The sequence below is a fragment of the Aptenodytes patagonicus genome, chromosome 17 (genome assembly GCF_965638725.1).
Source record: "Aptenodytes patagonicus chromosome 17, bAptPat1.pri.cur, whole genome shotgun sequence".
In the NCBI taxonomy this organism is placed as follows: Eukaryota; Metazoa; Chordata; class Aves; order Sphenisciformes; family Spheniscidae; genus Aptenodytes; species Aptenodytes patagonicus.
This window is the reverse complement of record NC_134965.1, coordinates 5,647,415-5,784,395: the sequence shown is the minus strand read 5'-3', so window position 1 is coordinate 5,784,395 and position 136,981 is coordinate 5,647,415. Positions and strand designations below refer to the sequence as shown.

Below are 136,981 nucleotides of genomic sequence, written 5' to 3'. Positions count from 1 at the left end.
GGACGCGGGCAGCACCGAGCCGGCCGCGCTTTGCCCGTCGCCTGGTGGGGAGCAGGAACGGTTTCTGGATATGGCAGCCCCAGGTTGCGCCAGGGCCTCTCCCTCTCCTCCTCCTGCCCAAACCCTCCGCTTGCCACTAACAGTCATCTTCACGTCATCCCCAAACACGTCGCCCTCTGCGCCTGCCACCTCCCCGCGGGCAGGGCAGGCACCTTCCGCGTGCTCTCTGCCTGCTGCTCGCCCCTTTGGAAGCCCTCCCTATCTCCTTCCCCGACCTCATCTCCTCCAGCCACCGAATTGATCTCCTCCTTTACACCTCTTCTACATGGAGGATCCCCCTCCGGCTGCAGCATAGCAAGGACCGGCATGGCTTCCTGCCGGGACATGCTCTTCATCCAGCCCCAGCCAAAAAATTTGGCCCCGTTTCCCACCGAACATATTTACCGGCTGCCTACCTCAGCTGGAGGTAGCAGCATCTTGCAGCAGCATCATGCTGCAGCAGTAAAAGCCCGAGCATGGCCGGAATCACCCAGACATGGGACACCCGGTGCCGGTGAGTCAGAATAAATCAGGTGTGAGTAAGAGCCACGCCGGCAGGAGAGAGGATCGGTTTGTCCGCTGGACGAAGCCACAACATCTCTGCCTGGGGACGGACCGTATGGCCTGGACGTGCCACCTCCTCAGCCACAGGGGGATAACTTCCCCCTTTACGTGGGTACCAGGAGGCAAAATACAGCAGCGACTCGGGATGCTCACGCAGGGGAGGAGGATACGGGGACGGAGTAGCCTCGTGAGGACGGGGCGGCAGGGAGGTTTGGTAGCCCTGAGAGAGTAGTCTGGAGAGGAGAAGGTATCTGGCCATCTTCATCAGTTGTTGTGTTTTTATAATGTTCTCCTCCAGAATTAGAAAATCGCCAGCTACATATATGGACGCGGGGTGATAATCCCCAGCGCTGATATCGCTGCAGATAAATGTGAGCTACAAAGCACCCAGACAGAGAGTCCTGGGTCTCAAAAGCATGGCACAGTCTGAACCTTTTCTACCGCAATTTTGCTTTCACTTCGCATCTAAAACATAACAACTGTAAGCTGTTTCCTCTCCTGTAATCTAACGCAATCCCATTCTTACAGCATGAAAATGTTTTTTCCCTACCATGACCTCACGAATGCTTGAAACCCCATCTGGACAAGTCAGGGTGCGTGGCAAAAAAGCAACGGCTATCACAGCAGCTGCTCCTGAACGGCACCAAAATGTACACAGGCCGCTGGCTTTATTATTCCTGCCCAGATCTCCTTGAGCTTTGAAAGTCCAAGCAAAGCGGCACTTTCCCTGCAGTTTCTGACCTGTGTCATGTTGAGGTTCTCGCACACAGGCACCAGCTCTCGGGCTGCAAAACCACCGGGAGAAATTTTATGACATTTTCTAGACGCGGTTATGGTGAGCTCTGAGCGATGTTAGTCCTGGAAACACAGAGCTACAGGAGAGGGATGTGCTGATCCTCCGCTGTGCAAGGTACTTATTAGACAGCAGAGCATATCAAGTCCCCTAGACCAGGGACTTTTCAGGGTGACAGGGGAACCCAAGAGCCTCGTGCCACAGCATCCTGTGCCCAAACCCACGCTCAAGACCCCCTCCAGCACTGCCCGTGCCCTGCACACCCCCAGAGACCACCCAGGCTCTGGAAGAGCTGGGTGGAAGCTGGCACCAGCCTGTTAAACCTCTCCAGAGGCTGCAATGCAAAGCCTGGCCGTGCTGGGAAAACCCCCTCTCTCCTGCCCCAGATGGGGAAATGCTTTTTCAATACAATGGGAAAAGAAAAACAGCAGGAAACCAAGAGCTGAGCATTAATACGAAATATGCCCGGCTCCCACTCCACACGAGGGAAGGAGAAGAGGAAAGGTCCGGCTGCCTGGGAGCCAGCGCCGGGGCAGAAAAGCTTTCGGGGCTGCAACAGGGACAGTGGGAGGACGGTTTGGGGGAGAGGGAGGGGCCCTTCCCATCTTAGGGCTCTGACGGGGAGCTGGTTACAACCCTGGAAATCATCTCTGTTGAGACCTAGAGTCAAGGAAACACCTTGCCCTCGACCGCAGGCATCCCAGATGGAAGACGGCCAACAGCAAATACAATTAGACCTCCCTCCCTGGAAACTGGGATAACAAGAGTGCAGAGACAGCAGGCTCCGGTCCCGCCTGCCCTCCCCTCCAGACACCCAGCTTCTGGCACCTTTCCACCAGTTAAATATCAGAGAAGCCTCACGTTGGGCTCCCGTTGACCGTGGTCCCTTCTGCTCTGCCTGGACACAAACCCCATCTCTCCCCTCCATCCCCCGGCAGCGGAGGGAAGCAATCCCATCCTGCCGAAGGGCGGGCAGGCGTTTCGTGCCACGGTTACAGAGGATGCCGGCCGCAAGCTGCACCTCCGAGGTCTTTTTGTTTTTAAGCAGGAGACAACAGCAACCTGGCGAGCCAGCCCAGGCGGGTCCTCAGCCCCGGCGGGTCCTCAGCCGCGGCGTACAGCAGCCCCGGGCTCCGTCCCGCATCATTTCACCACCGAGACGGACACAGGGGAAGCCACAGCTCCCACTTTTCAGCCTCAGATTCCCCCCACAGCACAGACACAAGGAGAGCTGACCCCCGAGACAAGGACGTTTTGGCACAGCCGCAGAAGGAGCGGCGGCTCCTCCTGCCCATCAGGTCACTGCCTGCCGGAGCGCTGCCTTCGGAAGATATCAAGGCATTTAAAAACATTCATTTCTTTCCGCTCTCCCAAGCCGCATTCCTGCCTGCAGTCGCAAACCCTTAGGCAGAGTCCTTGTGTCTCTTTTGTTTAAGTGTGTGTATAAGTACCTGTATAAATATTATATATATAGACACACAGAGACACACAAGAAGGGAGATTAGCAAGTACAGAGCTTCGTTGTCCGCCCGCTGAAAAGACAGCAAAACATCAGCTGTCTTTTGTCCGTATGTCAATGACAGAGGCTGATTAAAACCCCAAGCCCCATCTCGTTGCTGTGATGCTCCCCCACTGTGCCTAATCCGGTCCTGAAGGAATCTCCTCTCCCACCTACCCCTCCTGAAAATCTACTTTAGCTGGAAATTATCTACTTGCCACTGAAGATGTGGAGCTGGGGAAATACTGTGCCCAGCGTCTTTTAAGCACCTTTAGTTTTCACACTTGATCTTCTGGAGCTGAGAAGCAGGGGCAGCAGGCCAGGACTGCAGCAGTTTTAACTAAAACCCCTCCTGGTTTCAGTAACCCAAATCTTCAGGGTGCTGAATGGGCGCTAACTCCCTGCCTCCCTGTCTGCCTGGACGGGAGGGATGCTATGGGACAGGAACAATAAATATCGCATCACTTGAAAGGAAACAAATGCCATGAAATGCATTAGGCTTGGTATTACCTACCTGCGGGGCTGGCAGATTGCTCTGCTTCCTTGGGTGTTAAATACAGGAATATCTCATCAGCAATTAGTACAATTCACTCCTGCATTTGAAACCAGCTCGCAGCTTTGCCCCGGCACCCCAGGCACCCCATGCCCTGGGCAGCGCCGGGCTGCACCACCCAGCCGCAGCTCCGGCAGCACCGAAGCTATCCGAATGCGACCCAAAGCACTTGGGGAAAACAGGGGAAAACACTGGGCTTGGCCAAACCTTCCCCAGCGAATACCAGAGCAGCTGACAAACCAGTTTGGTCATGCAGACTGGTTGTGCTTTCATGTCTAAGGAGAGAAAGAAAACAAGACGCTTGGTCTTCGCCCTCCATCGGGATGGGAACCGGGGGGAAGGCGAGATGCCCGCTCCCAGCAGCCGCCGGCCCCTTGCCTGGCGGGCGTTATTCACCACAACAAGTGGGGATCGTTCAGGGGGAGAGCCAGGAAGAAAGCGGAGCTGTTCACGCTGCGGTGACTCACGGGGCCGTTAATCACACCGGGGGACCACCGGGTGCCTCGGAACCGCTTGCCACATCCCCGCTATCGGCAGCGACTTAGAGCCAAGATCTGATGGGCTTTACACGCTCTCCCTGGCCACGTAGAGCCCAGCAGTGCCTCGCAGGGGTCACGGCACCTGAGTAATTCCTCCTCCTCTCCGCCTCTCCTTGCATTGCCCTGCTGAGGCTGAACAGCAGGAATTTTTCCCAGGAAGAAGGTTTTCTTCCTCTTATTTCGATCAGATGGAAAATGTGGGGATGCCCCTTTCAGCGGGAGCACCCGGGGGTCCCAGCCAAATGCCGAGCCTCACCACGTGCTGGGTGGTACCCAGAGACCCTCGCTCCGGCCAGGCTGCGCTCAGCATCCAGCATCCCAACTGGCTGCCCGCTCTGTAAAGGAGCTCATCCGGACACTGGAGCGTTTCTCAGCACAAATACAGCTCAGAGCCTGCGCTAAATGCGAGCCCTTGGGTTGCCAAGGGAGAAAAGTCAGAGGCCAAATGTCACTGCAAGAGAAGGAGAGGAAGGGCAGGATGGAAAAAAAGTTTTTAAAAAAATCCAAAATGAGAATGTCTCGGTCCCTTAGTCTCGCTCTCCATTTCCATTCCCTGCTTTTCTCAAATTTCTAACCAATTTTTTCTTCCCATCGCAACAGACCTGTAGCTTCTCACGCAGATCACTACAGGGACTTTATTGTCCTTTGTCCCTGGCACCAACAGCACTCGGCCACACTCTTCGCTCCCAACACGGGGCAAGGTCTCACGTGCCATGTATTTTACACAATTCCCCCAGGATCAGGGAGATTCGGGCATTACCACACACCCAGCTGCTGTCCTGAGCACAACCCAGCCAGAAACCAGGTCTGCCAAACTACGTGCTATCTAGCATCGGACCTTCTCCTATCTGGAGCCTGCAGATAAGAAGATGATTTAACATACAAATGTTTCAAATTAAATTTCCAAACTTTCCTTCTTTCTTTTTTTGGAGCTGTAATTGATACAAATGCAGTGAAAACAAGGGCACAAGCCAGGAAAATAACACTACTGGACATTTTCTCAGACTTTTGCATCTAAGTTTACACAACCCATCGTTGCTAACTGTGGCTATTTTGAAAGCAATAAAAAAAGCTTTAGAAGCAAAGCCTGGCAGTGGTCTGAAAGCCACAAGTAACTAGAACTATTTGATGTTACGCGAGAATTTCAGCCTCCTCTTAAAAGCAAAATTAACTGCTCAGTGTATTTAGACAAGCTTTCTTACCCCAGTCTCTATACATTTCCATTGTGTATATTGTCCCAAAGTCCCTGCCCAGTGCAGCACATCGCACTGGGGAAACTGAGGCAGGGAGACGGGAAAGTCACTTGCCCAGCACCCCTCGCCTGGGATCTACCACAATCCTGGGGCCTGCTCTGAGGCTTCAAGGGAAAAGTTCTCAGAAGTCACCAGTGAGGAATCAAAAGGCAGACTGGACCTTTTAAAGCTCTTGCCCCCAGTGAGCTGGTTTTCTTTTTAAAGTGAATTTTAGGTTCTTGATTTTCTGAGCATTAAGAACTTTGCAGATTTATTTTTCTCCAGGTGGCATGAGGGGCCGGGCTGAGGGTTGTGCACACTGGGAGAAGCATGCATACAAATCACCTCTTCAAAACAGCATCTCCCAGCATAAGAAGCCTGCACATCATTAAAAGAAGCCTCTGAGCATTTATGTGCACTTTTCATCTTAGAGCATGCGAAAAATCCAAATTAATCCACCAGGACTTGCTGGGGTTTTAAAATCAAGAATCTGTGCAAACAAACACTGGATCGATGCCTAAACAAGAAAAAAATCCCCAACGTTAACCTTTGTTCACCAGCCAAATCTCGTACCTCGTCCTCCCAAAACAAACAGGAACGGATGGTGGCATGGCGCGACAATGACACGGCGACAAACAGAAGAAATCCAAACAGAGGTGTTGGGGACAGCCCTGGTGAGAGGCAGGGCAGGGGAAAGAATGGCTTTTGTCCCATCCTGATTTGCGGGAGATGGGAAGGTTTCCTAGTGCAAGACTTCTATTGTTATCAGAGCTATATGGGGGGGGGGAGGTGCAGATGTACATCACCTGTGGGGACGTACCTCCACATACAGCATGCATGGGCGCACACAGCTCCGGCATGTGTGGGCACGCACCTCTGGCACCCCAAGCACAAACCTATAGCACAAGCACGTGCCCAGCAGGCACGGCCGTACGCCTGCGCCATGCACGCACGCACCTCCGGCAGGGATGCACCACCAGCGCACACGGGCACAAAGCTGCGGCTGGCACGCACACGCCTGCGGCACGCAGGGCTGACCCTCACCATCCACGGGTGCACGCCTGTGCCACGCACACGCGTCGGGCATCCACGGCACACAGCTATAGCGTGGATGCACACGTGTCAGGCACTCACGGGCATGCACCTATGGTGCAAACGCACTTCGGGCGCGCGGGCACACCTATGGCACAGGCACACCTATGGCATGGGCACACCCGGGGCACGGGCACACCCGGGGCACAGGCACACCTATGGCACGGGCACACCTATGGCATGGGCACACCCACGGCATGGGCACACCCACGGCATGGGCACACCCCGGGCACGGGCACATCTATGGCACGGGCACACCTATGGCATGGGCAGACCCGGGGCACGGGCACACCTATGGCACGGGCACACCCGGGGCATGGGCACACCCGGGGCACGGGCACATCTATAGCACAGGCACACCCATGGCATGGGCACATCTATAGCACAGGCACACCCATGGCATGGGCACACCCGGGCCACGGGCACACCCAGGGCACAGGCACACCTATGGCATAGGCACATCTATGGCATGGGCACACCATCTATAGCATGGGCACACCCGGGGCACGGGCACACCCATGGCATGGGCACACCCGGGGCACTCACACCCCTCGACGGCCAGTGGCAGCTCCCGGCCCCCCCCAGCCCCCGCCCGGCCCGGCCCCCCCGCGCCCCGGTGCCGGTGCCGGTCCTACCTCCGCCTCCCGCCGCTGGCGAGCGGCCGGTCCGGGCTGCGCCGCCGCCAGCAGCCCCAGCGCCAGGGCGGCCCGCAGCGCCCCGCCCGCCCGCGCTCCCATCCCGGCTCCGCTCCGCACCGCTCCCCTCCGCACGGATCGGCACCGGGCGCCGCGGCCCCGGCTCGCCTCTCCCCGCCCCGGCCCCGGGGGCGGCCCCGGCCCGCCCCAGCCCCGGCCGAGGGCTGGGCTCCGCCGGCGGCACCCGAGCGGCGGGTGCTCCCCCTGCACGGAGCGCTCCCGGCGCCTGCACGCTGCTCGCAGCGCACCCGCCCCGCGCTCGCACGGCCCCGGTGCCTCCCTCCCTCTCCCGTACGGGAGAAATCATCCCGTGTGCATTCTCCATCGCCCCTTCCCAGCAGGGCGATGCCCCCTCCCGCCACGGCCCTCTCTTGCACGCACACGTACAGTTTGCGAATGAGGGGAAAGAGCGCCGAGCTCAGGGCAAGGGGGCAGTTGTGCCATCGGGACAAATTCCCCTTGGGATCTTCCGTCCACCGCAGCCCCATCTCCAGCCCTGGGGAAAGGCTGGGAGAGCTGCCCCACGGACTCACCCTGCACCCGGCTCGCTCCAGCGCAGCACCGAAGCTGGATCCTTCTTGGTCTCTCCCGTGCAGCATCTCCGCTCCACTTCCCCGGCCTGCTGGGTATCGCTAAGTCACCCCATCTATCGCAGAGCAGGACACGCACGGTGGCCGTGTCAGGATGGGCCCTGCTGCGGGTGCCATCTCTCCGGGCTGGATGGGGAACAGAGCACGGGCGGGTTAGGGTGCTGGGACAAACCTCCCGCTAGCTGGGGCAGCTAGGCTTGGGTTCCACCCAATTTGAGGCTGGGGGAAGAGAAGGAGAAAGCAAGTCCAGCTTTTCATAAACCTGCGTTCACCGTTGGTCCAGACCACGCGGATGCAGAGCAGATGGGGGCTTGGACACAGGGGGTCCCTCTATGACAGCGGCCAGCGCTAGCCACGAGCACAGCAGTGCAGGAGGCTGGACAAGCAATGCTACCCCTCTTCGGGGGTCTGGTAAAAACAACCCCACGTGTAAGAACAGCACACTCTCAAGCTTTACAAAATAACCTCCCACTCAGGGTTGTTGGTTTGCACTGTTTATGCTTGAATTTCCTTCCTAGGCATGGGACTTGGTCACCCATGGACAACGAGGGGCTGTTTACTGCCCAAAGCAACACGACGGAGGCATGTCAGCATTGCAGCTCTCCTGCAACTCGTACACAGCTGATGATCTTGCAGTTACCAGTGACAAGTTAACAGCTCTGTTTACTCCCCGCAGTATTTTGTTTGACTGTTTTGTTTTAATTTGACTAAAGCAAAAGGATGTTTTGATTCTGTTTTAGTTGGGGGGGAAAAAAAAATAGGATGTGACTTATATCTGCTTTTGTTTTCATGCCAGCTTCAACCACACACCTATTTTAAAGCTCACAGGCCTCTTCCTCTTCTTTTTAATCATGCCAAAATCTGAAGTTACAGGAGCATCTGTTGAGTGCAGCTTGAAGAGATCCGCAGGGATCCTGTAACACATTGCTTAGGGATTAGCATTCAGGGAAGGCAAGTGGAATTCAAAGGAGAAAGGGATCCACATAACATGGCAACATAAGGAAGTCGCTGAGCCGTAGGGAGAAAAATACAGATGGGAGTAATGAAGGTCACGGCTGGGCCAGTAAGTGCCGACCGACGGGCTGCCGGGAGGGCATGGCGGGCGGCTGGCACGCCGTAAGGGCCTGGTGCAAGGGGAATACTTGGCCCTGCTACAGAGATCCAAGGGCCGGCTGCTCCTCGCGCAGGTCAGCGCAACGCTTCCTTTCAAAACAAGAGCAGCTCTGTCTGCAAACGCATCCATGTTTGGTTCGTATCTAGGAAGCAACTGATCCATCTGCTCTTCCACTTAAGAATATGGATGACGAGAAAGTGACTGGCGCGGCTCCAGCAGGAGCAGGAAGCTCCCTCCTCTGCTCATTGTAATGCGGGGAAGCGTCTGGGAGGGCACCTGCAGCCCCCGGAGCAGCCAGCTTTCCGACCTGGCATTTCCCGGGGTTGCTGCATTAGTCCTTAGGGTTTTTGGCGTTCAGACGGAGAAGAATTCAGTCCAGCCTTGGAGATGCCAAATCATAGTTCTCTGCAGACTTTTGGCTCGGAGTATAAAGATGTTTATCCAGCTGCTGTAATCAGAATGGTATCAGGAACAGAAAAGTGATCTTGTGGAAAGGTGAACAGATTTCCAACTCTTTCAGCATTAGGTAAAAGCTCAGAAGTGGGGCAGAAGAGTTTGAATCCTTGCAACTTCTACCTCAAAACTGAAACCTGAGAAGTTAAGCCTGTGGCAAATAGCTGACAAAGTTTTACTAAAAAACATTCTCGGAAGAGCATGATAAATAGGTCCATACAAGCTCTGGTTGCCTAAACATTCCCGATTTCTTGGGTTTCTAGAAAAAAATCCCATCTCCCTCGAATTTAACGCAAGAGTCAGTTAATGCAGTCAGCTACCTTGATTTCAAAACCCTTTCCTAAGATGCCTCCACAGCTTGAACCTGGAGACCCAGAGGGTTCCTAATTTAATAACATTAGCATATTAAGCTGAAAACATCAATGTTATCACAGACACGGAGTCTGGCATCACAGAGACTTGTTTGTCGATACGGGTGCAGTGCAGAGCAGTTGAGCATTGCAAAGCGAACAGCTGAACCGCCAGTGAATCACCGCCGGCTTCCGGCAGAGGTGAGCTCCAAGAGCCGCTTATAAACCATTATGAAATAGCACTTTAGCGACGTGAAATTTCTCAGAGCAGCTTTTAATGTTTACCACAACTGATAAGCAAATAGCAACACCATTACTCCTCCGTGGCAGTTTCTACCCAGGATGGATGTGATGCCCAAGAAGTGCCGGTTAAAAATCTTTACTGCTTTGCACTGAGAACACGTTCAAGTTGTTCCATTTCATCCACTCGAGACACCGCCTCTGAAGAACAGTCATTCTTCAAATGTTTGCTGCTCAACAACAGTTGCAGCAGCTGGGGAGCAGTAGGATGGCTTGCTGGGCGCCATATCGGGCAATGTCGAAAATACTAATCCTGCTGCTGAAAGGTGGCCAGATCTGGGACCGCTTCAGTCTACATCAGACGGGCACAGTCACAGAGCCAGCTGTCCCTCCTGCCCTCCGGTACGGGCAGCAACCTTAGCCTGCAAGAGTCAAATTCTTTAAAAAGGCACAAGCAGCTTACGTTCCCCTGGCTCTAGCTATCACAAGGGTAAAGCTTTCCGGCTTAGACACTGTTTTCTTGGGAACTTCATCTGTGCACAGTTAAGTTCTGACGGACTTCCCCGTGTCCTTAATGCGTCAGGCAAGCCTGTCTAGTCCAGTATCCTGCCTTCAACAGAGCCAGGAACAGATACTTATCACAAGGGTGTTTGGGGAAAAAAAAGAAAATGCGAAATCCGTACATACTTTCCTTGGGTTTACCTTTAGTGTGCAGAGTTCCTGGGAAGTCGGCGGGGTCAAGAGAGGCTGCATCCAGCTCATGAGCCCTCCCACAAATACATCAGCACAAGTTGTGCTGCATTTGCTGGAGCAGTTTGACTGAATCTCACCAGTTATTTGCTCAGAGGACAGCCAAAACCATGCATCTCTCTCTCTAGGATCAGGGTGACACCCGAGTTCCAGTAGACGTCATCATATTAGTATGAAAAATGGACTTTTAAGCCCTTCTGCAACTTCGGGTGCGTTCTGACAGCTGTGTTTTATTACCACAGCTTTGCAAGCAATTTCTACAGCAGCATTAGCATCACCATCTACCGGGGACGTCACACGAGCTTTTTGTTACCCTGGAAATGGGAACTGTCACTTCTAGATTAGGCAAAGCAGCACTGGCTGAACCCTGGCCCCAAAACCCCCCCGACTCGAGCTATGGGCTTCAGTCACAGCCTCCATCTCTCTCTCTAGGACTATGGTTATTTGAGCAACTTATTAAGTTGCATTACTTCTTAGGGTGAGGTGGGTTTGGCTGTACAGAGCCAGCACAGAAATTATTTGGCTGTCTCTTAAATTGTTTAGCTATTTTTGTTGCATTTCAGCTCGGTAATGATCATATGCCTCTCCTACATTGGCCCCCCTCTGTTACGCTTTTCTCCATAGTCGTTGTTGAGCTTGGCAAGTGCTAGATGTGTTTTTATAAATAAACCACCAGCATTCCATACAGGACTGATTTCCAAAACTAAAACCTTGCCGCTTAGAAAATGTATTGGAGGATAGATCAGAAAAAGAAATGAAAGAAGCAGAGCATAGCCGTTCCCAGCTCAGACAACCTGAACCCTGAGACAGCCTCTCTTGGTTTTCTACCTCCCGACAGATCTGCAGTCCCGTCCCTCCTTAGTTTGCAATTTTATTATACGAAGTTCTACCAAATTCTCACAGAGCACCTACTGAAGGTAAATTCAAAGCAGGATTCATGAGATGCGCCTTTTATTTTTGATTCAGCTGTTGGTCAGTTAAAAGTAAAAGATTACTTGTCGACGGACACTTTCCTCACCTGTTAAAAAAAAAGCCGCAATTCTAGTATCTGTAAAACCCTGAGTCTTCTTACGAACAGCGCTGACCATTAGTAAAGCATTTTATTTGCACAGTATTACAAATAAATCCCTAGAAACAGGAGCAGCTAGTCACAGTGCCAGCAGCGCCGACTTAAATATGCAACCTGCTCCGTTCATCTAACTAAATGCAGCAATATTCCTAGCATGACTGTAAGGCCCTGTATTTCAAAGAGCAGTCTGCTTAACCAGAGTGCAAGAAGTTAACAGCAAATGTTACCATGTCAGGAAGAGCTAAAAATCATTCAATCCTTAATATACTAGTTACTGATTTTTTTCTTTTAAGCTTTTTACTTTTCTTTTAACCTCATTAAAGCTTATTACCCTTCCGAACTTTAGGCAGTTGCGGAGAAAAAACTGCAGTGCTAAAGGACTTACCAGAAACAGTTGGAGGGCAATGACATAGTTAAACCGTCATCTGCGTTTACATCTTTTACAAAACATCACTTCCCAGGCCTCCCTAAACTAATTTAGCGCTCTCTACACCAAAAGCAACTAAAAACCATACATGCCATCGAACTAGCACTACCCTTTCTCTGCCTGACCTGCTAGTTTTCTGTAAGACGAAACCGCTGGTGAAGAGGATGTCTTCACTGTCTTAAAAAACGTGTATAGAACACAGGTTGTGTTTTGCCCCGATGCAACAGAACATAAACAAAACAAACGTTCAGCATCGTTGCCAGGCTGGAAGAGCTGTGAAGGTGGTGACAGCTCCAGCAGTTTTGTGGCTTACTTGAATACTGGTCTACTTACTAATCCAGCTGGGTAGTGACTATTTAAAGACGTAAGTGCTCTTAGCCTGGGGGAGAAAGCGGGGTTGGAAGTTGAGTCAGCATTAAAGGAAGCTAGAACTGTTGCTCCCAATACTGAGAGTACCAGCTTTTTCAACCACCATTCCTTTCCCAGGGGAGGGGAAAAGGTGAGATCCCCACCGGGGAACTCGTGGGACCAGACAGGCAACACCGCGCCTGCCTCGGTGCTGCTGGGTTTTGCTGAGCTCAGCCATTCCTCCCTCTCCCGGAACAGCTTTGAGGGCTCAAGGTGCGGCCCCAAGGAGGTGTTTGCGCAGTGCAACGCACCGGCGCAGCTATGTTGGGGAAGAAACCTTAGGCAGCGACACATCCCGTTCTGTTCTCAGCTGCTTATCGCTGCTTTCCTCTTTCACTCCATCCAGCAGCCACCACTCCCTCAGATCTGCCAACGCAGCTACGTGGAAGAGCACCCTCTAGCCTGCTTCACTCAAAATCACCACGCTAGCTTAAAAACGATAAACACTCCAACTTTCCTAGCCCGGCTCATTTTTGACAGAACCAAGTTAGGAGTATCAGGCCTCAGATCTTAAATCTTAAGCAAAACAACAGATACTGAATTTATTTGTCTACAATTTGCCTTTCTAAAGCCTCACCCACACATTAAATTTTATAATGTCACTAATACACATACCTCAAATTCCACTGTTTTAAGAGGAACAAGCCGTCCAGAATTCGTGACAAATGCCTTTTCTGACAGAGCAGTGACAGTACCTGTGCTTTCCAGGAGAAACCTTAAAAAGGCACAGCATAGTTATTGCATTTCCAGCCACAGGTAATGGCCAATTTGAACTTACCATTACCATGACCATGAATGTAGACCAAGCTAGGGAGTTGGCTTACAAACATTAACAAAAGCTATTTTTGTTCATTTCTTTGCGAGAGGCCATGGATATTGTGCAGCTGTGTGCCCAATTATCAAGACTGTAACTACAGACCCTGGGAACTTGGATTTGGGCAAAATACTATTTTGCCCAATGGAATATTGGGCAACCAGACATTCCCTCTTAAAAGACTCCTGATGAAAAGGTAGCACTGGACACAAGCTGACTGCGGCAGTGCTAGCTTTTCACAGATTCCCACCAACCCGCTTCTGCAGCGTGCAGAGTGACCTAGTCTGAGGAGAAGCGATAATTAACCTCGTTTCTTCAAACCCCGGCTTCAGTGCTGAATCCCACATGCTTACAATGTGTCTACTGAACCTCGCCTGCATCTTTCGAAGATGAAACGGCTGCACACAAGGCTTGCTTGCTATCACCCACACTTCAAAAGCAGCAATTAAAAGGTACAGAAATACATAGCAAATTACTTTTTTTTTTTTTTTGAAGCCGTCCCACCTTGTTTTTGGAGCTGTCCTGGCCTGGACACAATATGCTCCTTGGCAGCACGAGAACACACTGCCATCTGCCTGCTCCTCATGAAGGCTGCAGGGCACACCAAAGCATGCCAGCAGGAAACGCCGGCAACACAGGACTTCAGTCTGAGAGGGAAATAAGAAAGGAGCAAGGGACAAGTCTGCAAGCCTGGGGTAGAGGGCATGGATAGCAAGTAGGCTCGCCGCCGACTTAACTGCAGATCTTTGCAAACAGCACAGAGCTAGGGTCAAAGCAGCAGTGCCATTTCAAACAAGACCCTATTTACTACTTAGGTCAGACCACAGGAAGACAGGGAATATGTAAGGAAACGCATGCAACTGAAGTAATTGTGAAACAGTACGATTTCACAAATAAAACAATCAGCATTTATTGTTGTATTACAAAACACTTCTCATATTTTGGCAATATTTTACAGTTTATCCTTTTCCTTCTTAGGGCCTGTTGAAAAGGTACGGGGGGAAGAAAAGAGGAGAATGTTGAAATCAAGATTAAATTTCAATGTCTTGCTTAAAAAAAATCCTCCCAAACCACCCCAGTCCCTCCCACCAAAATAAAAATCTAGTTTCACTCAATTCCACTATCCAAAGAGGCCATGGGTGAAGCAGCAGGCAAAACTCTGGCAATTTCACTATCAAACGCATCAAGAAGACAAACAAAACATTCACAGTGGTCTTCAGTATGGTCTGTTGCGTTGATCATTTCTGAAATCATTTCTGAAAGGGAAATAAGAAGTCATAAGGAATCCCTTAAGCAAGTAACAAATAGTCCCTTCAGTCAAACATCTCTACGCCAACTTCTGTGTATTCTTCTATGTTTAGATAGCCTTATCCAAAAACGCTCACAAAACACACTCAACAGGCAAACTGACTTACTTTCTCTGGAAGCTCCTATCTGTAGTTCATGTTTTCATAGCACAGTTGTGCATGCACACACAAACACCACTCTTTTCCCACAGTCCCTATCAATTCCACAGTCTGTATGCTACACAACCAAGCAAGGGCAAAGAAACTGCTTACCTTCCTCCCATTTTACCACCATAGCCACCTCCCCGATCACCGCCTCTGCCACCACGCCCTCGATATCCTCTTTCTCCTCCATAGCCACCTCTCCCACGAAAATCTGGAGGAAAATGCAAACCGACACATCAGCCAGGTTTTTCAAAAAGCTGCAGATGCCGTGAACAGTTCTAACACTTCGGGAGAGACGCCGCTGTTTTTACACACCTCCTGATGGACGTGAATCTTCTGGTCTGGGCTCACCACACTGGTTGCAGGAATTCCTGCGAGCGAAGTTCATATTACCACAGGCCCTAGAAAAGACAAGGATTCCCCAGACTTAGCTGCTAAGAAACTCAGAGAGCATATGTGAAACACCACCGCCCAATTAAAATGACACTTACGGGTTAGGACAAACCCAATCACCATTTTTGGGTTCCCCACTTCTACCCTGGTAGCCCCCACCTCTTCCATATCCACCTCGTGAACCTGTAGACAAAATTATAGTCAGAATAAAGGAGGGGAAGTGTCTATGACCTGTACATGAGAAACATTTATTAAGGACTGTCACTGGCTTCAGAACCCAAGTGACAGACGGACTTTTCAGGTGGAAGAAAGAGTGTTTATGTAAATATATCCCTACTAGGCAAGCCTCTGAAACCATATTAGGAACTCTGAAAGAAGCAGGTAGTGCCAATGATAAAAAATTGTACCACTGTAGAATTCAGCATCTATTAGCTGATTTACTACTAGCTACAAGATAGCTAGAAGACTTGGGCAAATGACAATGGAAGTTTCAGCCACCGCCAAATCTCAACAGCATTTGATGTCCTGAAGTTAATGTTATCTGCATAGCTGAAACACACATTCATATGGACAGATTTGTAACTTAGGCAGATGGGGAAAAATAAGAAGCAAGGATAGCCCATGGTGGCCAGAAAAATTTGCTCCACCACATATTTTTTATAAATTCTTTTTCAGGAGTAAAAGGAAACTTGATCCCCTTGAATTGCCAATGGGTAAATATAAACCCACTATGTGCATTAACAAAATTTCATAAAGATTTAACAATGTATAGTATCAATCACATAAGGCCAGACTTAGTCACGGAATGAAAATTTAACAAAAAAAAAAATCTGTCTGGATTAATGCCAGGATGCATCTGACACAAGCACAGGGACAACACAGTTCTTGCTTTCTGCATCAAAAAGATTAAGAACTTTTATACCAATTGAAGTTCTTGAAGTACCATTTTTTAATCAGCCTACAAAACTGCCTGATTTAAGAACTAAAATTTGTTGACAGCCACCGCACAAAGCATGCTTCCTGTAAAATGGTAATTAATATCCAGTGGACTCCTGACAAAACTGTATTATGCAGAGAATCAGGGAGATTAACATCTATTTAATTAAAGGAGTCAGACATCCAACTGCTGCTCTAAGTCAGTACCAGCTGAATAATTTACCCTGCTTAATACCATCTGGAAACATCAGAGTATCTCAAGGCTTTGCTGTAATAAGCAAATACGCACCGGGAATTCACACCTATATACGTGGAACCTGTACAGCCTCAACATCATTGTTAGACTATCTCTTTAAAAGCAATGCTGAGACATGATCTGGAGACTTTCCAGTTCAAAAGGAAAGCATAAATTCTATGCTGTGCAAAAGAGATTACAGATTTCAGTTTACTTAACTTGGTTCAATCCTTATTACTCCCTTTCATGGCAGAATCCCAAAGGCCCATATATTTCGATGAATCACTGCTTCAAAGTCAACTTCTCTTTTATAAACCGATAATAGCTAAAAAGCATTTAACTGTGCAAAAACAAGGCTTCTACAGATTTTAGTCCCACCTCGACGTCCGCCACCTCCACCTCCTCTCATGAACTCAGGCCTTCTAGTTGCAAAAGAAACTTTGATAACATTGCCATTGAATTCTTTTCCTGTGGAAAGGCAGAAAGCGAGAGAAAGATCAATACAGCTCCCAACAACACAGCAGCAAGTTCAAAAGAACAGAGGTGATTTGCACATACAGATTGAATGCAAAGCTCTTAAGACACAGGGAGTCTGGAGTAAATCTCTTTATTTTTGAAAACACTGGTCCAAATGTGAGATGGCAAACACTGAGGTACTCGCTAGGTTCTCCATAAACCCACAGATATTTCTCTTACTTTAAATGCAATCTAAGTTGCAATTTAACTAGACACATAAGAACATTTAAAAGATTTTTGGCCGTGTTCATGGCTAAGCAGTTCGGATGTTACAACTCTGTTCTTCCCCCAAGTCAGGCAACACCGCTTTTGTACAATTCAACAGCCAGCACAAAAATTAAACACCCCCAAGTAAGTGAAAAACATGAACTTTTTAAATACAAAGTCTCAGTTTTTCACAGATACAAGGTTTATCACAGAACAAACAGGACTGCACGTGTGCCTAATATAGTCATATTTGCTTTACCCTCCTAAACAAAAGTCAATTTGCATTTTATTAGCAAAATATAAACCATCAAGTAGCCTGCCATGCCAGATTTTTTTACGCACTATCATTTCACACCAGATGCAAAGTATGTCCTTTTGTTTCTGCCCAATATTATTAAAATTCTGAGAACACACAAGGTCACAGAAGCAGGCACTCCCCGCCCCGCCAAGTTTACTATTACAAAAGAGTATCACTATTTCCTGCATCAAGTCCAAAGAGCTTTATATCAATGTATTTCTGGGATCTGCTCTTTTCCCCCACTGAACCCGTAATTTAAAAAACCCTTGTTCTTCACTGCGTATATACAAAGCACTTGGCACAAGACTGCCATAACCACTGCCAAACTCTAAAAATGCTACCACAGCACTAATAATACCAATACTAACACTGTAGGAAATCCCTCCCGCTGCTAACACAGGTTACAGCTCTATTGGTCTGAACACGAAGTTACGCTCTCCCGAGTGACATGAACACCATCTCTCATACTTCGTGCAGGGATGACTGACGTACAGCAGCAAACCCTAACAGTTTCATTACACCTTTTTGGTCTTAATCACTAGCTGCTGTTCCACCGAATGAGAGAGGAAGCCAGCACACACAAAATACCATGAAATAGAGGTCTTTGTTAAAGGAAAAAAAAAAAAAAGAGACAAACCAGAAAACAAAAGCCAAACAAAAAGTAGCATGGGGTCCCCAATGAGGTTATTGATTTGCTTCTTCCACTGCTTGTTAGATTCATAAATAACAAAAAGAACAAGTACTCTCACCCACCATCAAACCAGTCAATTGCTGCTTTAGCAGAAGGAGGGTCATCAAAAGATACCGTTGCTTCTCCCTTTGGTTTGCCAGTATCCTTATCTGTATAAAGATTTATCATAGGTTTGCCAGTCTTTTTGTTCGTCTGAAAAGAAAGGTTGTACACTTGGCATAGGAGAAATACTGGTAAAGCCAGTTCACAGCATAAACTGTAACAGCTAAGTATCATTAGAAAGAAGATTCTCTTGCAGCTAGCCTGCAGAAACAGATGCTTTTGACTGAAGGGTACTGACTAGCTGTTCTCCATGCAGTAACGACGGGCCCAGTTTTTACAAAAATTGAGGTCAAGTGCAGGAAACCCTAATTTAGAATTGCAGAAACAGAAGAAACAGCCGTAGAACACAGAAGCATACTTGCTGAAGTGTGAGGGTGGTACAATGGACAGAGTGTCAGTGTTATGGGTTATAAAGACTAAAGAAGAGATACGAAGCAATCTAAATGTCACTAGAAAAAAGCTGCTAATGCTGCCAGCTTACAAATGAGCTGTCATCTGGGAACCCAGATAAAAATATTGTCTACAACTACTAAGGAGTCAGAGTGAGCATCTGCTTTGAATGATACCAGTACATTTCCAATACAGCAGCTCTGCAAGTTCTCTTCCTTCTTACCAATGATTTCTCAGTTCACATACCTTTATAATACCAATTTGTTTGAAATAGTCTGCCACTTGATCTGTTGAAACATCCTCTCCAAGTCCTTGCACGAAGATAGTGTTGTTATCAGAGTTGTCAGACTCTGTATCTATCAAAAAATAAGCTACATTTACCATGCATCTTTGTGGTAGCAACAGAAGCAACATTTTAAGCTCAGGTCTATACTGCCCAGTAGCAGACCCTTAAATCCCAAAGAATCTTGTGTGAAATAAAAGGTGAGCAGAGAGCATAATTCTGAAGTTAACATCATCAATTTCAAAAAATGCATGCACAGCACCTTCAGATGCTGCAGTACATCAGAGACCGAATACATTCAACAGCTGACCGGCTGTCTGCCACACACTCAGCTTGTCCATGCAGCTAGGACATCCAAACCATCATAGTAGTATATGTTTTAAATAACACAAGTTTAGCAGAAGTGTTATGGCAGTGAAAGCAGCTGCTTGGCTCAAGCAGATTCAAAGTTCATCAGCAAATTCTTACTTGCTGCATGAAAAGACATCCAAAAATTCACAAGCGCTTTAATAAAATAAGTTTCTTTCAAGGAAGACAAGCTTTAGCTGAATTTCTTTTGAGCCATGGGAACTGCAGCCACATCCATCTTTCTAGACATACATTTTAAAAGCAATGACCTAAGAGCTACAATCCACTCCCACCCACTGCTTGTTTTCTTACCAGCATCTGATCTTGGTCCATAATCCCTCTGACCTATGAAACGGGTTTTAAAAAAAAAAAAAAAAAAAAAAAAGAAAAAGACTATTTTTAGCAAAACATTTTCAAGCGACTTTTTTTAGAGACAAGAAAATATTTAAGGTATGTATGTAATGCATCTAAGATCTAAAACATTAACCAGAGATTTAGAGAATATTTAGACTAAAACGTTCAACAGAAGGTGTCTGTAGGACGTTAACGTGTTCTTTAACTTGCAGCATGTGGCAGTTGCCACACTGATGCTATGCTGGTGTTATCTTGCAAATGCTGGTTGTCAGATCACCAAGCAGTTTACCGCTTTTTTTTTTTTTTTTTTTCCCCTCTAGTACCTTTCTAAGAAGCATTTGTAATAAAAATTAAAAAAAGAAAAGAAAAAAAATATCCGGTGAACGTCACTGTCTCCACAAATTCTTTCATGCAATTTGACAAAGTAGAAATCCAGTTTATTGCTAAAAGTTTGGCTATTAAAACTCATGAACACACCAGCCTCACCAAAACGCTATAATGCTTCTACTAGATAGTAACAAGATATTGGTGGCTTTTAGATTTATAAAGAATTTCCACTGAAACATTTTTGGATACTCGGCACTTACCACCATAATTTTTGAAGCCACCACGGTCACCACCACTGCAGAGGAAAAATTGAAGAAATGATTTCTTCCTTAAGTCTCTATGTGCTGAGCCCAAGGCTCAATCTACAGTTAACTGATCACAAGTCGAGAGTTACTGTCTAGCAGCTAAAGCACCATCTCTATGTTCTCCTCACTACTCATTCACGTTCAAAGATTAAATTACATGAAAGTGAATAATCGCACAGGGTGCTGCACTGGAGAAGAGAAGCCCTAAAGAGTATTTTAAACTAACCCATACACGTGTCGTTGTTTCAATACCTTCTCCCATCCCATAAGCCAAAATGACTGCTATCAAAAACTGAGTTTTAAAACAGAAACATTTTTTTCATGAAGGTTAATGGGCTTTAATTGTAGATATAATTGCTACTTTGGAATAATTAGTACTTTAGTACTTTCCTAGAAGTAAGAAGAGCTAAAGTTAATTAACCTCTATTGTCGTGCACTTATATATGGGGGACAAATTGGCAGTATCAGCCATTCTCTGAGAAAGGGTCTGTGGGGACCTGCTGCACTATTAGCACTTGACATTACAGAGAAGGTGTGTGTATGTGAGCTTCAAAAGCAGAGGCCGTGAAGTTTTATTTCATTCATTCTGAAACCTGTGGCACAAAATGTAGACCAAGTTAAGAGATTACACACATCAATTTTCAAAGGTTAGAAGGGGATTTTAAACAGGACGTTATGCCTCCAATTATGTGCATGAAAATAAACCCTCACTCTTTTCAATGTACATGTTCGTACTAGTAGGATTTTTCAGAACAGCATTTTTAATTGCATCCATGTTATGAACACAATATAATCAATATTCAAAGCCCTCAGGAAAAATACAACCACTGGATTTTTTAAAAAGTCAATAACCAAGCGTCAGAAAGACTGTCTCATACTGCCATGTGTAACTGCTTGCTTGCCCTCCTTCGTATGGGGGACACAGCTGCCCCCTGAAAATTAGGCAGGTTCGCCTAATTCTGATAGCTTTCACACTCAGCAGCTAAGATAAAGCCAGTGTAAGTTCAAACCCTGATGCAGAGGGCTAGCTCCAGACTCTGGAACTACTGTGCCAGTACGAGTAGCCTCTTCACCAACGCGCTTTACAACTGGAAGTCAGTCCAGGTTTTAATTCAATACGTCTGCCAACACATCAGAGTCCAAACATGGGACACAAGCACCCCAGCAAAAGGCAATGAAATAAAATTAGGGATTAACTTCTTTGGCACTCCGTATATCTGTTTTCTGTTACAGCAAATGCAAAGTCATGAATGGGAGGTACTGCTTACTTAACGTTTATGAGAGAAAATCTGCCCAAAGCGAGGGACAAAAAAGAAGTAAGGTTTCAACAGATATTATCAAAACTGGATTAAGAGAGACATTCTTTGAAGGGTGACTGACATTCTATGACAGTACATGTAAGAAGTACTAGATGTTTGTCACGACAGACTATCACTTTCACTGGGACTTTTCCTAAAATAAATTTTTGCTGCAGATTTTAAATTGCTTCTCCACAGAAAAAATCTGAATGCTAAACTGCAGTGTCATTTGCTCCTAAGTAATTGATTCTGCTCATTAAAGAGGCAAAACGAATGAATTTTATATGCAACATCAGAGCTGGTCTTTATTGAAGGCTGGCTATTTTCAACGACTGATGATAAAAACACAATGGTAATAATAAAATTTACTGTAAATGTCTTTCTGCCACCTCCAATTCACTTTAGCTAAAAAAAAAAAAAAAAAAAACAAAACGAAAAAACAACTTCATTATGACACAACAATTTTCAGTAGGATGCCTGCCCTTCTAGGATTTTAACTCAGAAATAACAAGACCGAATACATCAACCATGGAAATGTTACCAAAGTTTTCCAACCCTAGATTACGGTCCCAATTCATCGGGACAGCATTATCCAGCACATGTATGTTTTCTGATTTGAAAGCATACAGCAACAGAGACATAAATTAGAAAAACCCAACAATCTAAAAACATACAGAAAATAAGTTTGTGATCAATGCAGCCAGGATTTTACAGGAAGTGAGGATTTTGCGAAGATGCTGGGGTAAAATGTGTGCCCCATGATTCTGAGAAGTGATAGAGTTGGATATATAAAACGTAAAGGAAGTCATAGTTAAATGCCTAATTTCTAACTTTGTGATACAGTAATTCTGCACCCCACACTAACAAGTGCAAGCCGCAATTTTTAATTAATTTTAATTAATGTCTGTAGAAATATGTTTTTGCCCAAGTATGCTTCAGCATTGTTATCTTCTGCTTAGTCTCACATGACCAGCCCAACCAAAACCTGCATCAATTTAGTGACAGATACCTTTGATGATAGATTAATGCTTTCCTCCATTTTTAAGTCCCATTTCAGACGTGATTTATAAAGCTGCAGCGTGTTACCTTCCTGAGATTGCTGGGCAAAGCTGCCTAAGATCCCCAGGAGGCACGCGGATATGCTGCAGCAAGTGAAGTCAAACACAGAAACTGGTTGCAAGCAGCTGATGCCACAGTCTCAGATGTACCCCTTGCTCAGACACAAAATGTAAGTCTCAGTCTCAGCAACTGAATCAGTTCCCACACAACTGTCATAAAACACGTGGGAAATATAATTGCAGTGTTTCACAGTCTATTGCTTTACCAGTCTTGCACACAGACCGAATAGATGGGTGACCTGGTGGAGTTTGGAGTTTTAACATCCTGTGTTAGACTCATGAACAGGTAGCTAAAATTCAACAATGCCACCAAAGGTAATAAAATAAAAGAGACTGAGCTGCAAGCAGCCAGATTGTGTACGTGGCACCATTCATAGTGACAAAAACTTACTGCTATGAAAGAAACATCTTCAGATGTTCTTTTCTCCCTATACTCAGTCATATATTTAAACATCACCTACTTGAGTGTAAATGGAGTTCATCTGAACATTGCTTACTTCAGCCGGGAATAACTCTTTAAATGAAAGGCACAGTTACATGGAGAGCTGAACATTACAGATACAAGAAATATACTTTAAAAAAGTGATCAGATATTGGCAGAGGTAGCACTAAGAATTCAGGAACCAAATTTCAGCCTCCAACATGCATCTATGTCTCGCCAAGCATGTGGGAGTTACACGTAAGAATGTATTTTTAAAAACAAGGAATGCTTAGTGCACCAATAAAGTCACTGACAGATAGCTTTTTTTTTTCCTGCCTATATTTATTGCCTCTGTTCATGTTTCTCCAAAGTCTATATAAGGCTAAGCTCAAGCATACACATTACAAGTCAAAATATTAACTCTGAACACAAACCGCACTGTTGTAAAAAACATTTGCACTAAGTTATAGTTTCTTTATATCACAATAAGCTAATTCCCACCCATAATAGCTAATATAGCAATTAAGCTGCATAAGTAACTTTTGTTTATAGTACATCAACTCTGTGCAAGGCGGGGGGGGACCTATGCTGAGCAAAGTTAGGATTTCTATGGCAAATCCGAACCCAATGGTAAATCCTTTTCTAAACTGCACCTACGTAGTTCCACCAACACAGACTGCATGAGCAGACTCAAAGGCAAAGCTTCTCCCGTTTAATCCCCAGACTCTGAAAGAAGGGCAGTGTCACAGGAATGGCCACCCGACTGCCTGAATGGCTTTTCCAAGATGAAAGAAAACAAACCTGCTTTGTATTGCTACTGTATTTCCCACGCGTGTGCTTAACCAAAACAATTTGGTCCCACAACCACTATAAGCAATTAATTCCTTATTTTTCAGATGAGGACTCTAACAAAAAGGCGACCAATTCTACAAGGAAACTTGGAAGACTAACTTGGAGTAAAACTCTGCATTCTCAAGACCTGGTGTACCTGCTTTCTAACCAAAAGAGCTCAAAGATGAGACTCTTCCACTATGGGTTTTAAAAAAAGAAAAGGTTTTGCTTCTTAGCCAGAATACAAATTAGCGAGATCATCAATTTTTCAAGCTTCAAAATGAAAGGTGGAAAAATTCTACTAAAATCCTAAAGATGTAATTCAAGACCATTAAAAAATAATCTGAAGAATAATTCTGAAACCCTGAGTTACTAAGATTAAAAAGTGAACATCTGACGCATAAGAAAATGATTGTTCTCTATCATAATATCATCAGCTAGGGAATCTGAACGGTAATTTCTCAAAAGATGTTTTCTTCTCAGTGCTGCATGACTTTGCACAGGCACAAAAGAAAAATGAGTGCTGAAAGCATTCATTACAGTACGTATTCAAGTCATTCTAGTTTTCAGAATAACAACTCATACCTTAATATTACCAACTATGTTTTGAAGTACTTTTATAAAGGTTATTCAAAGAAATGAAAGCTCTCAAAATTTAAAAATGCTAATTGGATTTTGCCCCAAGTATTCCTGAATAATTTTCTGCACTTGCAGACTGCTCCGAGAGGTCTTACATGCAGGGTAAATTTATACAGGCCAACACAACTCGCAAGAATCTTGCGGGAGAGCTGATGTTGCAGCCAAAGTCACTGTATCACCAGCACAGGACAGCAGCAAGTCAGCGATGACGCTTGTCAACAGGATGCATTGATGGCCCAGCACTATAGAGTAGATGAGGCAATAGAGCTGTAAGAACGCCAGTGACTGGGTAAAGCTCTCACCGATGAACAACAAGCTGCAACAAGTTCTCCCTGCATTTAAATGCCAGTCATGACAAAATTTTTATTACTAGCTGACACAGAAGAGATTCATTCACTATGGTCCCAAGTTCGCTATTAATTTTTTTTGTAACGTCAAGGAACAATTTCTTTTGTGTCAAAAGAACTCATTTACACATTCTTTTCTAACCACTATAAAAATCAAAGCCTACGTTATTACTGCAGTACAAATACCTGTATAGACAAGATTTTTAAATAGATTATTTCCTGATGGCTATGGAGTTTCCACAATTTAATGTTAAGCATTAAAATGTGATTGAAGTAAAAAACTGAAAATGATAACTAGTTACTGGAGATAGACTTGACATTTCTACACAAGCTGCTGGGGGGGGGGGGGGGGGGGAGGGGGGCCAAGGAAACAAAACTAAAAAACTACCCTGAAACCCCCCATTTTCACAGGGCTAAACATGATTTCTTACCTTATTAGAAGTTACTTTCCCCTTGATTATACAGTTTGTTATTTAATTTAACCTTTTACACTTTTCTAGCAAGCATGACTTTGGTAAAATACCTATGTCAGGAGCAGAATCCTCCATCGTAATTATGCAGAAAGACTGAACAAACAAGTATGACACTGTAGTTTCAGAAAAATTTCACTGCAAACAGCATTAAAGACTGCATCACTTAACAGAAGCGGACAGACTTCCTACTAAATGCCTTCCCGCTTTGCTGTATTTTCCCTCACTTCTCCATTCAAGCACTGGAACAGGCTGCCCGGGGAAATGGTTGAGTCACCATCCCTGGAGGTATTTAAAAGACGCGTAGACGTGGCGCTTAGGGACATGGTTCAGCGGTGGGCTGGGTAGTGTTTGGTTAACGGTTGGACTCGATGATGTTAAGGGTCTTTTCCAACCGAAACGATTCTACGATTCTATGATTCACTGCCACTCTTTTCCTTCTTTTGGCTTGCAAGTCCACTGACGCACTATTATCTACATGGATGTGTGAACAAAATTTTTCTTACATTTTGGAAAAATATGGGAAGAGGCTTTATTTTCACAGACATTAATTTATCTTACTTTATCTTGCAAAGACAGAAGTTTGTTTCAAAGTGATAAAATCTACCAAAAGTATGTTTTTTGAAGCTCACATTCATTCCTCTTACTGGAAAGGGCTCAGCTATAAACAATTTTTTAAAAACCCAGATTTTATCATAGGAATATGGAAAACCCTCATTCACACAGAAAAGCTCATTTTAAAAAATTGTTCGGTTTTAACTGAAAATGAACTTAGAAATTACTTTGCTATTTAAGTTTATATTATATAAAACCTCAGCAAACTGTAACATAAAATAACTATTCATATGCTTTTGTAACTGTGCTACCACACCTAATTAGAAGAGATAGGTCCACCTACGTCATCAAAACAGCAAGCCATGAAGTACAATTCGGGACCACCTTAGGAGCAGGCAAATTTTAAATATGGTTTAAAAATAAATACTTTAAAAAGTAACCAAGTCTTAACACACTGTTGGATTATTTTATTTAAATTAGATCAGTTCAAACGAAGAGCATTGTATAATTAGAGTTCTTCATCTGGAGCTCTAGCAATAACCCAGAACTGCGCAGCCTATTAAAGGATGAGTGGTGCTGACAAGCAACACTTCAAAGCTCACTGGAAGCTTCAACGTTCCTACTTTGCATCCGTGAGCACTCTACACCCCCAGCCATTTCAGAGAGGTACATAAAGGGTAGCCAATTGCGATCGTTTATTAAGAAATAATAATGTCATCTGGCCTAATTCAATAGGATTTAAAGCAAAGGTCCCAATCTCTCAGATCTATGCATGAAATCATCCGCAAGCACAAAATTAAATATGTGCATAAATTTTCTTGACAGGAACAGAGCCTAAGGCGATGACAGAAGGGTAACAGTATTGTTAGTATTTAAAAATCTACCTAAAATAAATGTGTTTGGACTGACAGCTAAACCAATAATAAAAACTGTATTTTAATAAAAGTTTAAAACTGCAAAAACCAGTGAAGAGCAAGTAATGTTATTACTAAATTATTCCTAAATTATTTAGGAAGCAGAAAGGTAATTAGCCAGGCTTAGTGTAATGATTTCTCATTGTAAAGTCAAAATACTTCCCTGCTAAAATGTTAGCTACTTTAGCTAATTTTATAAAACTTTCTCAATCCCTGGCTGCTGGTTTTCTTGTCATTGAAAACAAATTTTTACAGGTTTTAAAATATCTTATTTCAAGGGATGGGCTCAGGAAGTTTTTGTATTGCAACTCATGTAAATAAAATGCAGCTATGTGTCATAACAATCAAATGCTTGGTCTCAATCTATCTGAACCTAAAAGCTTTTCCTAGGCAAAATGCACTTCTGTGCAGTGCAGAAAGGTTTAATTTTAGAAACCTTCCATTTTTGGAAATCTAAATCTGAACCACATTAGGAATAGACATATAGTAAACAAAAATTTAAAACAGCTAAATAATAAGAAACAAGGGTAAGGAACTGCAGGCACTGGAATGAGATCACTTACCTATATCCAGACATATGACCTCTTCCATCCATGTCATATCCCCCTCTACCTCCTCCCTGTGACCCGCCATATCCTCTATTATCTTCTCCATACCTACTCTTTTCACGACGATCATCTGGAGGAATGAGTAAAACAAAACATGAGTAAATTGTAGTGCAAACTGCAGTGCAGTGAAAATTCCCAACCTACATTCCCCCCCCCTCCGTCAAGTCTGCCATTTAAATCTGGAAAGCATCAACTCATAAATCTCTCTTACATTATCTATGCCACAAAGTAATGGAGCAAAGTTTGATTTTGTTCCAGTTACCTCCCTTGGCTTCCAGGGCCACAAGGTATCTCAGAATGTAAACACTCTGTACCTTAATTACACTCCATTTTCCAAACATTAAACACATATTGTCTAAAATACACTTTTCATTCTACTTCCATATAGCCTTCCCAGTTTGCAAAAGACATCACTGAAGACAGAACAAGGATAAAGAGCGTGGGTTATGCCGCTTGTGTGAAGTTACTACAAAAAAAAAGGGTTGATCTTAAACTTCTCATTTCCTTCTATCTCAGAATTCACCTACACAGCGTAAAGCTGGAATGTGAAGTGCAAAAGCTCTTCATGACTGATCAAGACATGTCACCCTCATGCAAGAAGGTGGTTTAAAATAGCTTAGGAAGAAAATTACATCTAGAATTTGCAGAACTCGGGGACATGGACTCCGCAAGTCTGAGTTTGTTGCCTCCAACAAACGCAAATGCAACAATTTTGGGGCCCAACAGCTTTTCATCTCTGCATAATGTTTTGAAAGTCTTAACAAATAAAACATTCCCCAAGAGTATCAACGTGGAAAAAGAGCTTTAACTATTCATCAAATCAGCTGTCTGTGGAAGGAAATCCAACTATTTCACAGTGTTTCTGCCCAATTTTATTAGCCAATATTGAATTCAACCTGTGAATTTTACCTTGGCTGTTGTGGCTATAGCTTCCCTTCTGAGACTGGTAGGATTGCTGAGAATGGCCATATGAGCTTTGGTGCTGGTTATAGCCTGACTTTTGGTCATACGAGCTCTGGTGGCCATAGCCCGACTGCTGGTCATATGAGCCCTGGTGGCCATAGCCCGACTGCTGGTCATATGAGCTTGACTGCTGGTCATAAGAGTCTTGGTTTTGTCCATAGCTTGACTGCTGGTCATAAGAGCTTTGGTGCTGACCATAGTTTGACTTTTGTTCATAAGAGCCTCTTCCACTTAAAATAAACAGAATTTGTATTAATAGCTAAATGTTCACAGAATAGAGAGCAAAATAACGGCTGAAAATTCATGACATTGCTGAAATTTCCTAGTCACAGTTACAGTTCCCAGTCATTACTGGCATACAGATATGAAAATACTCTGTTTCATCGCTGTTGGGATACATCTGCCTTCCAAAAAGAGCAAGGCAGAAAACTGTATGTTACCATCGCTTTCAAGACATCCTCAGTTTCCACTGTAAACGTAACTTAACAGCAGCACTCCCTTTACATATCCCAGTACAATGCTTGCTTTCTCCCCTCTCCCCAGCAGCATGACAATGGCTGATGGATAGCCCACGACCTGCTAAAGGCCAAATCCTTCTCTACAGAAATGCAGGGAAGACACCCGCTGCTCATGTTGTATTGTGCAGCTGATACTTCCGCCTACAAAAAAAAAAAAAATCCCAAAATTTTGCTTTCACTGAATTGCAATCTCTCTTTTTCTGGGCGTTCTACCATTTTGGCAAGAACTTCTCTAACTCTTGTGATGTCCTCTAGCATACTTGCAAGTTCTTCCCACTTTAGTGCCATCTACGTATAATATCCCACCAACTTTCATCAGAAATATTGACCAATATCACATCTAGGATACTCCAACACAATGTGGCTATACATTCTAAGAGGGAGTCGTAACTCTTCTCTGACTAATAACAACTTTATAGCAACCACAAGGAAATGTCACCTACACCATACTTCCCTAGGCTACTGCAGCGCCCAAGGTAGAAACAAAAGTATTCTGAAAATCTAGATGTATGAGAGAATAGTTCCAGCTGGGTTACCGTCTCATAGCAAGACATTATATGAGAATTTTATGAGAAATAAATTGCATCCAGGAAACCCTGGCTGTTACTCATATCTTTGTTGTTCCCCTGGGTACTTAGTTGCAGCTTAACTGTATTATTTTTTCAGTAATTGAAATTAATCACTGACCTCTGCCACCCTTTCTTCTCTTCCTCCTCCCTGCTTCCAACCCTTTTTCAAAACATGAGGCACTACATTTGCCACTCTCCAGTCTTCAGCAATCTTACTTGCTAACCAAAATGTCTCAGAAAAACAAACAAACAAAAAAAATCTAAGAGACGACCAGCTTTTCAAAGCACTCTAAGATGAAGTCCATTGGGTCCAACCAATCTCAAAATATCCCACCTGTGTAAATACCATCTAATCTGCTCTCTCCCAGTTCTAGCCTAGATCTGGCAAAGAGATTGCAAAGATTTTTGTTAATATCTTAACTGCAAAAAAAGCCAGCTCCACTTTAGCCTTTGCACCATCAACAACGAAGGAAGCATCGCTGAGAGCATCCACTAGTTGCTGGTCTTCCTTCTTTCCCTCCCTTAGGATGTGAGAGCTACAATTTTGTGGTCATCCTCTTCAAATTTGCTAGAATTTAGTTTCTTGTTACAACCATACATTGAAAAGTTTCCCCTCCAATGTCTTTTTTTCATTTTCATGGTCAAAACCAACTTGTTGGAGAATCTGTGCCCTACTGCATTTTCTTCCCACTAGATGTCTACAGAGTTAAAAACTACATTATTGCCTAGTCCTGTACCTTTGTACAGCTCTAATAAATGCTCAGAAAACAAAGCAAAGCAAAACAAAACTTAACCATGTTCCTGCCTTCTTTAGGGACGGAAAAAAGACACTCTGAGGGACAGCACCTACTGCTGACAGATTAAGACCCTGCTTGTTTCTGTTAAGATGGTTTCTGGTTTTGTAGTTATTATTACAGAACAAGTACAGGTTTGCTGAAGTCCAGATTGTTTTATCAGCTTGCAAAAAAAATACAAAAAATATTTGGACCTTGGACACAAGAATGAAGTTTAGTATTCGACAGTGAATTTCAAAGAGGTCACACGATCCTCAATAAAGACCTAATGCAAGCAGTAACCTTGGGCTGTATGCAAGAAGCTTGTAAATTAGAAAATGAAGTGGCCTTGTAAGTCGTTACGGGAACTTGGGTTGTATTTTCCAACATAGTTTAAAAGTTGTATCATTAATCCTCCTGAAACTGATTCGAGTACAACATCACTTCACAAGTAAAACACATTTGTACTAGTGTCAAGTACTGAATCGGAGTGCAGTATGCATACGCACATTTAAGTTACTGATAAGGATATAAAACCATGATGTTTTGAGACTCCTATTTAGCTGGGAAAAGAAAAGATACTTCTTAAATGATATTTCTGAATCCTTTCCTCTTCTTCCACCATGAAAAGGCATTCTAAGTCAGCTAAGAAGTCTACAAATCTAAGAACAGCTAAGAACTTCTTTGCTAACAGCTTATTTGAAGTTAATAAAGAGTACTGGAAGTTTATACAAAAGAATGTGACTGGAGAGGTACTTGATCTATCTTTTTCTTATTCAAAATCCTCTCTACCGAGTCCATTCTTCATTGTAGTCACTATCCAAAGACTTTCTAAAGTGTATCTCCCTGTACAGCTTGACTTCAAAACAATTGCATCCATCCTTCTTACGTAAAGAAATATTCGTCCCTTACCTCCTGTTCTTTCAGGCATTACAAATGTCTTAAGAATGTGAATTTTCAGATGGTTGTCCTTTTTTTTAGCAATGATAGCAGGAAATTTGTTATAGCTCTAGCTAAGAATGTACAACTACTAGACAGTACTTTAAACAGATACTGTTAATCTCGGCTTCCTTACCCTCTAGACGACCCTTTCTGCTGCCCCTGACTGCCATAAGACTGCTGGTTGTATGAGCTCTGATTCTGATTTTCGTAACTGGATTCATCATCGTATCCCTGGGAATCTTGTCCATAACCTGGAAATTGAGGAAGAAAATTTTTAGTAAATATTCACCTTTTAATTACTGCCAATGAATGTAACAAGCTAGCCAAACCTGTTTGATTTTGTCCATAGTTCCCATGATAGCTTCCATAGTTCTGTCCGTAGGATGAATTGTCTCCACTCTGCCCATAACCAGAATATCCCTGTAATTTAAAGAACGTACTCAAATAAGCGTAACTTCCACAGCAGGTAATTAGTTTTCCTTCGCTAGACACGACTGCAAACATCAAGCACAGCTGAGGACGGACTTCTTCCTGGTGGTCCAGGACCAGATATGGTTACCCAGGAACAATTATTTTAACTGAAGGAACATCTGCTTTGAAAGACACAATGTTGCTTTCAACTTACCTGTGCTTGTCCGTAAGTTTGACCGCCCTGATTGCCATAGGACGAATAGCTGTAAGAGAAAAATGCATTTAGTAAATGCTTACGGTGCCCTCCACATGGGTTGGAAAGTAAAGGTATTTTTGGTGTTATTTTAAGTTTCTTTTCATTCCAAAATAGCTGTTTAATCCAAGTACTGCAGTTGTAGGCATATTAGAACCGCATCAATAAAGTAATGATTACCATAGTTGACTGTCAGAAGCCAGGAAGAGCTTATTTTAATTTCTGCTCTGTTTCAAGTGTAAATTTGAAGTACATGAAAGTTGGGCTTACTGTAATTTGACAGATTCTTCAGAATCACAGAAAACTTTATCGTCTGAAACCAAGGCATTTTAAGTTTTTCAGTATATTCTTACAAAGTTATTTTTAAGCAATTACTGTAAATTTGGTATTTGGTGGACTATTCAACGATAACATCATCAAAAACCGCACTAGCTTTAGATTATACTTACTCATTATTCTGCCACTTTAAGACTTCGTGAACTGACAGAAGAACCATGTGCTGAAACTCATATCGTACTCAGATATAAACTCAAACTCACGCAGTGCTATATGCATAGAACCCTGTGACTTTCATTAGCACAGTCAGTATTAGCCGTGATTTTCATACTTCCATAAACCCACTTTTGTTTCACTGATTAAAATACACCCCACCCCACCCCCTCCAAACTTGCAGGTATTTTATGAACTGGCTTTTCAATTTCACAATTACGAACAGTTATCAGAGGGTTTTAACAGAAATTTCCCTCCAATGAGAAAATAAAAAGGTAAAATAAAATTTTACAAGTGTAAAGATGGTGGGCCATATAGATGTATAACCTCTTGACTAAAATCTTAGTGAACAGATTAAGGCAGTCATATGGAAAATATTTCTCTATATTCATGACATTTCAGAAGTTCTTACTATTAAAAGATGTCATGCCAATTTAAACCTGCTTATTGTCTTCCCTTCAGGAATATAATTTTTTTCCTGTTTTATAAGACATCTTAATAAAGGCCCAGGGCAGCAAGCTTTCTGCACCTGTAACTCCGAAAACGTATCAACGCTGTATCATGCCCAAAGATTCAAACATCATGCTGGGAATCCTAAATGGCCTTTTATTTTGCAGATTTAATTGCTAACAGCAAAAAAACCCACACATACCTCTGCTGGCCCCCAGACTGACTGTAACTTCCAGAATCTAGAAAAAGAAGTAAGTCATATTGAGAACTTCCAATTAACATTTTATTCCTCTACTTACTATAAGAGGAAGAAATTTGGGGAGAGGGAGAAATGTTCAAGTACACCGGATAATGCAGCTACTTTCCCTGCAGAATGAGACAGCTTCCTCTTTATTAACAAAAAAAGAAAATGCTAAGACTGGGAGAAGGGGGCACAGAAGCACAGCGTGCGGGGGACGCGACACAGGTATAGCCACTTCAAACTTTCCTTTTGAAGGATCCGAATTCCATTTTCAAGGCGCCTCTTCAAATATTCGGGACTGCACAACCCCCTCTAACGGCTATCGAACACAGTGCCATCATCAACGAACAGAATGCAGCAGCTTAATTACCCAAGCGAAGCTAAGGAGGTCAGTCCTACTGAACCCCTTTTTAAGACGCCACAAGAAAGCTCTGCCTAGCAAAGGGCACAGACACAGGCAGAGTCTGGAGATTCTGACATTTCCCTTCTCTCATATTGCTTAAAGAGAAACGTTACTGATAGCTCAAACCGTAAACCTCAGTTATCGCGGAAAGTGATTCTTGGAACACACTGGAAGAATGGGAATTTCAAAATATGACCTCAAGTTAAAAAAAGAAAAAATTCATTTAAATGGTTTGACTTATATTTAAAGTAGAGCATCTAATTTGTAAAAGCTATCAACGTTATGAAAAACCTTACTATCTGCTAGCTGGGATTCAGTTCTTAAATAGGTGCTTTGTCTTTGCTGAATTAGCTTATCACATTATTTTATCTTTTTAACTGCACAATGAGGGATTTCCTTGTCTTCTGCAAAATTGCAAATTTTTATGTGTTAAAAGCTCTCCCTTTACAGGGGAAAGGTTTAGTTTCCCAAGCCAGCTGCATGTAACAGATGCAGACACACAGAACGCACATGCATTGCTCCATCAACCTCAGACCCCTCAGAATTCAGAGGGTCACGAGCAGGCTTCACCTCTTCAGAGAGACCCACACGCCCCAAGCTGCTCTACGCCCTACCAAGTTCTTAACCACACGGGCTCTGCCGACCTCGCTTTTCTGTGCGGGAGTCTCAATTCCTCTTGACGTTTTTGCTTGAAATTCCCACCTTCTTGTCAAAACCCAAACGCTTTCTTCCTTTCTCTACCAGCCTCACCAGTACTGTCACTCTGGATAACAGCCCTGCAATTTTCCTGTTCCTTTCAAATCACTTCAAGAATCTGTACAAATATTGTGGTGCCGCGGTCTAATAAGAACTAAATAAAAATCATTCCCAATTTCAGTCTTTCCCCCGCTCACTCTCTCTAACCTCTACACCTAGAATGGACTAAAAAGCTGAAACCGAGAGTGAATTACAATGCAGGGTAAATGTCATAAACGACTACAACCATTTTCCAATCAAAACACACATCACTGCTCAAATTCTGTTCGTTACACCTCTCTCACCTGGTTATAAACGCGATCCTGTCAGTACTTACACATATACTTAAACACAAGCATACATACTTCCAAGATGAGGATATCACCTAAGCTATTCAGACATGAAGCAGCATTTTTAATGGCAAAGTATCTCCTCAAAGCAACACAAAGCACCAAATTTCATATTCTGTAAGAGAAACATTTACCAAAAGCTGAGATGAAATAATATTTCATTTCACATGTCCTATAAAGCAGTTTCGCTCAGATGTGAAGCACTCTCCTCCTTTTGCACGGCTACACAAACACTTCATTGCCTTTTCATAATGAAAAGCAATTAAAAGAACCAACATAAAAGTGCAACCCAAACACGTTTATTGTTTTTAATGAGACGAAGGTCAAATTTTTAGGTTATTTCAATTTAAATGACCACAGATTACTATTAAACAGGTAACCACATTTTAAAACTATGGTTTAACTCTAAAATTTATATGCCATTAACGCTGCTAATTAAAGCAAAGAATATTAATGGTTCTATCAGAAACAATTCCTCAGTAAGGATGTAATTGGCTATAAATTGAAGGACTACATTTAATCTCCTTAGCTTCTCCCTTACGAACTTCTGCCAAACCACAAAATTTTGGAAGAAGTTTGAAAGCAACCAGATAAGGAGCTTGTAAAATATGACAACGCAGAATTAGAGGAATTTCCTTTATTTATGCATTTTTCTACATCCTTTGTTGGACCTCTTAGTCTACAGACTTCTGATCGATTTATTTTGGTGGGTTCAACGGGGACAAGAGTCTGTAAGTATTTTCGGAAACAACACAGTTTATTCTGGAAATTCCTGGATACACAGACATTTTTTCTGAATGTGTAAAAAGCACATGGAAAAATTTCCTGTGAGTGAAGTGGGGCATAGCAGACTAGTCACCTTGCACTGCTCAGGAAGTGTATTCCTCTTAAGATAGAAGAATCTGTTGTGTACATTTGAAAACTGAAGTTCTCATACAAAGTAATTCATATAAAGAAGCAGCATTGCTTCTGCAGTATTCTCAACAGAAGAAGAACCCCATGTTTGAGCATCGCCATAGAGTGAAAACAGAGGAGACACTCAGGTGCTTGACCGGTAAGTACTTGAGGTCTGGGAAGAACGTGGTTTTAGTTTACTGCCAAACTTTACTCACTTAGTAGAAGAATTCATGGCCTGAACTCGTTTTACAGTACCTTTGGACATGTTTTCTTCTCATGGTAAAGAACTGTTCCTTGCAGTAAAGGACTCCTTTAACATACCTTGCTTTGTTTTGTTTTTATTCTCTATCATTCATATATGTAACGCAAGGCAACACTAAAATGGCTCAGCCCTAACAAAACACGGCTTGCTCCACAAAGCACTTACAGCCTTGGAATTCCTTCTCCCATTCTGGGGTACTCTACCTACCCACGGCTTCACAGGGGCATCACTGCTGGTGGGACCGAAACATTTTCACCTCAAATGGGATGAAGAAACAGCAACACAGCGTGCTCGCAGAAGTCCCAGGAGAAGCTGGGCTGTGTCAAGTCAGCTGGGACAGCAGACATACTGTCTACACACTCAACTGAAGGCCTCCGTTGGGAAAAGAATTACAGCCAGTGCATTTTTAAGCCCGCACCAGGGGGGGGCTGTGAAGCCACCCTCTTCCCTACGCTGGCACCCTCAGGGGGGGCTACTAGAGCAGAATGCAGAGCAGATGCAGGGACACAAAGGTGGGTCCCATGCTGAGGGGGGTGAGGAGGGCATGTCCCATGCTGGGGGGGGGGGGGGGGGGGGTCACGACCCAAGGGAGGGGGCGTTTGCATTCCATGGGGGGCGTTGACCCAAAGGGGGAGCACACAAACCATGCTGTGGGGAGCGGCACAATGGAAAAGCGGGTCCACATCTCACACCGGGGGGGAACACACAACCCAAAGGGGAGGGCCCACATGGGGGAAGGACCATGACCCAAAAGGGGGGGCTTACATCTCACACCGGGGGGGGGGGGGGAAGGGGGGACGACGACGACACGACCCCAGGGGGGCCCCACACGGCGGGGTGGGGGACACGAACCAAAAGCGGGTGCACATCTCGCACTGGGGGTGCGTGTGCCATAACCCAAAGGGGGGCCCAGACCCGAAAGGGGGGGCCTACATCCCACACAGCACCCGAGCGGGCGACCCCCATGGGAACCTGCCCCCACGCCCCATTGCGACACGCGGGGGCGTGGCCGGACTGACCACGCCCCGGCCACAAAGGGGCGGGTCCGGGCGGCCTCGCGGAGCGGGGCTCCCGGGGGAGGGGGCGTGGCCTCGGTGGAAAGGGGGCGTGGCTCCCCTCCCCCTCTCCGTCGACAGGGAGCGCGCGGTAAACGGGGCGGGCGAGGGGGAAGGGGCCGCGTCGCCCCGTCGCCCGCCCCCCCCCCCCCCCCCAACATGGCCGCGGCCTTTTCCACCTGCGCCACATGGCGCTCGCTCGCCCACCCTCCCGCGCCCACCGCACCCGCGCTTGGCGACGGGAACCGGAGCCGCCACCAACGCCCCCTCAAGCCCGCCGGGCCTGGAAGCACCTACCCGATGCCATGGCGGCGGCCGCTAACCGGGCTGAGGGAAGGGAAGGGGCGGGGAAGGGGGGGGGGGGGAAGAGAGAGAGAGACAGAGACAGAGACGAAGCGCCGCGCCGGCCGCGCGCACACTGAAGCACCCGCAGCTCGCGCGGACTGCGGGGCCGGGCAGCCAATCCGCGCGCGCGGCGCCTACCACCCCCGTGTGGAACGGGGGGGGCGGGGGGGGGGGAGAAGGGCCGTACCAAGTCTCGGAGGGTGGAGGGGGGGTGGGGGGAGCGGGTGCTCGGCGCCGCTGTACGGGCGTGCTGGGTTGCTACGAGGCTGCGCAGGGAGGCCGGGAATCGTTTAAAAGATTAAATTAGTTTAATTAATAAACACGCAGGGCATGGTCGGGGGGCCCGGGGGGGGGGGGGGGGGGGGGCTGCTGGTGCGGAAAGCCGGGCGGACGCCCGGCTTTCCGCACCAGCAGCCCCCCCCCCCCCCCCCCCCCCGTGTGTCCCCCCTCAGCACCCCGATTGTGCCGGAGGGTGTTTCACGCTTTCCAAAAAGAATTCGCCGTGCCAAACTTCACAGCAGCCCGGGGGGGGGACGGACGGGGGACCGACGACGGGGTTGGGGGGGGGGGGGGGGGTGAAAGTCCTCGCCACGTTCCGGGCGCGCACAGCCAGGAAAAGGAGCGAGATGCTAAAAATGGGAGTTAAAACATCCAAAATCAGGGTCCTAAGGAATAAAAACAAAAGCAACAAAGGGTTTGCCAGAGCGTCTGACCCTTAAAAAGCCAAATATTGAGCTGGAGAACGGCTTTCTAAGAAAAGGGGTCGTGATCTCGGGAGGCACATACGGAACGGGAGACGTTGCTTCAGAAAGGAAAATTAACGAGCGATGGACCGAAAACGACGGCAAAAGCAACGTTGATTATTTCACCTGATTGGTTTTTTTTAGCCGTCGTGTTTCTTCTTTCGGGTCAAGCTACCTTCTCGCAAGAGTCGGAGAGGGAGGGTTAACAGTTGCACGCTTTCTGACGAGCGACAGTCTGCGCCCGCATCAGCCGGGGAAACGGTGAGCGCTGCCAGGTTTTACCCCGTTTCCTTTTTTTTTAAGGGCAGTGAAGAGCGTTCTCTGATGTCAGCTGAATGGACTGAGCGGATTCGCAAACAAGTAGGGCTGTTTCTTTTCCCCCCCTGGGTGTAGCAGCGGGAGGCAAATCCCACTGCCACAGCCTAAAATAAGTTTCTGCAAAACAAGCAGTGACTAGAATGATTAATTAAAAAAGGGGCTGAGCTCTCGCCCCGTCTTTCGGTTTCTCCTTGAAAAACTTCATCTCCTCCAGCCGCAAGGTCTTCTCCCGCGCCATGAGCCCTCCTCTGTCTGCGACAACCTGGGACCTCTCACAAAGGCTGCCTTTGCAACGCGCTGTCGGGATTAGGGCAGATCCCAAACAATGCGTAGAGCCTCTCAGTGCCTGTACGTTCCTCAGAGAGTGAAGGATCCTCATAAATGGAAAATGGCATTAATTGGGACAGAGTGACAAGCCCACGTGTCTGTTTGCCTGCTGATAGATCTGTGCTGTGCTCTCCCGTTGCTTTCAAAAAACTTTGAAGCCGGGGTGGGGAAAAGATGTCGGACTCTCGACCCTCTGCTCATCCCCCTCGGCTGGAAGAGATCCCAGCTGCTTCAAACACTTTCCCCCCTTTTGCAAAACCAGAGAGGCCGGGGGGAGGCGTGTTTCTTCTGATCCTTCCCGTGTAGATGAGACCTCATGGGTCTCTTGTTAGACCTGAGCCAGCAGCCAGCGACCGGGGTCTTGTCCGGAGGAGGAACTGGTGACAGGAGGGGAGCGTTTCTGCCACGTAGCTGTTCATGGCGAGCGGATGCGGGTCCAAGCACCGGGAACTGGGCAATGGGAGCCACATCCTCCGCTCCCTGCTGGGGGCCTCCCACCACCCTTGGAGCAAAGCCTCTATTTCTCCCTGCTTCTCACTTTTTTCCCGCACGTCCCTCTCCTCACGCAGGGGCTTCTCAGGGCGAGGGGCTCCTTCGCCGGAGCGCCCCTCCATCTGCCGCTTCCCTCCAGGCAGTGGTGCGTTCAGCCGGTGCATGCGCAACACTGTAGACAAACAGCAAAGTTGATGCCGTTTCAGCAGGTTTCGCCTGGTTTGTAATGCACTGACGTGGAGGAGGCCCGTCTTTGGGCAACCCCTCCATTTGCGCCAGGGTGGGTGGGCAGACGCAGCTCCGGTGCGGGCGCTCCTCTCCACCTCCATCCGTCACACCTGAAGGGAAACGCTTGGCACTTCCAAGCAGCCTAACCCCGCCGCACGGCAGCGGGGAGCGGACGGGGCTGTGCGGGGCCCTCCCGGCTCGGCGGGGCCGGCCGGGCCTCCCGCGTCCTGGGCAGGCTGTGCCTGGTGGAGGGCCGGCAGTAACCCAGCCTGGGGTGGGCTTCCAGCGACAGCTCACACCTCTCCCCGGGGATATTTTTCCCTTCTGGGAAGGGAAAAAATAATAATAATAATAAAAAAATAATTTTTAAAAGGGGGGGGGGGGTAACCCAAAACACCGCCCGCCCGTCTCCACGGTAACGGGGGCGCCGCAGCGCCTCGCGTTGCCGCGGCAACGGTCCAGGCCTTCCGGCGGCGGCCGGAAGCGGGGCGGCGCGCGGGCAGCATGGCGGCGGGGTGGGGGCGCCCGCCGGCCGCCGCCGCCCTCACGCTGCTGCTGTCGCTCGGCGCCTCCGCGCCCGGGCTGCTGCGGGGAGCGCCCGCCGCCCGCTCCGCCGCCTCGCTGCGGCCCGCCGCCCTGCGCGCGGGGGAAGGTGAGCGGGGGCCGCCGGGGGTGGAGCAGCCGCTGCCTCCTTGGCCCCTCCGCCTCCCCGGCCCGTTGCCCCCCAGCCGGTCCCCCGTTACAGGCCTTCCCCAGGTGTCCCGTCGTCCCCCCCCCCCCCCCCCCCCCGCCCCGAGCCTTTGCTTCCCTCCTCTCCGGGCCTTCCCCGTGTCCTGCCCTGAACCCCTTGGTCCCCCCCTCCTCAGCCCCCACTTCTGGGCACTTCCTCGGGTCCCTCGCCGAGCCTGCTGCTCCCGCCGTGGCCCGCCTCTCTGGGCCTTCCCCACGACCCGCACTGTGCCCCTTCCCCCCCTCCCCTTTAGGCACGTCCCCTGGCCTGCACCGAGCCTGCGGGGCATCCATCTCGGCCCCCCTATATCAGGCTGCTCCCCCCTCGGCCCCCGTCTCCGGCCCTTGACACTGCAGAGTGGGGGGGGTATGCTGCTTGGAGCTTGGGGGATTTGTTTTCCTCGGTCCCTGTGGTATCCACAGAACGATTGTTATCACGCCCTCAATTACCATGTTTCTGCTCGCCAGCGTGCAGCGATTTCTTTTAGCAGTGCAGTGCTCTGAGCTGATGGGTGAATTCAGCCACCTCCTCACGTGTCTCCAGGGGGGCAGTCAGGTTGCACCGGCTTATGCTCTCAACTGCTGTGTTTCTTGCTGTAGGTCTGAGGTTGATGGGAGGGAGGCGGAGAACTCTTTGCCTCAGTCCTCACTGAGGGCCCGGGAGAACGGCTAACCGGAGGGCCTGGGGGCACTTCTGAGGTCTGTTAACCTCCGGGCATTTTTTGTGAGAAAAATCAGCCTTCTAGCAGCTTAAGAAGTGTTTATCTTTTGAGCAAGATCATAGTTACGGTAACAGTCATTTTTATGTCTCTTGCCTTCTCTTTTAATGAGACTGAAATTTACTACAGATTCTGTTGCTTTTTTCCAGGCAGCTTCCCAGGAAGCAGCAAGAGTCAGCCCATATGTCTGCGATACCCAAGATAGCACTTGTTTTAACTCGATTTGGTTATTTACGCCTGGTTTTAAAGGCCTCAAGTTCCTTCCCTTCTACACCAGGATAGAAATGAAAGCTATTAATTGATCCTGTAGGCTCACTCTCCCTCTGCTCAAGCATGTCACTGTAGTGGTTTAAAACAGATTCGTTGCTGCCCCTGCCTTTCTGACGTGCTGGTGTGCTCAGTTCACAGGTTGGTTACCTACATCTTTGTCTATGAAGACCTGATATCCTTGACCTGCGGTGCCGTTATCATCTGGTATTTTGCCGGCAGCTTTGAGAAGAACGTTGGCACTGTGAAGCACTGCTTCCTCACCATGGCGTTTGCCGTCCTCTCCGCCCTCCTGTACCTCTTACTCGAGACCGTTGTCTCGAGGGTGTCAGAGGTGGAGGATGCCAAAGGATTCATGCCAGTAGCTTTTGCTACGTTGGGTGTGTCCACCACCCGCTCGCGGATGAAGAGGACGCTGTTTTTTGGCGTTAGAGTTCCAGTGGTGCTGGTGCCATGGTTTATGCTCTGCATAGCATGGTTTATCCCCGGCTCTTCTCTCTTGAGTAACCTGTCTGGGCTCCTAGCTGGGGAAGCCTGTATCCTTTCCAAGTGCGAAGCCCTAAACCAGAGTGGGATCCCTGGTTCACGCGGGGGAGGTCGTGCTGCAGTTCTCGTGGAGATGCACTGGCTTTATGGTGTCTCCTGGGCTCTTGCTCTGCATTGGGATAGAGTTAATTTTCTTCCTGGTAGCTGGTACAGTGCTGTGTTTTGGATTTAGTATGAGAACAATGTTGACCGATGCCCAGCCAGTCCCCGAGCAGCGGCCCCCCCCCGGGCAGCTTTCCCCCAGTTTATGTGCTGAGCGTGACGTCCCATGGTATGGAATGTCCCTTTGGCCAGTTGGGGTCAGCTGTCCTGGCTGTGCCCCCTCCCAGCTTCTTGTGCACCTCCAGCCTGCTCAGTCGGTAGAGCACGGGGAGCTGAAAAGTCCTTGGCTAGTGTAAGCACTGCTCAGCAACAACTAAAACATCGGTGTGTTATCAACATTGTTCTCATCCTAAATCCAAAACACAGCACTGTACCAGCTACTGGGAAGGAAAGTAACTGTATCCCAGCTGAAACCAGGACAGACTCTCACTGGCTTTGCCAGTCCTCATCACACCCACATCTGCATTTGTTTTTCACCTCGTGCTTCCACTTCCCCTGCGGCTTTAGTGCACGCAGAGAACATGGAGCTGAGAAGGGCGATGGTCTGTGAAGATGGCGCTGGGTAGAACTGGGAGAATTCTCCAGGGAAAGTGGTTTGTGGCCTGAGGGGGATTGCGTGTGGCTGTGTTAGAAATGAGCGTGTTTCGTCTGCAGTCCTCCTTAACATGCTGCTGTCTTCAGATGGTCTCGGCTACTGTTTCTGCTTGGATTTTCCGGAGTCGGTGGGCTCTAAGCTGGACCGGGTGTTCCCTTTCAGCCTGCTAAGGAGGATACCAGGGCTGAAATATATCCCAGGGTCCTTAGCGGAGAGAAGAGCCTTCGAAAGCAGCAAGTAAGTACAGGAGTTCCTGCAAAAGATCTTATGATATAGGGGAATTTGGAGGCATAAATGGAGGCATTAAATCGCCTTTAAAAGCTGTATTGTGCTTGTCGTGTTCATATCCTGGGTGTTAAGGGGAACATACTGACCCACTGATGTTGCACTGGTGACATTACTGTAACTAATACGCTATCACACATTAACTCAACCAGGTCTTTCAGTGAAAGCTAAATTGGGGTGAAAGACCTCTCATTTGCTGCAAGGGCAGTGTGTACAGATGCGAAGGTATTGCAGCTCAGCTAACATGAAGGCTAAATCGTGCAGTTCTGCCCTAACATCAGGACTTCTGGCATTTGTTCCTGGCTGTATTGCTCCCTGGGGCGTGATCTTTATCTTTCTTTGCCCCACCTTGCCTCCCAGGAATGCTGTGAAGGGAGTCGTGTCCAAATCTCTGTAGGAGCAGAGCATTATAACTTCAAGATGTCACTTACGAAGTTCGATGTAGACCTTTCAATGCATGTTTTCAGTGTCAAGGCAAGATTGCTTTACTGAAAAGAAACCTTGGGGCCTGTGGCTGATGTTCAGGAATGGTTTTAAATTCGTGTATATTACAAGCCACGAGAACTCACTTGTATTCTAAAAAGCTTGGAAATCTAGGTCAAATTTTTCCCTGTTCTAAGATGTCATTTCAGTTTCACAGAGGAAGGATGGCTTTCTGCTCAGGGTTAAGTTCTATGTATTGTTTAAGCCATCAGCTCACTGTAAAGCATTCTTTGAAGGGGAGGCATTCCCAAGTGTTTGCATCTGCCCTCACCCATGGGGAAACCATAAAAGAAACCCTTGCCTGCAGCAGGAATGTACCCCAGATCGATTAGGGCACTCAAACGTGCCAGTGCTTGCAGGGGAGGCCAGGCAGATCCAGCAGCATTTGTGTTTTTACTCTCTTCCTTCTGTGCAAGTGTTGCTTTTGGGAGGAGGGCCTGTCTTGCTGCGTGCTGAGCCTGTGTCTGCATCAGTCTGATGCATCTGCTAATAACTGTTGTGCACAGCGTCTCGGCTCTGTGTCTAAACCTGCTTTCTTTAGGTGAGATGACATAAATAGACTGTTCTGGCTCAGAGGTATTTACATAAACATTTGACTATCAAGCAGGGCGTGGGAAGGTGTTTCTAGGATGTTTCCTTTTCTGCAGCTAAATTTGCATGTCTCCGTGTCTTAGACACAAGTTCTATATGTGCTTCTGGGGCTTAATTTTTATTATTTTGATTCTTATTCCCAAGTAAAAGCTCTTGATGGTTTGGGTTTTGATTTTTTTTTTTTTTTTTTAAATTTTCGTAAGACTTCAGGCATCAACTTGCCACCAGACAGGAGACATTTCTAGGAGGTCCAGGCTTTGATATCACATTTGTGTCCACAAATAAAACAAAACAAAAATCAAACAAAAACCAAAAACAAACCCACATTAAAAAAAAATAAATAAATGCAGGCCCGAAACCCCCAGCGTGAGCCAGTCGCTTATTCTTGCTGGGAATCTGGCGGTCACGGTCTTCGTGAATATTGTCTTGATTCTCAGCACTCATCTTAGTGTTGTGCGTGGGCTGAGCAGTACTCCTGAAGTCCCAGAGGCTTTGGCTTCTAAGCAGATTGCCTCTCTCTTGATACGTTTCGGCGGGATGAGTCATGCCTTCTGTTGGCAAGGGCTGTTTCTAGACCTTGCTTCTGAATGATTAATTTTATTTGTAACTCTCTCCTCCTTCCCTTTTTGCTCTATACCCTGGGCTCTTACTCACACCAAAGGCCTTTATGGCTTCTTGATAAATAACACTTGGCAGCTGTGACTTCTCCTGATTAATAACTTAGCAGATGTGTCATTCAGCGGAAGGCAGGGAGGATGCGTACGGAGGTCTTAAAGCACGTCGCAGTTTGGCTTGCGTATTCCCTGCAGAGAGACTCGGGGCCAAGAACCGCACTCGTTTGGGGGGTGTGGAATTGGTGTGGGTTGGGAGTGGGCACATCTGTCCTGGGAGGCCAGTAAACCTATTTTCATTCAACTGCTGCTTATAACAAGAGCTTCTCTTGTAGTGAATCTCTTTGATGGATTGCAGTGACCTTTCTGAGCATTGGTCAGGAGGAAATCTACCCCCGGGGCACTTGCAGTGCTAATTAGGCACTGCCAGTTCTGAACACAGTGTAACCTTCTGTTTTCTTCCTGCCCAGGGTTAAGCCTGCACCAGGCGCCTACCCCACCCAAATCTACTACTGCTCTTCGCCTCCGGCTCTTCCCGCTTTCCAGATGCAGCAACCTGACGCTCAGAGTCAGGGGTTTCAACACAGCTGTGCGCCGGGATGCGGCCATGCTCTGGGACTCGAGGGATCTCAGCATGGCCATGCTGCAGGACACAGCCTCCCTTCTTCCCCCCAGCAAGCCAGAGGTGCCTTCAGAGAGTCTTACGTGCAGGCCCACGCTGGAGCCTCGCCTGGACAGTGCTGCCAGCTGGGCAAGTTCTCTCCCCCGCAGCGCGTGTGCCCAACTGATCCACGGACACCCGCAGGCGTGGGCCCCCTGGCTGGGGTTCAGCAAGCATCAGGGTATCCAGCAGCCACAGCGGCTCCTGTTTCTGCTGAATTTTCGAGAGTCCAGGTGTACTGATCCTCCAGAAAGCAGCAGGACTCTCATACCGTGGCAGGACCATTGTGTGATGCTCATGCGGCAGCGTGTTGCTGGCATCTTTGCTGGATCTGGGGTGACTAGTGCAATGGGTTGGTAGCTCCACTGTAGCCCATTCCCCTGCTCCCTGGCACAGGCTATTTTAATTATAGTTCCTTTATAAATTTTTTTTTTTTTTTTTTTTTTTTTTTTACTTTTTGATATCGCTGGGGGATGGGGACTGTATCACCTCTGTGCGCTTCTCATCCTTTCGGAGTCTTTTTTTCATTGCTGTATTTAGCAGCTGCCTTTTTCCACGCTGGCACTAGAGTTACAGTGCATCAGCTCCCCAACTCAAGCTAGGAACCTAATTGTCAAAACACTGGACTAATCTGGGCTTTAACCGGGCTGCAGCAATAAGGACGTGTCCCATCTGCACTGAGGCTCTTAGCCTCTGAGCTTGTTTACAGGTGTGACGTAGCTAGGACCCAAAAGAAGCTGAAATCATGAAAGCCTTAGTTTATAATATTTGAGTGGAGGAGGACAGATGTCTGTTCTAGAAGTCACTTCTCCGCTAAGAGTGTGCCTTGAAGGGGGCTTGTTAAACCAGGGCTGGGGCAAGAGGACAGAATACAGAACACCCTTTTCTGCCCCCCAAAACACAGCTCTAAAACGCTGAAGGTCCTTCTTAGCTGCAGCCTGTGCATGCATCGACACGTTGCCTTCCTTATCTGATAGCACTGCACTAGCTCAGCCTGTGTTGCCAGCGCTTGTTGATACGGCAACCTCAGATGCGTGCAAAGGAGTGGAAGGCCCTTTAATAAGGGATTTTGGCCACTTGTGGAGCAAACGTATATAAACCCAAGGAGCTGGGAGGGACCTTAACAGTGGGTTAGAAGAACTAACTGGAGTGTAGCTATTCCATTGGGGGTGTTCACACTGCTCAGCTTTAGATGTCTCACCCACCAACATTGCCACAATCTCTCTCTGTTTTCTTCAGGGCTGGTGGAAAGGCGTGTGGGAGAGGGGAGTTTTCAGCAAGGGATTCAGAGCAGGATGCAGCGTTTGGTGCCTGTGGCAGTAACAAAGGAGTTTGGTTGAGTTGGTGGGACTTGAGCTTTATTTCCAGCTGTGTAGCTGCTTTACTGTGCCATGCCCGGGAGGAATCTGCTGTCTCTGTGTCTGTAAATCAGCCAGGATCTCAACTATTGCCCTTGACTCTTCGCTTAGAGTTTTGTGGTGCTCCAAAAAAAAAAAAAAAAAAAGGTGCTACATGAAGCACGAAGTGCCATTCCTGCTCTTGGAGATGTTCTTGCAGTGCCTAACCTGTCCCCCAGAAACCGCGGTAGCCTCGGGGCTCTTCCATGCTATCAGTGAGCCGGGGTCATGGGCAGCATTGGCAGCTGCATGCTCCAAAGCACGTACGTGCCTCTTTCTTTTTTTTCCCCCTCTTCCGTGTCTGAAGGAGCCCCGTGTTGCCCTACAGCCGCTCGCTTCTCCGGCAGCCCTTCTGGGATGACTGCCGCAGTTACGTGTGGCCTCGCAGGGCCTTGCTTTGGGGGAAGGCCAAAGCGAATGCTGGGGACTTAGACCTCAGATGCACGTTAGTAAGAAGCTCTGCTCGCAAAGGTGGGCACCCCTGGGCAGGGGCTTTCTGCAGGAGGATGCAGCAATTTGGGAACCAGCCTGGAGTTGGTGGCCAGCTCCGTCTCATCCCTGATTGTTTCACCCCTCCATGGGATCACAAATGGACTTGACTTCATGGTCCTGTTTTTCCTGCTGACAGCAATTGCTTTGTTACATGATTAGTGTGGAGCAAGAACAGGATAAGGTGCTTGTCTGGAACCAGGAAAGAAATGCTGGAGGTAACACCGAAATGTTGATGCTCCACTCTCATCAGTGCCTTGATTTTCCTCCTTGCGAGATCCTTGCCTGTAAACCTCGGAATTTTATCACTGTTTTTTCCAGAAACGTGCAGAAGGGTGATGAGGACTGGGAGCAATTGCAAATGTTGCGTACCTCCAATTTGTAAGCTTGAAACGCAATCTGAAAGACAAACTACTACATCTGCGGGTTTGCTTTCAAGTGGGGGGCTGGAGCGTGCCGCTCCGGGTGGTGGGCCGGGTGCGATGGGGGCTGCGGGGCAGGCTGCGGGCGTCTGATGGGTGCTAGCTGCGGGGCAGGCTGGTGGCGAAGGACGCGCACTGGGGACGAGCAGTACTGCACATCGGAAAACGCTCGTGGGGCTGGAAACCGGTTATTTTTCCTTTCCGACTCTTACCAGTTGATCTGGTAAGAGATTCGCTCTCCCTGCAGAGCCGTCAAAGGGATGGCGTGTTTCCAGTGAGTAGTTTCAGGGTTTTACAGTGGTAAAGGAAGCCCTGGCCTAGGAGAGTCACCGTAGCGTCGCTGCCGGCAGCGAGAACAGCCCCAAGCCCGCCTGGTGTGGGGAACAGGCAGCAAACCTCCTTCCAGGAGGTGAGGTGGGCCCCTGGCAGTGGGGGGATGTGCCCACGCGCGAGGGAGCAGGTACCAGCCAGTAACTTTTCCATGCCGGGACGAGGCAACTGCCAGAGCCTTCCGGGTGAGCCCTGGGGATGGGACGTGGCGGGATGGGCACAAAACCACAGTTCGGGGTCGTTTCCTTCTGCTCCCAGCTCTTTCGTGAGCTTCCTGGTGACCTTGGCAGATCACTTGGTCTCTCTGATCTCTACGGCTTCCACCATGTCCCCAGGGCCGTTCCGAGTCCAGCTGCACGACTGCCACGGCACCTGCCTGTCCCTTGCAGCCTGCTGTGCCTGTGTTCAGTGGCCTTCAGACGGACGTTTGCAATGATTTTTTTTTTTCCTAGTGAAGTCTGTTCCCTGCCTTTCCTGAGGGCAGCCGTTTCGCACTGAAATGCTGTCGTATAAATGGGCCGAGGACCTTCTGCTTCTCCAGCAGCGGGGTCCAAGCAAGTCCCAGGCCCCCAGGGCTGGTAGCAAACTCGTGACTCCTCGCCCAGGGAAGGGAAATCGCTGGGAGAGAGGGAAGGGGTCGGGATGAGACATTTGCAAATGTGTCTGAAAGCGGAAAGGAAGAATTAAATTTGCAAGAGAGGGAGGTAAAAATCATCGTTGAGCTTTTTGGCATTTGCCTAACTAAGCTCACGGCAACGTTACTGATCGCGCGTTGCAGTACCAGGTCATTTCCTTGGAGGGGAGACAGAGAATTAAAGTTCCTAAAGCGGGGGGTGGGAGGGAGGGAGGAAGGGGAAAAAGTCAATAACCCCCCCCACCCCTGTTCGGGCTGGGATGGCTGCCCCTGGGGAACATGCTGGCCCTGAAGGTTTGCTACTTTGTGCCTCCGGTGCGTTCCCCGTAAAACTGCCACTTCTTTCCATGTCAGGATTGCATCTGCCCTGCGGGCAGGGTGCGCGGGGAGTCCAGAAAGCCCCTTGGGTTGCCCCCCCTGTCCTCAGGCGGTCACTGCAGAGCGGCAAGAGTCCGGGGACAAGTGCCGGGAGCCGAGCCGGCCGTTCCCCTGTGCTCGGGGCAGTGGTCCTGCGGCGGGAAGGAATGCTCTGGGAGAGCCCAGCTCCATCCCCTCCGCTCTTCCGCACCCGCCGTGGCGCAAGAGAACAGGAGTCGGGGGCACGTGAGGAAAGCAGAACCGACTCGGACCTACATCGCCACCCCGGCTGGGAGCAAGCGGGGTCCTGCAGCGCGGGGAGGCCTGGCAGGAGACACCGATGTCAAAAGAAAAACCGGTCTGCGTTTCTTTGCTTTCCTGTTGCTCATCTGTTTGTGGCAAAGCGCACGCGTGCAGGCAAGTTAATCCTGCACCGGGGGCCAGGTTAGCTGTGCCAGGGCACCGCCAAACACCGCCGCCGTGGCTGTCCCACTGGGTTCCGGCTTGCTTGCCGGCACCATGGAGGCTCTGTGGCCAAAAGTTCAGCCCCAGCCCGTGCTGGGGATGGAGGAGAGCCAGAGAGGTGTGAGCTCGCACACGCCCCGGGGCGGGTGGGAGAAATGCGTGTGGAGGCAGAGCACCAACCGAACGGGTCCCTGCGGGCTGGCCGGGCTGGGCTTCCTCGTCCACCCGGGGGGGGTTTGGGCTGGGTGCGATGAGAGTCCAGCTCCTTCCCCGCCGGGAACAGAACGGGATGGGCTGTGCCGTAATGCCTGTCCCCGCTCCGGGCACCCGACGGGCTGGGGATGACCCCAAACCATGGACCAGCTCTGTCCTGCAGTCCCCTCGGGGCCGGTGCAGGCGCATCCCGGCCGCTGCGATCTTTAACCCGCAGCCGTTCACCCCGTGGGGGACGGTCATGGACCAGAGTCACCCCGGGGAGCTTCCACGGGGTCGATCCCAGAGCTGCTGTGGGCGGCAGTAGTGCCCGGGTGGCCCCGCAACCCCGAGCCCTCTGCTTGGATGCCGTCATGAAAGGGGGTGTCCCTGCAGCCCTGGGCATCGCTGCCCCAGAGCCGGTGCTTTGTGGGTCAGTGCCCCCTCCTCGCACCCCTCCTGGCCCCATGGGTGCCTGCCGGCTTAGCTGGCACAGACTTTGCACCTTCCCTTGGGGGTTTTATTGATTCTGAAGCGAGCATCAACACAGCAATAGCGGCAGGACCATGACCTCAGATATGCCAGTGCCTGGCCAGCCGCGGGAGGGGAACCAGCCCCGGGGCGACCCCACGTACGATGCCGGGGGTCAGGACCTGGCCGCGGGGCTGCTCGGTGGGGGTCAGGGCAAGCTGTGTTCCTGGCTTCGGCCGGGCTGGGCTCAGCAGTCGCGACCCAGCTTCACAAAAAAAGGAGAGAGGGGAGCACCAAGTCCCTCCGTGCCCACGGGAGCCGGGGTCTAGGGGTCCGGGTTGCGAAACCTCTCCAGCTGGGACCGCTGGGGACGGTTCCGGAGCTGCTTGTGCAACTCCCCGGTGGCGGCAGCGCGAGCCTTGCGAGAAAGGCCTCCCCAAAGCACCCGAATCATCTGGTTTGCGGTTAAATCGGGAGCATTCCCTTGCTCTGGCTGTCAGCCGGCCAGGCGGAGCACCCCCTCGTTTCCCAGGGAGGGGCGGCGGTGACCTGCTGCTGGGTGCCGGCCTCCACCCCGGGGGTCCCCCGGCCCCCTGCGGGCCCTGCGCCGGGCAACTGGCCTCGGGGGGGCTGGGGGGTTCTGCACGGCCCCCACGGGCGCCCAGGCACCGTGCACGGCCAGGGCCGGGGGTCCTGGGGCCGGGGGTCCTGGCTCAGACAGGGCCTCTGTCCGAAGCTGCTTCGCGCCCTGACCCCAAACCCCGACCCCACCTTGACCCCAATGCTGGCCCCAACCCTGACCCCACACCTTGACCCAACCCTGACCCCCACTTTGACCCCTGACCCCCTGCTTACACCCCACTGTGACCTCTGACCCCTAGCCCTCTGCACCCCGACCCCCACCCTTGACCACAGCGCACCCTAATCCTAACCCCCTCCCCTGCACCCCCAGCCCACCCTGACCTCTGACCCCTGGCACCCCTGACCGCTCCCCGAGCTCGCTCCCTGACCCCCACCTTGACCTTTGACCCCAGCACCCCGCCCTGCCCCTAACCCCGACCCCGCACCCTCCCCAGTGCTCCCTGTCCCTTTAAGACCCCCCCGCCTCGCCGGGCGCGGTGGGGCCGTACCAACCGCGCCGCCGCGGGGGGGGGGGTGGAGGGGAAATCTCCTCCAGCGGGCGCGCTCGCAGCCCATTGGCGGGCGGCGGGGGCGGAGCGTGTCCCCCCTCCCTCCCCGCGCGTATGCCCGAGTGGTGCGATCCGCCCTACGTGCCGGCCGCGCCGGGGCTGCGGGGCGCCGCCGTCAGCGTCGGACAGGCCGGGCCGGGGCGGTGGGTGCCGCGGGGGGCCGGGGCCGCCGCTCCCCCCCGCTGGGGCCGGGGATCGCGGGCGTCCGTGGTGGGGCGGGCGGCTTCCGGGGGAGCCGGGGCCTTGGGTCGGTCCCCAGTGGCTGAGGGGAGGCGGGGCCCGGGGGTCCCCTGTGGCTGAGGGGGCCCGGGGGTCCCCTGTGGCTGAGGGGGGCCGGCCTCGCACACCTGGGTCCTCTGTGGTGGAGAGGGAAGGGCCGGCATCCCCTGAAAGGATGGGGGGGGCTGGTGTGGCTGGACTCCCTGTTATTGGGTGGGGGGGCTGGTGTGAGTGGTCCCCCTGTTATTGGGGGGGGCTGGTGTGAGTGGACTCCCTGTTATTGGGTGGGGGGGCTGGTGTGAGTGGTCCCCCTGTTATTGGGGGGGGGCTGGTGTGAGTGGTCCCCCTGTTATTGGGTGGGGGGGGCTGGTGTGACTGGACCCCCTGTTATTGGGGGGGGCTGGTGTGAGTGGTCCCCCTGTTATTGGGGGGGGCTGGTGTGGCTGGACTCCCTGTTATTGGGTGGGGGGGGCTGGTGTGAGTGGTCCCCCTGTTATTGGGGGGGGCTGGTGTGAGTGGACCCTCTGTTATTGGGGGTGGGGGGGCTGGTGTGAGTGGACCCTCTGTTATTGGGGGTGGGGGGGCTGGTGTGAGTGGACCCTCTGTTATTGGGGGGTGGGGGGGTGCCCCTATTGTGCCTGGCTCCCCGGGGGCTGTGGGGCAGGGGGCTTGCCAGCACCCAGGCGCCGGGATCCCCGCCGTGGGGCTGAGGAGGGGGTGTGAGGCAGGGCGGGAGCCAGCGCTTGGGGCCCTGCCTGCCCCGCAGGCTGCTGCCTGCCGAGCCCTCCTGGCAGGTCCTGGGCCGGCAGGCTGGGAGAGGGGTGCTCCAGGGTGATGTCCGCCCTGCCTCGCTTCCACAGTGCGCTGAAGGGTTGCTTCTACTTACCCCATCCCAGGCTGTTGCTTGTTAAAAGGCTTCAATGAACTTCTTTTTCTGGCCCTTCTCTGCAGAAAGTTATTCCTGGCACCTAACTGACGCCTTTGCTGCACGCCGGGCTGGTTTGCTGTCCTTCCGCCTATTTCTCTTTATAAACTTTTGCTGTGTTGGAATACTGTTTATCCCTGTCTTTTCCTGATGGAATTGCTTTGGAGAGTGAAATTCTCCCCTTAGGGAATGTGCTTGTCGAAGGAAATAATGGAAAACCCCCTCTGTGGGAATACTGAAGCTGGAGAGGGTGAAGACACCTGGATCGCAGTGTTGGGAGTTAGTCATCAGCGTGGAATTGATTCTTAGGAAGTCATCTTATTTGCAGGAGTAAGCACAGCTGGTGCGGCTTGGAGCGTGCTTTGGTCTGCCAGTGTTTAGACTGTGGGTTAGCTTTCAGAGCGTGAAAAGAAATAGTAATGCTTGGTGGAATGCATATAGAGAAGAGGGATCGCTGAGGTTTTCTGCCTAATCTGAATGAATTTGGAAAACTGAAATGGGATTGTACTTTATAGCTCTTTTTAAAAAAGCAGAAACATATATCCAGTTGAGAAGCTGGAAAAGTACAAGAAAGGATCAGGTCTCTGTTTCTAATTCTGAAAGTGAAACAGCATTGGTGGGGACATCCCTCCTTCCACAGGGCTTTATGCTTTGTATGGACCATAGTGAGGAGCCGCGGGATTTAACTTTTTTGTTGTTGTTCTTAGCCAGCAGAGCTGTGCTTAGTGGGGTGCTCTGATGCACGCATCCTTTTGCTAGACAGAAGGGAATGTGCTTTCTTTCAGTATTTCCGTAGTTCTCTGAGAAATCCTGATGAGCTGTTGTGCACATGCAAAGCAAACTTGTGGATTAATCTGCTGCAAGATGAGGAAATCTGTGTTTTGTCGGGGAAGGGCTGGTGAGCTGGGCCCTTCCTGGAGAAGCTGAAGTTGTCCCAGCACAGCTCTTGGTTTTCCTTCAGATGTGTCTTGTGATGGTTGATTGCTCTGAGGCAGGGTGTGCACGGCACAGAGTGTCTGGATTCGGAGAGTCCTCTGTGTTGCACGTGGACGTGATGGTGCGTGAGAACTGTATTTGCAAAACGCTTTCCCATAAAGTGGGGAAGAAGCAGGGAGGATACCGGCACTACAGGAAAAAAACCTGACACAACTGAGCACCTTCTTTTAATCTAGTGTAAAAGCCTTGGAGAGTAAGGTGAAGAGTGGGCAGGAAGGAGGATGTAGTGTCACACAGCTGGCTTAACCCTCTGTTACTTAGTCCTGCTCTAATTGTGACAGAGTAAAACCTCTTGCTTTGTCATTGCTTTGCAGTTGCCTCCTGTTCAGTCAATAATCTCTGGGGTGGTGCCTTCTGGATAGCCAGGGTTGAGCAAGTAAGTGCCTTCTGCAACTTTTATTTTGTTTCTTCCAAAGCAGCTGGAGGAGCTCGACGGGGCCGTACGACCAAAACTCCTTGTCTTGTCTTGAGGGAGGCTTTCCCCGCTGCTCGCCGCCCTTCGTGCTGGAGCTCACAGGCCCCATCAGCGCTTGCTTGCAGAGCTGTTGGTGCAAGGTAACCTCTTTCTTTTGAGCGTTGCAGGTTGTGGAGCATCTGTGGGCGCAGTCGGGTTTGGGGACTGGCCGGGAGCTGGGAGCGATGGTTTCTTTACCCAGTTCACCCGCAGCAAAAGCGGCACGTGGAACTGTGTCCGGATTGAAATCTGATTTGATCTTTACTCTCTCCTTTGTTGCGATGCAGCCAAGATAACGTGTTTGCTCAGTCCTGAAGGACTGAGGAAAAGTCTTCTCTGCTCAGGTCTGCGCTCCTGCCATCTCCTCCCCATCCCTTTCCTCTGGTGTAAAAGAAAGCCACCCAGCAGTTACCTCTGCTGACACTGAACTTTGTTCTGTTTGCTGATGTGGGCTCTCCTACCTCTAAAAACACAATTCGTAGAACTTGCATAAGTTGCTTTCCCAATGTGATCATTTGATCCGAGTGGTGAGATTACTTCATACACACTATCACTGAGAGTGAGTCACGAGCCCTGCAGTGACAGGTGCACCTCTGCCAAGATGGCTTTTTTTATAGAGTTTGAAATTTCATATATCGGAACAAATAATCGCAGGCTGCTCATAATCTCTTGCTGCTTCTCCCCAAGTAAACATTCAAGTCAACTGTGTGCTGCTGATCGCTCACGGAATTCAGAAAGAGTGGAAGAGGAGCGCTTGTATCTCTGGTGGCTTCTCTAGGGCCCCAAGTCCAAAGAGTGGCTGAGTTTGACCTACGGTGGCAGATTATTGTAGTATTCTTGCTTAGTTATCACCCACTTCTGGGCCTCCAGTTATTCCTTTGCAAGGAGTATCGTAGACTTACTGACTAATTTTCCTTTCTGTTCTCGCTGTATGGAGTAGGAGATGGGGAGCTTCGGACTTAAAGGTAGGGTTGGATTTTTCTCCTTGGAAAATCTGGCTCTGGCAGTGCACGTGCAAGTCTGCTGGGAAGGTTTAGTAACCAGCTTAGGGAGTTGGTAGGTCTGTCTTTGCGGCGCTGGCAAGTACGCTGGATCTTGCTGCATGGTTGCTTGTGAAATGCATCTATTGGCTTGCTTTCACGGGTCATTGCTAGCATCTCTCGGCACTAGCTAACTCCAAGCTTTGGAGGAGCAAGTTGATAAAATGCCTCCAAGGGTTGTGCAAGCCCTGGTTGTGCAACAGGGCTGTATGCATAGCTGCTGGAGCTTAGAGGAGCAGCTCGCGTTACGAAGGGAAAGAAAAATCCTGTTTCAAGTATCTTCTGTTTACGCTGACCGTACTGGGGTGGGAGCGTGGGGTTGGAGAGCCGCAGTTTTTGCAACTCAGGATCAGCCTTTCAGCCTGTGACCCCACTTATTCCTTGCCTGACTTGTCTGTTGTCCTGTTGCCTCGTGTCCCTTTTCGGCACAGGGATATCCGCTTTGGGTACGGGATTGATGTTCTGGGGTCTGCTGGTGCACACGGTTGTGTGTGATTGCGGGGGACTGGGCTGGGTAGTTGTCTGTATTTCACAAGTGTTCAAAAAAGTAAAATACAGCTCAGGTTGCCTTACCCGTAGCAGGCAGGGAGGATCACAGGGTGACTGCACGCACTTCTAATAGGGCAGCCAGATGTGAAGCCTGGGTCTGGGACCAGGAGGACAGCTCTCTTGCTGAGTTACCACGTGATGCAAGGATTGTGCGGTAACACCTCCTTCCCTTACAGCAACGTAGGAGACGGGCTTGTAATGTCTGAAAAGCTCTCACATCCTCAGAGGAAAGCTACCTTATAAATACAAAGTGTCCCGGTTCCATACAAACAGTGCTTGGTTTTCATTAAATAAATAAATCCCCAAAACATACTGTTCCGATCGATCGGAGGTCTTTACAGTTCTTAAACCTTTGCAGGATCTGTTTAACCATGTGCCTCTGATGCTCTTCCAGCTGTTAGTTTCAAAGGAAACCTCCCAAACTAGAACAGCATTAGAGGGGTTTGCTGTCCAAACTGTTCCTGGTGGAAGAGATCAAAGTCTGTGGCTACCAACCCCATCCGTAGTGCTCCCCCCCCTGTAGTGGCTGCAGGCAAAATCACAGCTTGTCACATGAACCCTCAACAAATGCAGGCAGGGGGTAAGTAAACGGCCAGTTTGGAGGAGGATGGTTTTCACTGAACTTCCACCTGTGGCAACACTGGGTACAACACTTGTTAGAAGAGGCTGCTGAAAAAACACCACGTTCCCCTCTTGATCTTAAAAAAAACATCTTCAGCGGGACCTGAACCATGCAAAATACATGCCTGAATGGGTTGCTCCTGACATTTTGCAGCATAGCCCTCTGAGCAATTGATTTGTCTGAGAAGGGCCCATGGTAGTTGGCAAAAGGGTGGTCTAAAACTCCTGCAGACGTGTCCCAACTCCCAAATATCGGTGGTGTTGAGACCCCTGTTCCACTTTCAGACGATGCCTGAAGCACGATGCACCGATTTTGTCCCTCCCTGGGAAGCGAGGCTGGGGAGCAGTATTAGTTACCAGGGCAGTTCAGTTTACCTGCTGTTCTCAGGTTTTGTTTATCCTGTAATCCTCAACACTTGTTTTTCTGTGCTGGCTCATGTTAATCTGCGTGAAGGAAGGTGTTCAGGTGCCTAAGCTGGTGAGATGCCTCACATCCTTGTTTAAAGGTCGAGAGATGGGCTTTTACCTGGTGAAAGGGAGTGTGCAAAATCAGTAATTCTGGGTTGCTTTCTTTTAAGGCAGCTTGGCAAGTTTGAATTCATTTTTGTGTTGGATAATGCCTTAAGTCCTTTGGTTCAGTGTACTGGGCTTACTGCGTAGCCCCACCTTGGTATATCTGTAGGGTAGAGTTGCTTTCTGCCTCAGTAAAACCGCTCCTCTTGTGGTTCTCTTCCTTGCTTTTACAGCTGCTCTGCTGTCCTTGAATAAGACCTATTGGACAGAAAAAAATCCAACTGTGACAGTGAAAGCTCAAATATGCAGTATTTCAAGCTCCAGACTGACTGATGCACGCTTCGCATCTGTCTCGTGCCTAAAATAGAAGTTCTGCCGACGTCTGAGCCGGTGTGTCAAGGTCTGGTTAGAAGAGACCTTGCACAGCGAGAGTAATTTGTTCTGTTTCACCAAAAAAAACCAGCTTTTGAGTTGTGTGTGTGTTTCTTACCCCTGCTCGAGGTGTTCCTGCAGCCAAGTCCTCTGTTTAGATTGCGGTTTCCGAGTTGCTGGAAGTGCTGAGAGCCCCGTGGAGAGTCACTTTCCCTAGTATTCTGTGAGAAAGACTCTGCTGCTTTCCACCCTTCTTTATTGAGCTGGTGGTGGTTAATGGGAAGTTGTGGGATGTGCTGGGATTTTTTTTTTAATACGTGGGAAGAAAGTGATACAGAAATGCTAGGCATAGTGAAAGCCAAACCTCGTTGTCGCAGGCACTGGTGAAAGTCAGCCCTGGATCACCGCTCGTTATCGCTGTCATGAGGAAAGCACGACTTTAGCTCGCCGTGTGCAGTGGCCGCCCTGTTTCACAGCGAGCACCAATGCGGGTGCTCGTGCTGAGGCTGATGGGCCGAGGAAGCCGTGAGGTTTCCCACCATGCCTTCTTTCCCCAGTGCAGCCTCCAGGAGCCCTGGAACTCGCCTGTAGGGTGAGCCCACCCAAAGCAGGGAGCCTGTGCAGACCAGACCAAGCACGGCCACTCATCTGGCCAGACCAAAAGCCTCTTGTTGAGGGGAAACGCGATCTCTGTGCGGCAGAGCTACAGAGAAAAGGCTAATCCAAGGGCTGTTGAAGGCAATGTTAAATAACCTGGATCTGAGCGCCAACTTCAATGGTCTGCTTTTGTTTTGGAAAGGACCACTTTTCTTGCCAGGTCTCCTTTCATTAAGAAGGAAGGGAAAAAGAGTTAATTTGAGACTTGCTGAGACTGGCACAGGCTGTTGTAAACAGGATTTCTTATTCTAATTGGTTGCATTCATATCTGAAGAGGAATGAGAGAAGATCTGGTTTTGCCCCAAGGGTCTCCTGGCCTGATACCACACACTAGCACACAGGAAAGTCTTCACTGCAGTGAGATTCAGAAGAGACCGGGCACAGGATTGTGGGCAGAAATGCCATCTCCATCACAGCCCTGCTCTCTTTCTGCTGCCTCTCCCACTTCCTCGTGGGCTCAGGTCCATGGGGCTCCTCTTCCTGACACACATCAGTAACCCGCCTGTCTTGTATAAGGAGAGAGAGAGATATGTGTATATATATATAACCCTTTGCTGGTCACAAGACTGCTTTCACGTTTGTAAGCAAGTCTTTTCCTTCTCCTCCACTGCTACTGCTGTGCGGAGTGATGGGGGCTCGCAGTGGCTTCCTTTGGTGCTGCCATCTGTGTGAGCTCTTGACAAGCTTTGCAGGTGCTGTAGGACTAGAGACCTGTGAGAGGGCCACCAGGTGGTTTTCTTTTTTCCCTCTCAGGTGTTTTAGTTGGTTTTTAAGTTAGTTTCTATTTATTTTGCCGTTGTTTCTAAAGCTCGGGCTGCAGGTTAGTGCTGTACAGAGGGAAGGAGTTTCCGTTTGCTTTGGCTGCTCATTTCCACGCTGTGTCTCCCCTCTGTCCTGAAGCTGTCTTTTGGGGCTGTGCCATGATGCCAGTGGAAATAACTGATCTCTGGTTTAAAACTGGGGGGGTTATTTTAAGGCGGCTTCTCGAGGCTGATCATGTTCCTGATCTGTGTTGTGCCGTGGTCCTGTGCAAGAATGGTCAGCACAAGAGAAAGGGTGATCCCTGGGGCAGGCCAGACACGTGGTGGGGAAGAGAGTCTGGTCATGCACGCCTACCTGCACCTCGGGAATTCGAGCTGGTCCTTCTCGATCAGGAAGGTGGCTCCTGCAAATCTCGTGGTAATGCTGACATCCCCAGCCACACAGAGCTTCCAATGCTAGAAGTTGTGACAGCTGTGCTTCCGCTTTGTTCACTAATGCAATGCATGTGCTGAGTCAGTGACACGAGGGTCATCATCACGTGGCTGCAGAGAGCAAGAAGAGCACTCTGCCAAGTCGGCTCTGTCAGCAGTGCCCCTTTGTCCCCTTCCCTGGCGTGGCTGTGCGGGGCTCTTACTGGGAGTCTGAACTGGAGAAAGCCAGTCTGAAAGAACCGGTGACTTTTTGAGTATGTGTTGCTGGTAGAGGTGGTGGTGACTTGCATGGATTCCCGTTTACAGGAAACTGGAAAGCAGTCCTTCGGTAAGTGTCCTCGCTGGATGTGAACGGCCTGGCTAGCACAGAGGGTCTCGGCGCTCCAGGGCTCGCGTTGGCGGTGTGATGGTATTGCTGCAAGATGTGTGGCAAGCTCATTCCTGCAGGCGTGACTTGACTTAACCGGCTACCTGGTGTGCCTGCTAGCAATTAGCTGAGAAAGCCTGGACCCTGCTGCGGGCTGGGGAAGGCTTGGCTGCCTGCGCCCTGCTGAGCTCCCTTTGAATAGCGCCTGGCACCGGTGCGAGTGTTGGGCGGAGGGTGACTAATGGCATTGCGTGCGTTTATGTCACTCAATTCCTCCTTTGACTTGGTCGTCACAGATTTTAGCATGCACATATTGCAAAATACAGCTTCTGGCTACAGCTCCTGTTTATCTGCAGGTGTCCAAAGGATCCTGATGCTACTTGATTCCCGCTGGGAAAACTCTGGCTGTTTCAATAAGCTCAGGGGCATGGGAGATGGGGGTGCAGCCTCTGTGCTGCCCTGTGCCAGAGCAGGCAGAGTCCGTAGGGCACAGCGGGATTCATGCCTATCGCTGCATGGGTGTGCGGGGATCGTGGGGAGCCCTCTCTGCTGTGTTGAGCTGAACTCGGAGGCTTCTTGGTGCTACAGGCTGTGATCAGCTGGCCGGCTGGAGCCTGGGGATCAGTTATCGGAGGTGGGAGCAGTGAGCAGCCTGGGGCTGTGCTTGGTCAGCAGTCTTGCTTCTCCTTTCCATCTCATGTGAGCAGGGCTGATGCCACGAGTCACGGCGTGCTTATGATGGCACAGGGCAGAGGAGAGTCAAGCAGAGAGCTTGGTCACTCATTTTTAGAGCAAGAGTCACAGGCTGCAGTCCCGGTCTGGGACTGGGAAGTCAAATTGTCCTGAGATACTTGAAACTCATCACAAACTTTATATAAATAAAAGGGTACTTCAACTCAAAGAGCCAGCTTGCTGCCCAAATTGCCAACTTAGCTTCAGAGACAAGGCTTTTTCGTCACTAGAAGATACTACAATGTGACTCGCAGGAACATCCTCGTATTTGGCAGAAAGGGAGACCTCCCAGCCACATTTCATGACCGTGATGCTGTGCCTGCCAGTTGGAGTGGAGGGCTCCAGCGTGCTTTTGGGGGCATCTGCTGTGCCACCTCCTAATGCTGCCATCGGCAGCGTGCAAGAGAGGGGGAAGAATAGGTCTCTTCGGGCTGCTGACCACTTGGCTTTTAGGGCACTCCCCGTCCTGTCTTGTTTGTTGTAATACTATTTTTATTTATAATTTAATATTTTTAACCCTGTGACATGATAGCACCTTTAGTCCACATGGAAATCGTGGGGGATTTGAGGATGCCTGGCACTGACAGTGCTTCCAATCCTTTGCTTCAGAGACGTGCATGAGTATTGGGAATACATTTTTTTAATATGAGAAGGAAGTACATCTGTTTGGCAGGATGGAGATGTGCAGAGAGGTTCCCCGGTGATTTGAATGATTGCAAGCTGCTGTGTAGCAAGCAAATTCCCAGGTTTAGAAGCTGCGTTCAGAGGCTGAAAAGCTGTGCTAAAATATAGCATCGCTTGATTGCAATCTTTCAAAATGTTGTGACTCTTCTGTGTGGCATAGATGCCTCACACCTCGGCTGAGACTGATTGCTTTACACCAGATACTGTGTGCATAAACAAGGATCCAGGAACTGGAGCCATGATTTAAAAGAAAAAAGGGGAAATAGAAGTCTGTCTTATCTTGACTGAAGGTATAATAACAATTTATAATAAATGGTTATTAAGGGATAAAATAACTACCCTTGAAACTGGTGTCAGGGGAACTTTTACTTCTGTATCATAAACTTGTCGTGTCCCCCCTCACCCTAAAAAACCTGTCTGATTCTTTCGGGGTCCTTCCAGAGACTGCAGGATTTCTAGGATAGCTAAATTCCAAGTAAGAGTCAGGTTTCTTTTCCTGAAAGTTAGAAAAGGACATGTATTTGAACGTTAATTGCTGTGAACTTCTGGAAAATAATTGTTACAGCCAACTAGGTAAGACTGAGATAAATTGAGGAATAATCTTCCTGTGCTAGATGAAGTGAGTTAGATAAATAGTTCCGGAGTTATGACAACCCTTTAAAAAAAGAAGTGTGAGGTCTAATTCCACATCCTTTGCCTTTCTTTTGCTACGTCTAAGCAAACCTTTTTGTAAGGGTGGGGATGGTGAAGGGAGAGCAAAAAGAAAAACCTGTAGCTAGAACATAAGACTCAAATAACTAAATGTCCAGGACCAGATGGAGCCCATCATCAAAATTAAAGCAGTTCTTGTGTCTTTGGTTCTCACTAGAGAACAACGGTGTTTCCTTCCAGGGTTAGAGGTCAGTATATAACCTTTACCCTGTGGAGACTTGTGAATGAAGAGGAGACCAAACCAAGACTCTTGTCCATGCACCAGACCCATAAGCCTCCAGAAATGGTGCTCTTCCCTCCGGGTGTGGGGAGTGAGCGGGTGGTCCAGCTGCTGCTGCAGCTGGAGGGTTCCCCTTTGAAGTGCTGGAGAGCTGCAGTGTGGTGAAGGCCAGGAGATAGTATGGCTTCCTCCCCCATGTCTGTCCACGCTGCATTCCCAGGAGCTTCCCTCCCGAGGATGCCTATTTCCAAGGCATCGCTGCTTGGGAGAGCAGACCATCTCCAGAGGCTTGAAAAAGCAAAACCCCTTGTGGCTGCTGCTTGTCCCTTCTGCACTGGGAGGCCAGAAGCTCTGCTGCTGTGGGCATGGCAATGAATTGCTGCTGGAGACGTAGCCCTCGCCTTGCTGATTAGCCCAGGAACTCATTCTCTCGCCCTGTGTAAGGGCAGCTGGCGAACATCCACATCTGGAGCTGGGAGGGGAATTGCTGTGGGCCCAGGCGTATGCAGCCTGTATGCGTTCCACCCTGGGCTGGCTGCCGCTCACCAAAGACGTGTCTAGCTTGAAACTCTCCTCCATGTGCAGTTTGTTACAGGGGATGCTGCTGTGCTCCGTGCAAGGAGGCTTTCCTAGGGCTTGGCTGCTGCGAGTGCTGGATTTGGTGCTCAGAAGGGAACGGGGGGAGCTCCTGCCCAAAACCAGCTTAGCGTGGCCTCCATCAGCCTTGGGGTTTTTTTCATGGCTTCCCCTGCGCAAATGTTTGTCATTGCCTTATGTGCCATGGGAAAGGACTTGTGAAGGCAATAAACCAGCAACGTTTTTCCCCCTGTCAGTGTGTTCCCTTGGTGTCAGTTGCTGAACGTGCTCCTCACTGATTTACTGGAACCCAACACGGAGGAGGAGAGGGACCCTGCTGGGAGCTGTGTGTTGTTGGCAACTAAGCTCCAGTTGTGGAGGCTTTAACTTAACAGTTTAGTCTACAGTTGTACAGAAATAACACCCAGCTCTTACTTGGCTCTGAGATCCAGCGATGGAAAGCCTGTCTGCAAGGGAGGGAGGACAGGGTGACCTGCCTGATGGAGAGGAATGGGCAATTTGCTTGTCTGCAGTCGCATGACTAACATTTTTCTTCCACCCCCCTGCTTAGTGTTATCCCTGGGAACCTAATGGGAAGCTTTGCAGTGGTGTTTTAGTGCCCTTCGTAGTACAGTCACTTGCCAAGTTCTCCACTGAATTAAACTTCTCGTGGGGCTGAGAGCTGGTTGGGCTCCAGAAATACCCAGGAGCCCACCCATGATCACTGCCAGGTGGCTGTGGACTTCTCCCTGCACTCCGCAGGGCTGCCTTTTATAGCTGGTGGCCTGTGGCAGAGTACTTCGAGTTCTCCGGAGCTGGACTTTTCCTTGGTGGGATAACAACAGGGAGTTCTTATTTGCTGAAGACCTTACCTGGTCTCCCTCATTAGCGCTCCCTAAGCATCACCTTCCTTTTTCTTCCCAGCTCCTGAATGCATTAGCATAACCTTAAACTTCAGTCAGTTTTATTTCTCGGCCCAGGCACAACTTGGAGTTTGCTGGTTCTCTTTCAGCCCCCCAGGAAAGCTGTCTGGGAGCTTTTCTCTGGCAGGCACAGGTTTGCTGAACAGGTTAACTCTCCCCTCATGGCTCCGCCACAGGACATGTCCTTTCTCTCCAGTGACACCCCCACGGCTCTGAGTCGCTTTTCTGTGTGCAAGTTAAAATGTCCATGGTCTCCTGGGTTGGCAGGATGCCCAAGTACAAGAAGAGAGTCACTTTGCCCTTACAAATCAAGTTTTGAGTTAATTATCTGTTTGCTTGGACAGAGTGTGTCCTTGTGCATTGGGAAGATAATCTTGTGATCTGGACTAGGGTCAGAGGAGTTCAGAGCTTTGGCAGAGCAGCGGGAGGGAGGGAGCGATGGGTGGCTCCCCAGGGGAAGGACAGGGGCCATAGGGCTAGTTGGGGACTTGAGGGCTGGGTGCTCATCCTTGTGCTACCACGGATCCTGGGTATGGCCATGGGGAAGTCACAACTCACTTAAACTCTGCCTTGGCAAGTGGAAAGGAGTAATTCAAGGAGGTGGACGTTAAACTGGGGAAGATAGTGGAGGGGACTGGGAAGCCAGATGCCCAAAAAGAGGTGGATAGTAAATCCGATCTGCGTGCAGAGGTGGATAGTAAATCAGAAGTATTCATTGTTTGTGTTGTAACAACCTAATGTGGGTATGCTCACAGAAGTACCACGCCACAGTCCTGCTCTGCGGTTTATAAGCACAGCAGTAGGTCTGGGGCATCGTATCACCTTGTGGAAAGGAGGGAGGAAGCCCTAGATCTCTGGGGTGACTGGAAGAGTGGGGTCTTCCCCCACTAACATCCCATGGGCTCCGTGGTGAGTAAGGGCTTTAGTAAAGGCTGGCCATGAGTCCCTGTTGAGTTTTGCTGGGGCGTTAGTACGAGCCAGGCTGGGCTCCCTGGCTGGAATGTGGGGCTGCTCAGATGGTGCTGGCAGAGGGGGAACAGAAATCACTGCTGGTGGATCAGCATGGATGCAATGGGAAGTGAAAAGCTTGGTGGGACAGTGAGATACCTTGGGATGCAAAAGGATCTCGCAGTATTATGGTGCAAAGCCTCTCTCCAAAGAGTTGTTGGGCTGCCTTGTGCTCCTAGGAGTAAATGTATAGTGGAAAAGCATGCTCTGAATGTCCCTTAATGCTCTTCTGGTCTTCCGTGGCACTGTGTGACTGCTGGTGTTCATTTGTTCTTCCTTGCTTACAGTGCCTCTAACCGTCATGGGGGATGCCGGCATGGAACTGAACATGTCCCCTCCCGACAGCGCTGCACAGCAAGACTCTCTCTTCAGCATGACGGACGTGTTTCTCATCTCGCTCATCACCGGGCTTTTTACTTACTGGTTCTTCTTCCGCAAGAAAAAAGAGGAAGTTCCAGATATCCCCAAAATGCAATCAATGTAAGTAACAACTCTCAGGCAGCATGGAGTGAGTGTAGCTTTCCATCGTGCTTATGGTGGGTCCTTGGAGGCTGTGCGGGAAGTTCAGCTGGATTCTGGGAAGTCCCCAGGCGAGGGGACTTAGTCCCAAAGTGCATTTCTCTCCCCTTGCGTTTCTTCTGAGCTGTTCACCTCACAGTGCAGAAATCCCTGCGGAAGAGCCAGGCTGCAGTTCTGCCATACCCCACTGTGTGGCCCAAATCGGTAATTTGCCTTTCCCAAGCAAGGCAAGAAAAGGCAAGGCAGAAAAGCCCCTGGCTGTACTTCAAAACTCTTAAGGATTGCTTTGGCTATTCTCTGTGTTTTCTGATAAAAGTCATATTTAGATAAATCTGGAGAAAGGTGGACTTGCTCTTAAGCAGGTTTCCTATCAGAAATCTTATCTACCCTTAGCTATGAAGAGAAGAAATAGTCTTGGGGAGCTGGGAGGTAATTCCTGGGCATGAGCTGCTTGGCAGCTCTTGTGAAACTTGCTTGGCTTTGATGCCAGGTTACCGCAGCAGCAGGAGACTGGATTTGGAGAGGGAGAGGTCCTTGTTCCACCCTGTCTTCTGCCAAGGGCTTAGGGCCAGGAGTGAGCCGCATTGGTGGAGATCTGGGTGCATTTAGTTCCTTGTCTCAGTCACATACCAAACGTAACATCAGTTTTCTGCTGGGCTTTTTAGCTCATTCCTTCTGTTTCCTCCTGGAGCATTGGTAAGAGCAGTAAAGAGGTTTGAAACCCGCTGCAGCAGAGACTGTAGGAGCTGGTGTTGTGCAGTACCTTTCCCTTCAGTCTCCTGGGATCTGTTCCCTGCGTGGGTGCAGTTTGTCCCAGAAAGAAGGCCAGCCTCAGCCTTAGCCCAGCTCTGCGCTTTCCAGTATTAGGCCTTTGCAGAAGGTAACCACACAACAAAGGTGAATCCTCTGGGTTTGTAATGCCGGCTGAAAATTCACTGTAGGCCCCCCCCCAGTCCTGAGTGGTTGGCTCTGAGGCCATGCCGCGAGCAGGGGAAAAGCAATGGCTGGCTGCTCGCAGTAGGTTCAAGATTTAACATGTACAGTTGCACCAGCAAGGCGTCCTGCACGAAGTGGGTTTCTCCCCCTGGCACTTAGCGGGTGCTGCTCTGGCAAGAAATACTCGTTAGTCCTTCATTTCAAAGTGTTACAGCCTGATGTAGAAAGAAGCTGTGGCAGGACCTGTCTGTAGGCTGCTCAGATGAGGATGTTTGGTGACAAGCGAAGGCATTTCAGCAGGGGATTGATGCTCCTGTTACCCTGTGTGTAAAAGCTAAATCAAACGCAGCAAGCGGTTGTGGGTCTGTTATCTCAGACCTGTATGTCTACCTTAGTGGGTTACGCTGCTTTCAGTTTTCAGGGCTCATCGTCCAGTGTTTGTGTTGTAATTCAGGTCATAATTGAAAAGGAGCAGGTTTGGTCTCATCGCTTCTGCTTTGGTCAGATCATGACCCTCTCCTCCGGTGGCAGAGCCCTCTGCTTCAAGGCAAGCCTGGGATGCCAGGTCTGTTGTGAAATCCCCGGGTAATGGGAAGAGTAGCACACAGCTCGGAGCAAACCCTAAGGCAGGCTGCGTGCGCTGGTGTTCCAGGAGGATGGACAGTGCGTTTTCTGGCTGGGAGGGGTTTAAAAGGAAGAAATGTCCCTGGCTGCGGTACCTTGTGCAGACAGGTGTGCACAAGGCTGGTAGCAACCCAGCTATCTGTGCCTGCTCAGCCTTACCTTGGGAATTTGTGTTGTTGGATCGGTCAGACACTTTCCCTCTCATGCCTGCAAGAGAGGGCTGTGTGTATCGGTGCATGTGGTTGCCTCTGGATATTGTAACAAGAACGGCTGCATTGCGATGAGAGCTAAGTTGGCTGGAGAAATGGCACTATCAGTCTGAAATTAGATCCTGACATGGCACAGATCGACTTGGAGAGCTCCTGTGCTCACCGTCCTTGTGACTGTTTCCACCCACCACGTGCACCTCTTCCAGAAGCTGTTGTGACCTTGCAGAGAAGTCACACTCCAGAGGGGCCTGCTGACCACCCCAGGTGTGTGTCACCGCCTTGTCCTGCTGCAGGACCTCAGCACGTGGGCTTCTATCTGAAGCTGGAGGCTTTGGCTTTGAGCTGACTCACGGGTGTTTTGCCCGTGTTTCTTGTGTGGGGTCCGTGCCGCCTTCTCCGTCTGCGTGGGAGACGGCTGGCAGGGAGCACTGTGTGCAACCGCTGCTTGCGAGAGTTGTGGAAGAGCAGCACCTCCTCTCACTGATAACCAGGGAGGGGTGAGGTTGCTCCAGACCTTGTCTGACACAATTCATTTTGGAAAAGTGACAGCTAGGCAGGTGAAGAGCACAAGAGGAGGCTTTAAAGTAGTTTTTCCCACACGTTAAGCCTGACCCTGCCATTGCCTGCTGCAGCCCTGCTGTGGTCATTGTAGCAAGCTGTTCTGAGGGCAGCGTGGACCTATAAGCCAAGGTTGTGGCTGGTGGCACATCTGTCCTCTGGGACGGAGACAGCAACTTCCTGCAGCTTTTGCAGCATTATTTTATGGGACACTTGGAACTGGGCGGGAAATGAGTGGGGAAAACAAGCTTGTTCAGCCTTGTGTTTCCTTCCCTCCTGTCGTCCTTGAGTCTGGGGTGGAGTTTCCTTTCTGATGAACAAGCAAAACGGCAAGATACAGGATCACACTGTCAGGCGCTGCCCGTGTCTGGATGGATGGCAGGCAGGGGCAGGCCCATCTGCAGGCAGGGAAGCTGTCCCGGACCCGTGAAGGCAGAGAGCCCTCGGCGGGGCTGTCTCTGGCTGAAGTGGAGAGCCTTGACCTTAAGAGGTGTTGCTTTTCTTCAGCACATTCTCTGCAGCTCTGCCTTGACTCGCCAAACTGTCCTGAACTGCTTTATCTGATGGTATTGGGTGATGGTTTCTGTCATGTCACTTTGGCCCCCAACTTCAGCTTCAGCCTTGGAAGACTGGAGGGTGAAAGTGCTGAACAGCAATTCAGACGCGTCCTGATGGCTGCTGCTTTAATGGATTTGCTTGCGACGTGGGAGAGTGCAAGCAGAGTCTCTGACCTGAACACAGCGTCCAGCACCTTGGTGCTCTCCTGGGGTTTTTGGGGGCCGCCACTGAGCAGCACACCTCGATCAAGCCACATCAGCTCAGCCGGGTCTCCAAAGGCAATGCCGCAATGCAACTGCCCTTGATTGTGGAAGAACAGATGCACGGTCAAAATACCCCGTTCTGGATGGCATCTGGGCTGGGTTCACTCCGCGTGGCTCCACCAGCCCACGTGGCCTGGGAATGGTCATGATCTTGCCCTGACGATGCATCTCTGGGTTCGGCTACCACTCAGGCGCTTGCTGATCCCTTACCCTCACAGCCAAGCGGAGCTGTTCTCCTGCCCGAAGGAGCAGAGCCCAGCATGTGCAGAGGCTTGCAGCGTACGAGATGTCCTGTACCTCTGTCATGTAACACGCATGCGTGGGGCAGGCCGGGATACCGCTGACTGAGGATTGCTTGTGTTTTGACCATTTTCAGACTTAATTGAAACCACCGGAGCAGCCTTCCCCGCAGCCTGTTCTGCAGATGTCATTAGGAAGAACGGCTCTCCATCGCCATGCAGCCGTGGCCACCACGCTTCCTCGCGGTGGCATTGCTGGGGAATGCACTAATTTATTTTTATTCTTCGGCTGCTCCTCCTCTGCGTGTTTCTCAATCACAGATTTCTTTCCTTTCTTGTGTCCCCGCTCTGGAGTTGTGCAGACTGTTGCCCTGGGGAGACATGGACTGGTACGCTGAGCGTCACCCCCCCTCCCTTCTCCCCCCATCTTTGACATTGTTTGGGGCAGAAATTGGCTTATCTCTATTCTGCAGCTATAGAGAAATCCGTTCCCTGGTGCTTGTAGGGCTTCCTGTGGCAGGAATTGCTCCAACTCCTTAGTCTGATTAGCTCTCTTTGCTGCCTGCGTGTGTGTGTGAGAGAGAGAGAGAGAGACCACCTCTAATTTAATTTAATAGGATCCTGAAGAGAACAAACTCCTTTGAGCTGCCTCCGTAATGGCACTGCCATAGTTACCCGTAGCGTTGCTCATGCAGTGTCTGGAATCGTTTCATTCAGCTACAGCGTCGACTTTTTTTTTTTTAAAGAATATATATAAAAGCAGCTGTGATATAAACAGTTTCCAAGGTAACAAGGCTGGGGGAGGGTTTTGTGTCCCGTCCCCCTGCTCCACGCGGGTGGGAGAGGGATGTGTGCTGCAGAGGATCCTGGGAGGTTTCATTCTCCACTCCTAATTCCTTTCTGCCACTGCTGCCAGATGTTGCAGTTTCTCAGGACTGTGCGGATCCACTCGGTAACTTCCAAAGCCCCGCCACGAGGATCTGAGCGGACAGGACCACTCCTGCTATGACCCGTGCCGGGACCTTTTGTGCTGCCTCTCTTCTCCTTAACAAAAGGCTGACGCTTGGCTTTAATGCCCAGGAGGAGCAGAATGGAAAGGCCTGTGTGCGTGTTGCTCCAGAGCTAAGTTAGATCCGTCCCCCCACACCTCCCCTTGCAGACAGACACGGCTGCCCTGCGACTCTTTGTCTGCCTCTTCCCTGCCCCGACCATGGGCTGCGTGTACTCGGCCCCGCGAGAAGAGGCGGCCGTGGCGAGGTGAGTTAATCTGCCCGATGGGCAGGCGGGGATCGCTCTGACTTGATGGGTCACTCCTGCCGTCCCAAAGCTGGGCGGAGTGGGGTGCTTCTGCCTGCTGGGGCAGGAGGAGAAGGAAGAGGAGAGGCTCCGCTTGGAGGCAGGCTGCTCCAGAGGAGACCCTGCTGTCGGTACTCAGTTTCTCTGCAACGTCCAGGCTGCGTTCTCACTTCTGCATGTACGTGTGCTTTCGGGAGGAAAGCCACAGGCGTGGGAGCTTTCTGAAGGAGAGGTGTTCGGCTGAGACAGAGGCTTTGGTATCATTGCTGAGCTGTCGGGAGCTTCCTTCCCCCTCCTTTTTTTCTTCTGAAACCAAAGTGGTAGAGAGCCCTGGGAGTCGCTTGTGCTGTAGGCTCTCACCAAGGGTGGGCATTCTGTACAAGCTAAAGACTTGCTCCGACAATGGAGTTAATCCCCTTTCCTCTACCTGTCACTTCTAACTCTCTTGGAGTCGCTGCCCTGAGCTATCTAAGCTGTAAGAGCAGTCGTTGCTGAAAACATGCTTTCTCTTCTAAGTTTTCCTGGCTGAGCAGTAAAAATGAGTGTCATTTCTGTCTTCAGCGTCTGCGCGTCTTTGCAGCTCAGATTTTTGAGCCACCCTGATGAAGCAATTTCAGGGAGTTGTGTAGCCTTTTTTCAAAAGCCAGACTCATTATTGCTTCTGTGTCTGAGCCACAGACTGTTCTTCACCACAACACTTCAGTGCAGGGTTGCCTCCTTTTGAAAACAGACGAGCTCCATGTGCTGCACCCTTTTCTCTTCCAAAGGGAGCTTGCTGAAAGGATCTAAAACTTTTTTTTTCCTCCTCCTTTAAAAGCGTTTTGTTTAGCAGTTGACCCAACAGCTATTTTAATTGGATCTCATTTGCAGAGGTCAGTAAACCGAAGAAGTTCACCAGGGAGCCAAAAGCTAAGTGAGAGCTGAGTCTTGTGAGCCGGCTGGGGGGGCAGCTCCCCCGAGCCCCCGTCCTGGTGGTAGCATGGGCAGGGCTGGGGCTGCTCTCTAAGATGCTTGTGATACCCCTGTTCCCAACGAAGCACAAACGACAACGTGGGGAGGCTGTTAACTGCTGAGAGAGCAAAGTGGGGAGTGCGAAGCAGCTCTCTCCTGGGAGCACGGCCGCCTCAGGTAGCGTTTTTGGGTAGGGTTCGCTCGTCTTCAGCGCGTGCTGTATGGGGCTGTGTCAGTGCTCGGAGCTCTCAGGCCAGGTTACGGAGCTCCTTGAAACCTTTGGGTAGAAAGGGGTGCTTGAAGACATGCTTTGCTGAACGTCCCTCACCCTGCCGTTCTGTGTGTGTGTGTGTGCTCTGCAAATGTCTCAGCACATCCGCAGAGATCCCTCCCTCTGGGCTGCAGAGTTTAGGAAACTGTTAGCGAGCTCTGCGCATTCTTACATGGGCTGGGGCCAAAACCATTTGTGTTTTGTCTGGAGGCTTCTCTCTTCCCACGGGAGACCCAGCCTTGCATTCTTCCGTTGTGAAAGAGAAACGGGAATGGGTCCCACGTTCCTCCTCCCGGCTACTGAAGCTCCAGTGGGGAATACAGCAAGTGAGCTCCTGGCACTTGTCCTCCTGCCTTGAAAAGACCCCAGCGCCTAATCTGACTGTAGCTAGAGCCACCTCTGCTTGTGAGGCTCCCAGGGTCCCCAGGGCTGGGTTGCTGTCACCCTGTGACAGTCCATGGGTGTGCTTAGGATAGCAAAGCTCTTCTGGCTCCCTACCTAATAGGGTAGCCATAGTGGTGTGAATCTCTGCCTCGATGTTTCTCATGCTGCTGCGGTTTGTCCCTCTTTCGAGAGAGAGAAAGCCACCTCCCTGTGATAATACAAACGCCTTCTGTGCCGGAGATCTGCACTGGGGACGGAAACCCCAGTGCAGGAACGAGCCCTGCGGGACTTCGGCGGGCAGTGGTCGCCTTGCCGGAGGCTCTGTGGGTCTGATCAGCTGCGTCTGTCTGCTCTGCAGGGCTCTCCAGCTCTGGGACTCCGGTCTGGCATGCTATTTTGAGGTCGGAACAGCTGTTTTTTAACCCTGTCTGACTTCAAGCTTGGGGAACGCACCCTGGGGGGCATGGCTCAGCACCGATCCCCTGCCTGTCCGCTGTGGTGGGGGAAGCAGGGAGCTCTCCATTCCCTTCTCTCCCATTGTGGCTTGGCCTCTGAGATTTTTCTGGAGACTTACTCCTGCATTGTAGCTCTGTGAGATCCTTGTAACCTGCTCAGCTGTGAAACCTCTCAGAGCAATTGATAGAGTAAAGGTTTCCTGACACTCAGGGCTGAGTTTCTGGGCTTTGCCTGCGGGAGGATTTACCGATGGAGGTAAGGCAGGGCGTCAGCTATTCCCCTGTGCTCTGAGAGTCCCTGGTCCATGGCTGTGTGCAGAGGAGAAGCCCTGCAGCTGAGCGATGGGTATCCCTGTGACAGGGTAAATAAGAGTGGTCGATGGGGACTCTCACCACTTTGGGTAGCCATCTGAGATGTGGTATGGTTTGGGGGCCACTGTTTCCCCACTTGCTTATTCCTGACCTTAAAGAACGAACGTGCCCATCTGAAAGGAGGTTCCTCCTGTCTTTCAGAGCAGCTCCAGTGAGAGACAGCAGCTTCATTGAGAAGATGAAGAAGACGGTAAGCTTCTCGCTCTGGCTACGCGGGGTGCTGGGAAGGTGGGGGAGCTCGTGTCCTTCCCGGTTTCCTCTGGAGACTGTCTAGCTGTCAGCAGGGGGGACTGGTTTGGATACAGACACCTATCTGCTGCAAAGAGCATCCAGAGGAAGGCTGGGTGGGCAGGCAGGAATAGCTCTTCCAGTCTATGCCTGAGAGTTGTTAGAGAAAAAAACTGAAGTGAAAATTTGGTGCAAAAAAAAGTGTAATATGAGATCAAAGTCAGGAGGGAAATGGCAGAGACTTTAAAGTCATTGGCTGGCAGTTGTTTATCTGCGTGGTTGGTTCCCAAACTGGCTCGCTCTGGAATGGGAATTGTTGTACGCAGAACTGGCGGGTTTTGACTCTGCTGGTCTGGACACAAGAGGAAGCAGAGGAAGAAGCAGGGACTGGATGTATTTTCCGTTTTACTTCAGAGTAGCTGGCTTGCGGCAGAGCAGGAGCTCTGGTGCTCTGGTGCTTAGGCACTTTCCTAAAGCTTAGGCAAGTCTGCTTTCTCATCCAGGGAGTTCCCTGTTTTCAGGAGTCACGCTGCAGCCTTGAGGTTGAGAATAAATCTTGAGGGTTTATTCTTTGCTTTGGGTTTTAGCCTGACCTGAGTCACCCCTCTGAGATTGACAAGAGTCATGTTCTTATTAACAGCTTAGCCTTGAGTTTTCTGCCGCAAACCCGTCGTGGAGTCCCGTACAGGTGCAGACTCCTACTTGCCTTTAGGTTGCAGCCCAGGGCTCCTGATCCCAGGTGTTGCCTTTGTCTCTGATAAGATGTGCTTCGTCCGTGCATTTGCCAAATGAGTAATAAAAATTTAACAGGGATTTCTTTTTCTCTCCAGGGGCGAAACATAGTGGTTTTCTACGGTTCCCAGACAGGTACAGCAGAGGAGTTTGCCAATCGTCTCTCCAAAGATGCTCATCGCTACGGCCTCCGGGGCATGGCAGCGGATCCAGAGGAGTATGACTTGGTAATTTAGCCATGTACAGCCTCAGGATAGGTAACATCCTTTTAGTATCCCCTAAAAAAAACCCAGAAGGAGCCTGGCCAAGGGACAGTTGCCCTTTTAGTAGTGTCATTTAGGGGAGAAAAGGTCAGCCTGAGAGATGCAGAGATGGGCTTGGTCCTTGCCATTCTACAGATTTGGAGTGAACACTGCAACGTGACTGAAAGAGGAAGGTAGCCTGGAGTGTTTGGGAGTTGCGAGTCATCCATTGGCAGCATGAAACTTGCTCCGTATTCCTTCTGTAGTTAGCATTGGTCCCATACTGCTGCAGTCTTGGACAGAGGCATTGACATTGTGGTGCTCACCAGAGTGAACAACGATCCTGGTCCCTTAAAGCCTTGTATGGAAAATCCCATTGCTTTCCTGGTGGGGTAGAAGTATTGACTTGCAGTCCAGTGAGGGTGGTTAGCTTTATTTTCCCTGCCATTTTGGGTGGGTTTGGCCTTTCCCAACCCCTTTTGTAATCAGCTCTTTGACATGACGTGGTGCTGTTCTGCACACCAGAGGCAGCTGTATTGTAGGAATAGGCTTGACCAATAACCGTGTTGTGGGAACCTTGAGGGTTTATTCTTTCCTTTGGTTGTAGTCGGACCTGAGTCGCCTCTCTGAGATCGACAAGTCCTTAGCTGTGTTCTGCATGGCCACTTACGGCGAGGGTGATCCCACGGACAATGCCCAAGACTTCTACGACTGGCTGCAGGAGGCCGACGCTGACTTGTCGGGTCTCCGATTTGCAGTAAGCGGCTCAATTCCAGTTCATGTTGCATTTGGGCAGGAAAGTCAAAAGCCCTCCACTGTGCCTGCGCATGGCTTGGGTAAAGGCACAACATGATGTCTATGCCTTGTACGCCTGTGTCACATGCGGTCCCTATTGTCTTCCTCTCCAAGCTTCGTGCACGCTTGCAAACATGTATCTGGGGGCTTTAAATGCGGATGTCGGAGTGCTCTCTCCATTCCCTAAATCACAGGGGTTCGCTGGTAATGTCTTGCCACAAACAGCCCAGTAGGCATTGGATTCAAGGTCTGTAAATGAGTTACAGGTTGCTGCTGCTGTTCAGAAGCTAACTGAGCAGCCCTGGGCCAGATCTTCTCCTGCAAATTAAATCGCTTGGAGGAGTGTGTGAGCAGGAGCTCCTGTGCTGAGCTGAATAATTGGCTGAGATATAGCCACCTCACCTAAACCCCGGCCAAATTCCTTAGGCAGCATAATAATTGCAAATGAGGAGAAAATCCACTGCTGGAGATGTTAAGCTGCTCTGTGTAAAGCAGTGAGCAAACATTTGCTGAGCTGTTTGTGGGAGGCAAGGGACAGCAATTGGTCTCCAGGCAGTCCAGGCTCTTTCTGGTGCCTCGAGGAGATGATGCAGGCAGCTCTCCTGTGTGCATCCTCTTGACATACCTGAGGCCTGGCTCAGGGGAGGTGGTGGTGCCTACTGACCAGACACTCTCCAGTGGTAGATTCTTACTCAAGGTCCACAAATAGCTGACGGGGAGCTGGGAGAGGTCTTGCTGTCTTTCTTCAACATCCTTTGCTGGGTGATACGAGCCAGAGGATGCCAACTGGATGGGAAAAGTCCAGCCCCTGCTTCTCTGCACTCACCAGTGTTCCCTTCCAGGTCTTTGGGCTGGGGAACAAGACTTATGAGCACTTCAATGCCATGGGAAAGTATGTGGACAAGAGGCTGGAGGAGCTTGGAGCCCAACGCATCTTTGAACTTGGGCTAGGAGATGACGATGGCAAGTGAGTAACTTGGCTTTAAGGGCTGGTCAGAGCTGGCTAAAGCATCGTGGAAGGGACCTTGGCAGGGAGTTGGCTCTACTACTAAGACAGAAGTAAACTTCATAGGGCTAGCTGTGGGAGCTGACACGTCTCTGAGCGTGTATCTGTCTGCTCTCTCTCCCACAATCGGATCCCTGTACACTTACGAGTATCCTGTGTCTGGGAAATCCCACATCAGCTTTAAATGACCATAGTTATGTACTCGAGGAGGCTTTGCAGCCTCCTCTGCCTGCGCCCTGCTGCAGCTCCGTTGCTAACCCAGCCTGTATGGATAAACTCACCCGTCCCTGTGGAGGAGGCAAACTCCATCTCCTTGTGAACTGTTTGTTTTATGGTGGAAGGCAGCAATTTTCCAACTCAGACAATGATTTTTCTTTTTTTGGGGGACACACACACCTCTCTATGCTTTCCTGAGCACCCTGTGGGTGCCACAGGCATCAACCTGTGGCTCTACCTTTAAGGGCTGCAAGATCTGATGAGAGGGATGTGCTGTGTGTGGGAAGCTCTGAGCCCAGAAAAATAAGCATTGCCATGGTGGAATCTGCCTTTTAGGAAGGAGACCTAATGCCAAGAGTGGGCAAGGGGTAGCTGAGTTGGTTAAAGACTGAGTCTGAATAACAAAGCCTTCCTTGGCAGACCTGGTGAAGGGAGGGGTGGCTGGTATAGCAACAGTTCCCTCCCACCCACTTAGTGATCTGAAGACGCTCTTCTGGTGATCTGTGGGCATGTAGACATACCAAAACTGCCTGGATCCAAGGGCAAATGCCTTTTCCCGTGGTGAAGGAGGAAGTCCATAGGGATCTCAGATGGCTCCTCTGGGAAAATAGCCCTTTGCTCTCCCTTGGGCAGGGTTATTAAATCTCTCTTTTGCCCTGGCTAGCTTGGAAGAAGACTTCATCACCTGGAGAGAGCAGTTCTGGCCTGCGGTGTGTGAGCACTTTGGGGTGGAGGCTACAGGAGAAGAGTCCAGGTGGGTATGGGAGCAGGTTCTTCTGGGTGCCAGAGAGATCGGCCACCTCTGGCTGGTGGCTGTGCCATCAGTCCTGAGCTGCTGTCCCCTTTCCTGTGTGCTGCCTCCCCTTCCAGACTTGAGAGGGCACATGTGGAGTAGATCGTGGGGCTATTTGGACTGAGCCTGTCCTGGTGCGAGTTTGAACCCAGCTCTGGATTTCTGTTCCGAATGGGGATGTGATGGGTTTGGTTCCTTTGTGGATGGCTTTGCTGGGTTGCGATGCTCTCAGTGAAGCTGATGTTTCCTCTTGGTTTGGGCTTTCTGCGTGGTCTGTCTGATTCTTAATGTCTCAAGAAGGGTGAAGCGGTGGAAGTTGCATTTGTTTTTGAACTGCAGCAAATCCAGCGAAGCAGATGGTGGTTCCAGCTGTACCTCGTGATTTCCAGTTTGACTTTTTTCCTCTTTTTCTCTCCCCCTTCCTCCTCCAGCATCCGCCAGTATGAGCTGGTGGTGCACACGGATGTGAACATGAACAAAGTCTACACCGGTGAGATGGGTCGTCTCAAGAGCTACGAGAACCAGAAGCCGTAAGTGCCAAACTGCCCTGGGCAGGGTGTACGTGGGCCAGGCTTCGGCCGATGGAGTCCTTGATGTTTCTAACAACGCGTGCTATGCGGGCAGTGCCATTTCTGCAATGCAGCCATGTGGCAGATGTCTGCCCAAGAGAAACAGGCTCAGATCTTCACTGGGACTCTTGGGGATTCCCCAGTTAATGAATCGTTAGTGTGTGAGAAGGTGGCTGTGTTCACATGTGGTGTTTGGCTGGTACGTTTGCAGCGTCTGTCTTGAGGTCACTCAGAGCCTTTCCTTGCCCAGGTAGCTAATGCGTGATGGTTGCTTGCAGTTTTGCTTTGGGAAGATTAGCTGTATAAATTATTTCCAAACTGAAATATCTCTTTGAGATGTGACATTCCCTCCTATTTACTTTTGCATTGCTTGTTCTTAATGGGACAGAAGCTGTTGACTGCTGGGCTGTGCTTAGAAGGGAAGTGATCATTTTTTTTCTGCCAGTGTGGGTAGCAGCATGATCATAATTTGGTTTGTGCTGTGGTGTGCTTTGAAACATGAGCCAGGACAGCCCCATGCTCAAATCATGGGGGGCCTGCTCTGGAGGCAGAGGGAACGTGCTTGGATACAGAAAGCACTGTGAGCCTGCAGGAGAGTAACCCGGAGGATCCTTGTCTTTCCTTCCAGACCGTTTGATGCCAAGAACCCCTTCCTGGCCCAGGTTACAGAGAACCGCAAGCTGAACGAGGGTGGAGAGCGACACCTTATGCACCTGGAGCTGGATATCTCCAATTCCAAAATCAGGTAGTTTCCCATGGGAAACTGCTCCCCTATTTTGGCAGGAGCAGTCTGCATCAGGAGCAAAGAACAAGGATGTGGCACTGGCCTCATCCAGCACTTCAGAAGGGGACCTTGTTCGCATAATTACTTAACACTGCCCCTCTGGACTTCTGTATCACATATCAGGTACCCCATGTCAGGACTTTGTCCTAGCTATTGTGCTGCGCCTGGCCGTGCCAGCTGGCTGCTCCGGGTCCCTCCAGAGCTGGCTGCACATACCCGTCCTACCTGAGCAGTCCCAGCTGCAAGAATTCTCTAGGAGGCATTCAAAAAATGAGAGGGCAGATGAGCTACGAGAGAGGGGAAAGCTGGGGATGGCTCATGCCTGGGCTTGCCTGGCTTAGGTGTACAAGCATAGGGGAAAAAAAGCCCTGTTCTTAAAAATCCTCTTGCTGGCTTAAATTCCTCTCTGTGTTTGCGAGAAAGCTGTGAATCTAGGTGGCTTAACACAACAAAATACTGCAGAGGTTTTGAGCAGCTTTGCTCCTTGCCTGTCAGGGAGTTGGCCTGTCCTTGCTGGAAGTCTGGCCTCGTTGAAGTCTCTGGCAAAACTGCTGTTATCTTGGAGGTGCCTTGTAAAAATACTAGTTCTTAAAACCATTATTCCACAATGGTCCTTTCTGCTACTACTGCCAGCTCTTTGGGATCCCTGATTGTGCAGGCACTGCGTAGCAGCTCAGATCTCAGTGTTGTCCTACTGCCCCTTGCACCAGCCCGCTTGTCTTCTAGCTGAGCAGCTCAGGCTTGGGGTGGATGAGAAGTGGCGCTGGTGTTTCATCTGCTCTCCTCCTGCTCTCGTGCCAGGTACGAGTCTGGGGACCATGTGGCGGTGTACCCAGCCAACGACTCTTCTCTGGTGAATCAGATTGGTGAGATCCTGGGCATGGATCTGGACACAATCATGTCCCTAAACAATTTGGACGGTGAGTAACGATCACCCGAGCGTCAGCAGTTCTCCTTCAGCTACAGCCTCTGTCATAGAATCATAGAATCATTAAGGTTGGAAAAGACCTCTAAGATCATCGAGTCCAACCGTCGACCCAACACCCCCATGCCCACTAAACCATGTCCCTAAGTGCCTCATCTACTCGTCTTTTAAATACCTCCAGGGATGGGGACTCCACCACTTCCCTGGGCAGCCTGTTCCAATGTTTCACCACTCTTTCAGTAAAGAAATTTTTCCTCACGTCCAATCTAAACCTCCCCTGGCACAACTTGAGGCCATTTCCTCTCCTCCTATCGCTTGTTACTTGGGAGAAGAGACCGACCCCCCCCTCGCTACAACCTCCTTTCAGGTGGTTGTAGAGAGCGATGGGGTCTCCCCTCAGCCTCCTTTTCTCCAGGCTAAACAACCCCAGTTCCCTCAGCCGCTCCTCATCAGACTTGTTCTCCAGACCCCTCACCAGCCTCGTTGCCCTTCTCTGCACACGCTCCAGCACCTCGACGTCCTTCTTGTAGTGAGGGGCCCAAAACTGAACACAGTGCTCGAGGTGCGGCATTCCCACCATTCTGTCCTTCCCACCAGAGCGGGAGCCAGATCACCTTCAGGTCCCGTAGGGCACCTCCTGGCAAACAGAGACGTCCCGTGGCCGCTCCGAATGCCGTACCGTTTTAGCAGTGGCACAGAGCCCGCTTGCTGAGAGCCGGCTGAAGTGGGTCAGTTGTGAAACGCGCTTAGTGTGCCCATTCAATAACAAATTATGTAACAGCACACTCCTAATTACAGAGCATCAGCCTGCCAGAGCATCCCTCTGCTGCAACAGTCCCAGAGCTCAACAGGAGCCTTAGTGTCTTGAGATGCTGTTATTCAGTCCTTGGAGGAGGCACAGGCTTGGGGACTGAACTGCCAGGAGGGAGCACTGGTGCTGATACAAGGAGCTCTTCTTGGGCAGTGTTCCCAGCAGAGCTGGCCTCTGGCAGGAGGGAGATGGCAGCTGCTGCCCATCTTACTCCTGAAGCAGCGCAGCCTGACCTGAGGCATCAGATGCGCTGGCCCAGAAACCTAAGAGAGCTCCTGGTTTCAAGGGACCAAGTGGCTTTAACGCACTGCCAGAGCCCGCGGCCCCCTGTGCGGTGTCCCACGTTGTCCGGCCTCACACTGTCATTCCTGTCCCTTACGGACCTCTTCATTTGCTGAACTGAATGGCTCCAGCCTTGACTGCTGGTGCTTACCTTTCCCAAAGGGGCTCTGAGCACGACTGTCCATGGCTGAAGGAGACTAAGGACACTTTTGAGGCCAGATCTGAAGGAGGTGTAAGTGCATGAGGCCAAATTAGCTGCGGAGAACAGCCCTCCTGCTTGGTCTGGGAGTTTGCTGGGTGCCTCTGTGCATGGGTATCTCGGGGCAGAGAGCCCCACTGGGGAGCACGGGATATTTTTTTTGCTGATAAGCTGTCAGGCAGCATCTGTGAAACACAAGATGGGCTACTGGGAGACGTAGCTGCCTGGAGAGGGAGCTGCCCTGTGCTGGAGCTGCTTCAGTGTGGGATCAGGGCTTTGGCCAACAGGCTGATTCAGCCCTAGGGCTGCTCTCTCCTTCCTGAAGCCGGTTCCTCTGCTGTCTCCAGCTCTCATACACTGCATGTAGCTGCTGGCACGAGATCTCTAACATAACAGCATGCGGTTGCTGATTTTTAATTTTTTTTTTTTTTCCTCCTCTCCCTCTTCTCCAGAGGAATCCAATAAGAAACATCCCTTCCCCTGCCCCACGTCCTACCGTACAGCCCTGACGTACTACCTGGACATCACCAACCCGCCCCGCACCAATGTCCTCTATGAGCTGGCCCAGTACGCCACGGACACCGGCGAGCAGGAGCGCCTCCGCAAAATGGCGTCGTCTGCTGCTGAGGGGAAGGTGGGAGCTGTGGCCTTCCCAGCAAAGCTGCTGGGTTGAACTGGGTGCTGGAGGATCCCCAAAAGGGATCCAGGACCGTTGGGCACCATGTGCAGAGAGCTGAGGGAGTGTTTGCCAGCCACATAGGGAAGTTGTCACGCATGTGCCCTTGCCCGCAGGCTCTCTACCTCAGCTGGGTGGTGGAGGCCCGGAGGAACATCCTGGCCATCCTGCAGGACATGCCCTCGCTGCGGCCCCCCATCGACCACTTGTGTGAGCTCCTGCCCCGCCTGCAGGCCCGCTACTACTCCATTGCCTCCTCCTCCAAGGTGAGCGTGCTTCCAGCAAGGGACTGAGGCTGCTGAGAGACCGCTTCAGCTGCAGCTCCACAGTGCCACGGTCCCCCTCTCAGCTGGCGACCGGACATGGGGAACTTGCCCTGGCGATGCTTTCTGTGAGGGGGACAGCTTTAGTTATCTCTGTGCATGAGAAGAGGGGGTTATCCCAACTTCCACAGGGTCTGCAGAGGGTCCCACGCTGCAGCCAGCTGCGCCCTGATACCACCACCCTCCCTGCAGCCCTGCTCCTCTTCACCCGTAGGCCTTGCTTTCAGGGCTTGGAAGCAAGGTGGCATTTTAGGGGTTGGTCAGAATTCACTCTTTACTTTGTGCCTGAAGCCCTGAGGTTATTGGCAATACCGAGGGAAGCTCAGTGGTCCTGTGACGAGTCGGGCGCAAGACAGAAGCCCCATGTGGGGCATGCTGGGAGGTTTGGTCTGCCAGGGGAGGAATAGCTGTCTCAACGTTAACATTAGGTTAAACTTCTCCCCATCCCTGAGCACAAGGGAATGAGCTATGGGGTTGCTGGGGCTCCCTCTCTGCCTGGCGCTGACATCCCTTCCCCGCAGGTTCACCCCAACACCATCCACATCTGTGCCGTCACGGTGGAGTACGAGACCAAGACGGGACGCCTGAACAAAGGGGTGGCCACCAACTGGCTCAAGAACAAGGTGCCCGATGAGAACGGGAGCAACTCTCTGGTGCCCATGTACGTCAGGAAGTCGCAGTTTCGCCTGCCCTTCAAACCCAGCACGCCCGTCATCATGATTGGACCGGGAACTGGCATAGCCCCCTTCATCGGCTTCATTCAGGAGCGGGCCTGGCTGAAGCAGCAAGGTGAGGGCCCACAAACTTCCCTGGGGACTGGAGCTGCTGCAGGACAGTGCTCTGCGGGGCCAGTCAGTGCCTCCAAGGTGCAGCTTGTGCTGCTCACATCGCTGATGGGGTCTAGCAAAAAGCAGAGGCGGTGGAGCAGCCACACAGCTGAGTGTTTTTGCCCAGCACGAGGATGCTTTGTTCTCCTCTTGGCCACAGAGGATGTTTGGGGGGGCAGATAGACCTGAGCCAGTTCTCTGACCTCTGCCACCACGACTCCAAATAACCGCAGTCAAGTCACTTAGACTCATTTCTAAAGCATACGGGTACTTCTGGGAATCCGCCTCGAGCTTCCCCTTATAAACAGAAGCAGTCGCGCAGCTCTGCCTCCCCCGGGTTGGCAGGACGAGGGGAGGTGGGGAGGACGGGGTTGGGGGCTGCAGGGGGCCAGCTGATGGGTGGCGTGTGGCTCTGCAGGCAAAGAGGTGGGCGAGACGGTGCTCTACTACGGCTGCCGCCATGAGCGTGAGGACTACCTGTACCGCGAGGAGCTGGCCCGCTTCCATCAGGAGGGAGTCCTCACCCAGCTCAACGTCGCCTTCTCCAGGGACCAGGCTGAGAAGGTACCGCTCTAGTCCCCCAGCCACTTGCTCATGCTGCCCACCATCGCTCCCAGCCGTGGCGGCGGGGGAAGAAAAGGCCCCGAGGGCTGGAGACTCCCAGCCTGCAGCCTCGCTGCTGGGGAAGGCGGCCCGTGGCAGTCGTAGGAGCACCCAGCGCCTCCGCTGTCTTGTGGAGCCACCGGCACGGGCTTGGCTTCCCCTCCCTCGCCATGGCCTGCGGCGTGGGGGCTCGGCTCCTCTCGCCTCACTCCCACCTTGTTTCCTGCCAGGTTTATGTTCAGCACTTACTGAAGAAGAACAAGGAAAACGTCTGGAAGCTGGTTAATGAGGGGAACGCTCATATCTACGTGTGCGGGTAGGTCCGGTGGCAGGGAAGGGGCTTTGGGAAAACATTCCTATTCTCAGGAAAACGAGTGTGACTCAGTTTACCCACTTGTGCCTTACAAGCCCTGGGAGGGTTACGCTGTCCTTGCAGGGGAGGGCAAGCGGCCGGGCAGGTGGGCTGGGGTGAGCAAACCGTCCGTGTTCGGGTGTTGAGAGGCGACCAGGGCTCTGTGGCTCTGATGTCTTACTGCCTCGCTCACGGTCCCCTTGTTTCCAGCGATGCTCGCAACATGGCCCGGGATGTGCAGAACACCTTCTACGAGATCGTGGCTGAGTTCGGGAACATGAGCCAGCCCCAGGCCGTGGACTATGTAAAGAAACTGATGACGAAGGGCCGGTACTCTTTGGACGTCTGGAGCTAAGAGCGGGGCTGGCGGGGCCGGGGAGAGAACAGGTCCCCAGGCATGGGCCCGTGGGAGGTGGAAAGCCTGCTCGCCCACTGCTGCTGTGGGTGACGGCGTCGTCCCCAGCCCACAGCTACCCCAGTGTCACTCCCAACCCCTCCTGGGCCACAGCAGCCCCCCGGGGCGGGCTGTGTACCCTGGGGGGTGGAAGGGGTTGAGAGGGGGAGGGGGGTAGCTCAGGCTGTTGTCCGGGAGCTGCGGTGCCCCCGGCACCACCTCGTGGCACCAGCCATGAGGTCAGGGACACAGCTGATGTGGGGCAGGAGGGACGGACGGTGCCGGGGGAGCTCGGGCTCCTTCCCTGAACACGAGGTGTTGCCTTATCCCCTGGGGCTGGAGACCACCCTGGCCTGCCGGCACGGGCAGCCTGGGGACGGCAGAGGGGTGGAGGAGCCGGCAGCCCCCTGCGCTGCGGGTTTGGTGCGAGGGCACGGCGTGGGGCAGCGATCTGTCCTCGCCTCCCTCCCACCCTGTTTGGCCATTTCTAGGATGCGGGGCTGGCAGCCGGCCCTGGGCACAGAGCTGCCCCACAGGCACCCCCCTCCTTTCCCCCCGCTGCCCGCCTTCGCTCCAGCACGCAGCGGGGAGGGGATGGCTCCTCTCCCCTCTGGAAGAGACCTGGTCTTGGGGGGTCTCAGTCCGCAGGGGCCCTGCTTGCTCCCTGGGGTCCTGCAATGGGCGGCTCCCCTGTGCCCAGCCCCTCCCTCATGCTGTGTACGGTCATTTTTTTAAATACTGTTTTTATTTTAACATCTTTGTGATTTAATCATGGAAAAAAAAAACCAACAACCTTTCAGGCTGTCCAATGACTGTAAATTATTTAAATACATTTGCCCTTGGAATAAAAATACTGTTTCTGTAGTTTGCCTCCTGCCCTCTCTTTGCTCAGCCAGAGGGAAGAGGGAGGCAGGAGGAGCCATGGCTGCTAACCAGGAGGAAACATGGGGAGCGGGGGCAGCTCTGGGTTTAGGCGGAGCTGGAGCTGGGGGCAGCCCCTACCCTGGGGTGCTGAGCCCCGGCAGGGCAGCGAGGACGGCAACGGGGGATGGATGGCTCTGGACTGAGGCACAGCTGTGCTAGACGTGCTGTTTGGTTCCCAGCACTTCAGGAGTTCCCGGTGGTAGTACAGGGCTTCTCTTCCCCCCAGTCTGCAGGGACACCCAAGTCCTGCTGGGCTCTGCTTGGCTCCGTGGGTGGTCAAAGCTCTGGCCACAGCCCGGGGCTGTGCAGGCCAGGGGGTGCTGCGGGAGGGAGCTCGCAGCGCTGCCCTCCTGTCCCCACCACGCCCTGCACCCCAGGCTGGTGTGGGGGCACCTGGAGATGGCTTTTCTTCCCTGCCAGATGAGCCAAAACCGCAGAGCAGAGCGTGCACGCTGTTCTGGGACCGCCCCGGTGACCCGAGGCAGCACTGTCCCTTTATTTTTTACACGTGCATCCTCCAGAGATGCGAGACCAGGGCGCTGTTCGCGCAGTTCCAGCGTGAAGCCTGGTTCAGGCTCGTGGTGCTCCCAACCCCTCCAGTGCTGCAGCTCCTCCACCTCAGCCCCCCCTGCCCCGCGGCCTGAAGGTGAAGGAGGAACTGGGGTACGACACACCCTGGAAACCAGCACTTGGGCACGGCCTCCAACTGCCCTTGAAAGTAAAGAGGGGCTGCTGGGGCAGCCAGAGAAGCGATTGCTTGCAGCCTATGAGACGTGAGGGCCTCTTCACCTCTGCCCTCAACGTGCAGGGGCTGCCCTGGCTGCAGCGCTGGGGAGAGAAGGGGGAGAGCCTTGACCGCCCCAGGAGCTGTGCAAGAGGCAGCCAGTGGCCCTGGACCCTGCCTTGTCCCAAGGGAGTTGATGCAAGCCGGGCACCCCGGGCTGCCCCCTGCCCGCAGCGGGGTGGGGAGCGCTAGCAGAGCTGGGCTTGACCCCGGAGAACCATCCCAGTCAATGTCTCCGGGGCAGAGGGAAGGGGAGCCCCGCTCTCCTGGAGGAGGAAGGCAGACGGGACAGGAGTTGCAGGGTGCTCCCGACTCCAGGTGAGTGACTCGGGCACGGACCCAGCACCCCAGTGAACACGCGGTCTGTCCGCGAGCAGGCCCCAAGCTCTGTCCCACACCCAGGCTTCCAAGAACGGTGAGACACCAGAGTCCGGACGGCATCGAGGAGACGGGGATGGGAGATGGGGCCGGTGGGGAGAAACAGTCCTGGCCCCCACGCTGCCCCCCTTCAATTCTGCTTCGTGTCTTTGTTCTTGTTCTGAAACTTCTGGTGGACGACACGGAGGGTGGTGAAGAAGTTCCCCAGGAAGAGGATGAAGAAGGGGAGGCCGCACATGAGGACCTGCGGGAACCGCAGAGGCACGAGTCAGCAGGAGGGACCTGCCTGGGGCGTCCCCCACCCCGGGGCAGCTGCCTGGGAGCCCCCCTTACCTGCCACTCCTTGCATTCCGGGTGCTGGATCATGCGGAAGAGGGTGACAGCGTTGTAGAGCTGCCAGAACTGCAGGAGAGAGGAGATTTAGGGGGAGTTTCTGCTTTCAGAGGCTCATCCGGCTGCTTCCTCTGGGCACAAACCCCACGCAGACCTTGCGTGAGGCCAGCCTGCCCCAGCACGCGGTGAATACCCCGTCCAGGCTCGGGGCCAGAGGACTCATCCCCAGAGGACCCCAGCTGGGACATCTCCCCCTTTCTTGCCACCTTCTGGAGCCCAACGGCCGGGAGGAAGCCTCAGACCAGCCTACTGCTTTTGGCCATCGGCCTAAATGCTCTGACCCAGGAAGAACTGGACCTTCAGCAGCAGCTCAGAGCTGAAGCTCAGAAGGGTTTTGGAAGGGTTCTCGGAGCCAGCCCCTCTGCTGTTATTTTGCATGTCACTTGAGCGCTTGGCAGAACTACCCCAGGTCCTCCCCATCTCACCAGCCGAGTCGTGGAGGTGGGTGGGTGCTTTGGAGGAAAAGAAAAGGCTCAGCATTTGTCGAAAGCATTTCCCTGCCCCTGGCATCCGTATCGCATGGCTGCAGCAGCTTGCGGGGACCTGTGGGACGTCCAGGCTGCCGAGCGCAGCCGGGAATACGGCATGATCCGCTCCCACCTGAGGCTCTGGCCTCTTGCAGGTCCCCGCAAGGATCGGTGCGCACTCACCTGCCCAAAGAAGAGGAAGGGAAGCAGGAACGTGAGGCCTCTCCACATCCAGGACTGGAAGCCCTCTGCAAAGGACGAAGGTTTGCACGGGGACCCGAGAACGTGCTAGCCGGGGGACCGGATGGAGCCCAGCTCCGGAGGTCACGGGCAGGGAGGTTTAGTGGCCACCCCGCGCCTGGCTGAGAAGGTCCTGCCGGGCTAACGCAGCCTGGCTGCGGGCGCTTGTACTCACTGGGAGGGAGGACTGCGGCAGGGATTCCTAGCCCTAGGCTAACGTGGACCTCTCTGGAGGAAGCTGCCCTCGCTCGCAGCTGCTGTGCCTCAGCCTGAACGCTCAGTGTCACAGGGGCCGGGGAGGTGACAGCCCGCAAGTACGTGGGGTGTCGAAGGGAGGTTTTCTGCCCGTGAAGCAGCTTCCTGGGGGAAGCTCGGATGCCAGGAGCCACATCCGCTACTACCGGCGGCCCCAGGAGAGCAGAAGGAAGGGGGCATCCAGCCTACAGGATGCTGCCGCCTCACGGGAGACGCTGCTTTCAGAGCTTTGGCTTTATTTGTAGCTTTTACCACTTCTGCCACCGATAAACCACAGTCAAACTAACCTCGAAACAAAAGTAACTGTCACCATTGCCTTTAACAGAAACCACAGCTCCCAGTTAGCTGGGCACCGGACTAGTGCTGGGAGGGAGGCTGCTAGCAGCCGCAGGCCCTGCGGCAACGGCAGGTCCACTTGGACTGGGACAATCGGTAAGGGAAGATCCCGGCTTACCCACAGTCAGATCCATGTTGTGCCTCTCGCCCAGCGCTCGCAGCCGGTACAAGCACCCGCTCTGATAGTAGTACTGGAGGAACTGCACAAAGCCTGCAAGGAGAGCGTGGCTCCCGTCAGCAGGTGCCCAGGCATCGTCCCCTGGCCCCAGCATCAGCCCGGCTCCGAGATGACGCTGCCCACAAAGACTGTCCCAGCGCCAGGGTGGTGGAAAGAGGCCGAAGGAAAACGCAGGTGAGCCGAGAGCTGTGAGCAGCTACAGCTGGGTCCCCATGTGTCGCAGAGCCGGGCAGGCACGCTCGGCACCCGAGGCCAGCCGCGGTCCCAGCCCCCTGTCCCGGCACACGTGGCAGCACTTACTCTGGTACATGGAGAAGGAGAGGAACTGGTTCCTGAACATCTGGTACATGAGCCCGTCCGGCCTGCGGAGAGACAATGCTGGCTGGGGGACGCGGGGCTGAGAGGGGACGCAGCCAGCCCTGCCTGCCACACGGCCGGGGTAACGGCGCTCTGCCTCGCCCCGGCTCCCACCAAAACGGGAGTTTGGGACAGCCCTTCCACAAGAATTGTAACGCAGGGGATCGTGTTTCCCAGCCCAGGGACCCTGCCTGCGCCGCCTGCCACGCAAAGGTGCCGAGGGCTGCTTTTGTTTGGGGTGCTTGGGCCTGGAGAGGAACGTGTGGAGCCGACTGTTAGACCACAACATCCACAGAGCAGGACTACGGCCACGGGTTAGGGCAGTGAAGGCCCCTTCATCTGAGCTGGCCGCAGCCCAAGCAGGCCGGGGTCTCTACAGCCAAGAGACGGGGGGACGCAGACTTACCACGTCAGCATGACACCTGAGAGGAAGGTGGAGATGTAGTGATGGAAAACCCACCAGCCTTTGATTCTGGAAGGCAGACACAGAAAAGGCGCGTCAGGTCTTGAGCACGAATCAAGACCCAAACACGCACCAGGAGAGCAGCGGCAGCCCAGCGCCAGCCGCCCTCCAGCTCCCAGGGCAAGGCAAGGAGCAGGGCTGGTTACGAAACGGCCGTGCGTGGAGCAGGACCCAGAGCCTCCGGTCCAGGCGGCACCCAGGGGCCGGGGCCGCTCCAACCGCTGCTCCACCTTCCCGCACCACCTCCGCAGGGGGAGTTCCTCCCGCCCCACTCCTACAGCTCATTACCAGGGTTTGCTACACACCCTGAGTAGGAGGGAGCTGCTCCCTTGGGAAGCACGGAGCTACGCAATAGTTCCCAACTCCCGGGCCTTGCAGAGAAAGGACCAACTCGCTGCAGGCCCCCCTCCCCGAGCCCAAGGGACTTACTTGGATCCGTTGTTGATCAAGATGCTCTCCCGGATGGTGAGGGTGCAGTAGTACCACACCAGGAGGAAGTTAAAGACAGCATCTGTCACCCTGGTGGGAAACAAAGCAGGATGTAAAGGTGGCAGCAGAGCCACTGCCCGTGCGCTGGGGGCACAGGCACCGAGACAGCCATCGCTGCAGGATGCCCACCCACCCTGCGGGCAGGGAGACCTGCTTCTCCACCATCCAACATGGCCACAGCGAGACCGCAACAGCCACAAAAGCCACCCCACCTCCAGGGCAGCGGCCAGATCCTTTGTCAGGATCTCCTGTTCAGCTCTGGACCTTTCAGGAGGGGAGAGGAGAACGCAGGGGCCCTGGGAGGAGATCTCTGCCCGGCATCCAAGCCGGACTCACCTGGAGTTGAGGAGGAACCGACAGGAGAAGGACACGATGAGTAAGATGATGGTGAGGTAGAGCTTGAACTTCTCATACTCATCTTTATATGCGAACCTGCAGGGAAGCACAAGGACAGGCTTGGAGCAAGGTAGCTGCTGGAAGTCTCTGTCCTCCCATTCCACCCGGCTGGACAAAAGTGATGCTCCATTGGGAACCTGTGGGACATGCCGAGGAAAAACCTGGTCCCCTGGGTATTTCTGAGAGGAGAGCACACCAGGCTGCTTTCACACAGGTGAGACAGCTTCAAGTCACCCCCAACCATGCCAAACCTGGCGGGTGGCCCAGAGGGCTCTGGGAAGCTGGGCAGGTTGGCATCTGCTCAGCTCAGCTCTTCAAGGGGAGGCCTGGGGAACGGAGGGAGGGAGACACGGGCTCCTGGCTGGGCACCTCTGGCATTAGTGTCCCAGCGTGTGGGGCGCTCTCGTGGGCCAAAATCGGCCATTGGTGTTTCCCAAGGGAAGAGGAGGGGGCTCGCCAGTGGCTGCACAAGTCTGTCTCTCCTGCAAGTCCCTAACACGGGGGAAACCTGGACACAGCTTTGGTGGAGGATCCTATTTAGCTTGTCAGAGCTAATGGTCCGTCCCAGCCCGGTGGCAGGAGCGTAAGGGGGAGTCAAGGACTCAGCTGATTCTGGGAAAGGAAGCAGGGGACAGCCTGGGAAGGGAATCTGCACCAGGCGGGTCAAGCCAGCCACGTGTCTGCACGTGCGACAGCTCAGCCCGGGAGGAGCTGTCGTTTCCTGGTGACAAGGGGATCCCGAGCCAGGCAAAGCACACCGCAGCAGTGACGAGAGGGACGTACTTGGCCTGCTTGCTGAGCAGCGTGACGTTCACGTTCCCGAGCACCAGACTCAGGTACAACCTGGGGAGAGAGCAGAGGCGTTAGGACGGGCGCCTGTCCGGGAGCTGGCAGCGCTGCTGGGGAGGCGAGGCAGAGCCGTTCCCTCTCGTGCCACCGCTGAGGCCGTGGGGCCGGGAACGAGCCCCCAGCTGTTTTCCACTCGGAGCTGCCAGGCGGCGTGACTGGCACAAACGCTCTGGCATCTCCTCCCAAGGGCAGGGGGACAGGCGGCAGAGCACACACCCCTCCTCCAGCAGGCGCTGGGGTGTTTGCCGGGGCTCCCCCCCCGCGCACGGCCGCCGTTCAAGGGCAGGTGAAGGCCACGGGCAGGCAGAGGAGCGAGGGGGACAAGCGCAGCACTGCAGAGGCTCAGCCTGGCTCCTGCCCAGGCGTCCTCCGGGGAGCCTGAGCGGGGCAGCACGGCTGTGACACTGCTGGGAGCAGGGTGACAGCAGGTTTGTCCTGCAGGGAGGCGGAGGGAAGACCTGGTGTTTAACCCAGAGGCGAGGTGCCTCTTACCCATTCTTCTTTGGCAGATAGGCCTCCATCTCAAAGAAAACGTTCTGCCTCTCTTTTATTAGGCTCTGGGTCTCTTGGATGGACTCCTCCTGTTCGGGACTCATGTGGGCTTTGCATCTGGGGAGGAAACACAGGCGCTGGCATCAGGATAGCCTCCGTAACACAATCAGCACGTGCTGGCACTTGATACAGGACTGTCTCCGACAAGGACACCCCAAGGACAGGGAAGATGGACTGGAGGCAAGTCTGCGACTCCATCTGCGGGGTGAGCTCCTCTGTCAGGCTGGGATGTTGCTCAAGAAAAGGAAGCAGGAATGAGAGCGAGGTGAGGTCAGACGGGTCTTCTCCTCGAGGAAGGACGGAGGGAGCTTTGTGTGGGACGGGGGCCAGTTCAAGTTACCTGCAAAGCCCTTGCAAGCTCTGAACTGCAAAGAAGGCTCAGATCGGGGCAGAGGAAAGGGAAGCGGAGGAAGATCTGCCTGGGTGAGTCCAGACCTCCACAGGACTTTGCTATCAGTGAGGCTGCAGTAACGTTTGTATTGGAGACAAGAGCTGTGAGATGAGTTCAACAGCCCTGTCCTTGCTGTTCTCCCCTCCCGTCCCGCCCCGCGCCGTCGCAGGACACCAACTTACTTTTTGAGGGACAACGACAGCTCCTTCAGCCGCTTCTTCTGCCGTGCGATGGAGCTGGAGATCCCATCCTGGAGCTTGGTTAGCTCCTCAAGTTTCTGCTTGTACAGCTTGTGATTATCCTGGGAAGGAGAGACCGGCATGCATTACAGCTGCCTGCCCAGCTGTCCCTGTCCTTGGGTCCCCTGTGGGGGCATCTGTTGATGCATCTGTTAAAAATTGTCTCTAACTTCACCTGCACAGCAGGCTGGGTAAGACAAGAGGTGGTTGCAGAAGGCCAGGCGTGTTTGGGGGCAGCCTGCGGCCCTCCCTGCTTCCGTGGGGGCAGAAGCAGCCGCTGGGGACGTCCATCCCCAATCCCAAGGAAGTTATCTACAGGTGCGGGCACCTCCCCACGGCACAGCCTGCTCCTGCTCTCGCACCTGGCTTGTGTCCGGCCCCACTCCAGCTGCGGGCTGTGAAAGTCCAGCCGGCAACACGGTCTCGCTCCAGGGATGCTCCCGTGGCTGGGAAACCATTGGCTGCGGCACAGGCGATAGGAAAGACTCGGGGTGAAAACACTGCTGGGGCCAGGGCTGCGACCGAGGGCCACAGCCACCCGGGAGCGGTGGCTTTGACTGCTGGGACGGGACGAGAGGCTCTCTCTGCCTGGAGGTTCGTGCAGCATCTGCTGCTGCCCCGACGCGTGGCTCTGGGGCTCCATCCCAAGCACCCCGGAGGGAAGCTGGAAGGAGCCCGTCAATGAGCCAGACAAAGGGGATGGACTTGCAGCAGGGCTGCAGCCAACTGCCCGGCTCCTTGTGCGGCGGTAACCCAACCGCACCTGGGTAAGGCTAGATGCCATTCTTCCGCTATATTTAGAAAGGAAAGGAGAGAGCGTGCTGGATCAGTGCTCCTTCTTGTCCAGGTCAGCTGGAAAACAGCCTCACCTCGACCACGGGCAGCCTGAACGCCACCTCCACCAGGGAATTAAATGCTGCTCCCAACAACCCTTGGACTAGACCTTGACACACCCACGTTTTAGCCTCCGTAGCTCTTATCGAGCACTTCAGCAGCAGATCTCAAAGCTGTTCCCAAAGGAGAAAGGTGAAACTGAGACTCAGAGGAGGGAAACAACTCCTTCTCCCTCCGCCGACAAGCAGCGGCAGGGTGGGAATGAATCCCAGATAGCCCTGGCTCCCCCAGCAGTGATTTATGGCCCCAACCTCTCACGGGACATTCCCTGCTCGACCATCAAGCTTTCCTGCTCCCATCTGGAGTCAGGTCCTTCTCCTGCTCTGGAGTTAACTGAGAGCAAGCAGCTTTTGCGACAGCTCCTTTAGCGATGCCAGCCTGGGTCCCGCTGCTCCGTGCGCCACCCGAGCAGCACGCTCGGACACAGCCCGGATCAGGAGCCGCCCCAGGAGAAGGTTTCCAAAGGAAAGGGCCGTCACGGCGCGAGGGCCGGCAGCGCGCGGCTGCACGCAGGGTTCAAAGCAGGCGACCCAGGACATCCACGCAACCCTTATGGAGCAAGAGGAGGTTTCTCAAAGCCTCCCTTGCCCCAGATCTGGGCACAGCTGCGGCGTGTCCGCAACAACATCCGCTTCACCCCGCTCCTGGGGCCGGGGGGAGGAAGGAGGGGGAAAGGGAACTGGTGCGGCTGCAGCCGACTGATCTGAACCGCAGCAGCAGAGGGTTAGCCAACCTTTTCCTTGGGTGACCTCTGTCTGGGGTGACCTCTGTCTGAGCTGAACCCTGCCCACTCCTTCCCCCAGCAGCGAGCGCCCTGGGGATTACACAAAGCAGGTGGAAACATCTCTGACACCAGTCACCTTCCCGGCACAGAGCCCCCAGCCAGCCCCAGGGGTGACGGGGCACCAGAGCAAGCGTGCCGGGGGTCGAGGGAGACCTTGGAGCAAGGCGCCCAGCTGTGGTGTGACCAGATTCCTGGCTGCCTCTGCTCCGCTGGCCAGTTCCCCTGCGAGGCTGGCTTTGGGCTTGCTGGAGCTGGGCTAAGAGCAGCAACAAGGAGCGTGAACCAGCATCTGCACGCCTCATCCCTGGCCGTGCCGTGCCATGCCAGGCAGCGCCGCTCCCCGCTCCTAGCCTTTAAAAACCCGGAGATCTCGCATCTCCACGCCACGTCCTTCGCAGGCTGGATAATTAGATTGACCAGCCCTGGAAAGCCCCCGCTCTCTCCAAGCCCCCCCCCCGCGTCCAGGCGAGGCTTGAAGCGGGTCCTTGGCGGTGCCCCGGCGCAGCCTGGCACCCCCTGCCCTGCCTGGAAGCCCTTTTCCCAAAAGCACAAGGGCTCATTTATGAGTCGCAACCGAGGGCTGGGGCAGGGGCACGGGGGGAAAAGCCACCGGGATCCAAGCAGGGGGACCCCGGCTGCCCCCAGCACCCGTTAGGGATGCTGCCGGGGCACCCGTCGCCTCCGCCCCCGCTGACAGTAACCCCGGGGTGCCTCGGCTCGGCGGGAGGGGTCCCTCGCCCAAACGCTGCCCCGGCAGAGCCTAACGATCCCCCCGCCGCTTCGGGGGCAGGGTGAGCCCCGATCCAACGGCGGCCCCGGCCCTCCGCGCTCGGTTCCGACCGGCGGTTGCCCAACCGGTGGCTGAGGTCACCGACCCCGGGCCGGGATCTCCCGGGAGAAAGCGGCCGGCCTCCGGCGGCGGGGGGGGGGGGGGGGGGGGGGGGGAGGACGGCCCGGAGCCGGCTCGGCTCGGGCTCTCGGGGACCGTAGCCGGCGGGGCGCGGCCGCCCGCGGGCACGGCGGCGGTACCTGGATGTGCTGGTAGCCGTCCTGCAGCTCCTCCCACTCCCGCAGGCACTCGGCGGCCGAGGCGCCGCAGGCCATGGCGGCGATGGCGGCGGGCGGGCGGGCGAGCGGCCCCGGCCCGCGGCGCTGGGCTGCGCTGGGCGGCCGCCGCCTCCCGCCCCGCTTCCGGGCACGCCCCGTAGGGGGGGCGGGGCCGGGGGCGGGGCCAGGGGCCCGCCGCAGTCCGTTTGTCCGTGCCGGCGGCGGCCTGGGATGAGGAGGGAGAGAAAAGTCGAGGGGGGACCAAGCAAACAGACAAACAAACAAACAAACAAACAAACAGACAAACAGACAAACCAACCAACCAACCGCGGGCCTTTCCCGGGCGCCCGCTGCCAGCGCGGGCGGGTGGCGGTGTGCGTTCAGCGGCAGGGGGGCAAGGGCTGGCCGGCTCCGTCCCTGGCCCCGCGTATTCGACTTACAAACCCAGGGGGATGGTCCAAAATGAACCCCCCCCCGGTGAATCCTTAGCGCAGAGCGCAGGGAAAGCCCAGGAGCGTTTTCCGTAAGGTTTTATTTTGTGACGTCAACGCGAAGAATTACAAGAGAGGGGATGGCACCGAGCTTGGGTTTCGCGTAACGGGATCGATGCTCCGAAGCTCCGGGCCGTGCCAAGCGGTTAGGCCGTTGTCTTACAAGGTGGCAAGGGGGAAGCGTGGTCTTGCTAGACAATCCAACCAGCGCGTCTGCCGGAGGCCGTGTCCGCGCCCGCGGGCAGCTGAGGAGGCACACGCAGAGCGGAGGAACTTCTGAAACGGGGAAATTTCTGTCGTCACCTCTCCGGGCTGGATGCGGGTGCAATCAAACGCTAAATTTACCATCCCAGGCTACGGATGGGGCGAACCTTTTCAGAGATAACCCTAATGGCTTCCCCGTACCTGAGGTAACGAGCATGCCTGATAACGTGGTTACAATCCCCTTCGCTTACAAAAGAGACGGGCGGTGCGTAGTGGGCCACACCCTGCAGGACTTGCTTTCCCCAAACTGCCACCTTCTACAGCACAGGTGAGTTCCCCTATCGGCTCCAAAACTTGACCCCAAATAATACGGAGCTAAAGAGGAAAGCCTTTCCATCACGTTAAGATCTTTTTTCTCAAACAGGGTTCAAGTAACTTTCTACAGACACGGTGGTACGGACAGGGAAGCGCCTTTCCCCGCTGGGTGTTCTCTTTGCTACCTGTCAGTAATTTGGTTCAGAGACGTCTGTGATCGTGGTCCCGTAGATTTGGGTCTCCCAGTCTGAGAGCTGTTTCACAAAGCCCCGGTGTGGTCTCATGTTCGTTTTGCATTTCAGAATGTAGTCCCAAGCTCTCTGTAAACAGAAGGAGAGCAAAGGAGCCTTAGGAATTTGAACTGAAAGTGAATCTCGGGTATTAACATGAAGCAGCTACACTCGTGAACGACACAGCTTTGTATTTACTCCCCGTGTTGGACAGCAAGAACCTGCAGATAAGACTTTGGCTACCGAAGCAGGGACAGACTGGATGAAGATGTGAACTTCAGAGAAGCCCGTCACCTTCGTACTCTTCTCTCCTGGATACGAGGACGGCTCAGGCTGCTTTCACTACCTGGCAGGTACCTTGTGTTATTTTACACTGATGGGGCAATGCAGTCCTGGGTTTTCTACCGTAAATGCCGTTTCTTCCACGGATGATAAGCGAAGCAGCGAAGTACCAGCTATTCACAGGTAAGCAACAAAGGTTATCATGTTTCTGGATTGGTGTGACCTGTTGTGGCAGAGCAGCTATGAAGCTCCAGTTATCCCACTGCATTAATTACAGCCATCTTAATTGTTTGTTAGTTCCATGTAATCAGCTGGGAACTCTGCTACACGCAGGGCAGATCCACTGGCATTACTCTGCTTTACTCCAGCTGATTCCTTGGGTTTACCCAGTAGTGCTCACCTTCCCGCTTTTAAAATAGACTGCCCCCCGCACTCGGAGGATTGCCTAAGCGTAATGAGACCAAAGGTTAGATGATAGCGCTCCATTGGTTTGTTTTTCTAATCTCAGTGATTCTGCAGGCTCCGAGGCTGATCTTCCAATATTTACTGCTCCGGGCCCATGGTGTGGATGTCTGTAGTTCCCCTGAACTCAATAGATCTACTCACATATCGATTACTAATAGCATAAGGGGCCGCACATCCCAAATCTGCCTTTCTTTTGCAATATCCATGTCTTTTGAAGCTTTCAAAGATCTTTGCCTAGATTGGGTGAAGGATCACACGGGACTCTGTTGCACTGCTTTCGTCTGCAAGAAACAAACTTGTCTGCCAGGGGAATCCCCCAGGAGAGCTTTGCCTAGCCAACAGTGGGCAAGCACCGCCCAGGCCAGCCGCAGCACGCCACTGCCGTGTCAACCTTTTCTTCTTTTTTTTGGCACTTAGTAAAATGCTGAGACCGACCTGTTGATACCTGCTGTGGTTTAACCCGGCAGGCAGCTAAACACCACGCAGCCGGTCGCTCACTCCCCGCCCCGCAGTGGGATGGGGGAGAGAGTCGGGAAAAAAGAGTAAAATTCGTGGGTTAAGATAAAGACAGTTTAACAGGACAGAAAAGGAAGGGAAAATAATAATAATAATAATAATAGATTATACAAAATAAGTGATGCACGATGCAATTGCTCACCACCCGCCGACCGATGCCCAGCCAGTCCCCGAGCAGCGGCCCCCCCCCGGCCAGCTTTCCCCAGTTTATGTACTGAGCATGACGTCCCATGGTATGGAATGTCCCTCTGGCCAGTTGGGGTCAGCTGTCCTGGCTGTGCCCCCTCCCAGCTTCTTGTGCACCTCCAGGCTGCTCAGTCGGTAGAGCACGGGGAGCTGAAAAGTCCTTGGCTAGTGTAAGCACTGCTCAGCAACAACTAAAACATCGGTGTGTTATCAACATTGTTCTCATCCTAAATCCAAAACACAGCACTGTACCAGCTACTGGGAAGGAAAGTAACTCCGTCCCAGCCGAAACCAGGACAGACCAACTGAGAGCAATTGCAAGGATCAGCCTTTGACTTTTGCACTGCTGTTGCAAGCACCTCCAGTAATTTAGCTTGCAAGGGAATGGTTAGCAGGGTGCAGAAGCAATCACACCCAGCATTAGCAGCAGAGACGAAATAGTGTCTGCAGCCCTGTTGGCACGCTCAACCTGAAATTACCCATTGGCACACAGCGATGGTAAGAGACTTCCTCTTATGTTGCAAATGTTTGCACAAAATCAATTAAATGATTAGATACAGGCCCAGCTCCAGTGAAGCTTGGATCAATCCTTTCAAGCTCCCAAAGGGGGAAACACTTTCCAAACAAGGACGAGATTTTTAAGGAGGTGCCTTTCAGTTCCCATGGGAACTAGCCTGCTCTGTGCTAAGCCGGCACCATGAGATGGTGCCTACAGCAGCACCATGCCCATACAAAGGGAAAAAGGGCCTGGCACCTGGGGAGAGGCCGCCAGGCTATTGCACAGCCGGGTCATTCTCAGCCGTCCCTCGTTATTTTTCTTAGGTTATTCAGAGCTATGGAACAGAACATACTGGCCTTTAACCTGTACATCCCTCCTGGGCTAGTATTATCCCATTCCAGATTTCTCTACAGTACTACCTGTGGGAGGAGATTGCTTCTGGACAAATAAAATAGGATTTTGGAAGAAGCCAGTGCTGCTGAGCCCAGTGGTAAATCAGAGCCTTGCAAGCACTGGGTTCTGAATTTCCCTGTAACCCCATGGTATCAAGAGATGGGATCAACTCCAGTAGCTTCCAGATATGCTCTTTCTCAGATCCAGGAGAGCAGAAATACTAAGTCCCGTAACCACAGCTTTATTTTTATAGCCCTGTAGTTAAGTAGGGAAATGCAAGAATATCACAGGTGCCAGGGTAAGGACTCTCAGATCCAAAATCACACCTAAGCCACCTCCTTAACGGTACAAAGAAGATACAATCTGCTATAACAGAATCTGTTACATTATCGGGTGGATAGTCTGCATGAAAGCACAGATAATATCTTACTACAGTAATGAGGCTTCAGAAACAGAAATAAACTGCAGACCCAGCCAGTGTCTGTGGGAAATACGACAGTGATGTACCTTCAGGGAAAACTGGCAGGAATGCATAAGATAGGCCATGGTTACTGTGCTGCTCCGGCTTATCCCCAGGCTGGAGAACACCAGCACCGCTCCGTGATCCAGCTGAGCATCTGAGTAAAGAAATGCCAATCACAAATTAGTGATCTGGGAAATCGAGCTTGCAATTGTACAGTCAAGCTCTAATTCAGTGACAGCTGACAGGCTAGCAGCCTGAGCGACAGGAGCCCTCGTGAACCCTGACAGCAGCAGACGGGCACTGCCAGCTCCCGTTTCTGTAAGCATTTGCCTTTCTTAAGAATCCACTGAGTTAAAATGTGGCTTTGAAGACCAGAACCAAATGACAATGACCAGTCAATGCCTCATGACAGATCAGTGCCACCTTTACATCAGATAACTGAAGAAAAGTGGCCTACCATGACCAATCAGCTGTGGTCAGCATCACATCAGCTACTCAAACTCTTCCCAGAAAGGTTTAAAGGTATTAAAATTTCTGATGAATGCAAGCCTAACTGTCGTCCACTGAAGCTAGAGGAGTCAGCTCTCAAACTGGAGGGACTTAGACTTCAAATCCTTTACCCCTCCATGGGGATCATCGGCGGAAGCATGTATGTGCCACCTAGGGCATTGGTTTTATGATATTTTTATGAAGGATACTTTGCAGTGAAAATTGCTAAGGTCAGCAAACTCATTTTCTACAAAAGCTAAGCCCGCTTGGCTTTAAGATGATGCTGTCACTCGCTCCTAACCACATCAACTCTGCTACCTATGCCTGAAAGGTTCTATATTTTATTAATAACCTTTTGAATTCTTTCCCTCCCTCTCCAGAGCAGACAGTATGATGTGGTTTTGGAATATCAGCAACCAAACTCTAGAATTCATAGGGCAAAGCCTCTTCTTTTACTGCTGTCGAGAGGTTGTGGGGTTTTGTGGTTTTTTCTTCAAGCTCTAAACCAGAGTTTTCTGACTTATTTCTATCGTGAGATACTAGTTCTGTTCTAAGACCTGAGTAGAAATGGCCTCACTCCAACATACACCTGGCATGAGGACACTCACACTCCTCTCAGAGTATTTTAGTCTAGTGTTCACCCATAACCGTTCCAGTTTACGTAATCTACTCTAGACTATCAAGTAAACAGTATACACTTCCACAAGAGCTGCAGCTAATAAACTCTTATAGTCTGTTTTGGAAACTTCCACAAACTAATGTGAGAAAGAAACTTTCTTCTGAAACACTACTGGGAAAAAACCTGGCGCAAAATGAAAGGCAAGTAAGTGGATTTCGATACTTGGGTTTCAATGCGTGCAGATCATGACATTCAGTTCAGGACTACAAAATTGTATCCTGAACTATTGTTTCCTTGTTTCTTTCTTTGTGTCCAGTTGTCATTTCTGATTTGGTACTTGGATTATAAGGTCTGTGGGGACAGGATTGTCTTTTGCTTCTGGGTCTGTACAACACTCAGCTGAGCAGGGCCTTGGTCTGTGGCAGGTGTTATTTCATAAGTGTGATAAAAGATAACGACACGATTGGACGCCATCACAGGATGGAGCTGCAGAAGCTATGCCTGCTGTGCTGCTGCAGGCACCGAGCTGGAGAGTATGTTTTTTGTTGCCCTCTCTGATGTAATCAGCTAAAGGCAGGTTTATGCCATCCAACCTGAAAGTCTTCCTAGGCCCTACGGTGGGTCTGCACTGCAAATCACAAAGACTAGCAGCATCTTGTGGTAAGTTCTCCAACGCGTGTCACACTCGTGTTCAAATAAAGCTCTGGTGATTGAAGATTTGGGCTGGTAGGAGTGAAAGGGTTGTATTTAAGAACAAAGGAATAGGAGGGAATCCTATGAAGCCCTGGCAGACATCCTGCAGCAAAGCCTTTTCAGATCGGGTGGAAAGCTCACTATTATCAGGGAGTGAGGTATTCTTTAAAATGAGTAGGAACATCAGAGTCAGATGTCCTGTAAAATCTCCTCTCCGTCCATCAGGATGGTTAGTAAGGCAGCTCTGGTATCCATTAGGGTGTGGGATTGCTTGGGAGTATACTGATCTTGAAAGATTACGACCCTCCTGTCTGAGCTTCCTGTTCGAGTGAATTGCAGTCACTCCCATCAAATATCCTAGAGTGAGCAAGGTGTCAGGAATTCCAGATGGGGAACGACTCACCTATGAAATGACAAATGGTGGCAAAGGAAGAAAAAAGATCTGCTTCGAGTGAATCTGGAACAGATATATGGAGATATCTGCCCCCTTCGGCCAACCTGGAAAAAGAGCACAGAGCGTGACATGGACCAGAGAAGCAGCTTTGAAAAAAATGTGTTTGTTGGAGGCAAGCTGATAATTTTGTTTGCTGTTACATGTGTGAGTTTTTCATCATCGTCACCATTAACATTATGATAAGGGATTTGTTACGGTAAGACACCGAGGTGCTTGTGATACAGAACCAGTTTAATTACTGATTTTCCATTGCACACAGTATCAGTATTGATGTCTTAACTTAGCCTACAGCTTCCTTTATCTGGGAGCTAAATGAAAACAGATGAACTGAAGGCGAGGGTGCCTTCACAGTGTGCACATTGGCAGTTTTGTGAACACAGCCTCCCAATTCACTTCATGTGGTTTTCTATGGTGTCCTGGTTTTGGCAGGGATAGAGTTAATTTCCTTCCTAGTAGCTGGTACAGTGTTTTGGATTTAGGATGAGAACAATGTTGATAACACACCGATGTTTTAGTTGTTGCTGAGCAGTGCTTACACTAGTCAAGGACTTTTCAGCTTCCCATGCTCTACCGACTGAGAAGGCTGGAGGTGCACAAGAAGCTGGGAGGGGGCACGGCCAGGACAGCTGCCCCAAACTGGCCAGAGGGACATTCCATACCATGGGACGTCATGCTCAGTACATCAACTGGGGAAAGCTGGCCGGGGGGGGGCCGCTGCTCGGGGACTGGCTGGGCATCAGTCGGTGGGTGGTGAGCAATTGCACTGTGCATCACTTGCTTTGTGTATTATTATTATTATCATATTATTATTGTTATTATTATTTTATTTCAATTATTAAACTGTTTTTATCTCAACCCACGACTTTTTCTAACTTGTGCCCTTCCAATTCTCTCCCCCATCCCACCGGGTGGGGGGGGAGTGAGCGAGCGGCTGCGTGGTGCTCAGTTGCCGACTGAGATTAAACCACGACATATGGCAGCATCCTCCTCCCTCCACAAGCTCAGAGAACTCAACTCCGTGAACTAAGGGAGCAAAACGTCAGTGAGGAATTTCTGAAATGTGAAAGCATGTCATGTAGAGGGCATGGGAAGATTACCCACGGTGTAGAGACCTTTGAATTTTTTCCTCTGGAGCCAAAGGCATGAGAAACGTCTGCTGGTACACACGCACCGGGGTAGGTAACTGGATTTGTTACTTATTTTGTTTTGGTTACCACCTTGAGAAATGCCACGGGATTTTTCACTGTGTGAAATGGCATTTCCAGCATGGCCTACGGACTGAGCACAATGGTCATGCACAGATGTAGGTAAGGAAGACCAACAACGTGAAACATCGGTGATTTAGCTTTTACACTGACGTGTTTGTAAGATTTTGCTCTGAAAGCTATTCAGAGATGTAGGTTCTTCCTGAAGGATGGTGGTGTGCGATAGACTCGAAATGCCAAGGGCCTCCCAGTCCTCCTCTCACCCAATCCGCCCACGTCATGGTAGAGGGCTGCAGGGCTGCATTGCTGCTGTGCTAACTCTGGAGCAGCGATCAGAAAAATGAGCATGAAGTAGCACTCGAATCTGCAGTGAACAACAGAGGTTTCCCTGGAAGTTCACAAGCACTGACTCCTCCGCGAATGGGCCCTGGTGCTGTGCCACCTCACTTTTTTCACAGGCGCAGCCATTGGTGAGAGTACACCTTGAACTGTTTAACTTACGGTGTTGCAGGCTGTTCAGAGATGTTGACTTGTGCTTTGATCTTCAGATCTTTCTGAATTTGTTGGTCACAGGCCTGCTTGAAATTGCCCATATATAACTTTGCAGGCAGTATTTCTACAGGGTATGGCTGGAAGTTGTCTAGTTCCTGCCGGAGAGAAACCATAGGCTCAGTTTAGAGAGTGTATTTGCTCCTATTAGCTTGGCAAGTTCTTAAACAGAAGTCACGTGAAGAATTGAACACACACTTAGTCAACAGCCCATGATGCCTTCTAGTGTAATGATTCATTCAATCACCTGGGCTTTCTGTATATTGAAGTCTTTGCTAGATTTAGTAAGAATAATTAACAGCATTGCTGTCATTGTGGCATTACTTGAAAGAAATCCTAACTAAACAGGAGGCGGCATATATTTTTCACGTTGTCTGGAGGGACTGCAGCATAACAGATTCATTTGATGTTTTCCCCGGTTACTGTTTGCGAGGCGAAATGAAATCATCCGCCACCTGCAGAGCTGCAGGTGCCACGTCGTGACACGACACGAGTCCGCAGCTGCTTCCGGTGTCTGCAGCGCGAAGGCTGAGAGCAAAAATCCACAAACGGCCAACCGTGCCTCTACGTCCCCCGCCGATGCTCGGCTAACGCTACAGCAGAACAAAGCAGCAGCCGAACGGTTTAAAGCAACAGAGAACGACAGCTTAAACTGAGAGGCGAGGAGGTACTCTGGGTCCAGCTGAAGCTGATGGGGAAGTTCAGCAGTTTGCTACCCTTCGCAAAGAAGCGCAAAGTGAATTGATTTGTCTCTCCTGCGCTGTAGCACCCCACGGGTTAGCACCGTGTCACAGGCTGTTTCGTGTGAACCAGAAGTGAACAGGAACAACGGAAACAAAAGACATATTGCAATGAGATGCTCTCCGCTGTCCAGTGCCCTCTAAATCTGCCCTGCCTCGGGGCCTGTCCTAGATGTGAAAAAAGGGTAACTGTTTCTCATAAGCTAAGCAGATCAATGTTCGTAGGTGAAACCAAACGATTAGGATACCAGTGTTCCAGTGGATGGCTGTTTTCTTTCTGGGCCTGTTGAGACAATGCAGCAGCGCTTCCTTTGTGATTCTTCCTGATGAAATGCTTTATAGACGTGGAACACAGTGCTTGATAGGAATCGTACTTCTGTCTGAAAACATTTACTGTGTAACATCCCAGATAACCACGTGTTGGAGAGGAACCTGCTTCTTTTCATCATTTGCTACTGTTTGTTTAGTTATCTGTGCTCTCCAGTAGGCCGGTTTTGGGGTTATCAGAGAAACCTTCCCAGTTTGTTTTCATGAGCCTTTTTTCACGCAATAGAAGAAGGATAAAAAAGGCAAAGCGTGGCTGTAAAAGAATTAGTGGCGAGACTCAGGGCAAGCACAGTAACTCAAATTACATTTAATTCCTTTGTTTGAAATGACTCTGATACCAGGTTTACAACACCATTTAACTTGAATTCATCAGCCATCATCAGTTGAATACGAACGCTAATGTCTTCTACTTGCAAATTAGCGTCATCTCACCTGAGGCATCCACAATATCTTCTGAGTCCTCAGAAAATGATAGCAAGCTGAAAAACGCTTGTATCCTCCCCTCAGGACGAGCACGGGATGGCGGGTGAACTGCTCTAAGCTTCTGGCGTATTGGACGGCAGTTCCTTCCTCAGCATCTAATGAGATCAAAAAACCATTTGCCAGGGCAGGTTTAGAGTGCCTCCATCGCTCTAAACTCCACGGGTTAAATCTGGCCCACGGACACCGACAGCAAACTCCTTTTCATTTCATCTAATGGTCTGCAGAAAGCCTTGTAAAAGCTGGACTTACTCTTTAACTGTTGCTGCAGGTCAGTAACGAGGCATGCTGCTTTTCACCTCTTGTCCTGATCTTTTCTTCCTCTCCTGTTTTTTTTTGTAGGTCTAGATAAAGTTTTTTTTCCCCCTCCATTATTCTTTGGGAAAGGCTTGTAATAAGTTCCCATAATAGGGAAATAGCATTAATTTAAATCTAATAATCTTAGTTTTACGGAGGCCCTTTTCTTTAGTCTGCTTTAGGCAAAGGGGGAGGTATCTCGAATAAAGTCGTCACAAGTGTTTTAAACACTCCCCTCAGTGAAGCAAATTATGTGAGGTGGCTGCTCCCCCTCCTTCTCCCAAGGGATCCATCCCGCTTGCCTCTAGCTGCGTCTGCATTAGAAACAGACCAGCACAATAGAAACCCGCTTCTGATTCTTCACACCTTCCCCTGCTAATATCTCACCGCCGAGCATTTCTGAACATGCTTGCTTTATTCATTCCCCTTACACTCCTAGATTTTTTCGTTAAAAAATGATGTAAATCTTTGCTAAAGCTACAGTAGCCTTTAAAAAGCTAATAGGAGCCAAACAAACATACAGAAGTGGTTCTGCATATGGCAGAACTCCTTGCCAAAGGATGCGTGAAAGCTAAATATTTCCGTGGTTCAAGGAAGACTGAACAATTACAGGGCAAAGTTTCCAGCTCTTCACATTTCTCGGTGACCTCCGTCAAATCTTCACCCCCATTAAAGCTAAATCTTTTTAAATATGACAATGTGAAAGCCTTTTATAACCCTCAGAGAAGGAAGTACTCACTCCGTGAACATATGGAACTTGAGTCAGTGTTTTCAATCTCTGAAGAAGCACTGCTCCCTAAAAGGCAATCGTTGAACAAGCCCAAATCTTAGTGAAATGTGGGGAAAAAAAAAAAAAAAAAGAATCAATTCCTCACACGTGACAAGGAACTTCAGAAGGATCAGTCCACAGATAGGAAACCAGACCTGCCAGGAAGCTTTGAAATAAAAATCTGGATTTTTGAAGCCTAAGAACATATGCAACACAGTGAAAAACCAGAGGCACAGCACAGATGTTAGTTTTTCAAATAAAACTGGGTAAATTTGCATCTCTTCTAATAAGCTCATAAAATTAAATGAGGAATGGGAAGAATTTCTATCCTGCAGTGAGGTCTTGACTGACATGGGTCACAGGTACCTTTTTCTTTCTCCTCTTCCTCATAGTCACAGCAATCCAAAGAGCTGGTCTCGCAGTCATACACCACACAGTATCTGACACACCCCAACTCCTCGGAATCCGGTACCAGATACTCCCCCGTAGGACTCTGCCAAAATCACGGAGGAATTCTATCAGGAGCACGGCTCCGCACTTTTCTTGTGGCATCAACGCTACCGACATCTTGCAAGTTACTACTCTATAGCTATGGGATGGGTTTGGGGCTATGTCTTGACTCTGAAAGACCCAGTTAGAATTCAGAAATGACGCAAACTACGCCGGATTGCTTCATCAGCCGCGATGGTAAAGATGCCAACACCGTCCTTTGTCAGACAAGTCTACAGTATGTTAGTTCTTGTGCAATATTTTTCCTGATACACAGCTCCTATGTGCCAATCCTTTGGGCTACTGAAGCCACCTTTGCTTTGTGACAGAATACATCCCCCCTGTGGCAGAAATGGAACATGGCTGGAGCAGGCAGGGGAGAGGCTGGGACAATTCCCTTGGGTTTTAAGCCAATTTTGTCTTACTGCTAATTGCTAAATCCAGGGATGGTTCACACGAGCGGTAATCCCCCCTCACCTGTTCGATCCTGCGTGCTGTAATAATATGGCTCTCATCGTATTCGCGCTGGGTACGGGCGTCTGAAAAAAACAACCAAGACAGAGCAATTGGCTTATTTGATGCTTTAAAGGTAGAATCCCGTTGCTAATTGAGTCAGTGGGAACTCAGGCACTGACGTCAACCAGAGAAAGAGATTCAGTTTCTTAGGAACTGAGACTTTCTGATGTGAACATAAGGAACCCCAAGCCTGATGTGAGTCTATGTGTAACACCAAGTGATGCCAGCAGCTTTAGTCCTGACCCGAGTGTGGCACCACCGCGTTCACAGCGCCAGTCCCGTGCTCCGTTCCGCTCTGCCCTCTGGCCTAGCCTGGCCCCACTCGCTGGGCCTGCTCTGACCTCCTGGCATCCAGCACCTCTGCCTCTGCGCTGCCCCGGAGATGGGGAGAGGGGCACCGCAGAGACCCCAACCCCACTCCCAAACTGGCTGACTCCCTCACCAAAACATTTAATAATATCGCAATATCAGGCACCCTTTTTCTGGTAGTGGCACTCCGCAAGATGCAAATGCTTATCTTTGTGCAATGGTCAAGAAACCTTCTCCACCTCTAAAACCTCCGGGAGCAGCTGGGGAGAGCGTCTGTCCCTGGGACGGGTCAGAGAGGGAAGCTGGATGCCAAATGCAAGGGAAAAGACAGCAACAGGCAGAAAACTTCCTCATTCGCCCTCTGCTGTCGGGCTAAGTGCCGGGAGAGGCTAATGGCCAAACATATTTAGCGCGGCTGCTTTCTGCTGAGCGCACGGGATGAAAGCCGGAGCAGTACCGGGCCACGGCACCCGAAACGGGGCGGGAGAAGCGCCCTAACTGCAAGGCCCCGGTAATGACAAGAAGTCATGTGTGCTCTTCCCCGGGCGCCGGGGCCCACAACCCCCGTCTCCTCGGGACGCCTGCCCAGGCCGGCGCGCGGTGCCCGGCTGCAGGCGGAGGCAGGCGGCGGGCCGGCCGCCCGCGGGCTCACCCAGCAGGCAGAGGTAGCGGGGCTCCGCCAGCCGGGGGAACCGCCGGTGCTGGTTGAGGATGTTGTAGAGGTGGCGGGGCTCGCAGAGCGCCGTCCCCGCCATCCCGCGACCACCCGGCGATCGTCGCCGACCCTCCTTACAGCCCGCCTCGACCCGTTGCCGCCGCAACGGCGGCGCGCGGCCCGCTCCCACCGCCTGGTTGCTAGGGAGGGACGCCCGGCGGTCGCTAGGGGTGACGTCACCCAGATCTCGCGAGGCTTCCCCCTTCTCCCCCCCCGCCCCGGCGCGGTAGGCGGTCTCGCGAGAGGGGCGGGCGGTCCCTGCGCAGGCGCCGCGCTCTGGAGGTCGTTGGAGTCACCGGAGCTGTCGCGCCATGCTGTCCCGCCTCGCCCGTCCCGCTGCCGCCGCCGCCGCCCTCCGCCGGGGCCTCGCCACCACCGCCCAGGTACGTCCCGCCGCCAGCCCCCACGCTGGCCCGCCCCGGTGGCGGGGGCGCCGCGGGGCCCGCAGCCCCTCGGGGCCCGCACCCCCTCGGGGCTCGAACCCGGGCCCACACCCCCTCGGGGCCCGCACCCCCTCGGGGCTCGAACCCGGGACCGCACTCCCTCCGGGCCCGCACCCTCTCGGGGCCGGGTTCGAGCCCAGGCCCGCCTCTGTGAGGGGGCTGTGGGGCAGCCGGGCCGCCGGCGGTCTCCGGCCCTCCTGTGTGCGGCGGAGAGGGGCTGTGGGCGTCCGTAGCCGGCGGGTGTCACCGCCTCGGTCAGTGGGAGGAGGGGGGGGTGTCTGTGAAGTGGTGTGAGGGAGCTTGGGGGGCGGTGTGTGTGTGGGGGGTGTCGGTTCTGGGGGTGCTGGGTTGATGCTGTCTCTCTGCCCCGTACAACGCCCGTGCCGTTGGGCATCGCCCTGCGGCTCTTAGCCGGGGAGCTCGTGCCTTTCCCCGGACAGGCGTAAGCTGGCTGGCCAAAACTACTAGTTCCAGATGAACTTCTCTTTCGGATAGTACGCAATGGATGATGAGCAATGTTGCTTGCTGCTTCCTTCCTCTACTGAAATATGTCCCTGCTTTTAAAATGTACGAAGAATTAAAGCTGGCGGTTGGGGGTTTAACAGTAATCCTTAATATGCTGAAATCCATCGTGCGTGACTTCATACCAGGAGAGGACCGCTTCTACGTGGTAGGGAGATAGAGACCGACCTCTGTCTTCTAACGTAAATAGTTCCTGGTAGCATATGACAAAATGATTATCGCAGCTATAAAGATACGCTTTACAAGAGAGGTTTGTGTAATTATTTTTATAGATATTAAATTTATTAGCAATGAGATTTCGACCTCGTGGTATCAGCTCAGTCATAAATATGGGGCATAGCAGTGACTAATGCTAGACTTTGCTTCCCCTTGGAGAGTTTTATGCTAAATTACATTTGTTGCAGTAGTGAAAAAACTGAGCTGAGGTTAGGCTGGTCGAGCTTTTGGGTAGATTATTTCTTGTCATAGCATAATAATTAAGCTGTTCGAGCGGGGACTTGGAGCTATTATGGCTTTATCTGGTAAGACGGCGAGACAGAAAATGTCCTTATCAGTGGTAATTGTGTTAACGTGTTACATCTCTGCGACAGCCTCTGGTTCTCCATCACTTTGGCAGTGTTGCATTTTAAGATTTTTCTAGTCTTTTAAAGTAGCTTTCCTCTCATCTAGTGACGCTTTCTCGACAAACAGGAGCACAGGCGTTTTCGAGAGAAATAACTTTCTTCTAGAGAGCACGTTAGAGTAAAATTGGTTCACCAGGGCAACAAAGCAGAGTTGATTTTATTTGCTTCTCAGCCACGCTTGACCAAAGCTGGAAATTATAGTCACTTAATGTTCTCAGGCCTCAATCTTGAGGCAGCTGCAGGTACTATTTTGAGTTTATTTCAGGCGTATACATTTTCTTCACATGTGTACAATGGTTATTACGTTTACTGTAGTCCATTAGATGTCTTGATTTGCCAAGTGGGAAGGCATATTTTTTTTTGATACTGGTGATGAAAACTAGAAAAACTGCAAACCAGATTTTGCCCTAAGTCAGAGCTAGGTCCACAGGGTAGCGGGCATTAGCCTGAGGCAGAGGTTTCCATTGGAAGAAAGATGATCCTTTTGGTTACTTTGCCTAGCCTTGCTTCCCTTTGGAGCTTCACGTTGCAAAAGAACGTTTTCCTCTATCTTGTCCTACCGATAAACCTCAAGGATCTTTGGGAGGCTGTAGTGATGATCGCTTTCTGGGGGATTAGGCAATCCGGTTTGCATGGTGCTTGATAAAAAAATTGAGAAATAGAACTAAAAGTAAAGAAAGTGTGGTGAAATCCCAAGGTCACTGCTGCAGTAACTACCAGAACATCTCTACAACGTGTCTGTCATCTTTTTTCCTCAGAACAATGCCAAGGTAGCAGTGCTGGGGGCCTCGGGAGGCATTGGCCAGCCTCTCTCCCTTCTCCTGAAGAACAGCCCGCTGGTGAGCAGGCTCAGCCTTTATGATATCGCTCACACTCCGGGCGTTGCAGCTGACCTCAGCCACATCGAGACGAGAGCGAACGTTAAAGGTACTGTGAGCCGCTGGAAATGATCTGTGTTCTGAAGGGGTCCTCTCGGGTGTCTCTGACACGTGGAGATGCCCGTTGCTGTGCTTGTGAAGGGGAATCTTCACACGATCCTGAAGCCTAATACCGGTTTAAGTAGCTTTTCCTCAAGCTGTGCATGACTAATTAAGGTTTAGCTGATTAGATTGATATGTATGGAGATGAGAATGGTCTATGGTTGCACTGTTGAAGGGGAATTCGTAATAACGGGCAGGAGACATTCAGTAAAATCGTCTTGGAAAAAAGCTTGAGCGTCGAATTTAAAAGTTTGACTGCAAATAGACTTAACGCTCCCTGGGTGTCTATATAAATTCTGCGTGCTGTTTTTCTGAAGGGACAGCTGTCAAGTTCTGATGAAATCAAAACTTAATCTGATCTTCATTTTCTCTGAAGATCACCAAGAGGTGACATGTTACGTGAATGTGCCTATCTGCAATTCTTTGGGGGCACTGACTGTAGTGCCCAGCTAGCGTCTTTCGGAGAGTAAATACACGTAACGGGAGGAACTGAGGGTTTTCAAAACAGGTGAATGTGAGGTTCCCACCACTCTCATTCTGTAAGTTTTGAAACAAGCATACAACGTTGCCCTGGTTTCTGAGAGTCCATCCATAATTGTATTGCTTTGCTTTTCAGCGTAAGCCTGAATTGAAGGCTAAATTAAAAAGGATTTGGGTGCCTCTAGGTGTAATTTTGCACTTCAAAGTGTCAGATATTTAATAACTGGCAAAAACATAATGCCTGAATGTCTTCCATTCCAGGCTTCCTGGGACCTGAGCAGTTGCCAGAATGTCTGAAGGGCTGTGATGTTGTGGTTATTCCTGCGGGAGTCCCTAGAAAACCAGGTACGTTCTCTTTGTTAAAAAGCCCCAGGGCTTCATTGCAGTACTGTTATTCAAGTAGAGCTGTGTCTGGCGCTTTCTGGTGCGCTCAGTGTTGGCTTGGGATGTAAGTGGTCTGTTAATGACGCTGACCTAGAGCTTGTTGTGGTATCAGGCACCTGGTTTAGCCTCTGTCTTAGATTGTCCCTCCTAAAATGGGGAGAATTGATTTCTGGAGTTCCTATGTAGGGGTGAGGTGCAAAGACTTTTCATTCAAGTGATCCTGAATCTCCCTTAGCGTTTCTTGCCCAGAGCAGTACTGTAGTAGAAAACTGGTTCTTTGTTTCATTTCTCAGCAGAACAGAATCCAGTTATTTTGCATTACTTGTATGATAACTTCTCTGAGCATCTCTGAATGCTGTTAAGCCTTCCTAGAAGGTCTCTGACCTACTCCGTTTCTACTGTTTTTCAGTATCCTATTGGGAATGTAACAAAACTCTAGACTCTAATTCCTACTTCTTCCTAATTCTTTACTTTTCATGGTTAAAGTAGTTGCTGCAACAGAAATGAGAGGTGGCACCTATGCAACTAGCAATATTTTGCACAGAGCAGTTGGCATTCAAACTGTAGCTGTGGAGGTGACTGCAGAGGGGGAGGAGAATTCGCCTTAGGAGCAGCACTGGTGTACTGGTGTGGGTCGGTGTGGTCATACCGTAGGTGCTTCAAGCTGCCCAGGTGAAATACGTTCCGACAACTGGCAGCTGGGCTGGTTGCTCCTGAAAAGGGCTGATCTATCTGAAAGGGCAGTAATCTTTTATTAGTGAGAGGAGTTGCCTTTGGAGCCAATTCATTACTGCAGCTGGAGAGTTTTCTCTTGATATATGAAACCAGGAGCTGACATATCTCTATCCAGAGCAGAGTATTGTTTTTTGATCCGAGTTGCTTGCCCATTAATGAGTAGACTATGGATAACTTAAAATATTGTACTGGGTATGTTTTAGGTATGACCCGTGATGACCTGTTCAACACCAATGCTAGCATTGTTGCTACTTTGACATCTGCCTGTGCAAAGCACTGTCCAGAAGCCATGATCTGTATTATTTCTAACCCGGTAAGCATTTTCTGGAGACCTTGAAAGCGTAGAGAAAAAAAATCTGGAATGAGAATACTAGAGTAGCCTGTGAGTTCCTATTAGTTTTGACCAGTATCCTTAAGGTCCACAGGGTATTTGCAGAAAAGAAGTAAAACCCTGGTTCTACTAACCCATTTTTCATAGAATCATAGAATCATAGAATTATTGAGGTTGGAAAACACCTCTAAGATCATCGAGTCCAACCGTCGACCCAACACCACCACCCACTAAACCATGTCCCTAAGTGCCTCATCTACTCGTCTTTTAAATACCTCCAGGGATGGGGACTCCACCACTTCCCTGGGCAGCCTCTTCCAATGTTTTTCTTGGGCTATATTGAAGCCAGAGGAAACTTGGGTATAAAAGTGCTTAATGTCTCAACATCTGTATGACTATGGTTATAATACATGCTGGTGTATTAGCTGGAATAGAAGTCTTAGCTCACTAAGGGAGGAGCCTTTAACGTGAATGAACAATTTATTTAAAATGGAAGATTTTTATTCCAGCCTGACTGTAAATTGCTCTTCAATTTAGGAATTAAAATAACTGGCTACAGATGACTTCAAGTTGGAAGTATACTTCGAGTTGTTTACTGGCCTGTTCAGTTCGTGTATTGGCTTCATTATTACTCTGGTTTTAATGAATGCTTGCCTATTCTTGCTTATAGGTAAATTCAACCATCCCAATAACTTCAGAAGTCTTCAAGAAGCATGGTGTGTATAATCCCAACAGAATCTTCGGTGTTACGACGCTGGACATTGTCAGAGCGAACACTTTTGTGGCTGAACTAAAGGTAGGTCGTAGTAACAGATGCTGGGGGCGGGATATGGTGTGCTTTGGTCATTAGATCTATCAAAAATGCTTTTAAAATCACTGCACAGAGCCAAAAGAGCTCGGATTTCTGTGGAGCTAGAGGCGAAGGCAATGATTCCCTGTTTTCATTCTCTAGAGGAGCCTGGGGATAGGGTTTCTTGCAAAATGTGGTTCAAGGGACTTTGACCTTTCCTTTTCATAGCTGTCCCCTGTGAGCGAGCTACAGGTTCGCCTTAATTCTGTTGGCATTTTCAACCCTGCTGGTGCAACCGGAGGAGAGGGTTGAACTGTGGTATGTATTTGCAAGTCAAACTGTGCTGCCTGTTGCAGGATAGCCTGCAAAGTCTCAGGAGCTGTAACGGATTACTGCTCTTAATAGCCCTGGTGGAGTTTGTACTTGTGCTGCTATTTACCTGAACTGTCTAAAGTTATCAAAGTAACCTGGAGTTCAGCTGTGTAGATCTGGCTTTGTCCCTGGAGCGTAGCTGCCTCTGAGACTTCTGCCCTGTGTAGCACTGGGTTAGAAATGTGTCCAAAAACCCCGGGCAGAAAATGAAGCGTGGCGTTTTGAAATGTTTTTCTTGTCCGTCTGCTTCAGAAGCTGGAAGGTTTCATGTTTCTCTTAGGGCTTAGATCCAGCTCGAGTAAGTGTTCCAGTTATTGGTGGCCATGCCGGGAAGACTATCATCCCTCTGATCTCTCAGGTAAGTCATAGTTACTGCTGCGTGTGAGGTGCCTTTGTGAGGGCATGTAACGTGCTAAGATGCAGCAGAGGCAGTCTTCCCTGCTCTCGTGGCTGCTTTCATTCTGAGATGAGGTACAGGATACTGGAAGGCAGTGAGCTAAATCTAAACTCCTCTGGGTGGTTTAAATAGTTCCAGCTTTCCAGGAGTTTGGGATAAGAACTGAGGTGTAGTGTGGGTCTTCAGATGTCTTGGCACTGTTTGTTTCGGTTTTTATTTTTTTGTGACGGGTATTTCATGGTATGAATACCTTGCTTCAGCAGGAAAATGAAATTGATTTTGTCGTAGTGGACTAAAACACCACTCCAACGCGCAGCATTGAAATGAGGAGGCATAGCTCAAGCTGTGTGGGGAGGCCTGCTTCGGTAATGGCTGGTAGTCAGGGAGAGGCTCCCTTCATGCATCTAAGCCAGAATGAAATGCAGTTCTAAAGCAGGCTGCGGCTTCACGAGGAGATGCCTAGGACATGGCCGAGGCGCAATCTGCAAGAAAGGGGGGAAAAGCTTTGCTCTAGGTGGGGAATAAAGTATCCTTCACAGAAGGGCGTTCGTAGGGAATAAGAGCGAGGGCTTTGGAGCAGCTTAGACAGTCAATCGGGACAGACACAGCTGTGCTTAACATACTTGTGTAGCTGTATCTGAAGGTTCAGTAACTTCCCAAATACTGCTGGCAGACTGGATCCTTCGTAAGGCTCTTGACTTCCATAACTCCACCGTGACCCAAATATTTACGAGGTGGCTTTTTTAAATTCCTAAGGCCTGTTACACGCTTGGAGGGCATCCGTCTAGTGCAAAGGACTTCACAGTAGCGAGTAACGACGGCAAGCCCTGGTTTTGCTGTCAAGCTGTGGTTTGTCCTTGAGCATGGCTAGGTTCCTGTTACAGTCCGTGCAATAACCAGCAGCCTCGGTGAACGCCTGCAGCTGGTCAGTGTCACACAGTCTGTGAGCTGGGGTAACGTTTTCCCAGTTGAGAACTGTTGGTAACAACTGTAATGGTACAAAAAGCATCCTGTGGGTGGCCTTATGCTGAATCTGGAGGGGTCCTGGTATTTGACAGTAACAACTTTTTTTCCAATCTAGTGCACACCAAAAGTGGACTTTCCTCAGGATCAACTGGAAAAGCTTACAGGGAGAATTCAAGAAGCTGGCACTGAAGTTGTCAAAGCTAAAGCAGGAGCAGGTTGGTTCTTGACTACAGCTTCCAAGTAATTCTTGTTGGCCAGCTGAATGGATGCAGTCCCCTTCAATTTAGTCTTATTTAGCAACTGCGGTGCAGAATTATGAACTGCTGATTACAAATCTAGCTGCTCTGCCATGTCAGCGACTGCCTGAACTGTGGCGCTAGAAGCAGCTCAGTATGTAGGTAAGACTAAACATTTAACTGATCCCATGCTATGTATGGCTTTAAAAAGAATCTTCCCTGTCAAATCAAGCTGTTTCTTCCTATAAATCTGGTCGACTAAATATCATGTAGCTGGCCAAAAGCTGCTGCTTTATCCAGCTGGCTGTGAGCTTGACGTCAATGACACTGCAGCTCTGTAAACGTATCAGTAGGGAGGCCTTTGATGCTAAAGAAAGTATCAAATTTCAATGCGATCTCTTCTAAAAGTGATTTCACTTTTACAGGATCTGCCACCTTGTCTATGGCCTATGCTGGCGCTCGATTTGTGTTCTCCCTGGTGGATGCAATGAATGGAAAGGAAGGGGTTATTGAATGTGCCTTTGTTCGATCGGAAGAGACGGAGAGCCCGTACTTCTCTACACCTCTGCTACTGGGAGTATGTACTTTACATGATAAGGCTTATAAACAGCAGCTACTGATTTAGTCTTGTGGGTTTTACTCAGTGATTTCAACGTAGTCTAACGCGAGGTATCGCTGAAGTTAACAGCTGAGCGTACCTTTAAGAGTTCTTGAATATTTGGGTATTGTACTTGGGCATATACCTCATGCTTGACAGGGATGCTGCTGCTTTTATCGGCTCTTAGACTGCGGGTCGCTGAGTAACCAGGGATTCAGACTTGTCTTAAGAGGTCACGCTTGCCTCAAGTCAGTGCCTGTTGATGAAGGGCTTTCATATGATTAACCGGAGTCAGCAATCCTGTCTCCTCAGCTTGACTTGCTACAAGCAAATCCCTCAGAAATTGAGGCACGTGGGGAGCTACGGCATGGATTAGGATTACTAGATTGCGTTCAGGACCTCTGCTGAACTCTGAAGGAAGTGTTCCGTTTGTCAGCCTTACCCTGTGGGTGGAGTGAAAAACAAGGATGCTGCAGCCCTGTCGTGGCTGCTGGGATGCAAAGGATGGTGTGTGCTGTCTTAGGGGCTAGCTGGTGAGGGAATGGAAGTAGAGGGGTATTAAGGGGGAAGGGTTTAGGTGTAGGCATGAGATCTCGAAAACCTAGGAGTGCAACTCTGAAGCAGTTTCAGATTGCAAGCCAGTGGCAAGCGAAGGGCATACACCGGAGGAGAGAAATTCTCTTGCCAAACGGTGGGTTTGAAGACGGGAAGGGGCATGAAGGAGCAGTTGGTGTCAGTCTCCTCTTGAAGGAGCTGATGGGCTAGCTTCAAGTTTCACGCTTGTGAACGGTGAATGAGAAGTTTGTGAAGGCTGTAGAAGTTGCTACAGGTGGTAAGAGGCTTCCGAGCCTTGCCAGGAAGCACAGGGTTGGCAGGCTAGAGATGACAGAGGTCCCAGGCTGGGTCTCCATCTCAGCCGGAGATGTTAATCAGAGCTGTTAAGTTACTCTTTAGGTCATTCGATGAATGGTTAATCCTTAAATCCTGTTTCCCTCAGAAAAATGGAATTGAGAAGAACCTAGGTATTGGCAAGATCTCCGCCTTTGAAGAGAAGATGGTTGCTGAGGCCATGTCTGAGCTGAAGGCTTCTATTAAGAAAGGAGAGGAGTTTGCAAAGAACTTCAAGTGAAGAGTTGATGACGGAGAGAAATTAACAACTTCCTTAATTTATTAAGGCATCATGTCACTTTACGACTTCTGATTCAAAGCTCGTGCTTTGATTGAAGTTTGTCTGTATTAGCTTAATGATTGTTGCCAGTGCAGAGTCTAATCATCAATAAAACGGCCTCATTTTTTCAGTGTACCATCTGGAATTGTCCTGATGTGCTTGTCTTTTGAAGGTGGAAGCTGTAGGTCTCTGAAAGATTATCAGTTTCTGTAGCGATGAAATAGTCTCTTAAAGTGGGTGAACCGATTGCTCTCAACTCTGCTGCTGCTTGGGTTTTGGCTTGGGCTACTTGTTTGGCGCAGCAGCCGGGAAACCAGGGGTGACCAAATGAGATCAAGATGGGGTGAAGAGGCTTGCGAAAGGGGTGACTGGGTGAAGTGATCCAAGCAGTGTTTTTTTCCGGAGGTGGCGTTACCTCCGTTTGTTACCTTGTATTGCCTTCATCTCTTAGGTAATTTGATTTTAAAAGCATTAGTAAAAGAGCACAGTGGTTGAAATGTCAGCCCTGCTCTAAGAGAACAATGGAAATGCTGAGAGTGACTTCTTTCTAGTTAGGAACAAAAGCCTTGATCTAGCATCTACGTAAATTTCTTCTACATTCATCTTCTTGTGAATATAAAAAATAAATGTCTGCAAGAAAATGGTGATGATTTCTGTTGCTGACTTCTTCGAAGGTAAGCTTTCATGAAGGAAGCTATTAATTCGCTCTTCCTCCGTGCTCTGTGGGCTGCTTACCCTATTGCTTTGAATTGCTCTAATCCATGTAGGTTGAATTCTAAGTTGAACAGACTTTATTTTGATGAAGGAAACACCGAAGCCCAGCACCTCTGGAGGAGTTGAGGGAGGTTTTGGTTTGAGCGAGAGAACCTCGTGCAGAAGTTTCTCTTAAGGAAGAGACCTAAAGGTAATAGGTGCTGTTTGGTCACGGGCTGGTTTCCCCCACTGCTTGTATTCTAGCTCTCTTCTGAGCTATTTTTATTTTAATCTAGTTCATTCTGAACTGGATCACACAGTTGTGACACTGAAGATGCCTTGAGGATAAAGCGCTTGGCTCTTTCCCTGCCCTGTGGAAACACGTAGGCAGAGAGAGGACAGCAAGCACAGTTCTTGTCACTCCTCTGCAGAAATTCAATGTATTAAAGCTTGGTTTCTTTACAGAAATAGTAATGAAGCGTCAGCAGTCATTACTCAGCAGGCTTGGAACAAAGTATTAGGTGGTGGTAATAGAATTAAAGAATTAAAGATCGTGTTGGAGCGGGGCAGGGGGGGATGTCGGAACTGGAGGGCACAGAGGCGGAGTGGCTGGCCGGGCCGGGTAAATGCAGCTTGGACACTGCGTTCAACACAATAAACGGGAAGCGCCTGGCGGGCTCTGCGATGAAGGGGGTTGCTGGACGCGGGGGTCTCGCAGGCCTGTCAGCGACTTTCTATGCAGAAATAGGCGGCACAGGTTACTTAAAAACAGGGTGCGTGTCCGTCTGCCAGCGCTAGTGGTCTGCACCCCCGGAGTGTGTGCCCAGGTGGTGCGGGGGAACTACGACACCAAGCCGCCCAGCTAATGGCTGCGGGGAAAGCCTTGCCTTGCAGCCAGGAGGGAAACAGCACGCGCTTGTTCTAGTCCTGCTATTTTAAATACAGCAGGTAGAGCAGATTTCTGAGGGTTGGAGGTTTTTAGAACTTGAGGTTCATAGTGTGGCTTAGGTTATTCTATCTTTTTCTTGTGTCGGCAGTCCAAATCCAGCGAAGTCTGGGGGAATTGCATGGACGAGCAGAAAGCTTCGCTTATACCAGTAAGGGCTCGGGGACAGGATGGGTAAGCGGAGCTGAGGTGGAAGAGGATTATTTCCCAGCACCTGCTGACTCGTAGATTCCTCAGGGTCTCCTTCAAATCCCCTTAACGGCACTGTCCGTTCCCTTCCTGCACTTTTTGGGTTTTTGGGTTTGTGTCCCCCCTGTCCTCCCCCTCCAGTCCCATGCCTCACGCTTGGTGTTGCAGCCATTCCCTGTGCCTGGAAATCTGCTCTCTTTGGGAAGGGAAATGAGACACCCTTCCTGTGGCTTTCTGCAGTGAAGGCGGAGACCGGGAGGACATGGGATGAAGGTGAGAAATGAACCTGTGTAGGTGTTCTCCGCTCGGTGGGAAGTTCAGTCCCCCCGGCTGAACACTGCTGTGGTGGATAACTTAATGGCTATGAAGACTGAAGATGGTTTGCAGAGGTAAGTGTGGGACACCCCACCCCTTCTCTCTGACCAGATTCCCCAGAGGAGGAAAGGAACCGGGGCGTACCCTTCCTCGGGAGAAGTAGGAATTAGCTGGGTGTACCTAGATAAGCCAACGCTTTGCCCTGCAAGTCGTTTCCTGGTGCTGCCTCTCCGAGACACACGACCTTCATCCTCTGTCCTGTAAGCTGCTGCTGCGGCATGGCCGCCTTGCTGAGTCACGGCGCGAGCTCCGGTGCCGGCAGCCTTTGGTTTTTACCTCCCGTGGAGGTGAGTAACCAGGCTGCTGTGACCAGGTCCGGAGGAGGTGAAAAACCTGCCCTGCTCAGAGCTCTTGGGTTTCATCCTGTTCGCTGAGCAGACTTTTGTCTTGATGGTCTTTAAGCAACTGACATCTTCCATTGCAGCATCGTTGATGTGCACGGAGCTGCTGCCGCCGCCTCAGGCAGCCCAGCTCCGTGCTGGAGCCCAGATGTCAAGATATAGTGGAGATGCGTATTAAGAGTGATAAATAAAGATACTCCAGGTGGCCAGATGTCAGCTCACTTGATCCCACCTGCCACTCCTGTGCTGCTGGGGCAACACGATAAAGTGCAGGAGAGGATAGCACAAGGAGAAAAGCAAATGGTGAACGTTACGGCTCAACTCTTTCATCCTGATCGACCTCGGTGTCCCAGGGGGGCTTCAGGTGGGATGACCCCAGGAGCAGGGTGCAGGCTGGCAGCCCTGCGTCCCTCATTTCTGAGAACTGTTTTCCCTCCCTGACTCTCTTTAAGGGCCGGTGCTTTGGGGTGGGGGTACAGACCTGCCACCCTTCAGCCTCATCTCGCCCGCAGAGGCCTCTGGGTGGTGGGAGCCGGGAGATGGCAGCAGCAGCTTGCCTTTGGGTAGGGCTGGTACCCCCGCAGCAGGCGCCGCCGAGCCTGGGGGACAATCGCTGGCATTTCGGTGATATTTAGGAGAAGCAGGGGAAATAACAACAGGAAGACGGTGGGTGTAAGCCTCTGCCTTGCCAAAGCTGGCTGCTTTCCCGGCTCCGGGAAAGGAGCAAAACCGGAGGGGCTGGAGGTACCTCGCAGAGATGCTGGTGTTCCCCGCGCGTCGCTGCTGCTCAGCCTCGGTTTGCTGGAGCTGGCGGTTCACGGCAGGCTTTGTGTGGCTGATCCCCTTTCGGAGGCTTCATGCTTTGCTCAGCAGGCGTAGCGAGTTTCCTCGCTGGCTGGCAGAGCCGGCTCCCACTCGGCTTAACCGGGGCAGATCTGGCACCCCGCTGCGCGTGGCCGTGCAGAGCCCCTCTGGTGCACCAGGCACTGCTTACGGGCAGGGTCAGCCCTGGTAGGGGTGTAAAACCTCCCTGAGGTGAAGCAGCCTGGGCTGGGCTCTGCTTTACGCAGAACATCCTCTGCCCGGGGAGACGGTGGGTGAATAGGGAAAGGAGAGGGGGGGAAATGCACCCCGAGGCGGGTCAGGCACAGCCGGGGGCGTGGGCAGATGTCCCCTGCAACCAGCCCAGCTTCCCCCTTCCCTCGCAGGACGATGGCGAGAGCCTTTAATGTGAGCAGGAGCATCGGAAACCATCTGATCTGTGGTTTTGGCTTTGCAGAGGCCTCTCCTCTCCCAGCCCGCTCCGCTGGCTCTCCTGCCTGGCCACAGGCAGCGTTAAATCACCACCTTTGCATTCGCTGCTCTTGATTTACTAAAATGCCCGCGAGCTCTTGCTTCCCTCCCGGGTGCCTCAAAGCAGATCTGGAGCGTGGCGCCGAGACGGGAGGGTTTGTTTGCATTTGCAGGGAAACCTGTTAATAAAGGAGACCAAAGGGACTGCTCTTTTCCTGGCTCCGGGAACAGATGGCTGGATAACGCAGTGCAATTAATATGCAGGGACTCCTGCCGGGGCGGGGATTTGATTGCCTGTTAGGAGAGGTTAGCGCGCTCGAGCTGAGCTCTGCAACCGCTCTGCCCATCCCTGGCACCTGCTGCCTGCGGGGGTCCTTGGGGACCCCGGGACAGATCAGATGGTGTCACGGAGGAGGTTGTGGGAGCTGGTTACGGGGAAAGATGCAGCGGGGGGGGGGGGACGGGACGGGACTTGTGGCCAGCAGCGTGTCTCTGCTTCTCCTGCACTGGGTGGTGCTCTGGGAGGGCTGCCCTTCGGGTTTGTAAAAGCAAAGGCTGGCTCCGGTGGTGAACGACTGCTTGGAGGTCCTTTCAGGCTGGAAGGGGTCTCCTGGCTCATTTTTTCCTCCCATACTCGTTTCTCCTCTGAGTCAGGAGGTGCCAAAGGAAAGCAGCAAGCAGCAGCTCCTGAAGGAGCCGAGGGAGGTGGGTGCCAGGACGTGGGGGGTCTCCTCACCGCGGCACAGCGCGGGTGCAAGATGTTTCCCAGGGCTTCAAAGAGTGGCCGGACAAATCCATGGGGAAGAAAAATCCCTGACAAGGGCTAGGAGGCTTAGGGAGCCCTGGGGCAGCAGGAGAAGACCCAGCAAACCCACCCCAGCACCAAGTGGGGCCGCGTGGCCATGGGTTCAAGCCCAAACTGATGGGAGCCCCCAGCCGCCGGGCCACGATCGAATAGCCCAAGGCCACCCCAGGCACACACGGGGCTGTTCAGGTACCTGGTCCCCATCACATCCCGGGCTCTTACAGGATAACTGTGCCCCCAGCCCCTTCCCCTGCACGCCTTTGCTTTGCTCCCCCCCCCGCGTTTGCTGGCGTTTCCTTCCTCCCCGCTCCCTCGCCGGCTCAGGTGGGGTTGCTGAGCATCAAGAAAGTCAGCGCCGGGCTTTGATCAGGGGCTATTGCCTGTGCCGCGCCAACAGCACGCTCCCCGCCTGGCAGAGCTGCTCCCGGCCGCCCTTTCTTCTGCATCAGGAGGTGGCTGGTGGAGATGTCAAACCTCAGTACGAATCCTTGCAATTAGGCCTGTTCTGCTGCCTGTTTGATCTCCTTTAATTATTTATCGCCTTTTTTTTTTTTTTCCTTCCTCTTTCCCGAATCCTCACTTTCTTTCAAGTGATCATTTTCTTCCTCTCCCCCCAGCCGTGGCTGCCTCTGCCTGTTTGCTTGCAATTACCATCCCTTCTCCTGGTCCTTCCATCTCTCCCCTTTTGTTCTCCACCAGATCATCCCTTCATGCCGCTCTCCCGGCTGCACCCCCCCAGCTCCCTGCCTGCCTGGCAGCATTTTCTTGCTGCCTTTCTCCATTTTTCTCACCCGGACGGCTATCGCCTTTTTCCATCCCGTTCCAGGCATGGTTTTGGCTGTGTTTACCACCGGTGCCAGCTCACTGGCTGGGCTCCTGCACCCTGGGCTGGGGCTGTACTAGATCTCCCATTGCTATTCTCCCAGGCTATTGCCCGAAGCCTGACGTGGCCCCGCTGCAAAGCCCTGGCCCCCAGCAGCGCCCAGCCAAGCCTGGGGAGCCCCGTGGGGCTGCTGTCCCCCCCCATGCCAGGGTCTCCCCGTGCTGCTTTTGCTGCTGCGGGGGGACCTGACGCATCCCCCCCATCCTCTTTGTTTCCCAGGGCCTGATGCATTATTCAGCACTGCGGACGCTGCGGGTGTTGGAAAGATAACGGTGGTGCAAAGGGCACGGGCTCGCCCTGGGGATGCTGGATTTTCCCCATCACGGGCTGTTTTCCCCCTCCAGCATTAAACCAGGAGAGGGCCCCGACCACGGAGGAGGCTTCTCCTAGGAGGTGGCATCTGCTCTTGCCCTGGGAGGACGTGGCAGGGACAAAGGCAGGAGCAGGGGGAGGCTGCAGCAGCCCTGGGGATGCTCCAGGGGCTGCACCGCAGCTCCCACACCCAGCCCCTGCTGCTTGGCCAGAGTTTAGCAGAGCCAGTCCAACGCGTGGCCAAGCCCCTTGTTTACGTAGTCCCTACAATAACAGCCTGGAGAGGCTGCAGCCCGCGGTCAGCCCCTCTCCCACCTCAAATGACACTCTCCCAGCTCCTGCGGCTGTTTTAGGCAGGGACAGGCTGCCCTGGAGCTGGGGGGGGGGGGGGAGCAGTGTGTGGCGTCTGCTTGAGTGTGTGCCGGTGGGCACGCTCAGGCAGCCCTGCCACGGGAGGACACGGACAGCTCGCACCCCGTGGGTGGCTGCAGGCGGTGCATGGCTGGCGCTGGCATGGAGCAGCTCTCTGGCAAGCCTCCGTGTCCCCAGGGTACCGGCTGCTGGTGGGTGTCCCCGCTCGCCCGACGCTGCTGTGGCTGCCGAACCCCCACCCCCCCCCCGCCCCGGCCCTCGGCCGGGCTCCCACCCGTGGCTTTGATCCACCCGTGGCTTCCATCTGCCCGCTCCCCCTCGCTCCCCTCCGGGCAGGCTGCTTGGTTCAGGGGTGGTGATGCTGGGGAGGTGCAGGGGGTCTGGGCATCTGGGGTGAGCTGTACCCCAACCCCTCCCCCCCCCCCCGTGTTTAGGGGGTCTGGCCCAGCCCCTCCTCGTGCAGCAGATGGGGAGTTTGAGTCTGGCCTTGTCACGCCGCCCAGTTTAACTACAGGAGAGGGTGATGGATAATGAACGTGGGACGCAGGTTTTGCAGAGCAACCGGTAGGAAACAACCCCAAATGTGTGTTTAATCCTCGCGGAAAGAGGATGCTCGCTCCCTCCACCCTCTCTGCAGCTGGGTACCGGCCCCCCTCGGCTAGACCCGTCCCCATGGCCTGCTGCCACCCCTACCCACGGGGAACCCCCGTCCCTTGTGCATGGGGATGGGGAGGAAGGTGAGGGACAGCAGCTCTGGCCATGGTGAGCGATTTTGGGCTGGCGCCGGGGAGCGGTGCTGCTGGGAGTGGTTTGGTCCCTGGTCCGGTCCTCCCCAGAGCATCTCGGGGAGCAGAGCGTCGCCCAGCTGCCACCCGCTACGGGGACACCCCCACCCAGACAGGTCTCTCTAGCCTGGGCTGCCCCCAAAAACCCCCCTTAGACCCCAGCTTTGGCTCCCCATCCCCATCCCCGCTGCAGCTCCCTCCCCAAATCCTCCCTCCGAGGCCAAACCCACTGTGGAGCGACACCCGGGTGCCTCTGTTAGCTCTCTGCTTGGAAACGAGCACCCAAATTCAGGAGGGAGCTGTAGCCACATAGACGCACTGCCTGTGCAGTGCAGGGGAAACTGAGGCACAGGGTGGGGGGCAACTGGGGGGGGACCAGGTGTCCCCAGCCAGGTGCATATAGTGTCCTTGGCTGGGGCCCTGGCAGAGCAGCCAGGATGCCTTCAGGCTGGTTTGGGCAGCCCAACCCTCGCCGTGACCCCAGTGGGTGGCTTTGGGGCGGTTTCGGGGTGGTTTGGGTACCCCATCCCTTGCCATGAGCACGGTGTGGGGTTTCAGGGTGGTTTTGGAGAGGTTTGGGTACCCTGTCCCCCCCCACGATGGCACGGTACAGGGCGGTTTTGGGGGGGGCTAAGTGTGACCCTGAGCATCGCGGGGCGGGTTCAGCGCTGCCGCGGGGGCTGTCTCTATTTTTGGTCCTTTTGGGGATTTTTCAATGCACCTTCCCCTTTCACGGTCAGCCCGCTCCCTCCCGGCATCCCTGCTCCATCCCGGCTGAGCACCCCTCCTCGGGCCTGATCCTGCCATGCTGCTGCTCAGCACCAGGCTAACTGGGACCAGAACTGGTGGCACCGGTTGTACTGGGAGCTTCCTTCCCCCCCCCCAACCCCCCCCCGCCAAGATTCACCGGCTCCCGGCCCACAAGGGGGGCAAGCGCTTGGCATCGCCAGAGGAAATGAGAATTAATTACGGGCTCGTTAACACCGACTCATCACCTATGCCGCGGTGCCGGGCAATATCCCCGGTGGGGACCTGGCACGTCCCGCATCGCCCCAGCGCCCCCGGCCAGCCCGAATCCCCCCCGCGCCCGCCGGGATGGGGGTGCCCCAGGTGGTCCCAGGCAGCGCTGGTAAATCAGCCGGGAACGGGGAGGGGGTGGGCAGGGCTGGGCTGGCGCTGGGGGCGAGGTGGGACATCGTGGCGAGGAGGTAAGGTGCGGGATGGGATACGGGGTGGGGTACGGGGTGGGACGGGATATAGGATGGGATATAGGATGGGATATAGGATGGGACGTGGGACGGGATATAGGGTGGGATGGACTCTGTGTTGGGATGGGATACAGGGTGGGATATGGGATGGGATGGGATGGGATGGGATACAAGGTGAGATACGGGATGGGATACAGGGTGGGATACGGGGTGGGACGGGATATAGGATGGGATATAGGATGGGATGTGGGACGGGATATAGGGTGGGATGGACTCTGTGTTGGGATGGGATACAGGGTGGGATATGGGATGGGATGGGATGGGATGGGATGGGATATAAGGTGAGATACGGAATGGGATACAGGGTGGGATACGGGATGGGATAGGATACAGGGTGAGATATGGGATGGGATGGGATGGGATGGGATATAAGGTGAGATACGGAATGGGATACAGGGTGGGATACGGGATGGGATAGGATACAGGGTGAGATATGGGATGGGATGGGATGGGATGGGATACAAGGTGAGATATGGGATGGGATACAGGGTGGGATACGGGATGGGATAGGATACAGGGTGAGGGATGGGATGGGATGGGATGGGATGGGATGGGATACAAGGTGAGATATGGGATGGGATACAGGGTGGGATACGGGATGGGATAGGATACAGGGTGAGATATGGGATGGGATGGAATGGGATATGGGGTGGGATACGGGATGGGATGGGATGGGATGGGATACGGGGTGGGATACGGGATGGGATGGGATACAGGGTGAGGTACGGGATGGGGGATTTTCTGGCAATTGCACCCCCCAGGTGTGAGCAGCTCGGCTGGGGCAGGGGCCTCGGCGGCTGGTGTTTGGCGCTGTACCCCAGGGTGAAGCTTTGGGGACTGGGGGGGGTGGGCTGTTGGGGGGATTTGGGGGCTTGGGGGTGCAGATAGGTGTTGAGATGGGGGGAGGAAGGTGGGGGGGGCACCGGGGAGAGTTACGAGGTGCTGTGGGATGGGGGGGCGGAGGGCTGTATGGTAAGATGGGGGGCGTAGGTGGCTATCGCGGGTGCCCCGGGGCGGATGCGGGGGGGGGGGGCTGTGGGGTGCGGGGTACGGGGGGGCTCTGTGGAAGGGGGGGGGGGGGGGGGGGGCTCTGGGGGGTGCGGGCGGCTCCGCGAGTGCCGGCGCGCCCTCCGCCCGGCAGGCGGCGCTGTGCGGTGCCGGCGGCGCGCTGGCGCGGCGGGCGGCTCTGTGTCGCGGAGCTGTCCAGCACTTCAGGAGGGGCCGCGCTCGCCGCGCCGGGAGCCGCGCCGGGAGGGGCCGGGCCGGGCCGGGCCGGGCCGAGCGGGGCCGAGCGGGGCCGGGCCGAGCGGGGCCGAGCGGGGCCCAGCGGGGCGACGCGGGCAGCGGCCGGCGGCGGCGGCTCGGGGCCGGGCCGGGCCCGGCGGGGCGAGGCGAGGTGAGGCGAGGCGAGGCGCGGCGCGGCGCGGCCGGGCCCGGGCCCGGCTGGCGGGCCGGCATCGGGCGGGGGTGGGGGGACGGGCAGGGCCCGGGGGGGGGCAGCGGGACCCCACTGGACACGGGTGGCGGGGTGGGGGGGCTGAGAGGTGCAGGGGGCTGGGGACACCCGAGGGACGGGGGTGGGGGGGGGGCTGTGATGCTCCCTGGGGGAAAGGGGGGCTGAGGACCCCAAAGGGATGGGGATGGGGGGGGCTACGCTGCTCCCCAAGGGGCAGGGAATTGGGGTCCCCAAAGGGATGCGGACAGCAGGGCTGAGCAAGGTGTGCAGTGCTTCGTGGGTGCTGGGGGCGGTTGGGGACAGGGCGATGGGCGGCAGGGGCATCCCCTGGGTTTGATGCTCCTGGGGGTGCGGATGGGGAGAGGAGCCTGGAGGTGAGATGCTTTTTGGGGCACAGAGGGTCCCTCCGGGGACGTGGATGTGTTGCGTGCTCACTGGTGCAGGGGGGCTGGCTGGGGGGCACCCCACATCCCTCTTTCCTGTGCTGTGGGGAGACAGGCTGGGATGGGGGCAGTGAGCCACCCCTTTTCAGCTCGCACTGCGGGGCTGGGAAGGACGGGACGGCGATGAGCCCCCAGCAGACGCTGGCACCTTGTGGGGTGCGGGTGGGAGACGAGGCTGAGATAATGGCCCTGAAGCCCTCTCTCTGCTGCACCGACCCCCAGGCCATGCCGGGGAGGGGGGCTCTGCGGCTCCGGGTTTGGCTGGTGAGATTTCAAACCCTGCGGGTGTTGCACGGGGGAAGGAGAGGGGCAAGGCTTGGCAGCCGGGGGAGCCTGAGCGGCGGCTCGCTAGCTTGTCTTTCGGGAGCGGTTTGTGCTTCTCCTTCCCGGGTTTGGGAGGTTTGTCCCCAGGGACGGCCAGGCTGTGCCATGTGGGGGGCTGGTGGCGAGGGGTCGGGCTACGGCTCGGGGGGAGCAAGCAGTTTTCAGGGGACGCGGGTTCATTCATCCCCTCCGGAGCAGAGATTTCAGGCTGTGGATGTTTCTTGGCTTGCCTGCGCTCCTGCTGCTGCAGGGGGGTCACTTGGGGGCTGCCAGAGTTTGGGGGTGTCTCGAGTTGATGGAAAATGCCGAGGACCATCTCATGGGGTGCAGATGCTCGTGCCCCAGCTGGTCTCCCTGCCCTGGCATGGATTCATCTCTGGCAGGAGCACGGGGACACCCCAACAGGGGGGATTTTGGGGACAGGAGCGAGTGATGCTTGTGTCCAAACACACAACATCCTTGCTCCGTCCCCCTCTGCCAGCGCGGCATCATGCGATGCCACCCCTGCATCCCGCCTGCCTCCCCACTGCATCCCGCCTGCCTCCCCCCACCCCAGGGACTCATCCTGGCAACACGTGCGGGGAGAGGCACGGGCTTTCAGAGCCAGAAGTTGGGCAGCTTTTAGGGGAGCCTTTGGTCCTTGGTTGCCGCTGGGGATGGTGAGCGGAGGCTTTGCCAGGCAGGCGGAGGGGCGCAGGGCTCTTGTTTGATTTTGTCCCTGGTGCCAAGGAAATGGTGCTTTCCCCCCCCCCGGGCGAAGGGTCTCCTGCCCTGGGGGCTGGATCTGGCTGTGGGTGGACGTGTGGCAGCGGGTCCTGGCGTCTGCTAGAGGGGGGAGCAGAGGGTGCCCACCCCACATCTCTGGGCAGGGGGTGCCTGCGGGGTGCAGGTCGCCCCGTGGGTTTAGTCCCGGCTGCTGGGATTCTGCCGGCTGTGGGGGTCCCCGATCCCAAAAGCCCTTCCTCCTCCTCCTCCTCCCGTTTTCCCCGGCCAGGTGGCCCATGGCTTATATAATGTGCTCAAACCCCGGAATAGCTCCTCCCGTTACACAACCGCCCAGCCAGCCGGGGAGGGGGGGGAATCCCCGGCTGGATGCTCCCCCTGCACCGGCCATGCCCCCCCCCCCGTACCTGCAGTGCTCGGCCCCGGGGGTCATTCCCAGGATTGCTTGCCCATCGGGGAAGGTGACCCTGTTGTGACAGTCATCCCCCCCTGCTCCTCCATGTGCTCAAAAATTGCTTTTATTATTATTATTCCCGCCCCCCAGAAGTGGTGCTGGGCTGCGGGGCTGCCTGCGCCTCCTCCTGACTCCTTGCCCGGCAAAGCAAATGGCCTCAAGGATGCAAAACCTGGAGGGTCGGCTGTTCCCCCCCTCCGTCCTCGCCCAGAGACGCCGTTATTTAAGCACCTCCGGGTTGGCGAAGGCTTGGTAGGGCAGCGAGCACCCAAGCCCTGCCCGCCGGGGCTGCCCACGGGTCTGTTGGCCACTAGCCAGGAGCGGCTGGTGGCCACGGTGACCCCAAGGGGTTGGGGGCAGTGTGGCCGGGGGGGGTGCAGGGCTGGGGGGGTCCCGTAGAGGTACCCATCGCCTGGACCTGCTGCTTCTCCGCTCAGCACGGGGGGGTTTGCTGCCGTCACTTGACCGTGTTTCTCCTCCTTTCCCTCATCCCTGGCTCGGGAATGGGATCACTGCAGGGGTCCTGGGGTCCCCTGGGGATAGTCCCCAGCATGGTGTGACCCCCCCTTCCCATCAGCTCTCCTCCAGCCGGAGCTGGGAACGGGGCCTGCTTGGCCTCCCCCGGCAGCCCAAGGGGTTCAGGCTTGGGGGGGGGCTTTGGCCGTGGCGTTTTGGGGACAGTGAGCGAAGCCCGGCTCCTCGCCCTCCATCGGGCCCTTTTCTCCAGAGCATCTCCCAGGGGAGCTGATGGATCTCTGCTGCCCACACCCCTGTGCGGTGCCTGTCCGGCGGGGGGGGGACCGGTCCCCACCCCTGGCTCCCCCATCCCTACATCCCCAAGCTGGGAAGGAGCCTGGTTGCTTAGCAACTGTTTAGCTTCTCCACCAGCCTCCTCATCTATTTAAAAAATATATATATATATATATATGCACAGACGTAGGTATGCCCAAGCAGCAGCGAGCCCTCGCCCAGCTCACGACCCCCCCAGCCAGCATCCGTATATTCTTTATTAATTGCTTTAAAGTCTGCGAGGCATCAAATTTTGGTTGGGCACCTACAGCAAAGGATGCTCCGGGCTTGGGGTAGGGAAAATATGGATGGAGGGGCTGGGACGGGCGTAACCAACGCCTTCCTGCTGCCCCTTGCCGTGGGCAGGATCCCTGCCGGCTCGGGGCTGGGAGGCAGCGCTAACGAGCCCCAGACCGGCTACACTTTTAAAGCCAATTTTGCCTTTTTTTTCTCCTTCTTGGAGGTCTGACTCATGGTTTTTGGCACTCAGGGGCTGGTGAAAGGCAGCTCCGGAGAAGGTCGGCCCAATTAACGGCAGCGACCCCGGACTTTTCCTCCTTGTAATTCTGGCCAGGTGTTTAGAGGAGGCCGGCTGCTTTGCCGTGATGTTCTGGTGTTTTTTTGTGTAGCAGAAAAAAAAGCCCCTCTCCCACCCATCCCCACGGCACGGGCAGGGAGGAGCCTGGGACGGGGCTGTAAACACTTCGGGGACAGGGTTATGATTTCGGTAGGTGGTGGTGTGCCATGATGAGACCCCAGCGGGCAGGAGAACCGCGGGGGCCAGCCCTCCCACCCTCCCCGGTGGGGCTGGAGGGTGTCCCGCCCCCCGGCTGGGTTTGTCCCCTGCTTGTTGGGACTGAGCTCTGGCACGCTCGGTGCACGAGTGGTCCAGGGAGCCACCATCCCGGGCTCGCCGCCTGCATCCCGTGCCCGCATCCCCCGGCACGCGGGTGCTCGCCATCGCCCTGGCTGGTGCAGCTGGATGTGGTGAGAATTAATCGAGCAGCGGCCGGAGGCGCCTTTAATTAGCGCCGAGGCAGGGCGGGGGAGAGGATGCCCAGGCACCGCTGCCGCCTTTCCCTGCCGAGAGGGAGATGCCGGGAGAGCATCCAGGCACCGCCAGCCCCCCGTTGCCATCCCCGCTCCCTCTGGGAAAGCGGCTTCATCCGCATTATGGCGTGGCAGGGCCCTGCGGCGGCGGCCAGCAGGAGTGACAGACAGCTGCCTCCAACACAGCCCCACGCCCCGGGGTGCTGTGGGCATGGCCGGGGAGCCGAGCGGCACCCGCGGGGGAATTTGAGCAGAGTCAGCTGGGAAGGTTTGTTTCTGGGCTGGAAAATAAAAGGGCAAAAGCAGTTTGGTGAAATAACACTTTTTTTGCTCATTTTCCTTGTTTTCTCCTTTCCCTTCGGGCTGGAGCTCCCGAATGCCTGGGCTTCCCTTCAAAGCCCAGGCTGGACCGCCCCGGGGCTGGGACACGGGGACGGCCGTGTCCCGGGGTCACCCCACCAGGCGCCCAGAGGTCCCAGCCCGCAGGGAGGGAGCTCGGTTCAAAGCTTGGCTGGAAACCAGCGGTCCCAAAGCCTGGCAGGATGGCGAGGCTGGCCCTTGCACCCCAAGCTGGCAGGGCCTGTCCTGGCTGTGTGTCGGGGGCACGGCGCGGTGTGTCCGTCCTTCTGTCTGTCCTGGCCTCCATTGGCCTGGCAACACCGGTGCCCGGGTCCTCCGCACCTTGGGTGCGATTCAGCACGGCTGGGAAGGGAGGGGGAGACCCGGTGTGCCGGGCTGGTGCCTGTGCCTGGGGCAAAGCGTGGGATGGGGCCGGGGATGGAGGGTGGGGGTGGAGGTAAAGGATGGAGATTGGGAAGGGGGATGAGGAGGAGGATGAGGATGGAGAATAGGGATGAGGATGGAGGTGGATGGTGGAGATGGAGGATGGAGGATGGAGGATGGGAATGAGGATGGGGATGAGAATGGGGATGAGGATGGGAATGAGGAGGAGGATGGAGATGGAGGATGGGGATGAGGATGGAGAATAGGGATGAGGATGGGGATGGAGGCTGGAGATGGAGGATGGGGATACGTATGAAGGATGGATATGGAGGATGGAGATGAGAATGAAGATGGGGATGGAGGATGAGGATGAAGGATGGGGATGGGGCAGCTCTGAACATTTCCAAAAGCTCTAATCCAGGCAGCAGAAAGCACCTGCGAGCTGAAAAACTGGTTTGACCTCCCCAAGCCCCACGGTGGCATGTGAAGCACCAGTGGGGGAGATCGGGATCCCAAAACGCGTGGGCGAATGGCTCGGCAAAATGGGAAGAGACGGGTTTGCTCAGGAGTTTCCCCAGCAGGAGAGGGACCCCTCGTGCCCCGGTGCCGGGGAGTTTGAGCCCTCCTGGGTGGCACTACGGGGATTAGGGTGGTGGGGACGGATGCCAGCGGCTGGCCCTGGCCTCATCCCGCAGCCTTTAGGAGTCCGTGGGGACACGGCGCAGCGCTCACCCCACGATGCCTCCTCTCCCTCTCGGTGAGGTGGCCGGGCAGCGGGCTGCCAGTGCTTGATGATTTGTGCGTAATTACTGCAGATTAATGAAATATTTAACCATCGTCTTTATTATCGGGGGTAGCGCTGAGCCAGGCAGGAAGCCGCTGCCGTTCAGGCAGGGCCATGCTGCCTTCACTGACGGGTTTGGTGCCGGGTTTGGTGCCGGCGCGAGCTGGCAGAGCCGGGCGGTCCCCGTGTGGTGGCCAATGGATGGAGGCTGTGGTGGTGACGGCCACCCAATGTCCCTGAGCTGTCCCTTGCAGGTGCAGGGCTGCCCCTGTGCAGGGTGCCAGCGGGGTTCTCCTCTGGGGACAGGGAGGGCACAGACCCAGCCTGGGGGATGTGAGCTCCTTCTGCCCCGGTGCCTTGTCCCCATTGTCACCAGAGATGTAGAACTGGCTTCATTTTCCACCCGGGGCTTTTGCCTGTGGCCCGGTTTTGCTGTTGATAGCCTAGAGGGGGTTGCAGGTGTTTTTTCTCTTCCTTTGTTTTCCTGCCCGTGCCGTGGCTGAGGCAGTGTGGCTGGTATCAGCTCTCACGGTGGATATTGCTCACGGCTGAGGGGACACCGGGACGCAGTGCAGTGTCCGTCCCCGGGCCGGCTCCACCTGCCCGGCCCCGGGTGCAAGGGGGATATCTCCAACTGCATCCTTTTTATGGAGACAGGGAGCGTTTCCCGGTGGGATCTGCATGCCTCCCCCACCATGCAGCCCTTACCCACAGGTACCCATCCAGCTGCCGGTTTACCTCGCGTGCTCCTCCATCTACCTGCCCGGCTGTATATCCCACGCGCTCTCAAGGTTTCACAACAATGAATTTACCCACTGCCGGGCTCAGGAGAAAATTAATTCCCGCTGGGGAAAAGCAAGCAGAGTCTGCTGTGGAAAGCATCCTCTCCTTCCCCCTCTCCTTCCCTGAGCCCCTTGGTGGGTGAAGATTTCCCAGTGGGGAGCTTCCCCCATTCCCAAATTTCCTTCCCGGTTTTTGGCTTCACGCCCTGATGGGAGAAAGAGGAAGAGGAGCCCCCAAGCCAGGTTTTTCTGCAGCATCTCTCCTGTCTCTGGCCCGGGGCCACCCTGGGACGTGGAGGGGGCTGGGGTCAGGGGTCCCCCCGGGGCAGGGAGGGCTGAGCGGGGCCGCTCCTTGCTGCGGGGTGTCATGGGGCTCAAAATGTGGGTGCTGCCCTGCCTGCTGCAGGCAAGGGGGGACCGAGGGACCCTCCAGTTGCTCTAACAGGGCCGAGCTTCCAGGGGGTGCAGAGCCCCGGCCAGATCCTGCTCCACTGGCAGCATCTCCCGCTGCCCACTCCTCTGTCCCTCTGTGGAAATAAAGGCTTCTGGCTCCTCTCTGCATGGTAATAATGGGGAAAAAAAAAAGGGAAAAAAAAAAGCCTTGTAATTAAGCAGTCAGCTGCTGTCCTCCCTGGGCAGGCTCGTCAGGAGATAAATGAGTGCGTGGGGCAGCCAGTGGCAGCGGGAAAGCCGGGGATGCCCTTGGAGATGCCGCGGGGTGGGAGATGCCTTCCCTCCAGGCTGGGACCCCCGCCACCCCGGGGAGAGCTCTGAGGCTTTTTCTCTCCTCAAACAGCAGAGAAATGTCCTCGAAGCCTCTTGTGGGCGACCTGCGCTCCCGCTCTGGCTCTGCCCCACCTGGCACGGCCATGGAAAGCTCTGAACCGCCTGGTGCCCCACTGGAATGGCACAGCGGGAGCGGCGAGCCCTCCCTGGGCTCGAAATGGTGCGGATCAGTCCGTGGTCCGTCTGTCGTGACTTCACGCTCACGCTCGGCTGAGGGATCCCTCCTTCCCCGGGCCAGTGTTTGGCCCCGTCCTCCTTGGGCAGCATGTGTCGGACACCCCGGGCATCGCGGGCAGGGGTTGGCTGCTTCCCGTGTAGGCAACAACGTGCAGGCGACACCTATCCTTGGAAGAGCCTCTCCGGCACGGTCCCTGGGATGGAAACACCCCAGAGAAGCAGCTGCTGACAAAAGCTGCGTCTCTGAACCCAAAGCCAGCTTGGAGAGCGAGGGTGCTCTGCCTTCGCTCCCGATCGTTTCTATTTGTGTAGGACTTTGCAGGGGAAGCGTTTGTGGGAGCCCCTGGTAAAGCCCAGGCAGTGCCTCTGCAGCCTGGCTGCCATGGATAATTAAGACAGTGGATCTCCAGCCGGAGCATCCCGTGCTGGGGAGAGGGCCGGTGCTTTGGGCAGGGGAGCTGGGGCATCACAGGATGGGGAGACAGAGGAACAGGCAGTCAGCCGTGCGCCGATGGCCTGAGGTCGCTGAGACGGGGTTGTTGTCTGTCTGGTTGATCCAGGAGATTTGGGAGCATGTCCTCCCCCAGGCTCAGGGAGCATCAGCCGGAGCCTCGGCACGGTAGTGCCGCTCAGGAACGGTTGTCCTCTTCCATGGGGTTATTTTTGGAGCCAAGCGAGGACACGTTGACTGTGGTGGCTGAGGAAGGAGGCAGGGACATGTGAAGGTGAAAGAGCAGAGAGAAGGCAGGCGGGCAGCAGTTCGACGCTGCTGCTTGGATGGGGAAGCAGCCGGTGGGGAGCCTCACCTCCCCTCACAGCCGGTGCTGGGCCATTGCTGGGGGGTGCCAGGCCATTGCCGGAAGGCATCGGTGGGCATTTGCTGGCTGGCCTGAACATCGGGATCTCCCATGGCTGCGTCCCCGTGCAATGGGCTATCCAAATTATCCATCCCCTTGCTGGCTGGGGACAGTGCCCGGGGGTGTCCCCAGAGGGCTGTGAGGATGGATGCCTGTCCCTGCTGTGCACCCGTGCCAGCTGACAGCAGGCTCCGTGGGGCTCGGAGGGACCCCTGCCCGCCTGTCCCGCTGCTACCGTATGGCTCCAGGCGCCACAGACCCCTGCTTTGCCAGGCTTTCCCCGGTATGAGGCTGGCACAGAGCATCCTCCTCTTTCCCATGAGCCAGCCCTCACGGCATGGCGATGGAAATAGCCCCAGCCTTGCTTTGCAGGTGGAGAAACTGAGGCAAGGGGCAGGAAGGGATCTGGCAGAAGACCCAGATCTCTCAGTCGCCGTCCCCTGTGTGCCCGCACCTCTTTTGAGACAAACTTTGCCTTCAGGTCCTGGCGGGGTCCCCTCGCTGTCACGGGGTGAGAGGGAAGCCAGGGCAGGGACTGACCCCCAACTCTTTCTCTCTCTCCCAGGTGCTGCCGGCGGCGAAGCCGCCCACGCCGGCATGGCTCTCTACAACAACGGGGCCGACGTGCCTTCGCCCCAGGAAGCCTCCAACGGCTTCTCGCAGCCCGGCGCCTCGGGTACGTGGCACAAGGGCGAGGAGGAGGTGCGGCTGGTGGAACCCAGCCTGGTGAAGAAGGCTCACCGGGAAATCCTGGACCACGAACGCAAGCGGCGGGTGGAGCTGAAATGCATGGAGCTGCAGGAGATGATGGAGGAGCAGGGGTGAGTAGCAGGGGCTCGGGGCTGGGCTGGAGATGGACCCCGTGGCTTGGGATCCTTTTGACACACTTGTACCTTGCTCTTTCCCTTTTTCCTCCCTAAAAAAATACCTTAATGTGGCAAATGTCCCCAGTTGGAAGTAAATCCACTTTTGGGTGTATTGGACAGGTTAGGGGTGGACTGGTGGGTTGGTTTGTGAAGCTAAATGCCTCCAAGAAACGCAGACCTAAGGGTGCATCCACACACACGTTGGAGGCTTGCTCCGGCCCCTCCGCTTGGAAATCTGAGCTCCCAGCTCGTCGTGCTGGGAAAGTGGAGGCAGGAAGGAGGCAGCCATTAGCACTGCCTGGCCTGTGCCCTGCGTGCCTGGGATGGGAGATGGTCCTTCTCTGTCTCTCGTGTTGGGGAGATGAAGGAGAGCTGGGGTTTAGTCCCAGGCAAGGCTGTTTTGGTGCTTCAGTTTGTCCTGCCTTCCTTCTCTCCCCCCAGTTTTGGGGTGAGAGGATCCCCCCCGTCCTGCCGTGCCCCTGACTGTGCACCACGAGCTGCTCCGTAGCCTTTGCTCTGCCCTGGGGAAGCAAAGGGCTGGGGGAAAGCCTGAGGGGCCGGAGAGCATCCCTGCCTGGGTGGGCAGGAGGGGCTGGGGGGCCAGTGAGGACACCCCCATCCCCGCCGAACCCATGGCCGTGCTGCCGGCTGCCCCATAGCTCCGGCACCAGCCAAACAGCCTGATCCCCCTGACAGCTCGCTAAAACCTGATGGATGGAGCAAATTCTTCGGCACACATGGGTAGTCGGGGACTGGTATCAGCTGGGGAGAAGGAAAATGGATTGAGGGAAGGCTTCGCCAAGGCTTTCATTAAGAGCGCAAGCGTGACCTAGAATTAAATTGTCTCACACAGACTGGAATAATGATTGTGCCTAATTTGTCGTTACGGAAATAAATAAGGCTGACCTGGCGCCTTGGGGAGCCCAGAGCCTCCTGTTGGGTTCCCGTGCCCTACTAGGGATCTTACTACTAGTAGTATTATTACTGCGATGGGTAATAGCAATATTGCAATCGGTATTGTTGTTATTGCTATAATTGCCTTTGCTATTATTAAGGCTATTAATAACGGTGATGACGGTGATACACCAAAATGATAATATAATTACAGTAATAATCTTGGTCAACCTGGTTAATCCTCCGCCTGCTCTTCCCCTCTGCACAGGGCTCTCCGGGGGGGTTGCACGGGAAGCGCTTTGCACCCCTGAGGTTTCTGCCTGGGTCAGGGGCCACATCCCGGCCACGGCCTCGGGGGAGTTATTGGCCAGGGCAGGGCCCCTGGGATGAACGGGTGTGAGAGCAGAGGAGGTTTTGCGGGGATTTAAGCAATCCCTTGTTTCCTTAAACACGGATGACTCCTCCTGCCTGCGCTGTACCCGGCTGCTGCTTGCTCGGGGCTGCCTGCGCCGTTATTCCCTGCCTGCAGGCTGGATTTCTTGTCCAGAAAAGAAGCATCAGCAATTTTTCTTTCTTTCCCAAACCCATTCGATGTGTTAAATACAAACCCCAAATCCCTTCAACGGGGTTAAAAGCAGCGCCGGGGGGTGCAGGAGGGAAGGGGCTGGTGGGGTGCTCCTGCCTCCATCACAGGATCGCTGGTTGCAGGGGGGTTCCCCATCTTGGCCTTGCCCCCTGCAGATTTGCTAACGGCCCAGCCGCGGTGGCCCATCTGTCACCTCCTGTTTGGCCTCGCGTCCCCTCTCCAAGAGCATCAGCTGCATCCGTAATACGCTGCAGCAAATGCTTGTCTTCTCGGGCGGACATCTTCCTGCTGCCGCTGGCTGGCTGATGCCCACGGGATGGCCGGGGCCGGCATCCTTGCGGGATGGCCACACTCTGCCCGGCTGGCTGCACCGGTATGGTGCAGAGCAGCATCTGGGGGTGCTGCCCTGTTTTTGTGGCCCCCTCTCCCATGCCCAGGCAGGGTGCAAGGCGAGGGGAAGCAGCCAGGGCTGCCTCCATGCCCGGTTAGCTGCCCTCCTCCTGCGCGGGAGTCCTGGACGGCTGGGGAATTAATGAGAGCCTCGTTAATATTAATTCCCCTTTTCTCGCTGCTCCTCTTCGTGGGCACCGCAGAGGATACGGGTGCTGCTGCATGCCCCTCAGCACCCAGGGGCACCCAAGGGCACACAGGGGCACCCACGGTCCTGCGCAGGGCATCGCCGTCCCCAGCACAGGCTCTGCGAGGTGCCAGCCTTGGGGACTGCGGGGCTCGGCCAGGCTGTGACATCCAGTTTTCTGCGCTTGTTAGCAGCGATGCTGATGGGACGTGACGGCGAGGATGGGCCGCAAGCAGCCCCTGTAGATGGTGCGGTTGAGGACAGGGACACACACGGAGCCCGTCCCCTTCCCTCCCGGAGCAGCAGGGTGGTGGTGACATAGGGCCCTTCTCCCTTTGCCCTGTCCCCGGGGACAACGGTGCCGAGAGCACCACAGGTCCCTCTACCGCATCCCTCCATTTAGATGTTTTTGGTTGAGGGGGATGCTCAGGTCCCCTTGTGCAGCCACGGGATGCGGCACAGGACCGCCCACCCAGGGCTGTCACCTGTCCCTCCCTGGGGACACCTCGGGGACGGCTGGAGCGCCGTGGTTTGCCGTGGCTGTTCTCAGATGCCAGGGACAAAGTGATTAGTGTCTCTCGTTAATAACCCTGCAGCGGCCTGAGTCAGCGTTAGGCGTTAGCGCAGAGCTGGCTTGGCTGCCGGGGCCCCGCTGCAGCATGGAGACGAGCGAGGGAGGCTCACGATGGGACAGAGGCGCCCGGCGCGAACCCCGGCCTTGACGGCTGCGATACTGGCACTGCCGAGGGGGTTCAGTGGAGATGTGCTCCAAAATCTGAGGCAGTGGTGGGGGGGAATGGCAACCTCATGGTCATCCTCTTCTTGTACCCCTTCCTGACGTCCATTCCTCTGCCAAGCACTGCTGGGAGGGGCAGGTAGGAGAGAGGAGGGCATGGAGGGTGATGCATGGAGGGCAGGGGACCAAGCGGAGGGACCTGCTCTCCTCCAGGCCCTGATGACCATCACCATGCCACCTCTCCTTCTGTCCAGCCTCTCGGGCCACGTGTCACTCCCAAAGGTATGGAGGTCCTCAGCAGGTCCCTGGGGAGCCCACGCTCCAGCCACGGCAGCCCTGACTGCGTCTTTGCCCATCCAGGTACTCCGAAGAGGAGATCCGGCAGAAAGTGGGGACCTTTCGGCAAATGCTGATGGAGAAGGAAGGCGTGCTCACCAGAGAGGACCAGCACGGGCGCCAAATGTAAGTGAGGCAGCTCCGAGCTGGCCCGTCTGTGCATCCCGTCTGTCCCTCATCCCAGAGAGGCACAGCTCAGATTGCCTCCGAGTATTGACGGATGGGTGGGCGGGTGGATGGATGGGTGGATTGATACAGAGAGGGTGTGTATATATAGGGATGGTTGGATAGATGGATGGACATAGAGAGGGTATATAGGGTTAGAGGGATGGATGGTTGTTTGGATCATTGGTTGGTTGGTTGGATGATTGGTTGGTTGGTTGGTCGGTTGGTTGGTTGGAGACAGGGTTTGCCTCTCTGTAGCAGGATCCTACCTCTGGGGAGGTTAGAGGTTATCCTGCACCGGTCTTTTGGAGACCTCAGAGTGCTGTATAGAGAGGCCAGCGTTGCAATTCTGCTGCCACAGATGATAAAACTGAGGCACAGAAGGTCTCGATGCTTGGCTCACCCCACCAGGCAGTGGCAGAGACCAAGCTGCAGGTTTGCTGTGCCTCAACTCTGCCCACTCCTGCCTCTTTGGGTCACCTCTCCTGCTCTCACCGGGGCTGAAATTGCAGCTTCTGCTTCCAGCCAGGCAAGGGCACCGATCTCCAGTCCTCGCTCTTAACTCCATAGTGCAGAATAGTCCTTCTGTCTCCAGATGTGAAGCTGGGGTAACTCAGCTTGGCTGGAGATGGTTTGGGAGGTTGGCTGCTGTTCTGTAACCCTGGTGATATTTGTGTTAGCAATAACAACCGTTAATTATAGTAATAATAAGTTGTGTTGCAAGGGGCCCAGGCTGGATGAGCAGGGCTCGAGCTTGCTTTTCACCTGGGTAGACCCAGAGCTTGCGTCTCCATCAGGCTTCCAAGGAGCCCCATGGAAGAAGTTTCTCCAAGGAGCTCCTGCCCTGTGCCTCTGTCTCCTAATTGCTCCTCATGCTGCCTGGTCCCTGGGGGCTGCATCTGCCCCAGGGGGGCTTGGGGCTCAGGCTAGGTATCCAAAGCAGCCCAGCTCCTGCTGGGGACGTGCCACTCGCTCCTCCTGCCCCACACAGGACTGTCCCCAGCCTCGCGAGGGTCCGCCCTGGCTCGATGATGTGTGACGCTTAATGGCCCAGGCAGCGTGGCTGGCCCGGCGCGCACCATCCATCAGCCTGGAAACCAGGTCACTTGGGACAGGAATAGATGCTGCAGGTTCACTGAATATTAATGCTTCATTAGGGTCAGGAAATCAGGGCGAGGGGGGAGGCAGGGAAGCCGCAAGGCGGGGAGAGCCTTCCTCCCAGCGCTCTGCTGGCATGCCGGGCAGGGAGGGACACGGCTTGGCTGTGCCCAGCCCGGGATGGGGCACATGGCCCTGGGGCAGCCTGAAGCATCCAGGGTCCTCCTCCAGGCAGGAAAAACCAAGGCATGGGGAAATCCAACCTGTC

General features: G+C 52.5%; 8 protein-coding genes across 16 annotated transcripts in view; 4 read left to right on the top strand and 4 right to left on the bottom strand.

Annotated features, from left to right (window-relative positions):
- The window catches only part of MMP28 (matrix metallopeptidase 28), a 15,812-nt gene extending 8,765 nt beyond the window's left edge, over positions 1-7,047 (bottom strand). The window contains exon 1 of the mRNA XM_076354645.1: positions 6,946-7,047. Within this exon, the coding sequence (XP_076210760.1) occupies positions 6,946-7,047 (102 nt within the window). The remainder of the gene's footprint in view (positions 1-6,945) is intronic.
- Positions 7,048-14,105: 7,058 nt separating this feature from the next.
- On the bottom strand, positions 14,106-36,918 carry TAF15 (TATA-box binding protein associated factor 15). Of its 3 annotated transcripts, XM_076354235.1 has the most exons (16): positions 36,866-36,918; positions 32,828-32,864; positions 31,648-31,696; positions 31,352-31,442; positions 31,156-31,273; positions 28,167-28,450; positions 27,213-27,327; positions 20,012-20,046; positions 19,383-19,415; positions 18,686-18,795; positions 18,010-18,139; positions 16,614-16,703; positions 15,163-15,247; positions 14,987-15,072; positions 14,780-14,882; positions 14,106-14,476 (listed from the first exon to the last, which is right to left on the bottom strand). In XM_076354235.1, exons 1-16 carry the CDS (start codon positions 36,873-36,875, stop codon positions 14,437-14,439), a joined length of 1,416 nt encoding a protein of 471 aa, XP_076210350.1. In that variant the 5' UTR covers positions 36,876-36,918; the 3' UTR covers positions 14,106-14,436. The 3 variants fall into 3 exon arrangements, with proteins under 3 accessions (XP_076210350.1, XP_076210352.1, XP_076210351.1); XM_076354237.1 differs by lacking the exon at positions 20,012-20,046 and having other exon boundaries at positions 36,866-36,900; XM_076354236.1 differs by lacking the exons at positions 20,012-20,046; positions 32,828-32,864 and having other exon boundaries at positions 36,866-36,903.
- A 2,592-nt stretch (positions 36,919-39,510) lies between these two features.
- On the top strand, positions 39,511-46,915 carry RHBDD2 (rhomboid domain containing 2). Its single transcript, XM_076354582.1, has 4 exons — positions 39,511-39,673; positions 40,871-41,272; positions 42,066-42,216; positions 44,420-46,915. The coding sequence occupies exons 1-4, from the start codon at positions 39,526-39,528 to the stop codon at positions 44,850-44,852; spliced, it is 1,134 nt and encodes a 377-aa protein (XP_076210697.1). The 5' UTR covers positions 39,511-39,525; the 3' UTR covers positions 44,853-46,915.
- Positions 46,916-50,637: 3,722 nt separating this feature from the next.
- On the top strand, positions 50,638-82,573 carry POR (cytochrome p450 oxidoreductase). 5 transcript variants are annotated; one of them, XM_076354222.1, is made up of 17 exons: positions 50,638-50,700; positions 53,117-53,252; positions 63,605-63,797; positions 71,094-71,142; positions 72,011-72,139; positions 72,762-72,911; positions 73,792-73,916; positions 74,836-74,925; positions 75,396-75,494; positions 76,162-76,278; positions 77,119-77,237; positions 78,987-79,168; positions 79,327-79,476; positions 80,055-80,322; positions 80,779-80,924; positions 81,194-81,279; positions 81,526-82,573. In XM_076354222.1, exons 3-17 carry the CDS (start codon positions 63,619-63,621, stop codon positions 81,668-81,670), a joined length of 2,034 nt encoding a protein of 677 aa, XP_076210337.1. In that variant the 5' UTR covers positions 50,638-50,700; positions 53,117-53,252; positions 63,605-63,618; the 3' UTR covers positions 81,671-82,573. The 5 variants fall into 5 exon arrangements, with proteins under 5 accessions (XP_076210337.1, XP_076210340.1, XP_076210339.1 ...); XM_076354224.1 differs by having other exon boundaries at positions 50,684-50,700; positions 53,114-53,252; XM_076354223.1 differs by lacking the exon at positions 50,638-50,700 and adding an exon at positions 51,793-52,031 and having other exon boundaries at positions 53,114-53,252.
- A 515-nt stretch (positions 82,574-83,088) lies between these two features.
- On the bottom strand, positions 83,089-92,206 carry TMEM120A (transmembrane protein 120A). Its single transcript, XM_076354226.1, has 12 exons — positions 92,108-92,206; positions 89,344-89,462; positions 88,711-88,827; positions 88,153-88,212; positions 87,310-87,405; positions 86,914-87,003; positions 86,428-86,493; positions 85,965-86,026; positions 85,605-85,697; positions 84,839-84,903; positions 84,129-84,197; positions 83,089-84,039 (listed from the first exon to the last, which is right to left on the bottom strand). The coding sequence occupies exons 1-12, from the start codon at positions 92,180-92,182 to the stop codon at positions 83,926-83,928; spliced, it is 1,026 nt and encodes a 341-aa protein (XP_076210341.1). The 5' UTR covers positions 92,183-92,206; the 3' UTR covers positions 83,089-83,925.
- Positions 92,207-92,640: 434 nt separating this feature from the next.
- Positions 92,641-104,924, bottom strand: STYXL1 (serine/threonine/tyrosine interacting like 1). Of its 3 annotated transcripts, none has more exons than XM_076354634.1 (10): positions 104,758-104,924; positions 103,758-103,819; positions 103,158-103,284; positions 102,762-102,848; positions 101,678-101,823; positions 100,131-100,276; positions 98,374-98,468; positions 96,214-96,323; positions 93,321-93,455; positions 92,641-92,892 (listed from the first exon to the last, which is right to left on the bottom strand). In XM_076354634.1, the coding sequence occupies exons 1-9, from the start codon at positions 104,858-104,860 to the stop codon at positions 93,324-93,326; spliced, it is 1,008 nt and encodes a 335-aa protein (XP_076210749.1). In that variant the 5' UTR covers positions 104,861-104,924; the 3' UTR covers positions 92,641-92,892; positions 93,321-93,323. The 3 variants fall into 3 exon arrangements, with proteins under 3 accessions (XP_076210749.1, XP_076210750.1, XP_076210752.1); XM_076354635.1 differs by having other exon boundaries at positions 102,762-102,818; XM_076354637.1 differs by lacking the exon at positions 102,762-102,848.
- A 148-nt stretch (positions 104,925-105,072) lies between these two features.
- Positions 105,073-113,985, top strand: MDH2 (malate dehydrogenase 2). Its single transcript, XM_076354242.1, has 9 exons — positions 105,073-105,203; positions 107,167-107,335; positions 108,130-108,213; positions 109,191-109,300; positions 109,989-110,114; positions 110,761-110,838; positions 111,959-112,058; positions 112,505-112,656; positions 113,675-113,985. Exons 1-9 carry the CDS (start codon positions 105,132-105,134, stop codon positions 113,804-113,806), a joined length of 1,023 nt encoding a protein of 340 aa, XP_076210357.1. The 5' UTR covers positions 105,073-105,131; the 3' UTR covers positions 113,807-113,985.
- A 9,499-nt stretch (positions 113,986-123,484) lies between these two features.
- Positions 123,485-136,981, top strand: part of SRRM3 (serine/arginine repetitive matrix 3) — a 29,714-nt gene continuing 16,217 nt past the window's right edge. Inside the window, exons 1-3 of the mRNA XM_076354769.1 lie at positions 123,485-123,503; positions 132,021-132,276; positions 135,475-135,576. Of these exons, the coding sequence (XP_076210884.1) occupies positions 132,053-132,276; positions 135,475-135,576 (326 nt within the window). The 5' untranslated portion in view covers positions 123,485-123,503; positions 132,021-132,052. The remainder of the gene's footprint in view (positions 123,504-132,020; positions 132,277-135,474; positions 135,577-136,981) is intronic.

Excerpts from the sequence above, each read along its gene's own strand:
- TMEM120A (XM_076354226.1), bottom strand. The coding sequence starts at position 92,182 with ATGGCCTGCGGCGCCTCGGCCGCCGAGTGCCTGCGGGAGTGGGAGGAG. Across the intron at positions 87,004-87,309 it reads CGGTTCCTCCTCAACTCCAG|GGTGACAGATGCTGTCTTTA; the intron begins GTGAGTCCGGCT and ends GTTTCCCACCAG. Across the intron at positions 84,904-85,604 it reads CAACATGGATCTGACTGTGG|AGGGCTTCCAGTCCTGGATG; the intron begins GTAAGCCGGGAT and ends CGTCCTTTGCAG.
- POR (XM_076354221.1), top strand. The coding sequence starts at position 58,385 with ATGGATTCCCGTTTACAGGAAACTGGAAAGCAGTCCTTCG. Across the intron at positions 76,279-77,118 it reads ATCTCCAATTCCAAAATCAG|GTACGAGTCTGGGGACCATG; the intron begins GTAGTTTCCCAT and ends CTCTCGTGCCAG. Across the intron at positions 81,280-81,525 it reads GCTCATATCTACGTGTGCGG|CGATGCTCGCAACATGGCCC; the intron begins GTAGGTCCGGTG and ends CCTTGTTTCCAG.
- STYXL1 (XM_076354634.1), bottom strand. The coding sequence starts at position 104,860 with ATGGCGGGGACGGCGCTCTGCGAGCCCCGCCACCTCTACAACATCCTC. Across the intron at positions 103,820-104,757 it reads CCGCTACCTCTGCCTGCTGG|ACGCCCGTACCCAGCGCGAA; the intron begins GTGAGCCCGCGG and ends TGTTTTTTTCAG. Across the intron at positions 96,324-98,373 it reads CACCATTTGTCATTTCATAG|ATGCTCAGCTGGATCACGGA; the intron begins GTGAGTCGTTCC and ends TTCTTTACTCAG.
- MDH2 (XM_076354242.1), top strand. The coding sequence starts at position 105,132 with ATGCTGTCCCGCCTCGCCCGTCCCGCTGCCGCCGCCGCCGCCCTCCGC. Across the intron at positions 105,204-107,166 it reads GCCTCGCCACCACCGCCCAG|AACAATGCCAAGGTAGCAGT; the intron begins GTACGTCCCGCC and ends TTTTTTCCTCAG. Across the intron at positions 107,336-108,129 it reads GACGAGAGCGAACGTTAAAG|GCTTCCTGGGACCTGAGCAG; the intron begins GTACTGTGAGCC and ends CTTCCATTCCAG.
- RHBDD2 (XM_076354582.1), top strand. The coding sequence starts at position 39,526 with ATGGCGGCGGGGTGGGGGCGCCCGCCGGCCGCCGCCGCCCTCACGCTG. Across the intron at positions 41,273-42,065 it reads GCTCCTAGCTGGGGAAGCCT|ATGGTCTCGGCTACTGTTTC; the intron begins GTATCCTTTCCA and ends TGCTGTCTTCAG. Across the intron at positions 42,217-44,419 it reads AGAGCCTTCGAAAGCAGCAA|GGTTAAGCCTGCACCAGGCG; the intron begins GTAAGTACAGGA and ends CTTCCTGCCCAG.
- TAF15 (XM_076354235.1), bottom strand. Across the intron at positions 20,047-27,212 it reads GGTCATATGTCTGGATATAG|TGGTGGTGACCGTGGTGGCT; the intron begins GTAAGTGATCTC and ends TTTCCTCTGCAG. Across the intron at positions 16,704-18,009 it reads AGCAATTGACTGGTTTGATG|GAAAAGAATTCAATGGCAAT; the intron begins GTGGGTGAGAGT and ends GCCTTTCCACAG.